Source organism: Polyergus mexicanus, unplaced genomic scaffold (genome assembly GCF_030449975.1).
Source record: "Polyergus mexicanus isolate NDT 795.1 unplaced genomic scaffold, iyPolMexi1.0 SCAF_16, whole genome shotgun sequence".
NCBI classification, from domain to species: domain Eukaryota; kingdom Metazoa; phylum Arthropoda; class Insecta; order Hymenoptera; family Formicidae; genus Polyergus; species Polyergus mexicanus.
The window spans coordinates 5,910,280-6,054,458 of record NW_027223336.1 but is presented as its reverse complement, the minus strand read 5'-3'; the positions used below and the strand labels follow the sequence as shown (position 1 = coordinate 6,054,458).

Genomic DNA, 144,179 nt, shown 5'->3' with positions numbered 1-144,179 from the left:
AATAATGAATAATACGAATAAACGACTGAAATAAATTGCTTTCTTTCCTATAAATATAATTCTATTTATAGAGAAGAGAGTGCGTGTTCATGCCAAGAGAAAAGTAAATAAATTTGCATCGCGCTCGCGCTGCTGCTGCCTTCCTCCATTGCAAGGGTCATCAGAACCGGCAGCCTTCTCTTTTTTCCTCCTCCTCTTTCTTCATCATCTTCTTCTTCTTCTTCTAATCCCTGGCAGTCTTCATGTCGTCACGGATGTTCGTGTCGGCCCGTAGCGCGCAAAGCGAAGGTTACATAATTATTCCGGCCGTGCCTCGTAAGCGTTTCTTGGCCAATGGGACTGTGGTTCTATGGGACAGTGGATGGTGTCCCCATAGAAGCCACGCCTCGTGACCCAGACTCCCACATAACTGTTCTCGAAACATCATCGGCAGTCGGAATGAATCGACGCGAAGCAAAAGGAAGAAAGTAGCGTTGCGATAGTAAGGGAGAGACAGGATAGAAAAAGATAGATGCACCGCGCGGCATCTCTACTTATGTCATGATTATGATGATAACGATACAAAATTGACATGTATCATCATCGTCGTACGGTACCGAAACGTATGTTATATTATCGGAATTTGCAATAGTACACCGATACTGTAATGCAAACACACATTCGCACCATACACACGCAAGTAAGCAGGAATTTATACTATTTATACGCTATTAGATGTTGCAACGGTAAACTTCGATATCGGACCAAGTACAAGTCATTATGCAAATCGGATTGTAGCTTTATGAGATGCGGCGGAAACCTCTGTTTTCTCGATCATACATCAGAGATATGATATATCCATTTTGTAGTCAATAGTTATCGTCCCGCATTCTCTTAAATCTTTTGTTTATGTTGTATGATATACAAATCTTTCTCTATATGTCATATTTTTTTTTACACGATCAAAGTTATTATAATATTATTTATTTAACTTACATTTTATATAATTTCTAATTTGTTTATTTAATGATGATTTAATTATTTAAAATGTTCTGCTAGTATTATTCAATAAATATATAATTCGTAAGTATAAAATAGTGCGAAAACAAGAAATATCATATTATAGACTTAAAATACTTAGTTATTTTAACTTTTGTTATTATTTTTTTAAATACATATTATTATATATTATATCTTATATTATATCAAATGTTTATATATATTATAAATCTCGATGATAATAAGGAATGATGTATCCCGGCCATTCATTTTACGCTTGTAAAAGTGATTCTTCAGAGACATGCCAAGCATTTGAGTACCATTGCCAAGTGGTCGGTTTAACGGCACGAGGTGTGTCCACGACAATTCAAGATTCGTGATATGCTGCCAGGATTCTGTTATCACTTCCTAAGCAATAGTCGTCCCTATTGTTTGTTGTCCGGCAATATTTCTTCGGCCGCGCACTTACATACGTGCAATAGAGATATCACCTTTTCCGAGATTAGTCGCGTCCTCTTTCTTCGTTGACTGTCAATGATATCGCGTCCGTGGATAGCCCCCCCACCCCCCCCCCCCAAAAAAAACCGAATAAAACGCGAATTTATCATGTAGGTTAATTTTTCTTGGCATTTAAAAACAAAATTAATCTTAATTATATTTTGATTATTTTAATATAGTAACATTTAAATATATTGGTTTCTTTTATCCTAAATATTAAACATGTTTGGAACATTATAAATATTTAGTGAAAAAAATTTTATCCTACCGATAATAAAAGACACGCGTCAAAAGTGTCACGATCGCGAACGAATCCTGGCGCGCGCGCACGGCCATCCGTCAAATTAAGGGATGAAAAATTTATAAAGCCAGGATGTTTCATCCTTCAACGTCCCATTTCTCTGTCATCCACGCGCGTCTCCTTTCCTCTTCTCTTTGTCGCTCCTGGCTTTGCGCCGCCATGGGTCACTTGGCGGCCAGTCAATGGAGAATGTATGCCGGCCACTCGTGTCCAGAGGATTATCGAAGAATACTCGGACACCGGCAGAACTTTTAGGGGGTTTTTAGTTCGCCGTTCTTTGAGCCCATTCACGGGGTACTCGAGCGTGCCCACTGTAGCCTCCTCGGCTCGTGCGATTCGTCCGCGGCTACAGCTGGGAGAGGACATACATACGACGCGTCTAATTGCCAATTAAAAAGACATTTTTCGTCGCAGGCAAGCTGACCGCTTGAATGGACAGTCTCTCGTTTTCACTATACTTTGACAACACACATCTGCATTTTGGTCAGCATAGAACCGTATTCGTGGAGTTAAACGTTCTTCTATTATCGCGCTTGGGGTGTTTGTGGACCTCGCTCGCTACGGGTAGCAAAAGGATTGTAATGGAAAATTCGAAAAACATACGGAAGATTTACTGGCATGGATTGAAATATAGTTTTGCCATCGATATTATCGTAAATTGAAGAAAACAATTTCTTTTTTTTTTTCGGTTTTTACTTTAATTTCCCTTTAATATGTAAAGTAGCGATATTGTAAATCATAATGTTAAATAAAATTATTAGTCGACATACGTTTTTAAAAATTATTCCCTATTGCTACAATATTTATATACTGTACTTTCAAATATATCCTATTCAATAATGTAATTAAGCATTATTACGATATAAGAAATTTCTATAAGAGCAACCAACAAAAGTCAAGCACTTTATATTCTATCGACATACAGGAATGCAATTAAGACTTTATGAAAAGCTCTCATCGACAAATTCCTATTACAGTTTTACATCCGTTTCAATTTTCATTTGTGCATACATGTCTAATTAGTAAATCACGCGTAATGAGGTAAACTAAAGTGAATCTCGGCGTTTTCTCCCTTGTATGAGCATTACTTGTGATTATTTCATCATGAGATAATACAACCGAGAATCTTTGTGCGCGATACAATGGTCGACGCACGCGTTTCATCGCGTGGGTCGTGAATTACGCGGCAACTTCCGGATTCGATTCCAGTCGTCGATCTCGTGGATGAAATTCGACGGTTACCAGGAAGCGGATCGATTCGCTCCTGTCGGAGATGCGTGCCGTCCTCGTCTCGAGTCGGCTCGATCGTCATCAGCGGGTCAGATAGGCGTGGATATGGCGCGGCATATGGGCACAAAAGAAGCCCGGAGCGGACTCTCCGCCCGAGAAGAATTTCTCTCCCCCTCCTCCCTCTCGCCATCCTTCTCTACTCGCATCATTCTTCTCTCATCACTTTTACCCGTCTCCTCCTACTCCCATTTTTTTTTTTTTACCGGAAAACCAGTCCGAGACTAGATGCAATGCGAGATACGGGGCATCCGGAAGGAGTCCTCGCCGCTGTACAGGCTGCGGCCAAGAAGCCCGAAATTTCGTAAAAAGGGTTCGGGAAATAATAAAACGCGCGGGACCAGCTGCGCTCTTTTCCACGCTAGAAAGAAGACGGACCTGAGAAAGAAAGGGGTGAATGACGGACCGGCGAAAGGGGATACCTTTCGCTTCGGGAGTACAAGAGGATATCTTTCTCTTTCTCTCTCTTTTCTCAGATCGCTTCACGATTCTCCTGTTTGTCCGTCGGGAGAATCGTGAGGATCCGGAGTCACGTGTCGCGTGCCGTGGCACGCGAGCGTCTGTAACTGCGGCGCGCCTTCCGTAGGTGTACTTGTGTCACGACGAACATCGTTGACGTATCGAGGATCGATCAAACGACAAAGAGAAGGAAAACTTTAGAAAGAAGATCGGGTCGCGATATACGGAGATTTATTTTTAATCTCTCGGGTCTTCGCGTAATTCATTATTTATCGCGCCTTTCGCGTAAAGCGACTGCAAATCATCCGTCTTTTTACGTCTACGCGCTATAAAGTTATCAACCGCGTCTCGTAAATCTTTCCGACACACCGCTCCGTGGAAACTCGTTTCCTTTCGACATTTTCGGATTAGCTGTGATACGCGTGATTCCCGGGCGATAATTTTCTGGCACACGCACGCGAACGGACCGCATCAATTATGCGCACGAGATAGAAAATCCACCGGTCAGACTTCATCGAGACGTTCAACGTCTCGTTTCCATCTGCGTCCGGAATCCTTAGAGCGAGTACACACGAGCACGCGAGCGTATGGTTCGTAATCGTTTACGAGTCAAAGGAGAAACGTCCTACGTGACCATGCGCGCGTCGATCTTCTGTCGACGTGCAAAAGATATACAAGAGTTCGACAAATACGCTATATTATTCATAAAGTAGAATTTTAAGGAAGAAATTATATTTTATAATAGTTTTGAGAAAAAAAAAAGAAAAAACAACAGAAGGGTAAAAGATATCTCTCATGAAATATATAGGTACTTTTTTTAACGCCTGCTTAACGTAACTAATTAAACACGCGATTTATATGCGCGAGATATGAGTTAATCATATATATGATCGCGTTAAATCGCAGCAGGCATGTTTCACGCGTACAATTTGAATAACTTCGTTCGCATTCGTTTGCGTTAGAAGACATTCGGTGAAAACGTTGCTGTGGAACGTACATGAGGCGTCGTCGCAACGTTGTACGTTCGCGCGGCGAACGCGGAAGAGGAGAGGCCGCGATGCAGTCGCTAGTCCCTTTCCAAGTAAGAGTGGGTTAAGGCCCAAGGTCCTGCTGTCGTCTCGAAGGCGATCCCCCGGATGCGAAGGATACGTACACACGCGCTCGGGCTTGCACGTCCCGCGCCTCCGACCTACAGACTCGAGCCCCCGTAAGCACCTTCTACCTAACTGTACCTACATTCACGTTTGCAACGCGAACGAACGGACGTACACCGGACGCATACGATGAACCGCCACCAACGACTCTCTCTCTCTCTCTCTCTCTTTCTCTTTTAACCTTTCTCTCTTTCTCCCTCTTTTTTCTCCATTTCTCTTTTTCCCCTCTTCCTCTCCGTCCCTCTTTCTCTTCGCGTTGCGCACCTACACACGCACGTTGCTTATACCGCGACTGTTTGGCGGTGCACACATACGGCCGTCAGCCGTATAAAAGCCGTATATGCCGTGTGACGTATATATACGCGAGAGCGCCTTTTATGTAGGTATCTACATGCGTAAAGGCCTGAACCGTGCCTTCGAGATATGGTCCGTTATTCCGGGGTGTCGCGCACTGGAGCCAGTTACCGTGTTACCGCGATTCAGGCCACAAAGTCAAAATACAGTTAGCCGCGGCCGCGTGTCAAGAGAACCGCTCGATTGCACGAAAAAAATAAATCCGGCTAACCCATCTTCGTCGTCCGTCGATCGTTCTACTCGCTGTCCTGCACGGGCAACATCCGGCTGTAAACCTACTTGCGTGCGCCGAAGATGATACATCCTTGTGTGACACGGCATTGAGGATGGCCCGTGCAAAATTCACCGGAGCCGGGATACTCGTCGAATAAACTGATATCTCTCGAGAAATCATCGGATGATGAGGCGTACGGGATTTTCGACAATATACCGTTGCTTCGGTAATACTCACGAGCAAATCTGGGTCTCGGCCGCAGGCCGCAGGCTTTCTAGCACGTCTTTCGGTACTTTCTTTTTAAGACGCGATTCTTAGATCGAAGAGGATGTTCTTTCGAATATGTCCGAATTGTCCGTTACGAGTCGCGCTGTAACGGGCTCTAATGGGCATGTTTGAAAAATGTATCGTTTAACAGATTAAATATATGCAACCCCTGTTCATTTACGTATGCAATTATATTTTATTTTTAAAAAAATATTTAATATATTCTGAGAAAGAGAGAGAGAGAGAGAGAGAGAGAGAGAGAAAGTACATTTTTACATTATATAAAATAACAAAGTATATTAACTGTCACATATAACAGGTCACCATTAGGATTGAAAGTATTAAATGGTTTCTTTTTTGCCTTCCTCGATTTCGGGGGTCATTTAACTGGGACTAGGGTCCAGTATCTGAGACTCGCCAATTTCATTTGAACAGTTATATAAGTTTACGAGCGTCAGAAAGTACCTGTTGAGCATCAAAGAAAAAGTGTTCCTTATCGAGTGCTTCTTTATAGGACTTTATAGAACCTCCATAGAATACCTTTATTAGTAAGGCAAAAACTATACTGAGACGTATCGTGGACTCCGTAGTAGATATGGATCTAAGAAAGTGTCAAACGAAATTATACTCATAAACCTCCCCCTCCCCCCACCCCCACCCCCCATTCCCCTTCCTCCCGATCCCTAGAATCGCTCCATAGTCCCTACACATTATGTTAGTCATCTGAGATTTTATTTATTTTTTTCAATATTTTTTCGCAATATTATTAATAATTTTAGTATATATGATATTTTAAACGACATGATTTAACTTGGCCCACCGTTACAATGGACGAAACGCGATTTAATGTTCACTTTGCGAAACTTTAATAGAGCTGTCATCTGTCTTAGCAGACAGATTCAGAGATCGTAGCGGAGCTTGCTTCGCGTGATTCTGTCATATAGCGCCGATATTATACAAATGTATTCGAAATTTATATTTTCTGTAATAAACAAAGGATAAATCGTAACGGTAATTTTTATATTTATCCTTATTTTATTCTGTCAAATTGATCGTGTATACGCAACTAGGCATAAATCTCTCTTCAAGTAAATGATAATCGATAAAATCGCGCTTTGTACAGAATATATTTAAAAGTATCCTAATTATCTTGTCAAGTATCTATTTTATCTAATTCCTATCTTATCAATTATCTATTTTTTTTAATTTAGATTAAATCTCTTTCAATTAATACTTAGAGATAATCAGTTGACGCAAATTTTTTTAACTTTAATATTAAATATGTTGAAAATTAAATCGTAAATTTGATTTCTATTAAGGTAATTAAACTTTGTAGCTGTTAATGATTTAATGTAGAAAACAACGCTTTTGTTACTATTTTTTGTTTTGTTTTGCATCTAATATTTCTGGTCTTTTAAAAGAATATCTATATTCCCGATGAAAAGAATATTTAGTAAATTTGAGAAAATAAAATATCCGATATATTTTAGAAGAAAGATAATAATATATTACAATAAATGAAAAAATGATGCCACACATACAATCTAGATAATTACGCCTTGACACTCTCGCCTCAGTGTACGAAGCTTGAAGTTGAGAAACGTCAAAGGGCGAGCATTCTTTGCGTCTTACTGTCATGTTTTTTCTTCCGTGGGAAGTACACAAAAGCGTCTTCGGCGCCACAAAGAGCAGTAGGAGATCCGTAGAGAGGGAAGAGGAAGGCGAGAACGGAAAAGGTACGGAAAGAGGTCCGCTGCAAGATTGCAACATCATTCGACGCGTCGGGCCATCCACGTGGATCTTCGAATTTAAAGAGTACGAGCACGCGGTCTCGCGTGCCCTTTTCCCTCGCCCTTCACCTCGGCGTTCTCGTCATCCTGCCGAAACTCCTTTCTCTCTCCGTTTTCTCACTCGCAGAGCACGAAAATTCTGTTCGCCGGGATGGGAGGAAGGACGGTGTTTTTTGACGATCGTTGCCGATATTCCCGCCGCGGTTCTCGAGACGCGAGAACCCACGTGGCATTCCACACGTTTGTTCGAGACGGCGAGGAAACGGCAGAGAGCAACGCCCAATTCGCAACCTACGGGACACGCTAACGGCATTAGAATAGTCCCTAGGGAGTGGGCGTCCCGGGCGACCCTCGCTATTCCTAGACCGGACAATTATTTCGCCGCTTCCGAATGAACTGCGCGGGAGGTTAACGACACTTGCGCGGTCTGTCGAAACCTACGGCCGAATATCATTTCGTGGCTCCGCGGTAAGGCCAAGTTTAACGAGAGTTTGAGTACCGTTTCTCCCTTTTCGAAGGCTCTCGTCTTTTGGGATCGTAACGAAACGATAGATTTTTCCCGTCTTCTTTTTCGGCCAAAATTCTACTGATAAATCTGCCGGACATGCACACGTGCACTCGATGCACCTGTATGCATCGAATTTATTGCTCGCGACGATGGCGACGCGATCGCTCGTTCATCGCGTGGTTCGCGGATGGTGGAAGCCGGCTGGCTTTAGCAACGAGGAAGTATCTCACACATACATACACACATACATTCTCGCCCACGCGCGGTTGCACAACGTAAGCAGATGTTGCGCAACCGGCCAATACAATTCTTTCCGCGGTTGAAGTATAAATTCGTTCGTCGAATTCAGACCTGGCATTCTTCGCTTGCGACAGGAAGGAAGTGAAAATAAGCGTCCCTAATATCAAGATGGTGTCAACGAGTGACATTCAATATATAGTAATACAACATAAATAGCAATAGCGTTCTATATTTTATCTACAAATTCGTCAAATAATTTCCAATCAACTTATTTTTAGCAAATATATTTAAACGTTAATAGTCTCTCTTTTTAGTTAAAAAAAAAAGTTTGAAAAAGGCCTGTTATTTGTTTTATTTTTAATGGAATTTAATTATAACGGCATCTTGAAGCTTTAGCACAACGATATTTCGCGTTGAATGCATATTGAAAAGATTTCAGTTTAGCAAGAAATACATACGTTTTAGTTGACTGACATGTAATTTATTTTAAGATATCTCGCGAATGAAGATATATTGGAGAAATGGCGTGCAACTTTCATTTGCCCACAGGAAATTACAAATGTCACGACAGTCGTCGTGAACGTTGCGTTTCTCTTCCGATAACACATACGGCCGCAAGTATTGAGTATATTTGCGCGCGTTATCTGCGAAAGAATTGCGAGACGATCGCTGAAAAAGAAAGCCTTGTGAAAGTCAAACGGAACATCGTGCAAAGTAATTCGTTCGTTGATAGTTAGAAGGAGAGATCTCCTTCTCGCTCACATTTTCTTTCTTTTTTTTTTTTTTTCTTTATAGCCTTCAATTGTCCGTATCGATCTTATGCTCGCGAATGAGACACCTTGACACTGTGCTAGTTTCTTTAAATCGAACGGCTGCCTCTATATATTCCCGTTTGTTCCTTCCTGAAGTAACGCGTACATTTAATCGTAAAAGTCAACATACGCCTGAGGGAAATGTAAAGGACAAATTCCTGAGTATAAGAATACAGCAAACCTTTTTAACTCGTGTATATGCGCGTCTTGTCTTTCAAGAGACAGAAAAATGTTATCTTCTTCTCTCATCGCACCTTTCTGTCGTATTGTTCAAATTTTGTCCTACAATTAGCCCTTTCGCCCTGCAAGGCGGACTTAAAAAGACGACCGTCTGGCAACTTTTGCACGTCCATTTTACCACTATCACGTATCATTTTAGTCGTTTCTGTTTCGTTGCATTTCCTAGGTCGAACCGCAAACTTTCGTTTCTTTCACTATCGCATAATCAGCATCTTTATTGCCGCGGATTGCAAACTATGTGGCGACCCTTCTTTGTCGATGCCATGCACGTTTACGTATCCTATACCGCACGCGTACTCCCCGATCGAGATTCGACTCGCGCGTGTCGATCGCGCGTTAGACAACAACGTGTACACCGATACATACGTGAAAGCGCCTCCACACGCTTCTATGCACGCGACTAAACACGGTAGTGAAAGCATACATGCACGTTCGACTTATGCCGTTTAAGAAATATAAATGCGTATAATATAATTTATAATTTTTATGTACTGTCATTTTTTTTAAAGAATCCTAAAGAATTAAGATATTGGGAAGTGACATAAAGTTGAAAGATTCGAAAATTTATCGATAACGATAATAATACATGACTTTAATGAAGTATATTTCTTAAATTTTTTCACGATCGTTTCTCATGATAAATTTAAGAGAATAATATTAAATACTCTATGTATTTACTGTTTAAAAAGTATAAGGATGATTAATTATCAAAAATCTTGATATTAATCTTTTTCTCTTACAAAAATAGCAATAGAGAGAAAGATATGCTTTTGAAATATAGTTGCGCGTATTGCATATTAGGTCTATGCACAGGGATGCATATATGGTTCGTCGGATTTATTTTCTTCATCCCTCTCATTTTTCTATTGAGCTCCCGCAATTAAATTAACGCGTTATTTATTTTATTAATGCTAACACTTGGCGATCGTTTCGCTGATTTACGCGACAGGTATAAGAGCAACCAACAGGATGAGCACGCGTACAGATCACTTTCTCCGAAGGTGGTTCTCTCTCTCTCTCTCTCTCAATTCCTTTTTTTTTTTTTTCTACACGGGGAAAGTAAGAGAGAATCGTGAGAGTGCGCTAAAGGTGTTAAAAATGGCTCGAGCTCCGGATATGATCCGAGTTTCTTTTATCATGACGCGCGATAACGTGAGTTTCTCCTTTCGCGAATGTCATTAGACGCAGTTTATTTGCGAGAGTCTATTTTATGTCTTTCTTTTCACAACTTTAAGAGACTTAAAGTAGAAAGTAACTTGATAAGAAAAACTTAAAAGAAAGTATAAAATCCTTGAATATAATGTATAATTATCCAATATTACAGTTATTTCTTTGATTAAAAGTAGTTTTTATAAACATTTTTTTATGAATATTATATGATAATTAATAATATCTGTATTCTTCATTATTATTGAACATTGTGTATGAAGCAAATATTGAATAAGAAATAATTTTATAATTAATATTAATATTATTAATGCATAATCGCAATACCCTTAAACGATTCTTAGAAGTGCGATTTCTCTCGCGGGATTTCTATCTATGATTAATCGATCGGATTACTTTCATTTTGTGATCAATTACATTTGTATAAGCTCTTATACGATGACTCAGAATCTACAAATAACTATCTACTTAATCACATCTCGGAAGAAACAAAATATAGCATCGGTATCCCTAATTTTTGACAGTACAAATTATTTTTTGCTAAAACTCATTCTATATATTTTTTCCTATCTTAACTTATACGATATTTATGTGTGCGTTATATATTCTCCAAATAATATATACGCAATATATTAAATTCATTTGCATAGAAAGATCATGTATTGTATAATCCATACAATATTAAATATTCACAATCGTACAAGAAAACAATTATTTTTGATTGACAAAATTTTTCTCCATTTTCATCACATTTACATACATAAAAGAAACGATCTAATCCGGTGTCCGGTGTACTCGAGCAATTTGTGAATCAGTCTGGTAACATGGTCTCTCTAGATAGGTCAAGCTAATCCTAATCTCACAATGGCTCAATTCATTCGGAGACCGAGTCCATCTGATCTGTCGATTTTTGGTTGTGAACAATTTAAGAACTTACACAAAAAGATTGTGTGCGAATTCGACATCTCACTAACGAACACCTCTTCCGCTCCTTCTATCTTTATATCCGAGCATCGTTCTCCCTTTTCTCTCTTCGTTTTCCTTCCGCTCTTTATCTCTCTCTCTCTCTCTCTCTTTCTTTCTTCCTTACTTGTGTTCCTCTCCTATCTCTCGCTGAACACGCCGAGAGGGTCAACGCACCTCTCCGGTCTAACGAGCGAGTCGACCAACCTATCTATTCTGCCTACCTACCTACCCATCTACCTACTTATCGTCACTTATTCACCGTCGTTCAAGGTACTCGGATAACACCTCGAATTGACGAGATTGCCTCTATGTGCTGTCGGATAGACACCACCCGCTTTAGACCAGGAGCTTCTCGCGTGCCATGTTAGCCTCTCCCCTCGAGAGAGTACGCAGGCCCGCAATAATTCGTACGCCCGTACGAAGGAGGAACGGCGTGGCGTACTGTCAGGTCAGTGATCCAGCTGGAATCGATCCGCAAGGAAACGGTAGCGGAGGGAGGAAAGCGGAGGGAGCTCTCGAACCATTATATATATATATATATATATATATATATATATGTATGACGGTCCTTTTTTTATTTCTGAGATAAAAGAATTCATTATTATCAATCAATCCGAGTGGAATAGCTGTCAGTTATCACGGATTGAACATCATGAAATTTAGCACGGTTGATTCGTGTAGAAAGATTTGGCAGAAAGATTTTGAATAAGATAAATCTCTATAATATAGCTCTTTTTTTAATCGATGAAAAGGATTTTTGTAATTCGTTTTGTGCTTTGTTCGTTGTGTTCTGCTTGTGCTTAAGAACGATTGTGACTTGATTCGAGAATCGTATAAGAAAGAGTAAAAATGAGTATTCGTATATAAACTAGAATCGCGCTAGAAAACATTTAATTTACAGGATCTACAGGGCATCCAGTAAAATTTTATTACGGATTTCACATTTTTCTTTGGTACCCTCGATTGTAAAATATATACGGTATTTGCCTGATATTTCTGTGATGCTGATTATTTCGTTGACATTTGGTAGATATTGATATACATATTGTATTTTGTTGTCAAAAACATATTTCAAAATTATTATAAATGTACGATATCTCTCTGGTAACTTTCTTTATGTTTACATATAGCAAATAATACAATTTCGCACGAGACTTTATTAATATTATATAATATTATAAAATGAAGTACGAAACATATATTTCTACAATTATTTAAAAAATAGTTGTATTTCGGATTTTTACTAGAATAAAATTATATAATAAATGTGAAAAAGAGAGACCGCAATTGCTCACCCACACACACATATATATATATATATATATATATATTATTTTTTTAATAGAAACTTGTAAATAATATTCTATGCGATATTGATAATTTTCTCTTTTTTCACATCATCAGCTCCTGTTTTAATTCTACTTAAAATCGGACTAGTTCTCTCTCACATAAAATTGATAGTGTTAAGAATTCTCTCCCAAAAGTAAACTTCGTGTACGTTATCGGAGAACGAAATTCGCGATCAAGATTCAGCCATTCGCGAACGTGAAACTTAGCTGCTCGTCTCGGGACAACAGGGTGAACGCCCGACCTAGAGGCTGCGCATTGCGTCGCGTTGAGAGCGGCTGCGAGCTCTCTCGCGGGAGTTTTAACCGAGGCGGGAATGAAGCGGAGCAGAGCAACGAGAAGGCGCGTCGCCGGTAACGCGAACCATGTGATACGTAAACATGCAATCGCCGCAGGGCATACTTCTGTCGCGTTGTCGCGACGTCTCAAACGGAGAATTACGCACGATTTTACGTATATACGGGCGTACAAAAGAAGCAGATTTTTATGACAGTCAGTCAGCGTAAAGACGGAACATTCTTCGGAATCCCACCCAGAACACGTCTTCTTTCGGCAAATTTGACCGAAATAAACTTTGAACTTTCCTTTGACACATTTACGATTTACATTTACAATGTTAATGTTGTATCATTGTACGAGATAATCTTTAGGAAATAGTCAGACCGTGTCAAACAGTGAAGTCAACTCGAAGCGGGAGAGACAGATGAGCGTGGTTAGGTCAGGGAGAGCTCGACGCAAAACTTTGCCACGCACATTGGCACAATCGCTTCGACAACTCGAGCGAACGTCTCTCTTTTCTCCCTTCCTCTCTCTCTCTCTCTCTCTCTCTCTCTCTCTCTCTCTCTCTCTCTCTCTCTCTCTCTGTCTCTAGTCTTCTAAATTGCTCGCTTGCACTCCGGTTCGTTCTTCATCTTTTCTGGTTCCTCTTCGTCTCTTCTCTCTTTATATATTCCCCACCTTCTCCTTCTGTATTCTCGGTTCTTCCTGCCCTCCCTCACCTTTCCACCAACGTCACCCTCTCTTCTTCCTCGTTTCCTCTCGCTCTATCTCACTTTTTTCATTTCTTAGAGTCCTTTACCTCCGATTCCTTGCCCTGTTTCTTTCGCATCCTCCTCTCATAGTATCTTTCACTTTTTCCTAACCGTCAATAGAGCAATTCGAAGCAAGGCTTAACATGACGATTATATTACACGCGTCTGAACTTTCGAGTCCTTCGACGACCTAAGACTCATAACAGCGATTAAGATCGTCGTTTCTTAACTACGATGGTTGAGACGACCGTGTCGATTTTATGATAAGATCCCGCATTTTCTAATTAGGCCCATGAAGATCTTCTCTATTAGAAAAAATTAACAGATGCTATAAAGGCATCGCATTTTACTTGGAAATCACTCTTCCTGGTAAACTTCACAAATTAATTATCAATTTTATCAAAATCTATTAATTTGAACTTTAACAGATGAAGAGATAATAAGTGAATAATTAAGCGGTGTTGATGAAACCGGCAATAAATTATTTAAACTAATCAAAGTAATTACTCTCCTATTTTTATTGCAAATTTGGAAACGTACTATTATATTTATTACAGAGTTAAATTGTTATACTTAAAAAAAAAAAAAAAAAAAAAAAAAAAACAAGATTAGCAAAATATGAAGTGCGCTATGAGAGTTCATTGAACTTACAGCAATGTACAGAAGTTGAGTACTTGTAATCCTTTTTCTAAATGAATATTCCCAAAGTTTTATTCCAGAAAACTGAAAAAAAAAAATTCAAAGCAGTTCTTTTACGTCTTACACTTTGAAAAATATCAATAATTCCAAAAATTATGAATATCTACTGCAAATCAATAGCGGTTAATTAAAAGTCGATAGGACATAGAGAACTACGCGAATAGAAAAGAAAGAATATTTCAAACGTTTAATTATTATGCGTAGAAGGCTAGATAAGCTATGAATAATCGTTAAAAAAACGACTTAATAGAAGTATTTTCAGCTAAATAAAATTTAGGCTCCTTCTTCAATAAGGTATCCCATGAATTGATTGAATTTACTACAAATCGAATTCATGGATGTTGCGTGGTTAGAAATGAAGATCTACATCAGGACGGCATTTCGAAGTTGTTTGTTGCGCAAACCTCGATAGGTTCGTAAGATCGCGTCTTGCATAATCGCCGTTATGGCATACGCACAGAAATACAAGCAGATGAAAAAAGGGCGTCTAAATCATCGCAAGAATCGACCGCATCATCCTTATTGTAAATTCGATAAATAATAATTAGTTTTAAGATATTTCTCTACGCGATGATGTTCGAGTAAAATGTCGAGAAAAAATTTGTATCGAGAAATCAAAAGTATGATAGTATTAGATAGATAGATATTTGATACATCAACATTACGCAACATTATTTTTTAAGAATTGTGAATTTTATGTTCTTCGGAATTCACATGGGCGATTGACTGACATTAAACTCTTGTTACATGCTACTGAATTTTAATTACCGCTCGCGTATTTTGATATATTTGTAAAATATACACATTATATATTATTATACAATTACACCTAATTGCATATCTCATCATAAATAAATAACTTTGCAACTTGATAAAATTCACGATATTATGTTCGAGGCGTATCCGTGATAAGACGATATAAAGAGGGTATGATTATCTTGCTCGTATAACTTATTAATACTTACGATCTATGAAACTTAATGTGAAATTTACAATTGTAAATATTACCGTATGTATCTCTGTCTTGAATAATAATTATGTAAAAGATTACTCAAGGACAACGAAAGCTGATTTCGACGATCTAATATCGAATGAAACATTCGATAATAGTCGTATCGATGGTATGAGAGAACATGTGCTTAAACTCTTCATTAAACTCTTTATTAATTGTCCAACGTAACGTTAATTAACATTCGATCGCGCGTTTCACGTGCGGCTCCTACGAGAAATCAATGGAGGAAATGTACAAACGCTTCTGGATCTACATTTCCTTTCAAAAATAAACTTAATGACATCGCGGTGCAACGAGGAGGCGCACGCGGCCGGCAAATCTTAAGGACGATCGAGTAATTTATGATCGCTGTATCGCTTTCTTACTCTCTTCCTTTCTCGATCTCCTTCTATCTGCCTCTTTCTCGCAATGTCGCCTCTCCATTCTCCATCTCTCTTTCTCTCTCTCTCTCGTGCCACTCGTCTCTATCGCGTTCCAGCATAGCAGAAGGACGCGCTACCCCTCCAAACCAAGAGCGGGATGCTGCTGGTGGGATGAACATCAAGTAGCAACGAGTCATTCACCTTTTATCCCAGTAACACGAAGTCGCAGCCGCGAGCGACGATGGACGGCAAACTACAATCTGCGCAAGCACCGTGCCGGCGTATCTGTACGTTCGGGACCCGTGTCCTTAATTTATATTGGCAGATCAGAGATGCGCATTCTATTAAAGTCATCCCCTTCGTTCTAATATAGCGTGCACGAGCTCATCGACAAGCGAATGATTTTGCGACGCACGAGCAATGATGCCGGGAGACCGGTTGATACGCATTAAATCAATGTTGCGGATAAACTTCTCCTCGTCACTTTAGATCGTATTTAGATTAAATTTAGTGCGAGCGTAGAGAAAGAACGCGTGAATCCGATATCAGTGAAAAACGGGATTCTAATCTCTTACGCTTGTAAAAGGCAACATTCGTATTTTCACGGAAAATTCCCGTTTAGAAATATCTCAGAGCGTGTAGAATTTTCTTCTTCTAAACAATTTGGTAAAGTTAAGAATATTATACTTATATAGGTATATATTTCATAATTGAAATTATTTAGTTAATTCGATATATTGTAATATTGGAATTGCTTATTTTATATGGTATGTTAACGGCATTCCTGTATTATACATTTCAATATTTTAGTAACTATATAAAGTCAATTAATTTATATTTTGCCGCACGCATCCATACATTAATGTAATAAAATTTTATAATTACTTTTTAAGTAATTATCAATTTTGCATCGACATATTCAGCCACATTAGCTCATCAAGTTTTTGCTTGAACAATACTTCGTTAAGTTAGATATTTCCATAGCGTTGCTATTACTAAACTTTTAACTTATCAAAATCAAATTCATGTCATTAGAATATAATGGCAAACGACGAACAATGACGACGACCCGGTCTACCGGACAGTGTCTCCGGCACAAACGAGGGAACATATTGCAGCTGTTAGATCAATGGGGCTTAAGGAGAATAATTTCTGTTAGATTGCGTTCTTAATTTGCTTGAGAATAATCTCAATGTGCAATAAATGCTTCAGCATTTATGCAATTACACTGGTTATCCATGAATCCGACCAATTTTTTCTCATGCTATCATTTTATCGCAGCGACCAAAAAAATCATTAATTTAATTGTGCATACTGGTGGGTGTACGTATATGTGTAAAAGAAACTATTTGCGAGTGTATATGATTTGTAAAAGAATAACATTAAATTATTAAAAAATTAAAATGTCATTAAAAAAAAGTAATATTAAAATATTATTATTAAGGCAATAAAAAATCTTACATTGCGAAATTTTATATTGCGCAAAGTAAAGAGCGCAAAAATTATATGTGTGTAAAATAAAAAATAAAAATACTATTTTTTAAATATATATAATTATATCTGCCTATACGATCTTCGTTCGTCGCGCGAAATACTGTGAGAGGGATTCCGATGCAGCACTAATTGAAGATTGTTTATAAATTCGACCAAAGACTCAAACTGATTAACATCGATTGATTCATTACGCTTGAGGTTTACTAGGAAACCTACAAGCTGTTTCGAGAAACCGGTCGGTTTCATTGAAGCAGGAAAAAAGTCGGTAGATACTCGCTGCGCAAGCATGACGGGATATATACTCGATTTTGAAGTTTTTTTTTTTAAATTTATACAGGGCCAACCCATTGCGTTGTCAATTAATAAGAATGAAATTTACTTTATATAATGATACGTCCATTTTTTAATTGTCTGCAAAAAAAAAAAACAACCAATTTTAAACAAACAATTTTCATTATTTATTTTTTACATTATAACATTGTAAATAGTTTGTAGCTTTATCATCTCAAGTTTTCATATTGTATATCTTAATTTTTTTTACTGTTTTTATCCTAGAAAGCATTCTACGATTATTTTGTTAGATTCGCGAATCACTTAAATGGATTCGTGACATTTCTGACATTTTTGGCGTCTTCAACAAATCCAAACAATGTGATAAAAAAGACGATAATAAAGATAATATCTATGTGTTAATATAAGTCGAATCTATGAGTAAATGTAATATAAGTTTTCTTATCGCAAAGCGTCTTAAGACTAACGTAGGGTAGCGTGATGTTCCTATATTAGAGAAATGATTTATCGTTGCTACACTGTACCACGATCCACAGCGTTATATAAATTTATTTATAAAGTTATTCAGAATTTTAAGCACGGCTAACAATGCTGATATTAACAATCCTGTGTCTATAATTGTTGGAATTGTTACATAAATAGCAATTTATTAATTTCAAATACAAATTTTCTCCCGTGCTTTGCATATAAAAAATTCAATAATTGATATATGCAAGAGATACATTTCTTTCAAAAATACTATTTTTTTTTTTTTTTTATGAAAAACTACATTTTTCGCGCGTCAAAAAGATTTATTGATTAAAACAATTACTCGATAAGCGGAAAAAAAATGAAACGCGTGAAAACGAGTATATATTATATTATAAGATGTGTACAAATTGTACGAGAATGTCGTTAAGTTCGTGATATGCCGTAACTCGCACACGTGGTTTCTAAAATGATAACTCGGCGATCGATTTCGCGTGAGGTCAATGAATCTATCCCACTACCTAACACTACGTTAGAGACAGTATTAGAGGACGATAGCGGTTCCGCCAACGATATACACAATATATTTACAAATTTTTACGTTTTATAATGCAAAATATTATATAATGAAATAATATTTTTGAATAATATCGAGCTACAGTTTTTAGTGGCAGAAATGAAATAATTGAGGATGAATAAATATCGTGTTAATATTACCATAAATTACACGCGGCTCTCGTAAGAAATTCTGAATTGCATTATGCATTCAGACCGACCGACACCGCCTGTATAACACATGTCCTATTTGTTCGGAACTCGAAGAAATCTGTCTCTCTTCAAGATCTTATACGCGATTGAAACGGATCGTCAAATGTTCCGGTAGTCTCATGTTCAACTAGCGATCATCGTCGACTAATTCAGCCATTGGCGGCTAATTCAGCCTCGAAAAAATTCCTCTGGATCCATATGCTCTACCTCCTCTCTTTCGAGAGGTTTTCCCTTCCTCCTCGGTCTTATGAATCCTATTTTTCTCCCCATGCAAGACCCTGTGCGAACTCGGGGATTGGGTTTGTGAACCAAACGATATATATCGGGGGAAATTTTCCAAAAGCTTGATCAGAGTGCCAATTGCCGGTGTAGCCGACAGCAACGGCCAATCAGCGTTGCCCCTGGTCGGACAGGTGGGGGCCAGCCGAGACTTAAGCGAGGCCACTCGCCGTGGAGCTGTCAGAGCTCTGTGGGGCACGGTCACGCACACAGCAGCCGGTCCTTTCAGTTTTTCCGATAGCGTCCACTTCATCGATTGTCGGCCTCTTCATCGAGCGGATTTCTTCGCGAGACTCTGATCGATCAGTTTTCCGATCGATTTCTTATCGTTTGGTATCGGTCGACGATTGCGCCGTTCGCGTATTGACAATTTATTTTCGTGAAATTGTTTCGAAGATTTCCGATAATTCGAGGAGCACTCCATATTTCAGGAGCCATCGCTTTAAGTGTCCGAAGTGCCTGCAACGCTCCGGTAACTTTCCGAGGGAGTCGAGTAAGAAGATATGGCTCGACAGTTGGACCCCACTGGTCTTTATTGAAGAGGTTTTTCTCCGTAATCGAGTAACTACGTACTTCCGCTTCTCGCAGTATTGCCGAAGATTATTATCGTCGACATGGCAGCAGGAGGATTGGACCCCACCGGTCTATACTGAAGTGCCCAACTACGTAACTGCGTTTCTTAAGAGACCGCTCTCATATTTTCGTATCTCCGAAGGTGTTTCCATTGATTTACGTTTTTAAATTGTGCACCATGGCTGGGCTCGATCCGACCGGTCAATATTGAGGAAGTGGAGGAAGATCGGAGAAGAAACGAGGAAGTAGCGAAGACTCGAGAGGTATCTCAAGGTCGCGACATGATTGCTACCAAGGGTCTCGATCCGACCGGACAGTATTAAAGTATCGAAGCTTCTGGAATTGCGGAGCAAACATCCTTATGGATCCGGTGATATCAATGATGGAAGAAGTAAGAGGAAAGGAGGAGATTTCATCCTCAAACCTGAGGAGACTGATATGGAGCATTCATATTCGCAAGGGACGACATCGGACGTTTCTTATGGAACGTCAATGAAAATGCCGAATCTGCCTACATACAGGGTGAGTTTCTAACTTTATCAACAATTAATTTTTATTAATTCTTAATTATCAGTCTCTTTCTCTGTCGTAGCAATATTATTTTCCAACTTCGCCTTAATTACTACAGCTTAGCTCATCTATTTTCGCACGTGATCACTATAGTTACGTAATCTATAGTACAGTGATTCGCTGAAGCCCGTGATCAGGCCGCGACTGCTCGCGAGATTCTCTTTCGGCGGTCAACCCTCTCCCACCTCCATTCTCTACGAGCCTCGCTTCTTCTCATTCCGATTCACCTTCTCCTCTTGCTACTTCAACGTAACGCGCTGAGATTGCAAAAGAATAGAAGAAGACCTTTTCGAAGATTCGCTCACCCGCGTATAACCGGCGATCCAAAAAGAAGAAGGAGACGATTAAAAAGAACGCTATGAAGAGGTGAGGAGGTGGTACCGTCTTTAAAGTTACGTCACATCATTCTATCGACGCTTAACATCACGCTCGCGACTCGCGGCATTGGTTATCGCGATCCTACCAAGATCGATTCGATAGGAGGTCCATGATAGAATCCCACGATTACTACCGGTTATCTAATTTTCACAGACATGTAGTTTGACGTTAAAATACAAGACGGTAAATATATGTGCCTTATATTCCTCTCTACCGGGTTTTTCTGTCGCAGTTACGAGCAGGTGCCTCTGCGAGAGTCAGTCTAGACCATTCACCTCGTCATTACCTCCGACACGTCCCCGAATATGTTCTAGCGTGCAATTAAACGAGTTGTAGCATCACACTTTACTGATTACGATCGCTTAACGACCACGTTTTCTTTATATTTAAGATAAATTCAATGATATATAATATTGTATAACAAGAGACGTATAAAAATTTACTCTAATCAGTTGTAGGTAATAAATTTGCTAAAATTTCCATCTATTTTGCTCGACGTATTTAATAATACGTCTTATAAGTTTCATTAATTGAATTTAAAAAATAATGTACGTGTGTAAAATGAATTTTTAGAATAAGACAGACTTCTTTTGCCAGAAGATTGTATATCTTTATTTCATTCTTACTCTGGCGTGTTTAAATAATATCTAATCAGATAATATCGCGCGTCGCGAATATTCGATGCGTAGGCACGCGCGGCGCAATCGCGCACGCAATAACACGCTTCCTTCGCTAAATATAATTATAGAGCGCAAATAGAAATCTCTCTCTCTCTCTCTCCTCCACCCCCGGAAAAATCGCTCTAGAAATCTATACTCGTCGCGCTCGGCATTATCGGCTCGTTGGCGCGTGCACGTTGCGACGCTTTCGCAAAGTCACGAAATTAGTCTCGATCCCATGGGAAAGACAAGACCCCGATATAGCGAGTATAGCCGAGGAGGAAGCCCCCGGCCGACTCCTCGCATGGTCGAGTTCATTGACACCACCTGTGAGTTTTGGGCATTCACCGTCCCGCTCGCGCGCCTGCATCATCGATCGTGCCCTCCTCGTCAGGAATAAGCGATCGTTCCTTCAGCTCGTTCGTTCGCTCAGTCAAGTCCGCTCGAATCAGCCAGCGTGCCTCTTCCTCCTCGATGAGAGGATGGTTTCGAGGGATCCCCCTAGATTTCGCGGAAACGATCCGCGATATGCACGATTTTGTCTTTCTCGTTTTCGCGAGCTCTCGATTCGAGACCCCCGCGGGATTTCCGGTCAATCGGATCGCGTCAATTTTTGGCGAAATATAAAAATGGCCTCTCTTCCGTAAGCTCTCGATTCAAACGGAGTTGGGAGAATTCCTCAAGAGTTTTCTTTTGCACAGTCGTGCGGCCCGCATACGCGAATCTCTTCCGGGTGCATCCCAAACCGTTCGTTAGCTCTCGCGCGAGGTGTACGCGAGAGAAGTGCGGCAATTTACCCTGATTACTCGACGAATTTTTGTACATCGGAAGGTGAATCGCGTCGTATTTCTAAAATTATTTTTGGAAGAACATTATATGTATATTTATAGAATACTTTTTTTACTTCTTTATGAATTATGAATTTCAACTATGAATTTATAATTTTAGCGTAAGAATCATTCGATCTCATTAGGCGGTAGACAGTATGTTATTTCAATAAAAAAAGAAAAACGCGCGCGTCTTATTGTCAGGTACACTCAGGTATCAGGTACGAATATTTTAAACGCACCCGCAAACTTGAGACAATCGGCGTTATTCTCGTAGAACTTGTATACAATAGCATTGCGCGCGTCTCTCGAAAGGGAGAGAGAGAGAGAGAGAGAGAGAGAGAACTCCATTCCCTTACTTAATGCGACATGCAACGGAGGCGCCGTCGCCGGTTGTACAATAATTTCGAACCGCTTCCGTTTATCCGTCGCGTCGTACCTCACGGTACGATCTTATTATCAGAATAATAGGCAAATAGAAGTTGTGAAGATAGGATGTACAAATGCCGCTGTGTTGCTATTGCCGCTGCTGCATAGAAATACCGAGACGAGAGAAAGAGAGAGCAAAAGAGGAAGAATGGAAGGGGATAGAATGACAGAGGGGGGGATGAAAGGGGGAGGTGGCAGAAGGAGAGAGAGAGAGAGAGAGAGAGAGAGATCACGCGTGACCTAGGACAACATACCGCGCGACCTGCATGCCAATCGTCTCTCTCTCTTTCTCTCTCTTTCTCTCTCTCTCTCTTACTCTCGCACGTGCTCGCACATTCTTTCATTTCTCCCTTACTCGAACGCGCGGTTTCTCTTCCCGTGTCGCGCACCGGTCGTCTCACCTCTTCCATCCCCTTCAGGCCGTTCCCTTTCTCTGCTCCCTCTCTCCCCTTCACGCCCGGCTATAATAGACGTACCGAATGGAATGGAAACCCTTCGTTCCGCGATCGCGTGACGCATCGATCGTGGTTTTAGAAACGAGGCGCCGTGATGCTATCGAACCCCAGACGGACGACGGGCACCGCGGATTTTGGCAGGCGGACGATACATCTGCGCGGGCGACGCATCACGAATAACAATTGCGCCGTCGTGTATTTGAATTTGGCGAACGTGGTCGGACACACGAAGGTGGGGGCACCTCTCGGCCCACGTACACACGAGCTCTCCTTGACGAGCGCAACGAAAAACTAAAGCGGACTTTATTTGGTGAACGACCCCAGTGTGAATCTCTCGAGCTCCTCTGTCTTTTCCCAAATATTCATCGCGTGTTCCTCATATTTCTTTTCGAAAAGTCGATTAATTCTTCATCCATCACATCCAGACATTTTAAAGCTATGTCATTCAATTTATTTATTTATTTATTTTTTTTTAACTTTGACGAGACATAATAAAGCCTATGAGCGTAAAATTAAATTAAAATGTTGTTAATTTTTAATATATTTTCTATAGGCTGTATATTTTCTTGCGATCGGGTGTAATTATTTTTATTGCTACGTATGTTACGTGATATCGTTCATCTTATATTTATAACGTACAATATCCGGTTACGGTCCTCCAAATATTTATTCTTTCGTACGATGAACAATTAATTAGCGATTTTCTTCGGGGCATTTCGGAACGACTTTTCTTCGAATAATTCGACAACCGTCATTGCACATGTCCGACACGTGGTCGACGTCCGGTCCGGCGAATGTTCATTATCACGCATGAAAAACGTCGTTGTGTCATGGACGATCGGCACTAGACGGCTGATACTGTAGCGTAAATCGCCGCAATAAATAAAATAAACCGATTCCATTACAATTAACATCCGAACGGGATCGTTAAGTCACGATATTCTCGAACGAGCGCGTAACATTATTGTATATCGGTTTAGCGGAATATATCTCTGTAGGGGCTATATACGCGCGGAGATAATATATAAAGATGCGTTTCTAATATGACGCATGCCCCGCTCGAGAGAGGAGATTGCGCGGTATTACAACGTCGGTTGCTCTCATCTTGCCTGTTTCCAATCTATCTCTCTCTCTCTCTCTATAGCAAGTATCCACGATCATCCTTTTCATCCACCTCCTCCTCCTCCTCCTTCTCCTCCTCCTTCACCGTCATCTATCCCCTTCCCTCTCCCCTCTTCTCATTTCCTACTCCGTTCTCTCTTCAGCCTGTGGTCGCTTCTTTTTCGGTGGTTCTCCTCCTTTTTTTTTTCCTCGTGTCCAGGAGATTCGGAGGTTCGTTCACCTCATATCTACTGCTCTACGGACTTGTCTACTCCTATGGGAGCCGGGAGTACAGCCGCGTGGCCGTTTATAGTCGTATATATAAGTTGGCTAGAATAACACGCGATCGCACATATACATAGGCGCGAGATTGTCCTATCCAAGATCACGCTTGGTGAACCGCGCCGGATCGGGGCCAAGATTTAATTCGACATTCCACGGATTCCCCTGTTTTCTTCGCAGTTTGCCGCGTCCGATCGTACCTCGAAAATCCTTCGTTTCTTCTCCGTTCCCTTCTCGTACTGACGAGCGCGCCTCGTGCCTCGCACACGATATTCGATCTTGCGCTATCATAATCACTACCGAGCCTGATGCCGCCAACCATCGACGATCCGTCACAGAGATTGAGAAAAAAATTGGTATTATAATACCAATATGACGCGCGACGATGTCAGATTTATAGCATTGTCAGCTTGAGCCTGTCATTGGCATCGTCTTTCTCTCTCTCTCTCTCTCTCTCTCTCTCTCTCTCTCTCGTCCTCGCATCGTTCATCTCTCGGTGTATATTCGCGGCAAAGCATTCTCTCAGCCATCCTCGTTCGGCTGAAAGTGCGCTATTCGCGCGATAAAGGAATCTTCCCGTTCGATAACCGCCGCGACCTTTCTCGCGAGCGAGCGCGAAAGAAAAATTTTTTTTCGAAAGGCCGATATCGTCCGCATCTGCCGGAGCGCGATGCGACTCGAGCGACTTTTAGCCTAAGGGTAAATGGGCCAGGGCCATCGTCGTAGCTCGTGCAACACGAAATTCCCTCGGAGCGTCCGGCGAGAGACGTATCCTCGGCGCGCGATAGCCATTTCTATGAAAGAACGATATCACGTTTATACCAAGCAGTCATCATCGGGCGGCATCTTAGGATGTGTTCGATGTGCATCGAAGGTCTGACCAGGCAAACGGCATAATGCCAACCAGTGGCATTTACGGCGGTAAGACCACCTTTGCCTCGACTTCTTCTCTCCCTGTCTATCTCTATATCTCTTTCTCTGTTTCTCTCTTTTTTTTTTTCTTATCTCTTTCTCTCATACACTCGCGCACCGTCTTTATCTCCGTCTCTTTCTTTCGTCTCTTTTTCTCCGCCTCCCTCTCTCTCTCTCTCTTTCTCTCTTTAGCTTGTTCTCGCGGCGCACAGGTCTCGAGCAGCAGCTTCTTTAGCGTTCCATTACCGGCGCTCTATGGAATGCATCGGTCTCTCGCAACACCTACGAAGTCCGCGGAAATCAGCCTTAAACCCTCGGAGATAAACGGCGAACCGTCGCCGCTAAAACTCGCCTCTCTAGCCGACACAAGTGCGATATTAACGCCTCAATTATAACCATTTTATTCACAAAGATATTTTGGCAATTAAAAGATTGTTCGAGATTAAAATGTTCGACATACGATCTTAAACTGAATCAGTGCGAATGTAATTAATTAAAGCAATGATACAAGAATGCATTTCACTTATCTTCAATGAAAACATTTACATTTTGCTTTTCCGTCTTTTCTGTAACAGAGTAAGACTTCTCTAAAAGATCAGTAATAATATCGTACATATCTGCAAAATGTAATTTTCAAATTTTACTATTTTTTCGACGGAAATCGGCACATATCTGGAATGAAATATAATACATAAATAATATTTAAATTCGGAATTATAGATGCGTGTTGGACTTTTTTATTTTTAAATAATTGTACTTGCTTTTGCTCATTTATTTTTCTACTCTTGTGGAACGACCAAAAATGAAAACGTCTCTTGGTCAAATTCAGATATATCTTTATAATAAAATGTATTTATATAAATTTATTTTATACAATATATATAATATTATAAGATATAAAATATTACTAATTGAAATGGTCGCTATCGCCAATTAATTTTTTTCAGTGAGATTTTACTGATTTGTACGCTATACTTATAATTGAAACCATCAGTGAATATTCACTGTTTTTTTAGCGACAACATACTGATTCCATTTAAAAGAGAAAGATAATCGTATATTTATTTTTTATCACAAACAAGTATGTTAAAGATAAATATAGGCTAGTTATCTATCTCATGTAATCAGATACACACATTTATTATCTTATATGAGATTGCACAAAATATAATATACGATCGTGGACAAGTTAAGAGCTGCGTGTATATGTTTATTTTTAGCATCGCATATTGGACTTTCACAAAGTTGCGATCGCCGCTTTGCACCGTTTCTATATCCGTGAATTGGCTGATAATTAAATTTTTCTTTTTTTTTGGGGGGGGGGGGAAATCGAGCATGATTACATCGTGTACGTAAATGATTTTGCTTCGTATAACTTGAAACTGAAATCTTCAGTTTTATTGCGTCGCTAACACTAGATTTAACCTTCTTTTTTTTATGATTAAAAATTTGCTCCAATATTCGTACACTTTTCATGATGAGTATTGAGGAAGATATTCCACAGTGTGTCAATATGTACAAAATTATTCCGACGTATCATAAATGACCAAGGGTCGACCTAATGTCGACGAAAATAAGCAGTCATTGACGCGTACTTGCTCAACAATTATAGCAATCCTTGGTGCGATAATTGACATATATCTATGGTTAATAACTACTGCCCGTAGATGAAAATGGGCGAATCGCGACGATATCTCCCGTGTGGGCATTCTTAGCCAAGGCGGCCATGTATAGAGGTCCCCTAAGCAATTGTACTCGTGGTAGCATACCCGTAGTCTATGGTGGTACAAGTGCCGTCGGCGTTGGTGATGGAGAGCGGATCGCCTTGACGAGAAAATCACGTGGCCGCGGGAAATGACTCGTTATATAAACTAATGATTATCTCTCGCTATTACTCGTGCGCATTGCCAACTCTTGTCTAATCCGACGAGTCTGACACGGTTGTCTTGGCGGCCCTGTGATAGACGATGACGTACGTTTCAACATCCGTGTCCTGCGTGCCGTATTTATCACGATCGCGCAAGGATAACGCGCCGAGATAAACGGATAACGGCCACGTTGAGAATCCACGTGCCAATCACGCTGCGATCGACGCAATGCCATTTGTTCGCCGCGATCTTCCCCGATTGGCAAAATTCTGTAGGAGATGTGAATAAATCTTTAAATCTCGCGATAATATTTTTCGTTATTCTTGGCGCGATCAAGAATAATTGAAAATATTATCGCGAGGTCTCGAGAGATTTATCGAGCACCTACGAGGTGCTCAGTTTCTATGGAAAATATTAGAATCCGGCTTACGACATCGGGGGTAAGTGGATCGCGTATCTGGAGCAGCGAAATGCAATCGGCGAGTCTAGGTCGCGGTGCGGAGAAAATCAGTGTGGAGCGTTCATCGGTGTCGGTGGGTGTACGGCGGATAGAGGTAAAGCCACGAAGAAAGTGGGTCAACGTCGAGCGGGCGAGTCTGAGAACCAAGTTCAGGGGCAAACTGCAGCACCATGTCCGGAGCCACGGACTCCTCTGGTGCCTTAGGTTAAGTTCTCTCTTTCTCTTTCTCTCTCCCTTTCTTTCGTTCTTTCTTTCTTTCTTTCTTTCTTTCTTTCTTTCCCTCGTGCACACGTACATACACGGGCGCGTCGTGTATCTAGCGATCGTGGTCTATCTCTCGCTCTCACCCGGAAGGAGAGAGCGCAAAGGGAGAAAGAGAGAGTACGGTAGGCGGTCTAACGGACTGGTCTCCGTTCTCCAGCATCCACTCTCGTCTGCCTAGTTTTATTTTTCCGACAGACTCAAGCTTGGTCATTCGTTCCGTCCCTCTCTTGCCCCCGCCCTGGACCCTCCCTCGCACGCGTGCGCGTGTTAGTATATTATACTCGTAGAAGAAAGAGAGAATGATCTCGTATACCTGCGCTTCCCCATATTTTCTCTTTCTCCGCGTTAGCTGATCTTGGCCTAGGTCTTGCCGCCGCCGCCGCCGCCGCCATCAATGTCGGCTTTGAAAGTGCTTTCTCTTGAGTAAACTGACGTTTCGTGACATATTTTCGGTTGAACTTGGCCCAGTAACGACCGAGTTGGAAAGCGTAAGTGAAACCCTTCGCTCTCGAATAACCGTTTCTAGCCTCGACGATGGTGCGACGTGTCTACTTTAGACGAGACTGACTGACGTTCTTCTTCAAGTCAGAGGCAGACGGTGACTCGGTCCAAGTCTCAAGCTATTTTTCTGAAATTTTCAGCGGGAAAACAAGCAACTTGTTGAGGGAATCTTACTTACGCTCTCTCTCTCTCTCTCTCTCTTACTTCACATAATATATAATTGATATAAAAAGCAATTAATTAAAAAAAAAATTAATTAATTAAATTTTTCAGGAGACGGGACGCTTCATTAGCTTCGTTAGTTTCAACATAATCTTCTCTTGAAACATTTCGAAAAAGCATATACATATATCGAGATATATTTTATTCTTTCATTCAAATGCAAACACTCTTGGCGCGTTTCTTCAGGAAATTTATTCTTTCTTAATAAACCTATGACATCCAATCGGAGATGCAAATAGCACGAATTATTGATTAAAATTGCTGCGATGTCGCGCTACCGTGCGCAATTACGTTTTCTCGATCTGTCAACGTAATAACGGCCGCGATATATCCGTATCGAGATTACTCATGATAGGTTCTCGGCTCTCCTCCTCTCCGTTATTCGAATTCTCTTTCGCTCCTCTGTAGCTAACGCGCGACAAAAAAAGGAACGAGCGAGTAAAGTGACCTCGGCGAAATCGTCACGAAGGCCGTTCCTTCGGAGCGCGCGTTATTCTCGTTGTACATAACTATTAGTCGGAAGATATATTATATAGATTAACGATAAAGCGCGCCTATATATCCACCTAGCGCGAACCTATGCTCAGGCGTAGACAGGTAGGTCGATGGTGGGAAGGTGGTCGGCCTCAAGGTAGGATATAGGTAGCCAGCGCGGATCACTCGTCCGTCTTCATGTACGCGTGTCTGTTTTACCAACAACATACATATATATATATATATATATATATATATATATATATATATATATATGCGTATACGATGGTGCGTTCACGCACTTCAATCCACTTATCGCGAGCCAGCTATATAGCGTGCTGTTACACACGCTGCAGCCTCCGTTCGAGCACGTGCTCTCGAACACGAATCTGTACAAGACGCGCAGACACGCGCGAATGAATGGACGGACGCGCGCGCGAGTGATTCTCCGAGATATTAGACGTCGCCGATGCAACCCCGAGGGATACGCAATCGGTCTGTCAGGGCGTGGTTTCCTATGCAGTTTTTGCCCGCTTAGAATGCACACCAGACGGCCTTCGCTGAGATCAGGATATCCCGCTCGTTTCTTCTCCCCGCCCTCCCCCCCCCCCCTTTTCCCCCTCTTCCCACCTCATCCGTCACTCTGGCGTGCACCCGCTCTGTCTTTTGCGTTTACGCTCGACTCTCCGCGCCAGTTCCGTCACATTTCGAGTCTTTCTTACTTGCCTGTGACGTAAGCAAGATACTGGCACATCGTAATTTACCGCACGGATAACCGGTGTTCCGCATTAACATCGATCGAATACATTGTAAATGATAAAAGGCTAAAAATAAATGTTCTGTCGCTAGGATGCGTTACACGATGTATACGATAAGCGGATTACACTGACGTAATCTTGAATAAATATTAAACGCAATGCAAATGGCGTTTTTATTTACGATACGTGTGGGTGGATACCTTGTATAAAATTTGTATCTACGCTATATATTGACGAGCTCTTGAATTAATGGGATCATTTTTTATTCGATTGTTTCAGGAACCGACTAGTAACGATCGTCACTGCCATTGAGTAGCTTTATCGTTTCTCGCTTCGATGACAAATCACGCGAAGACGATGAAGTCTCCTCCTCGAGAACGATAAGACCAGGGACCAGAAACTTTGCACTGCCATGGAAGTTCGCCACCTAGTCGCTTCTTCTCTTCCTTCGTCTCGCTCACCATCTTCTCGCGGGTATACGTGACTCTTGAGAGCGAAATGTAGACACCCGGAAGAAATCGTTTTCGTCTCACGTACGATGCGGTAACGCGACAGGGGATGCTTTTCCTTTTCTTTCTCTTTTGTTTTTCTTAATTTTTTACGTCGCGCATTAAGACGTTATCCACTGGCCACGCGAAAACGCGAACGCGACGGAGGAGAGCGAACGCTTCGGACTCGTTGAAGGAACAGTCCCTTCATTCGACGTTACTTTGTCATTATTATCGTTGCTCTCGCTCTATTATTAACCACTGCTTGTACTATCCATCACCGATCGAGACATTTACGCATACGAACATCACGCTATCTCTTTTTTGTTACTTCGATAGTATCGACGATACTATCGAGGATCTCGCACGGATTGAAGAAACATTATAGAGCCGATCATTTGGAAATACCCCGTTCCTACGTAACGTCCCCGTTTGGCGTAACTCTTTAATATTCTATTAGTTATATAAACTGCTGCGAGAAATATGCAGTTAAAGCGAATAAATTTAGACGAAACCTTAAATGTATTATCAACGAGATCAGTCTCGACCACACATTCAGTGCGATTGTATTTTCAACTATTTATGTCATACAAGAATGGGGAAAAAAAAAAAAAAAAGTTTCAATGTAACAAAAATAGTTTCAGTAAATTTGAAAAATATATATAAATGTCAGAATTTAGTTTTTTAAATGCTTAACGTAATTGCGATTTATATAATTTAGGAATAATCGGTAATATTCATTATTTGAATCACGAGAATTTAATTATTCATTAGTTCATTCTCTTGATTGTGCTGGACAATTAATAATGTACGTAATATTAATAATTAAGAAGCGTGAGAGATGAAACATTGCCATTTTCAATAAATAAAATGGATCATTAGATATTAAATTTTTTGAATTATATACGTCAAATTTTGCGAATAGCGTCGAACGAAATAAATATATACTTTCCATAATTTTAATTTTTTTTTTTTTTTTTTTTTTGCGTATTCTTTATCAATAGAAGTTAAAATCTTTTGTCTTACAAAAGTCTTTCGTGGACATTAATTGAACTTGAAAATAGCAATTCTCTTTTTCCAAGAGATCGAGAAAAATCTCGCAAGCAATTTCCGGAAACAGCTGTTTACATAAACGACGATTAACACGAATGAATTTAACATATCCGATGGAAACGCACGTGCGACGCACGACGCGACGATGCGGTTCGGGGATATGCGTTAAAATCGAGACGCCTCTCCGTGATATTATCAGGAAGCGATCGCCGCACGCGTATGTACATCGGTCGCGCATTGTTACACATAACTTCTTTCCATCGGCTGTGTTGTGTAAAGCGCGATCCGCGCGTTTCGAACCACGACGACCGCGTACTTTGCATTCCTCACATACGTCGACTCGCTTGATGCGCGAGCTCATTACAACTCGCTGTCGCACACGAGCACGTACGAATACACACACACACACACACACACACACACACACACAAACACACACACACACACATTATACACGGAACGAAACGTACCGCTGCGAGTTGGAGCGCATATTGTTCACCTATGTATATGTGTATGAGTTACCGTATTTTTCTTAATTACCACATGATCAAGTAGCACATAGATTCGTTCTGTCTCTATTCCTTACTTTATAATTATTATTCTCTTCTAATTATTGTATTATCATTTTTTTTACAAATCTTATTATTGTATTATTATTATTATTATTATTATTATATTATTATTATTATTATCCTTTAATTATTCTATTATTATTAATATTATTCTCTTGTTTTCCGTTGTTAAGCGTTTCGGGAGCTCTTTCTCTCGCAGCTCTTAATTATCGCACGGAATTCCGCAACGAAGATAGCGAGCATACAAGCGAAAATCACGAGCGCGAGAAAACAGTCGGAGATACTTTCCGCCTTTTTTTAATGAGTAAAGAAGCGAACGCGCGCGTGCACGGATGGGGAAGGATGGTGGTTTGTTTTTTTTTCTTTTCTTTTCTTTTAGTACAAATGTGTGCGCGAGAGACAAGCGGGACTGAAGGAGAAGCGAAGAAAGAGATATATATACACATATAATACAAATAAATATATATTTTTGTATCCTTTATTCGTCGAGAAATCGACGCTTCGATAATCAGGAGAAGCTCCCGCGTACGATATCGAGCTCATCTCTACATCATATCTCTCTCTCTCTCTCTCTCTTTTTCTTCGTCATGATTCTCATGACCTTTCTCTATTGGAACGCGACGATCTGTAGACCGATAAGAGTTCGTTACTTGAGGTGACGTTCGGAAAAGGGCGTCAATAGTTTTCTATTATTAATCTATTATTAATCGTAAATCGTTGCGATTCGTCGCCGTATCCTGTCTGAACGTTACCCCGACTAATTGTAAGATCCAGAACGTTAGTCCCAACTTTCTAATTCAGAAAACTGTCTCTTAAATTAATTTTTCCTTCCGCGCTCCCGTGACGATCGTAGGATAAATTGTGTAGCTGTTGGTTTTTCTTTCTCTCTCTCTCTTTTTTTTTTTGTATAATAAAAATGGCAAGTGCAAAAAAAAGAAAAAAAAATAAATAAATAAATAAAAAAATGTATGAAACTACTATTGAGCGATAGTCTTTCTTTTTTGTCTCGTTACCTTCTTTACTCTCGCTTCCTTTATTATTATCCTTGAAGGATAACATAATGTAAGTATTTTTCGCTATTTGTCAATGACTTTCTATATGATTGAGTCACTTTTAAATGCGATGGTTTTTCTGCCTTCGTTCCTTTCTCCCGCTGTTCCTTTGAGATCTTTCCAAAGAGAGGAAAAAAAAAATTGATTTTTTTTTATTTTTAATGTATCGCAGCCAATAAAATGATTCTTTTCATCCTTACACTATATTTGTATAAGATAATATAACGTATACAATTGTATACGAACAAGCAATTGTGTCAGACACAAGACCTCGCTCTTTCCATGCGATAAGTATAGCAGAATCTTTTTCAAGATGCATCAGACCGTCTATCTATAGAAACCGAGATATTTCCATAGGTCAGAAGCATATTTACACACTTTGATTTACTCGTAATCGTTAGTTACGGCTAGACAGAGAGAGAGAGAGAGAGAGAAAGAGAGAGACCGCGATTAGCCTTAACCTTTAATAGAAAACTATGTGTTCTAAGATGACGTCACGACTGATGGCGTTCTCGCATTTTGCAATTCATTGCTTCATCGTTCCTTTTAATTACAACGACGACTATTAAGCTACTCGTGTCGATGTTCAACCCTCTCGTCGGAGGCAATAGTTGCGAGAAGCGCTGTCGCTGCGAGCATCTCATCGAAGCTAATCGCAAGATATCGAGGGGATCGGCGGCGCATGGGGCACGCGGCACGCACGTCCCTTTTGTTTTTGCAGACCTCCGGGCGACTCGGCACTAGGTTACTGGATTCTCTTCTCAGGTTGCCTGCTCTTCCCCTTCTGCCGTTGCCCCCACCATCGCTATTCAACGCACAACCATCGGTTCTCTTTCCCTTCGATTCTCTCCCGCATGTGTGGACGTAGGCAATCTAAGGTATCCCAGATACGAGATGTAGGTTTTTTTTTTTTTTTTTCCCCTCCCGTCTGTATTGGGCCGACATGCCGAGTCAGAATATAGAGATTAATCCGTATCGCGGATTGTTTTTGAACGACTGCTGTTTGTGACTGCTTTTTTTTCCCCTCTGCAACATTGGCTACGATGCAGCGGTCATGCGAGAGCTTATAACGTGAAATCGAGCTTTTCCGATATATTTGCAAAAGAAGCTATGACGCCATACGTCACGTTTGCATTGGCTAAAGAAATGTTTCACGTATACAGAACTTTTGATCTTGATACGAATAGCAAACTCTTGCAGGACTTTTTCTTCCGTCGCGGTCTTTCAACATTTCATATCAAAGTATATCTAAATTTATTTGAATTTCATTGAAATTAAATAAAGTTTTATTATATATAAATATAATCCAAGATAATAGTTTGCAGATAATTTTTTCTTTTTATTCGTTTATAATTGAACACGAAAACTATGCGAAATTCGATAGATAATCTAATTCTAAATTCGACTGAGGAATTTCTATTATTAAAATTGAGACTGCAGAAATTTTCGAATAATATATTTATCGCGTTAGATATAACATTGCAATTACCTGTAGTTAATTTTACAGTATTATTTATAAGAAAATATCTTCACATAGCTAGTATAAAATTAGTCATAATCGCCGTCCAGAGTACAGTAATGCATGATTGTTGCAACCAAAGTCGAGGTCACTTGCAATATTTCTTACAGAGAAACTACAATATAATCGCAGAATAATCAAGTTTTTTCTCAATCACGATGAGAAACGATTATTTCGCTTATATATATATATATATATATATATATATATTTACAATTTATTTTTTATTGCGTATTTATGTAAATCGCTTTTGTGGAGATCTTAAGCAGCCACTTATAAAAATTTGTTTCAATGCGTGTACTCTAAGTTCAAGATTAATATATTTATCTATAAATAATTTTTAATGTACTATGAGAATAATTTACATTTTTCTTCGTAATCCAATTAGTTATAGCATGCCTTGACCTTAAAAGAACGAATGCCCTCCGAATTGTCGTTGATAGTCCCACTGCGTTTCTATATAATTCACGTTCAGGGTCATGCCACGATTCTATACACATATATTTCATGTTCACTCTCGTTTTGTCATGTAATATATGATCTACTTTTAACGCGGATTAGGTAAGCTCGGTTTTTTCATGATCCCATAAGACTCTGTAAGGAAAAAATTTTGGTAACAATCTCATGACCTCGAATAATAGCGAGAAGCGTCGTAAAGGTATAAATGTGAATGCGCATTCTAAAGAAAAAGATAACAAAATTTGCAAATGTTGCTAAATTACGGTCCGCAACCTTGTAAATTTTTGTGTGGCCATTTCTCTTTGTTTTCTTAAAGAAAATTTTATACGGACAAACGATCTATATACGGAGTAGACTTTTGTTCTAATTTGATTTGTTGCCACAGTTGCCATAAATACCTATGCTGTTACAGTAGTTCAAATCCTTCTATTTCTGCCGACATTAACGTATTAGTACGTCGATGGGATGTAAATGGCGATTGAAAAATAAATGTTCTTTACTGATCGTAATTCTGTCCCTTTTCTACCTGTCTAAAAATTAAATTCCGGCATTGACGTGAATTTTGTTTCTTTACCTCTATCTAAAAATTAAATTCCGTCTTTGATGTGAATGACCAAGTATTTATAACTGTGGTAATAAATAGAGATATATGAGAAGCAATTACCCAAGTATTTATAACTACGGTAATAAATAGAGATATATGAGAAGCAACTACATATATAATAATGTATAAGAAGCCAGACACGTCAACTCTACCTTTCGTAAATTTCATTATTTTAGTACTAAAGCAATAATCTCATACGTGAGGCTTATATATTATATGTATACAATATTTATATGGAAAATAATGTAATTTCTCAGTTATAAAACATTAAGAATTTCACTCGCGAAATATAAATCGATGATTTTCAACTAATTTCAGTAAAATTTATATATAGAAATGGGTTATATACTTGTTTCAGAAAAAATGATTTATATAAATAAATTTTAATTTTCTTCGATAAAATTAATCCCACAACAATTTTTTTGAATATTGTATTTATCATACAAAATTTATAGCTTACCTATACCTTTTACAAAAAAGTTGTGCTGTCAGATTTTCTGAAATTTGTTCACGCCAGGAGGTTCATTTATCAAGACGAGAAAAAAATACCGATCGTCACACACACACACACACACACACAAATGGACAATGTGCTTGCATTATGACGGCAGTCAAACTTATCCACATTATTGATGATTTTACAGCTGGACTTTACGTTTTAACGATCCTTAAAACTTTTGTATACCTTCAAATAGCGTGTTAGATGTGCCTTTCCTGCCCGGAGTGAGCAGTTATTATAATGCCTATACCTTCATTAGCGTTATGTACAAACATTTTCGTCGTTATAAAACATAGCATGACGGTTCTATCTAGTTGTGTCAATAAAAATTTAACAACACATCGATCACACGACTTATTTTTCGAATTCTGTGTAAATACATTGATATGTGTAATAATGGCGATTTAATACTATTGTCTAAATAATCGCATTACATGTTACGATGCATCGTAAAATTCGAAGACGTCGTCCAAATGCAGCGAAGAGTTTCCTTTTACTTTAATCGAGAAAAACTTTAATCTCTCGAAATTCTCGTTGGACAAGTTACAGTTTTTCTTAAACTGTAAGCACATAAACCTGAGAACGTTAATAACTTGAGAACGTTAATTAGAAGCACTAGAAATTATTCTTTGCATAATTGTGCTTAATGTAACAATTTTACACTAGGTTCTTAACACAGTCATAAAAACACGATATCACAGATACATCGATGTACGAGTATCGTCGAATATAACATAGTAAATTAGTTTCTCGTACATTAATTGTTTTTTTATTCTTCGTTATTAATGGCTTATTCAACATCAACATCGTACATGCCAATTAATCTCTGACTGAAATATATCAATTCGCGATATAATTGATGCTAAAGACTTAATTGTTGAAAGAAACTTTTTCATTATGCATTTAGTAGACTATTTTTTAAAACTATTATTATTATTCATATTTAAAAAAAAGATAAGTATTAGTATCTAAGAAAATTTATTAAAAATGATAAGATCTTTTTAATATCGAGTTGTAGAATAAATAGAAAAAAAATTAATTTTAATCTAAAAAAATTAAATGTCAGCAAACTTATGTATTGTCGTGATAAAGATAATTTTATACAAAAATTTACAATATAATTTAAATTTTACAAAGAGAGATTTAAAAAAATGCATAATAATATAAAGAACGTGCCTACTTTGTGAAAAATTTCGCATATTTATCTATAATCTGAAATATTGATATAATTCTGGTACATTTCTTTGTCTAGAAAAAGCGGTTTTGTCATCATCGAAGACGACTGTGAGAACGATCGAGTCCTTGGAAACGATCCCCGTTTCCGAAACGCGGAAGCTGCGCGTAGATTACATGGACCACAGTTAGACGAGGGTTGTGAAGAAGATGGGAGAAAGAAAAAAAAAAAAAAAAAAACGGAACGCCGTAAGCACACCATCGCCGTTTAAGGGGCAGCTTGCCAACGAGCTGATCTAACGGGACTATCCGTAACCGCCCCTCGCATCGTGATAGAGAATTAAAAAAAAAAAACCGAGATGAAAAAGAAAAAAAAAATTCGGAGGTACCCTCAACCCTTCCGCATACCAGTGTTAATCGCGAGCCATTTGGAAAGCACCTTTCTCTGCTCCGATTCCCGGCAACCCTTTCCTCTGCTTTCCCCGCTGATCCACGCATCACCCCTACCCCGGATTCGAGGGGGGATTACCGATTTTTTTCAACTTCTTCCACCGTCGTCTTCTTACACAAACCGCTTCTTCCAGATCGCGGCCAGACCACTCGAGAAAGACTACTCTTCCTTTACCAGGTGTCTGAAATTTCGCCAGCTGTGTGCTTCTCGTCACTTCCTGCTCCAAGAAGCAATCGTCTTGAAAATACCTTGACGCTGTGAAACTTTAGTCCTTTGCGGCGTTTCGCGTTGTCCAATCGATTTACGCTCTATTTTTATGAAACATATAATTTACGTATACCTATCCAAATTAAGAATCGGAAATATTCATACGAGTTAAGCTCCTTCATTTATTATCGAAGTAATTTTGTTTGGTACCAGAGAATATTTGTCGTTTATACTTATACGTTTGTTAATTTCATTTTCGGGTATTCTTAATAATGAGAAAAGATAAAAAGCGCCGATAACACAAAGTTTTTATGGAAAACGATTTTTATATAAATAAAGAATTCACGATTCGAGTAATGAAACAAAGTTAATTACGCGACATTGAATATAGTGAATTAGCGAGGTGCAAAAAATAATGACAGTGTAATATTGTAAAACGCTACGCGTCGATTACATTAATCCGAGTGTCTCAATAAGCCTCTCATGGTCACGAAATTGTGACGCGAAGGATGTTGATCAATATTAAAACATCATTCTATGCGTCTTATCTAAATATGGCACGAGACTTATGTTAATTTGTAATAATTACGTCGCTAAAACCGGATTTCACGGCATGCACACTGCGTTTGCGAGTTTGGTATATCAATATTCTCGTTCGATTCGCATAAACGATGACATTTCTTTCAGAAATAAAAACATCGTAATAAACATCCTTATCTTTTAATATATATTCTCAAGGAAATGGATACGCGTGTTATTTGAAAAAAAAAAAATTTATCCTCCCCAGTTTCTTTCATATAACGCTATTTAATTGTCGAAACAGATATCGCGCATTGTTAAGTGAAGATCCCATGCTTGTAGGATGTGAATTTATTAATAAATGCCAAGTTATTTTTATTTGCAACAATGACGTTATGTGTGCAATCTATATTTAAATATTTTTCGAATTAAAATATCATATTTCGCTATATCTACAAATTTTCTAACTGCTTTGCTTTGCGAAAATGTTGGATTATAGAACGCGTTCTTCCATTTCTCTTCGATACCATTTATATTTCTGATTCCTTATCTTCTTTTTATTCGGAATGAAATATGATGTAATCGCAACTCATTTATCTTCCCTCGATCAACTGATGAGTGTCTCCTATATCACTTTCGGTTTTAAGGAAGCCTCCTATGGCGTCCGAATGCAGGAATGTATGAATTCCGTGACGGCACCACGTAAGAATCTCCTTTCGAATCCTCGAAGAGCGAGGACGACGAAGAAGACTCAAAGGTTGCTGCTCGCTTGGCTTTGCATTTATCGCCTCATAAAGTTGTAATCCCATCATCTAATCGATCGATAAAAAGATGCTACTAATTGTTGCACGAATCTCTCGCCCCTATTCTCGTTCGCGGCGTATAATTTTTATTCTATCTGTTTTTCCACTGTCTAAACCGCAAGTAGTACGCGACGAACTGCGTCGCGCAAGCGAGCAAGCTCACTGACCCTTGAAAATATGCGGATAAACGAAGGAATCCTAGTATCCTAAGCACCTCGACTTTTCATGACGCACCGATGCTCGAGCGCGATGCATTAATCGTCAAGATACGAGCCATATTGTATGATAAAATCATGATTGTTTAATATTCCTTATTAATTTGCTCGTGTCGCAGTTTTAGAAACAGCGGTAACAAAATTATCGGACACATTCATGATCCTCATTTTACAACGAGAAATCAATGCCATGCGCCGATTTCACATTTCGAATCAAATGAAGACATCCGCGAGCGGCTCTAAATAACAGTCGCGATTTATTCATCCGATTAATTTGCCTGACTAACAAGTACGATATATATTACGATGAAGATTCACTTACGATTCGTAATTTATCATCGACGAACGCGGATCCCGCCCTAGGATCGACGCACGTTCGTCGAAGACGAGTTGATACTCGATGAACCGACTCGTATGTTACTGGTGGTCTACAGAAGGGGGGAGCATGAGAGAGCGCGAGTCAGAAAGCATCGATTACATGTAGCAAACACAAAGTCCATTGATCGGCCGGTGGCGCAAATACACGATCATCCCTAATCGTGCGTATCGCCGCGTCTAGACATTCCCGATAAGCGGCAGGCATCGATGGTCATTCGTTAACGGCGCCAATTCGTCCGCTCTTTCCGCTCTTGTTTGTTCGACGATCGCTTCGATATTTATAAACGGAATAATTCTACTATAAAATTTATACGCTACTAAACCTTCGAGTTATAACTTTTCTATCCTAGTGACTTCTACGCTAGTTCTATGATATTTTTAACATGTATTTGAAAAAAGAAATCTTCTCGTTCCTTCTCATTGTTGAAATAAATCAAAGGGAAAATATTATAATCAATAATTTCATTGACAATTTTCAACTTCATCTGTTTGATTAGAAATCAAAAAATCATAGATCAAGGGTGCCTCTGTGAAAAATTTCGACGACTCGATAACACGCAACGCGGCGCGGACTTGAGAAGGGGAAACCGACAAAAGACACGAGAGAATCGAATCTAGAAAAAGAATGGAGCAGCCACATCGCTGTTCTTTCGCGGCAAGACGCTCCTTTTCACTGCGAGACGGAGTGCATTTAGGTGGCTCGGACTCGCCCGCTCTTGTTAAGGTCGTTACTTATATCGAGAGCCAAGTAAATTTTGTGTCCTTTCGCAACGTCGACCGCTTTCGATACTAATCGCGCGCGGTCCTGACGAGGGAGGTCTTCCGAAACAACAATGTGCCGCTCATTTTGGATTCTCGCGCATCCATCGTCTATCTCCATTCAGATAGCGATCGTGACTTTGCTCGGGAAACCTTTGAGAAAATTGACACGCGTTTTCATCCTATCGTACTATTTGTAAAAACACGAGAAAGCCGGGGAGAGAGATTGCAAGCTCTTTATGGCCCAACCCTTCGTCCCAAAATTTATCGATGCACGAATCGAGAGAGAATAGAATCGTTAGCGGATGCCAAAATAAATAACTTAAATCGCTCTCGTCCACTTTTACCTGTCTCTTGAAAGATGTGCACCTTTCTTTCACGGATCCCATTATCCGACACTCGTCCTCCCTTATGCTTTCCTTCGACAGTTCGCTATCGACGGTATTAGATCTAGCTGGCAAAATATTGGCCGTGAAGTCGGCGGCCAATTTTGCCGCATCTGTTACGTGACGGGGAGATAAACACGTTCGAAAGTGTTTCTCTCGAGAAAAATTCACTATGGCACGAAATGCCACGTCGCACCGGGATTAAATGTCGTTCTGTACTATGTATAATTGCAGGACGCATTGATATTATCCCGAGAAATCGCATAATGGACAAGTTTCTCCAAGCGTACCTTTACTCACGAAGAGAGCCGATTGGCTTTTTATACAATGTAAAAATAATTTAAAATAAAGTGTTATAAAATTTCAAAAGCTGACATCTGATATTTTGTACTTTTAAGAGACGTGAGATTATATCATTGATAAAAAATAGTATTAAAACAAAAATAATTGTTTATTCCAATATTAGACAATTTTACTTATAATTTTATTAATTACTTATAATTTGATTTTAGACAATAAATTACAATATCTATACAATATATGGACCGTTTATTTTGAAAGTGGTGCAAGTCCATTTTCTTTTGTTTCGAGAAAATTAAATGTTAGCAGATCTGACAATTAAAAAATATAGGTTAATTATGTGAAGTCTGGGAATGTTTGTACTAATTTATCAATATGTAATTTGATTATATAAATTTCTTTTAGGCGAATTTAACTAAAATAATATATATTTCCAGGCTGCAAATGGACTTACACCACTTTCATAATTAGTCAATTGTAAATATCATTTAATTTCAATTTTGAAATAACAAATATCACTTAAAATATATTTCATATTAATCCAATTTTGTTTATAAATAATAACAAGAAATAAAATAGAATTAGTATTTTTTATTTTGAACGTTAATTATATTTATATATTGTTAAACTTAACACAAGATATTGGTATTATTAATTATTTATGCTCTTCGTGTGGCAGTGTTTTGAAATATTCATGATGCACAGGAGGTATATAAGGTAATAGCTGCTGCATATCCTTATATTTTTCGTATGTAATAGGCCTGGCATCGTGATGGAAATTGGACTTACACCACTTTCGTAATCAATGGTTACGCAATTTCTTTTACCGGCCAATTTTAAATTGAACAAAGTATTGGCATTTTTTAAGATATTAAATACTAACTAGTTATAAACAAAAAGTTTACACTAAATTAAGCATAAATTACGTCATATCTCATTTTTTTAAAAAAAGGACTTACACCACTTTCAAAATAAACGGTCCATATATTTAATGATAAATCTTTTCTAAAAAAACAAGATAAAATATGCCAAGTATATAAAAAAAGTATCCAAATTTATATGCAACAAATAGAAGTTTAAAAAACAAAAGGATTTTTTACCGTAAAATAATAGTTGGCCGCTCACCGACCGATGCACAATAGCAGGAGTTGATGGCATTGAAGTTATGATAATCTGTAACATATAAATAGAAGATCCAAATTATATAGCAGCGCCTAAAATAATTAATATTTAAAAAAAATTATTATCGTACTCCTCGAATTTTATATTCCATACGTACAATAATAAGGAGTTATTCGATAGAATTTATAAAATTGTAAGCTTTTATAGGATTATTGATTTTATATAAAAATCTTTAATTCTCATTCGTTTAACAAACAAAATACATACTAATGCGCATTTGCAATTAATAAATAATTAATATATAAATAATAAATTACTTATCATAGAATTGCTCCGCCGGCGCCCGATGCCTCTCTTAAATCTCCTCCTCCTCCTCCTCTCAGGTTGTCAGGATCGTCAGGATCCGTTGACTCATACGCGCGATACTTAAAACGACATTCCCGCACTTAAACACGTGATACTTTGAAAAACATTCCCCCACTATATATCCCCGTACTTATATTTTGAATATTTGGCTTTTGCGCTTCGAGATAAACTTGAAGGAACCATCCAGATACTGAGCCTTCCCACCACGTCAAGATGTATCCGTTGGAAAAGTTATTATTATAATTTTGTAATATAATATATATATATATATATATATATATATATATATATATATATTGTATATATAAGACTTGTAAAGAATTTATTTTATAATTAAGAGATTATCTATCGCATCTCTTTTCTCTCTCGACGAAAAGAAATGCGATGCAGATATGTTTAAAAAAAAAAAAAAAAATCGTTTTTTTAAACTAAAAAATAAATTATAACATACGTTGTAAAATTTTATAATATAAATATGTCAAATGTTTAATGCATCAGAAATTAACTCGATCGATTGTTGTATCTTTCCCGATGCGAGATTATATACGAATACGAGAAATGTATATTAAAATATATAATATAAGAATGAATATAAAAATGTAATATAAGAAAAAAATATATAAAGAAATATATATTGCTTATACAAATATATAAAAATACAACGGAGCAATAATTAATAATTCTCTACTCTATTGCATCGGTTAATATAGATTTAAATAATGATAAAAGTAAAATTTCTAAAAAACTTTTTCAACATAAAATCAAATACGAGATTCAATATAATTCCTAATGTATCATACGTCCTGAAATAAAAATAGGAATTACATATTATTTATCATTAAGAAGGAAATAGAAAAAAAACTTAGACAATGTTGCATTCGATTACGATTCACGATGCTATTTCGAAGGCCGCGTTGGATGTAACTGTTCCGGTATGCCTGACTTATAGGACATTTCTGCGAAAGAATAGCGTTAGAAGACGCCTGTTAAGAAAAATTTGCGCCAGCATACGCATACAAATGTCACATCGCGCACGATTAAATATCGCCGTGTTGTACAAAGGAATAATAATATTACTCAAACTAGCCGTATATAATTATAGTAATTATATAACCAGGCTTTTTGTAGTACGCAGCGGAGATACACGTGAAATATATTTACATACTTTATGAAAATCGATCACTCGTTATAAACATATTTTATATCAAAACATTTGTTTTAACAAACAATATGTATGAAATTGAAAAATTCAATTAACAAACTATATATAACGCATTTGCATAATGCATTTGCCGAGTGTCGGGAGACATCGAGTATCAATTTCGCGTTACATAATCAAGAGGAATGAAGAGGCGCGCGAGAGAAACAGACAGAGACGGACGTAATCGAAGCGCGGTCCCGTATACCCGAGCTAGTCCACACAAACTTTCTTATTCCGCCCTGTAGTTCTCGCTTCCGGTTGTGCAACAGGCGCCTACGCTGCGCATTGCATCTACCGCGTGTGCGTATCGTCCTCTCCTCTTCCGCGCTCTTGGCGTCCTTTACGAGCGCCCGCGCGCTCGACACCCTTGTTGCACGTTATATGTATACCTCTCACAAAAGATCAACAGTTTTATATATACGAGCTTTTTTAATAGAAGCCGTATAAAAAGGGAGGTAGAGGAGGAGGATACAGAAGGAGAGAGAGAGAGAGAGAGAGAGAAAGAAAGAGAAAGAACCTATGCAGCTTGACGATGGCTCGACAAACGCAGGCAGTTTTTTAGTTGCTCTGCCGACTGTCCATATACCAGAAACAGGGAATACAGGGAATGCAGGAAGTAACGTATCCTGTGAGAGTGATCGCTTAAGGGTCGATTTACGATATGCAGACATGCTCGTCTAGATCAATCAGTTTGACCACCTGCATAACGTATGCACACGCATACACACATAAACATCTCTTTCTAGTATCTTCATGTTATATATTAAAGAAATTGGAAAAAATTTAATTGTGTATAATTTAATTGTATAATACTCTCTTGTATGCTCCCCGCGGATGCTTCATGCACAACGACGCATTGCTCAATGCGTATCAAAGTGAATATCATCCTTAAGTATCGCTGCGTTTCCCGCCGGGAAGTCTTCTCGCGTTCGTAAGAAAAGCGCTCGCATGTAAATTGTAAATCATCCATGAAACTGGAGCACGTATTTCTCCTCCCCCTCTCTCTCCCCCCCCCTCTCTCTCTCTCTCTCTCTCTCTCTCTCTCTTAGCTGTGTATATAAAAAAATTTAACGATTGGAAAAATCAATCCTAATTAACGAGTAATTGTCCCTTGCGAAACTATTAAGGATGCCACGATGATATTTCCAGATCTGTATGATTCATAATACCGGATCATAAATGAGTCGGATACGAACCAAAAAAAAAAAAAAAAAATTGAACGTGGTCGCACAAGAGAAGACTTGAGCTCGATTTTCTTCGGGGAGTTTTGGAACGTAATAAGAACGATTACGAAAAACAGAAGGATATTTTCCGGGAAGGGTTACGGAAAACATCCCTTTCTGTCAGGTAACGCATTTATCACGCGCACGTTTCAACGTGAAAGACGTGAGAGCTCAAATATAGGCAAATTTACTCTAAAGTTATAAAGGAAATAAGAGAAATTTTATTTTCTCCAAGACAAGAGAAAGAAAGAATGCACGATATAAATTATTTCTATCAATGTAAGTCAATTATTATTCATTCTAATTAATCAATCGATTGATTACTTTGATTTTATATTTATTATAAATTAAATTGATTATTTTATTTTTTTATTAAAAGTATTTCAATTATTCGAGTAAATAATTTGACAAAAATATAATTCAGCGCATATATATGTATAGAGAAGTGTATGAATCGCAAGGAATGATTAAATGATTATTTGTCAGATAAGACCAATTTTTTCTTAGACGCTAAATTTTTCTTACATCATACACACACACACACACACACACACACATTATCTGGCGAGATGGAAAAAAAAACCGATTATGCTTTATGACGCGGAAACGCAATCAAAGATGTGATGACTTGAAAGAAAGTCGTAATTTAATGATACCAATCATCGGCACCATTGATCAAATGCGTACAACTTGATCACCATACGAGCGATTCTTTTTATGTAATCGCCGTATAGTGTCGTATGCGGGTACCCGGAAACACCATTCAATACCTTAGATCCATACTGTGCAATTATTAAAATAATACGACTATACTTTCAGCAACATTGTTAGCGTAATGGAAGGTTTCACCTACAATCGTGCATGATCTTGTAGATGCGATAAATACACTTTCTAAAGAATTATGTGCCCTACTCAGCGTAGGATATCGATGTGCGCGGAAATAAATTGCTTATGTAAGAAAGGATCTCGTAAGCAAAGCAGATGCGCATCCTGTTGTTGATTTTTATAGATCCCCTTATCTTTAAGCGTTCGCGAGCAAAGAGAAATCTCGCTTTCGATAATCAAGCTGATTAATAAAAAATTCTTTTCGCTTTCACTGATTGCTTTTACTTATTTCGAATGTGATACAAATGGCAAAAAATGCAGAGCGGTCTTTCTTCCAAAAAGCGATAGAGAGAAAAGAAATTCTACGATCACCTATACCTTATTTTACACATCCGTTTTAGCCTTAAAGTTTTGTCGGCTCTTCTGTGTTTCACAAAACCGATAAATTTCAAGAATTATTCTTATAAACGGATTATATTCCTTTTCTTATACCGTCCAAATGTTTTCGGCCATTCAACAGCTACTGTAAATTCCTTCGACATATATTACCTTATATTGCGTCTTACAAGATATAAACTCTACTATATTTTTTTGTCATTGCGGTTTTTTTTTCATTATACTAAAGTAAGGTGAAAGTTTAAGGACGTCGCTTTGACGAAAAAAAAAAAAAAAAAAAAAAATGCTTAAAATGCGCGTCCCCTAAGACAGCTAGAAAAAAACTGTTATGGGCACAAAAAAATTTAGTCTCTTGGATCATATAATAGAGAATTAAGTTTATTGTGTTTAAAATGTAAAGATATATCAATCTTTCGATACCATGGAGAACAAATTATACATAATTAATTATGATAGTGCAATAAAAACAAATTATATTAATAGGTAACGTATCGTTGTTACTTTGAATATTCTAATTACTCTTATATTAAAAAGAAAAAAATCTATATATAATATACGTACATCTTGTAAGCTTGCTATATCAAGTAGGTGATATAAAATAATTTTTCTGTCTATTATATCATAAAGATTATTTTTTTATAAAAATCGATCACATACGATATCATTTTTATAACGTTCAAAAAAATTAATAAACTTGCGATTACATGTTAACATTTATAATATAACAATGTAATATTTGATTTAAATTTTAAAGTTGTTTTTCACAAGAAATGTTAAATGATTCGTAACAGAAATAAGCTGTAACGATCGATAAAGAAGGTTGATCGTGTGATCCATGAATCACCATGGATCACCCGTAATTTCTTACATCTTAAGCGCCATCTTACACTGTTCTTTTCAGTTGTCCATGACAATATAACAGTGCTATCAACTGTAGAATTTACAGTTTTAAACATAAACTTTAAATCAATATTTATAAATATTTCTTCAATAAAATATCTAATATTTTCGTTTAATTACAATAACTAATAACTAATTATAAATTTTGATTAATATTACATGTACAAAAAATTATCACAGAAATGTGTTCTTTTTAGATTTAAAAAATATAATATTAATATTTGTAGCAAAAATTAATTAATGCTGCTAATGATTAAAACTCTGTAAAAAATAAAAGATTACAAAACTATAAGAAAATTATAGAATAAACTTCTGTTTCTTAAATCGATTTTTTGTATGTCATATCACATATTAAGATATGATATTCGTAATCAGCGCATCAAAATACGTAAGAATATTGAGTTTCAGAAAAATCGAGGCTGAGTACTTTTCGGAACTGTACCCATAATTTAAAATGTAATATAAAATAATTTATTACGCGGAATTACACAAAAATGTCCGAAATATTCATATAATGCAGAATTCATTAGAAAAATTTTTAGATCAGATATAGCTGATAAGCAATAAGATATAGCTGATTAATGCGATATTTATGATTAATGATCAACATGCAATTATAAAGTTTTATTAAGTTTCATATAATGCAAACAATTCTGACCGAAAGAGTCGTTAATAAAGTTATTGATCTTTTTTCAATTGTAGAAAAAAGTATTTAGGCTACTGGCGTATTTTGCGTAGATTTTTAAAGAAAATATCCAAAAAAATATAGATGAAGTTTTGATGTAAATCATCGATTAGATCACAAGATAAACCGCGATTTAAAATTTGCGAAAAATAAAAACACGACGAATAAATAAATCGACAATAGCCGTAATATTTGATTCCAATATACGTACATGTTATTTTTGAAACAATCGGAGGAACGATATAATTACTATATAAACGAAAATATTTCGATGGATATTTGGAGCGCTTTTTATAATCGCGTCTGTAATACAGTATATTTATGAATATAAAATCTAATGCCCGATTAATTTTCAAATGCGTGATTTTATGAAAATTTCGCGATTGAGAATAAAATATATATACCGTTTCACGCGCAGAATTGGCTAAACAGGATGAAGCTTTATAAATCATAAGATACCGTTATAAAAAACTGCATTATCGATACGTTCAGTAGAGGATAACTGGCCTAACAATTTGACGAGATCAAGATCCCTCCGCCAGATAACATGCCGGTTAATATCCGACAATGGCAAGAACAATCCTAAAGATGCAAAACGATCAACTTCTTGCTTCTACATGCGGACCCCACAAGATCAATCCGCAAAGAAAAGTTAATTGATCCGTTGAATATCAAAGGCTCTGCCTCTGTAGGAGGGAACGAATTTCGGATCTTCCGGATTACTCCCAATAGCAATAATTTCGGTAACGAATCAACGACAGTTACCATTGTCATTATTTTCAATACATGGGATTGAGAATCGCGCGAGAAAATGTGTTCTTCCACTATTAAGAAATATATCTATTCTTGTAGCTTACCTCGAGAACTTTCCAAAACACTATAATAAAGTATTTTTTGAGTTATTTTATATTTTAATCTGACATATTTTTTGATATGTAAAATAAAATATTTCGTATATATAAAATATTTAGTTTTCGATAATCGATTATCGTAATACTTTTATGTACAGAATAATGAGACAAATCAATTGTGCAAAAAAAAAAAGAAAAAAAATTGTTTAAAAAAATACATTGTAAATATTTTGAGATATTTAATTTTTTATATCAAAATATGTCAGATTAAAATATAAAATAACTCAAAAAGTACTTAATGAAAAAATATTTTATTATATTTGGAAAGCTCTCGAGGTAAGCTATAAGAATATGTAATGAAAAATAGGGGGTTCCGTTTAAAAAATTCAAAGTAATTTTTATATGACCTTGACGATGCTATTCAAGATCATACTAATATTATTATATAATACGCCACTTAGATCTCTACAACTTTTGCATGAAACATTTTTCACGAAAATGCGTTGTTTCCTCAAAAAACTGCTGATACGGGCGCTCTGTTACACCCTGTATATATATATATATTCTTTTATAAGTGCACATATATATACATTTTTATTTGTCATCAAATCCATTTAAATTTACTTAATAATAAAGAAATTAATATTTAATGTAAGAAGAAATATATGTACGTATGTATTTATGTGTGCGTGTGCGCGTGTGTGTATATAGAGTGTAACTGAAAAAATATATATGGAGTACACCATCAAATACAGAACAACAATCCAAATCTAAACCATTTTTTGATCTGAGCTTTTTGTTGTTATACGATGTTGAAAGTGGAAAACTGTCTCGCTACTCCAACCCCCGCCGTACCTTCCCTGCTTTTCTTTAGACAGGCGCCGATTAACTAACTTTAACATCGTATAACAATGAAGAAAAGATCAAAAAAATGATTCAGGACTCTTCGATTTAGATTGTTATCCTGTATCTGATAGTGCGCTCCTATGCTTTTTCAGTTACACCCTATATATAAAATATAGCAACCCCAATTGCCAAGCGCAACCGGAAATAGCACTTTTCAACTAGAAGTTGCTATCCTTAGCGATTGGCGACGAAGCATTTGCAACGTATTGTAAAATGGCCCTTAAGATCAGTCTTTCGTAGAATCGAAATTTATAGGAGGAAATTGGAGCGACCACTTGTTGCCCAGCACTGACTATGGATTGTCTACGCGCGCAATATCGAGAGCCTCTTGTATAATGAGGTGCACCCGCCACTCTCTACTATGTGGAATGTGTCCCACTGCATACTACACGAGAGATATCGAAAGGGGAAAAAGACAAGGACTGATGCGCGGAGAGAGACATATTATTATTCTTCTGTCAACGTTCGGTAAGCAAGTATTGTATTGTATATTGTTTAGTAATTACGCCGTACTAACATAATAACAAGTAAGTGAAAAATAAGATATTAATATGTAGGCATATAATTTTTATATATTGACTTAGCGTTTTGTCCGGGACGTTATTATTTGTTTATTGATATTTTATAACGACGAGAGCTCGATTCGAGACATAGCGCACGTACGAATGTTCGAATTAGCAAATCAAATCTTTGTTATTTGTCGCCCGGCGATTGGTTCGACCTCGGGGAGCGGGGATATACTTAGCACAGAAAGAATATAAATATTCGCGATTTCGGAGTCCCGTAGAGATCAAAAAGATTCCTTATCGCAATAACAATAAGGAGAACCTCGGAGCGAGAATCCAGCGATATCGGCAATAACAGATATGACACGGGCAATAGGCGACAACATCCTCGCAAATAAACCGTTCGCAAATAAAGACATTCGCCTCCCTTGTCTATTTATCTGTTTTATTAGAGAATTATATCATCTCATCCTATACGCGGGCTATCCTGACAGGCCCCACAGCTTTATATCATATATATATTTTCTTAAATGAGATATTAATGGAGATATTAGTATTCTTAATGCCTTCTTATCCCAAATGTGTGAAAATTTCTATGTATGGTCGTAAAATTCAAATTATAAAATGTTTTTTCTTGTTTCTAAAGTTGCAATTTCGGACTTATGCCTCTATATAATGAAACCTTTGTATATTGAAAGAGAATAAACGATAATATATTTAAGTTACGAATATTAATAAGAATGTAATATGTGTGTATATATATACATATAATATCTTATGCATAGTGCACAACCTAATACATGTATGCATCACAAAATGAGACATAATACAAAGGACTAACGTTGTAATGTGCATCGAATTTAATTGTAAAATAAGCTTAACTGTCAAATGCAAAACTGCGATCGATTCGATCGCGAGTATCCATTTTTGTCACGAGTCGCTACGTCGATTTTCTATGGAGTTATTGCCGACCGTAAAATTCAATATATAAAACTGTTATTACGCCGCTCGATTTATGAATGAATAGCGCGAGGTTGGGAAGTGGGGTAAGTCGTAGTAGCGCGTACGCACAACTCAGTCACGTGAGGCGCACGATAGCGTCGCGCGTCGCGCGCGGCCACGTGGTCGCGCGGCCACGTGGCCGCGCGACCACGTGGCCGCGCGACGCTGCAACAAGTCATATGACTGTGCATCGTGGAGTGTGGAGTACGTTGCCGCTCGTAGACGGAATCGGACGTATTTAAACGCGTCACGCACGTGTTCTTTATCCGGATCCTATTTTTGTTCTCTTTTCGATTCTGACGACCGTCTCTGTTTTCCCGTACATTCTTTTCTCCATTCTACCGACACATCTCTTTTTTTTTCGGGTCAGCGTAGGCCAATTAAATATTGAATGTCATCGTATCGCGCGACTCGCTTGGTGCTATCACGTGCCTCCGCTCTAATTGGCGATATCTCGAAGAAGAATCTCAACGAGTTAAGAAGAATGGTGTATGAAAGCCAAGAGAGCAGCGTGATGGTCGCTCGATTCGCATTATTGTATAGTATAATATATATATGTAATACTCCAAATTTTATTTTGATAATTTTATTTTACTTTAACTTTCCCTTTTTAGCATACGTGACACTGGTAAAAGTTTTGGGACCTCAATGTTTCTTTTCAACTTTCTCGTTAATTTATTCGAAGTTTGTGTTTTGTATTATTATTTTATTCGTTTTACATATGTGTATAATTATTTATTTACAATTAGTTTATTAATTTGACGAATTGAACGTTTTTCAATAATTGAAAAATGCTCAATGAAAAAACTTCAATGAATTATATTATTCCAGGGAATGGCAGACTTTACATATGTTATGGCACGGTAGATATCTTAAGAATTTGATGAATCTTACGTTAAACTTAATTATAAGACAGTATATGAACAAAATAATTGTTTTTTAAATATTTATGTTTTGATCTCTTACAATATTTATTATATTTATTTAATATTTAAGAACACTAAAGAAATTTCATTAGGAATATTATAATTGATAATATAAATATATACAAATTTTTAATTTATTTTACAAGAGATTATTTATATTAACAAATACAAAAATAATAATAAATAAATATTCTCTGTTATACGCGGAAAATAAAAAAAAAAAAAATCGCCGAAGAAATGATAATTTCGCGTTATCTCGCAAATATATTCGGCGATATATTGACGATTTCTCCTATACATTTCTATACGCGTAACAATGATGACTATTAATTATCTTTCGTCGCATACGTGATGCGCTCAAAGAGAAATGATTTCGTGAATAAAAAATAATTCTATAAAAAATAATTCTATAAAAGATTTCAATTTAATTTTTTGCGCAACAGACGTATATTATAAATATTGTCTATGGACTTGGATGTTGATATGTATTTTGTATTTTTACACTTTATCAAAAATTTACTTGGCGCAAGTAATACCTCGATAAATTAATCCGATATCGAGCCGAAGACAAGTTTCGTTAACAACAAAACAATTCGATATCGAGCTGAAAGCGGGTTTTGTTAAAGACAAAACAATCGTACGATTATGGCCGACGCGGAGTCGACAATCTTTAAATATAGAACTCTCAATAATAAAATTGATGTTTCGTCAGCATCGATCGCGATCTATTACTTTGTAATTATTTGGCATTTCTTTGGTCGTGTCTTATTTGCCGACGTGTGATCGAGAATTCATTCGAGGGCAACATCGGGCGATCGATGCGTCATCGAAGTCGGATATTAGAACGACTTTAATTATAATTCGTTGAACTGCTTGAGGACGAGGATGAGGACGATGAAGAGGCGCCTACCGAGTTGTATGAGCTCGAGCCGCTGCCGGGTGTATAATAACTGTAAGCAAGATTTTGGGCTTCCACAGCATTAGTCGGCGTCCAAACGCGGGAATACGGGCCGTTGCCGTCCCACGTATTGACGGGTTCATAGCTCGACGTCGTCGAGGGCATAGGTGGAGCACCATATGTTGATGCCGGTTCTATGGACATTCCTACGATCGAAAAATTTTACTTCATTGAATAATAGAAATAACAATGCATATGTGCAATTATTTGCATGCAACAATTAAGACATATTTGTCTTTAAAATTGAAAAGAAATGTTTATATGTAATTATTCTTTAAAATAGATTAAATATTGAAATTATTTAGAACTTATTTAATATTTTTACGAGAAAATTAAATATACGATTTTTATCGAAGTAAACAAGGAAAGTAAAATTATCGCAAAGATTGTAACGTGAAATAGTTGCACGCCTAGTATTCGTAACATACGTAACAATAAATATAAAACACAATTACACAATTCTCTCGATATAAAGCATTAGAGATATTTATATAAGTACATACCTGTCGGCATCATCATGCCACCTTTCTTAAAGAGTTGCAGAGCGACAAATCCGATCACGATGAGAATAGCGAGCTTCGATAGAACAAGAGCTTTTAACGCCTTTAATCCAATAATGGCGACAAAAATGGGCATTAGAGCTTTCAATTTCAATTTCAGCAATAACAAGAACGGTAGTAAAAGCTTTTTCTTCAAAAGTCCTCGCGCTTGACTGGTGGCCACGTCATTATTCTTGAATTCGACATCAAGATCGATCAAACTTCTGCTAGGTCTATATATTAAACCAGCATCGACGAAGGGTAAATCGATCCCATAATCGAAACTCTTCATATATTTGATCGTTCTGGCAACAATTGCCTCGTCGACGGTTTCGAGTGATCTCGCATCGGTGGTAGTTCCCAACTTGTCATCGAGACAACTCAAAACTTGATGCTTCAGACAGGACATCCATGATTCCGCTTTTATACACTCATTTAAGGAGTTCGTTAAGAAGTCTTGATTGGCCGCGCAAGATCCAATCAACAGAACGATCGCGCCAATCGATGCTATCAGTCGCATATCGGGATCCTTTTCCTTTCTTCGATGGTTTACAAAAAAATTGTTCGAATCTTTTTTTTTTTTTTTGTTCTCGTAGTTTCCACTCACCGTCCGCGCGGTATCGCGTGTCGATAAAAGCGATCGATCGTCCACCCGTGCGAGCGACCGATGATCGAACTGCGACTGACGGAGGAGTGGCCTGCCCCTTTTATTTAATTTGTTCCCCTTGAAACTATGTTATTCGGTCACGCATGCCGGGAATCGACGATCGAAGGGAAATTATTCAAATTTCACTGGCATAGAGCGTCGTACCATCACCCTCTTCGTCGAACCCCCCGCGAGTCTTCTCTCACCCATTCGCTTGTCAGGCAAATGCACGCGTGTATAATACGTGTCGATTGTCGCGCGACGCGTACGTCGTACACGATGGCACGCGGCGCATGCAGGAAACGGAACTTGCGTCTCGCATCTCTTTTCGCCTGCGTTCTTATCCGGCTCGTCTGCTAAACTGCCGTTCAGCGGCCCGTATGCCTTCTATAATCACAAGATTAACAGAATGAGTAACTGTCATCTCTGTAATACTCTTGAAAACCGTAAGCACCGCATAGCAATTTAAAGGGATGCGATGCCTCCATATTATCATACTGCGTTCTTACATTATTTTCTGATGATTACAATGATTTACGCGTTGCGATTATGGTGTTGTACGCTTGGCATACAACGCCATAAATCACGATTGTATTAGAAGAAGCGAGATATGTGTACATTTTATTGTAATGTTAGAAATGGAATCTCTTTCTTTCGGAAACAAGTTTATAGGTAACAAGTTTATACATTATTTTTAATTTCTTTCTTATAGAATATAAAATTAATTTGGCCTGAATATTAATTCATAAATATACACATACACATACATAAAATTGTATTATTTTATTTTTGTGTGATGCTTATATGATATATTTGTTCTCTTTAATAAAATTTTTGAAATTTTTTAAAATATTTCTGATAATTTTGTGTTATTTGCTAAATATTATTAGGAATTTAGATTTTGTAGTTAAGAGATAGCAAATAATTAAAACAAGTGTAAAAAATTATAATTATCACATTATTATTACATAAAGCTTTAACTGTAATTAAATGGAATTGCAAATATGAAATTAAGATTTTATTCACTTATCAATTCTTATTTACTTTAATTTTTATTATATTAACTATTCTCTCTCTCTCTCTCTCTCTCTCTCTCTCTCTCTCTCTCTCTCTAAAATGCACTTATTGTTTCGTCACATTTTTGAGAGCCAAATTTAATATCTTTTATATAATTTAATTTTATAATATTATAATTTATTTTATATTCATAATTCATTAATACTTTGCCATACTTTTTTTTGTGCGTAGGTTGAATAACATTTTCTTGTTTTCATAAAGAATGCAAGTCACATGATATGTTAAAAGAGTGAAATGACTTTCAAAGTGGTGACTTGTAATTAACTTTCGTAAAAGACGAAAGTGATCACATTTGAATGTAGGTCTTCTGTAAGTATCTTATGAGCCTCTCGACTGATTTGGATTGCAGAAAGCGTTCTTGTAAGCTTAGAAAGAAATGCTAATTTAAAATGATATCGAAGCTCTTTCCTCTATATTATCACAAATCAATTGCAACATAATATATAAATGTATACAAAATATAGTAAATGTTTATTTAACTTTTTATTGAAATAAAATTGATTTATTTATAAAAATAAATTTTTATACAAGACAAATTATATAAGACTATTATGTAGAGCTATAATTTATATGCAACATTTTTCTCCAAAACTATGAAGAAATTTATATTTTAATGATAAAAAAAGAGCACAGAATATATAGCAGAGCTTAAATATATCTTTTTTATATATGAATAAATTTCTCTTTCTAATTTTATTTTAATTATTAAGAATTGCAAAAAGTTATTATCATAAATATCTTTACATAATTGTATTTTCTAAGACATAGAATACTTTACATATTTATTCTTTAATTTTCTATTTTTTCGAATAATCATTATATCATTATATAACAAGTAGCGTCGAGCAGATTTTCAAATGGACATGATACGAAATAACTTGCAATAATAATTTATGAAATAGATTAACTATCTAATTTTTTTCTCTTCTTGCAAATAAATTTTATTATTAAGAAACAGTATTAAAGTAGTATTGGGAAAGCAGGTTTTCAAATAGACACATTATATAATATTAAAAATGATTTGCGATAATAGTTTATTATAAATAATAGGAAACTAAATATTTTACAAAAGCGTCATCAGGCCGATAGTAACATTACGATTGTGCATGGGCGGAGTATGCAAGATTGTGCGCAAGCTGCGACGAACTGATCTGATCCTTATCTTGGAAAGATCTGTACTGAGCTTGATACTCCCAAGGTCCGTGAGCGATGGGCGCAGCATGAGAATCAGCGGCGATCTTTTTGCAGAGTTGGAAAATGGCCATACCGACGGATACGATAAAGCTGAAGAAAGAGAGTTGCAAGGCATTCCAGGCCTTGAGGCCAAGTATACCGATGGCCAAGGGGATCAGAGTCATCGCTTTCAAGAGGACGAAGACGAGAATAGGGATGACGACCTTCTTCAGCTTGGACCTGCGGGCCTCATCGACGGCACGTCCTTGGCCGAACTTGACGTCGAAGGTGAGCTGATCGTCCTCGATATTGCGCGAGCTCACCTTCACGGTGGAATCTAGCGGCAGTTTGAAGGTCACGTCGTGAGAGGCCAAGTAGGATTGTACAGTGTCAAGGAAGGACGTCTCGCTGCGAGCGGATACCTCTTCGGCAGGATGCGAGTTGCGTGTAACTTCCATCGTTTCGGACACCTGAATAAATCGAGAAAATAACGAACGTCAGTGAATTTAAAGCAGAATATTTTATTAAAAAGGATCGAATAATAATATAACGTGGTTGTAGATAAATTTACAAAATTTTGATTTTGATAAACAAAGTATAAAAGGAGAAGTTACTAGAATAAAAGTATGAAAGTTGTGTGTTTCGCTTTGAAAAACCGCTACCAGCGTTACTGATACCTACCTTGAAGCTATCCTTGCTGAAGATTTGATCGAGCAAATTAAACACCTTGAATTTCATGCAAGCAATTTCGTCGCTCTTCTGCGAGCATTCAGACCTGGATCGATCGACCATCTCGTCCATGGCATTCTTCCACTTGTCATTCTTAGCCGGTTGCGCGACGGCCAACGCGAATAGGGCGCACAAAACGAAGAACCTCATAGCGCTGGCAGTCAATGATATCCGTTTATGAAGATTCGTGAGGAAGGTTCGCGTTGTACACCCGATTCGTGGATAATGAATGAGAACGATCGCAATACGACGACTGATGCCGATGGGTTGGGCAGTACGGTATTTATACGAAGGCCTATCTCGTCGAATCGTACAATGCACGTCGAAGAGTCGCGTAGCGGCGCTCTCAAACCCCCTACTTCCGTCCGCGTGTGGATTTTCTTTTCGTTCGGTATGGTCTTCGATTATCGAGGCCTCGCCATGGATCATGCCGCGACTACCTGATGAGGGAGGATAGACTGTGCGAGCGTGAGATCGCGCGACCACGCTGCACGCGACGTCAAATCGGGGTAGCGGTCCAACCAATATGCCAATGGGTCATACTTTTGGATCGTAAAACGCGATGGAATCTATAATATTAATGAGTAGCAGTTTGCTTTCTATCGACGATATCGGAAGACCTATTTGCGGCGATAAACGTTCGTGGAATATTTTTTGGCGCATGGTCTGAAATTAGATTTTTCATAATGAACGCAACCGGATTTTATAATCGGTCTTAGTTCGTCGTGACACGAAAACGAACAGAATTAAGAAGTTATTAAAAACATTAAAGAGAAAGGAAACTAATCTATGTTAAAGATTTCCTGGAATATTATAAAGCATCAATAATTTCATAAAATTAAAATTTTACCTATAAAAGGGATAAATTACTTTTATAAAGTTTTCGATAAACTACTCATAAAGTTATAAATAAATTTTTAAAAGAAAAAAGATATTAACAATCAGGTTAATTAATTAATTTCTATTCTGAAATAATAAGAAATAATATTATTAATTAATTCGTTGTCTCATAATCAGTATTTACAACTTATATTAGCAATAAATAACAGAATTAAATGTCGACAATTTTTTATTAATAAAAAAGAAATTAGGCAGGAGAAGATTATAAAAAGTTATTTATTTTATTTTAATTATTCTTCTATTTATAGCAAGTAACCGGGAATTATATACGTAAGACTCCTTTATCCTTGACATCGAAGTCGTTGTAACATTGGCATTGAATCGATCATTTATTCATATCACGTTCATGACTTTCTACACACTGTTCCGTTCTATCTATGTTCTCTCTCCTTATGCCATTATCCTCTCTAGAACTACCAATTTCACTCTGTTAGACCTTATTAAACTGTAGCTCCCGATCGAGCTTAAGGAAAATAGCACGAGGGTACATCAGTGATGCGAGTTGCGTGCAAGTTTCTCGCACGAAAATGCACATCGGGTACCATCGGAGACACTTTTGTCCTGCCCGACTTCTTCTCTGTCGTAACAAATAGCAACTGGAATTTCGGGTCGAGTTTGCATAAGCATTCAGGCCGTCTATCCGACGAAATATCGATCAATATCTTTCGTGCGATCGGTCTATTCCTATTGTATTCTTAATTTGCTTATTGTTGACAAATCAAATTTATGTGCGACAACAAAAGTTTGTTAAGCTGCAAAACGCGCGCGAATATTGTATTATGTTTAGACATATCCTTTTTTTTTTTTACAGATGTAGCAAATATTTATAAAAACACAAACAAAAAATTTAATAATACAGATCACATAAATTAATAGACGTAATAGCTCTAATAGCTATATAATACAGTTTTTAGCAGCAGTTGAGCTTTAACAATTTTATATTACAAACATCTCTCTCTTTATACATAATTTTTTATTCTATTTTTTTTTATTTACATTTATACATAATCGTATATTCTTATATATTATTATATATAATTTCTGTTAATGCTAACTAATTCCATCAAGTTTATTGATAATTAATTCAAATATCCCGTTCTTCAAGTTCGTATCGCATATTATGCGAGAATGCACAAGGTAAAGTATTAAGAAATGTGTTGCTTTTTTCATTTTAATGTGTTTTTAATCGTATTTTTCTACGATCTTTTTTACATTTTCCGATATTAGAGCGATAATATTCTTAAAATCGCATTTCTAAGAAAAAGAATATGAGTTATATTAAACTGGAGAAGATTGAGATAAAAATAATCACAAGAGATTCGATTGATAAAACAATATAAAAACTTTTATTACATTTAAGTAACGCAGACGGGACATACACACGTACTAGTGTAATCGATAAATATTAAATAAGTACGGATGATAAAATGATCAATTTTGTTCTACGCCGTTTTATTTTCTATAGGCTCTGTAAGGTCCGTGAGGTGCGGTGTCCCAGTGAGGTGGATGTTCGACAGGTGGATGTCCATAGTGAATAAGTTCGTAAGCGACTTTCGGTTTTGTTAATTTGAAGATGAACATCGCTCCGCTGAGGACCAACGAAAGCAGACCCAGAGTTAACGCTTTCCACGTCTTTAAGGCGATCAGAGCAAGAGCGAGGGGTACTAAAGCAGTGGCTTTGAATTTGAGACCAAGTAAGAATGGTATCATCACTTTTTTGACGAAACCACGACCTGCAAAAATATGTAAAGTTAACGTGTTTCTTAATATTTTCACGATTATTTTTCTCTCTAAGCGTTTTGCACGTCAAACGAGAATCATATAAATAATATGTATTGTATATCGTCTGTGACGTGTATTATTTGTTATTAGATTACCTTGTTCAATAGAAGAATCACTAAGAGGGACGATAAGACTCTTTGGCATACTGTCAATTAAAGATCTAGGAACAATGTTCGATTCCGCTATTGCTTCCGGTAGTTTAGCCTCAAGCTGATGGCTTGACAGGTACGCGTCCAATTTCTCGAGCAACAATGTTCGCGAGAGTTTCCTCTTGGATGGATCCGCGGCATCGTATCGCGAGTAATCTTCCGCACTATCTGCCGCCGCGTCACGGGATTTAACCAGCGCTAAATTCTCCGTAATTGCCAATCTGTCTTGTTTCACAGCATCGGTGAGATAAGCCAACACCTTCGGTTTAACACAAGATAACATGGATTCGCTATCTGCGCATCTGTAACGTTTGAAATTTGTGCGTGAAAACATTTAAGAAGTTTTTATATATAACTATTCTGATTCAAACAATTCGTAAATTATAGCTTATGCAATGCAATTAATTTTTAATAATTAAAATTATAAATACGAGAAAATTATAATATAACTATACACAATTTATAATATAATTATACATACCTGTGATAAATTTTTTGCAAGATGTTGACGGTAGTCTCTGTTTGTTGTGCACCACTGAGGGTAGCCAGGAGAAATACTGACACAAAAGTGATTAAGAGCCTCATGGCGATACCACCGATTTGTTAGAGACTAAACACAGAATGCCAGTACGAACGAAGTCAACGGGGTTTTATAGGCGATGGCATTCGCGTACGTCCAATGAATTTTAATTAGAGACGTGTTACTGGCTGGCCGAAAGAAAAGAAGAAAGCCTTATTATCTAGGGTGTCGATGGTTTTATTGTACAAAGTATAAGTACCCTCTCGTCCTTCTGGTTTTGATTTCGACATCCATACCAAAAATTGCTTCCATTTTTAGAATATGTCCACTCGGAAAACAATACCCAGATAAATATATTGATGTAAACTATATTTATATAAGAGTTAAATTTGATAAATTTATGATTTCCTTGAATTTTTCCACGGTATGATTTGTATTAGCATGGTAAAATTTATAAATATTTTTATTATGTATTTATATGTAATTTATAAAAAAATTTATTTTTATTGGATCAAGAGAGATACAAAATAATTATAAACGTACGATATTGAAATATCGAATCGGAAAATCATTACGTTTCCATTAAAATTTTTGAACTCTAATGAAAAATAAAAGTAAATATACTATAAAGTCTTTGATAAAATAAATTTTGAAGTAATTATATTTGTATATAATAATTTTAAATTCTTCTCTCTACTTATTGTTAGTAAAACGTAATTTTATTATATTGTATATCTCTCTCGTAATACTAAAAATATTATACATTTACTCTCTTTTTCTTCTTTCTTTATAATATTATTTTATTTCTTTGAATCTATCATTTGTTTTGTCTTTGTCAATCAAGAAATAAAATAGCGATATCACAATAGGACTAAATTGATTATAGAATTTTTGAGAATTAATATTATCTAAGATAAAAAAAAAGAAACTAATAAAGAACTGAAACAAACTGCGACTTATTATTGAGACTCACATATTTATAATATTGAAAAGAAATTGAATCAATAATATTCTTGAGAATATTCATAAAAGTACTTAAATTTTAATAATTTATATGAGAGTTTATTTGATAATTTGTTTATATAATAATTTATATTATTTATATAGTAATTGTTTGCTACATTAAAATATGATAAACACAAGCGCGAGTATATTAGAGTTAAAAGGATAATATATAATAATATAATAAAATTGATTTAATGTTTTATTACACATAAATTACATATACATAATTAGATTGTATAACTAATTACAAAAGTGTTTATTTAATTTTTACATCATATTTGGATATACTTTTATATGTAGAAAATTTAAGATGGTGTTAAGTTGAAAATAACAGTTGTTGGGTATGGCACCCGAATATTTAATAGTAATTGATTAGTTATCTCTCTAGCGGAATAAACAATATTCATAAAATTTATACAGCAAACACTATTTATCAATTAATTTTTATATAGCATTACGAGCAATATCTTTTTTATGCAGAAAACGCGACAGATTTTTAAATTATTGCAGAATATTATTTAACCATTCTTATATTATTGCATACGTAATTATACAAAATATGAAACCTTACGAAATGATAATTATTTCATTTTACATGTGAAAAGTGAAAATGTTAATCGTCGTACAATATATTATATGTTATGTAACGGAAAAAATTGGTTTTTTTTTTATCTCAAATATCTACTGTCAAAGTATAACTAAATTAATACAATAGAATTCTTTATTACATACACCAAATTTATATATACACCAAAATTTACCTAAAAATTATAAATCACATTTAACCCATAAAATGCCACAAAATCCAAAATGTCATATCAATCCTCTTATTTAACCATATCTAATAATGATAATATCCCTGAGGAGTGATCTTCCTGACAACGTGTCAATAGATTTCTAAAACTTTGACACATCATCACAAAATCTACCGATTAAACTCCTCACTAAATTCGATCGCTTAAAAAATTACATAAATTATACAATAAATACAATAAATATTTCATTCAACATTGTCGATTAGTTTCATAAAACTAAATCAATTGTCAGAACTTTTGCGAATTTATTCGCACAACACTTCAATTTATTTTCTAATAGGAAAATTAGATGGGTTCTTGCGCATCTGATAAATTATATATTTATAAATTAATGCATGGCAGTACTGTTGGTCTCTCTTTTATATCGACATTATATTATATACGCAACTTTACAACATTGATCTACTCGATGCAAGTTTGTCGAGCTTATTGAGCAAATATGTTTAACAGCATTTGCTTTAGAACGGATAACATTTGCCGTATTAATATGATTTTTATTAGTCGCATTAATACGAGATATAAATTTCACATTTATTACAAAACATTTATTCGTTATTATTGTTACAAGGATATGTCCTGAGGCAATCTCCACCATCTTGACCGTGCCTGGCCGCGTTCAAGTATCTATAAAATCTCTGAGTGTACACACTGTCTGTTACACTACTCTTGAGTTCCTGCGGATCTCTGAAAATATATGCAATTATATTAATTATAATAATAACATAATAATAATAATAATAATAATAATAATATTAATATAATAATAATATGTAATAATAAGAATAATATTATAATAATAATATTTCTAAAAGATGCAATAATTATGCATCTTAATTGACATGCATATTTCAAGCCGCGCCCGATTCGTGTTATTTTTCTTACTCATTATTGAAAGAATTCGGCATAAGCCGTCAATCTAAAAAAACGTAATTAATAGAAAATTAATCTTTGAAAGCCGATAATTGTACGTAAGCTAGTTATCCAGCAAACAAACTCGAACACAACGAGAACTTTCCAGTTTGTCGCAAAGCTGATTCGGTGAAAGCACTTTATAGCTCACGCCTATTATTGATGAAATATCAAGCAAAACGCAATGTTAAAGTAAATAAGTTTGACGACACGCGAAATCGCAATCGCGGCATTGAGAAACGGCAAAAAGGAACGATGTGATAAAAAAAAGAGAGAGAGAGAGAGAGAGTTAAAGCCAACATGACCCGATTAATGTGATTCAGAGCACGCGAGCCATCTCCACCTTTCTCTTTGCGATACGCAGCGATTTAATCAATAAGCTACGTATGGTACGTAGCTACCGCATTTCTCATACCTGGAAAGCTCGTTTGATACAAGGTTACTGTGCGGCGAGTACTCCGTCGGGTTCTTGTACATACTACAGACGAGCATTTCCTTGCACGTCTCTTCGTAGAATCTCAGTTGCCCGAAGATTACATCCAGTCGTTCGATTATCGATCCGTAATACTCATCGTCCGTTTCTTGCCGTGAGATCGATACAGACGAGCTCTTGGCGGTTGCGACGGGTGTCAAGAGTCTCTGATGAGTCGGTCGTACGTTCGGCGCGAACACGGTATAAGGATTCTTTACCGATGTCTTCGTACCGGATACGAGACTGATGGGATTTACCGAAAGTACAGCGGCAGTTGGCTGCGCCGCGGGTCGTTGATTGTATTTAATGTCGTTGAGATATCCGGAGTAGGCCAAGTTATGCGCGCCAGCTGTCATCAAATTATCTAAATAAGATGATGCAATCGGTTTTATGTTTGACGTATGTTGCGATAATCCATACAAACCTGGATACACGAGACCGGAAGCTGCGCCTGGAGCTGGGATCACGCGATTTAACTGCTGGCTCGACTCTTCGTAGGGCTCCTCATAAGGCTCGATGCCCCATTCTTTCAACTCTTCCATATCTTTCCGGTATTGAACATGAGGGTGGGTGTAATCGTACCCGTCAAAGTCATCGCGATGAGGGTGATGATCGTAATAAGATGGGAGAGGTACCGGAACTGGCACGTGATGATGATGATGCGCTATCTGAAAGAAAGATTTTGAAAGAAGATATTTTATATATATAAAAAAAAAAAAAAAAAAAAGATAAGAGAAAGGGGAAATTATTCGCATACTTGATGATGATGATGATGATACTTGGTCGCGTGAGACGAATAATAGCTGGAGCAGAGCTTGAAAATATGCGCGAACGCAGGAATGAAAAACAGTAGCAGTTTGAGGAAAAGTTTCTTCGCAGCGCCCACACCGAAAAGGAACGGAATGACGAAAAGGAACTTCACTTTAATTAACTTGATAATTAAGAGAAGCGCCAAGAAACTGGTTAACAATCTATTCTGTATGAATTTTTCTAGAATAAAACAAAATATTATACAGCAAATTTTGCAATTTTCTAATTGCAATCTCTGTCATAAAACAATTATAAATATTATTATTTTATAAATATTATACAAGTATCACGTACTTTTATCGATTATCAAAAATGCTTACTGATTTTTTTAAAGAAGATTCGTCCCTCCTCTTGTACCACTTGTTGATTTCCGAAATCTATTCTGAGAAGAGCTCCATTCTCGTCTATCTCGCGCGGGCTTATCTTTACAGTTGCACCTTCGAAAAAGAACTGCGGAAATTGAATTTCGTAATTTCGTGTGGATAAAAATTTCACTGTTTTCTGTCGTAGAGCGTTCGTGATTTCTTCGAGCGGTGACTCATCCCCGAACTTCCGTCCTTGCTCTCTTTCTTCTTCGATCGTTTTGTTTTCGCAGTCGTCCGTGTCGACGTCATCTACGAGATTCTCACGAACATCGTTGAGATTTTCTGCTTTAGGACACGTATCGTAAGTAACGTTATTTTTCGTAAGAATCAGACCGTCGAAAACGGTGATATTATCTCTCTCGATGAACGCATTGTCAAGGTACGTGTACGCGTTCTTTTGTATGCAGGAAAACGTCACTCTCTCGTCGCAATCCCTGAAGATTCCATGCCAGAGCTCGTTTCCCGTTTCGTTGATGTTTAACTTGTCGAGCTTCAGGATCTTTGCATACAATCTGAATTTCTCGATACTGAACAGATTCGAGTATGATAATGTTATCGAGAGACATAACAGGAACAACGTCGAGCCCCAATGCATCTTCGATAGCACTTCTGTCGAGATTAACTACGTTTAATGTTATTAAATTTTATATTTGACTCGATTTTTACGTTTATGACCAGAAATATGAGGTAGCGTACCGGAAACACTGCACGCTCTGAATGTACACCACCGACGATAGCGCTGGCCAATTACTTATCTAGTAACTGAAACCGGCGCACTTTACATATTGCAAATTTATCATCGTCACTTCGTTCACGTATGTACACGAATTCTTTGGTATCTACCTGCGGTCATCGCATGCTCTTTCTACTTATTGGAGATGTCGACCCTCCCTCCTTCTTCGTGGTCGAAAACCTGACCTTCTCCCACCCCTTATCAACAATCCTCTTCTCTGCGTGAGAGCCTCTTCGGCGATTCGGCGTGATGTACAATCGGCAGACTCTGCCGTTGCAATTACGTTGCATCGCAGACGTCAATTGTCATGCTATTGATACGTTTGTCATTATTGTCACATGTCACATCTTTCGATCTATCTTGTCTCTTTTTTACCTTTCTTTTTCTCTGTCTCACTCTCCTCCGTCAAGACGTGCACCGTTCGATTTCTCGCTTCGCACTAACCACGAGCCTTTCTCGCTTACAATTCACCTGAGCGTCAAGTGTGTCAAACGCCCTCCTACTCCTTCTTTAGCGAGCTCCTCTGTGGAAGGTCATTATCGTCTCCTCTCGGACTGCAACCGACCAGACCTGTGGTTGTTACACGCGTCCGTTTAAAACCGTTGGGCTCCTGGCCAAAGATCTGGTCAGATGCATAAATATGCAGCGACCCGAAGACACGTTGTTCCAATCGAATCCGAATGTCACGTCAATTTTTGTTTTCAGTGTTAAAGGGTCTCTAGAATATCTCCTCTCCAATAACTTGAAAATACAAAATACGCAGCGTCGCATTTGCCTTCTGTCGCGTTTATAATCGAATGTAATATATAATTTCGAATTTCACTGAAATTCAAAGATTGTACTTTTGCTACAAATGTCCAGATGCGATATGTTTGCGCGAAGATGAGATTTAAATAACTTGTATTAAATTACATAAAAATCTGCTTTTACATTTATTACGTATTCTGAAAGATTGTATATTGTCTATAGGATGTCTTATTAATTTTTCTACATCACGATAAACATATGAGATATAATTAAACCACAATTAACAGTATATTATATACTGGCACGCAATGTCACTTTTATATAAAAAATTAATTACGGTCATTTATGAACTGTTGGTCGCAATTGACTTCTTCGAAAGATGACGATGGCAAGAAATTTCCTCGCAAGAAAGTACATAGTTGAATTGTCGGCCATTTATACAGAATTATATTTACGTTTGCTACGTATATTCCGGTGAAAATATAGTTCAACTTCCTTTATCCATGCCGACGTAATGAATGGGAATCTAAAATACTAAACTAGAATTAAAATATTATAGTTATAAAAATTAATATGTCGAAGTCATTTAGATGCGATAACAATTAATTGCAACATGGATTTATGAACTGTTGTTTAATAAAAATATATATACTGTACATTGCGTTTAGGTGTGAATATAAAAATTATTTTTGGATATAAATGATTTAGTAAGTATATATATATTTTTTAAATTGTAGTTTACTGTCTGCAACCTGTGTATATGTGTCAGGCTAAGACAAAATAAGAATATTTTTTTTTTTTTTTATTAAACTCTAAATACAATATAAAGAGATATTTTTAAAGATATAAGTTTCTCTGACACCTGTCAGATAGTAATATCGATTTTTCAAATACTATTTCTTATATTAAAATATTATAATCAGCAATATCTATATTTAATTTAACAATAAATTGAATCTATAAAATTTTATGTATGTAAGCACATACATTAATAGAAACACACTTTCAGATCCTGATTGTAGCGAAGCATTCATAAATGAATCCCAAATGAATAACTTTTTCCGCACACGCCATACATACACCATGGTACATTGGAATACATGGAAATAACATTGTGTTAAGGCATAATAATAAATTTCACATATGCGCATAAGCATTAGTATAATGAGTAAAAAATTGTGTCGACGCAAGTAGTATTCGAAGAAAAAGTCATTTATGATTAAAGAATGTAATGTACGTTTTACTTTGTGAAACAACCTAATTTGTAATTCCTACGGAAACAATGCTTTACAATCTCTGAAGGGTGTTTTTACGATCTTTATCTATATACTCTTGGATATAAAATATCAAATTGAAATATTGAAAATAAAAAAATAAGCCAGAATAATTTGCTGCAATTATATTTTGCTACATTTAACTCGTCAATCGCGTTTCTCAAGCTTTTCACTGGATAGATTTCTAGTGAAGGTGTTCCCATTATTTCAACCAGTAACTACGATGCGTTTAATCCATGTTTAACTTACAAGTTACTTAAGTGACAGCTAGACATATCTTCTTCGTCTCTCTAATGTAATAATGACTAATGCGAAGATACCCGCGTAATATATTAAATTTATCTAATGTCTTCTTTATTTCTTCCAATTTTGCTAAAAACAATTTTTCTCTCGAGACATAAAATCTTATTAAAACATATCGTAGTTATTATGTCTCTCTTTTTACATTATATTACACAATTTTTATATATTTTTACACAGGCCACATAATATTAACGCACTAGTTTTTGTTATTTTATGTATTTTTGATACATGGATTATTTTTCAAAGTAGCGCATTAATCGGACAAATTGACCCCGAGTCCAAAAGCAAATAGGTCGCATCGATATCAAGGTTCCGAAGACATCATCTTACAGTATGAGTTGACCAAGCAGTTGATCAGGTGGTGGGCCAAGTCAAAGCGAGTGGACCGGATGAATTCCATTAACCCACTAATAAAGATGCTACGTAGGTAGGTTGAGGTGCATGACCGGCTTACGCGTTCGCTGCCGAAAAGCGATCACACGCACACGCGTAAGGGGCATTCTCGAGGAAACAGGATTTCTCTCTCTCTCTCTCTCACGTGGAGAATTTCGTTCTCGCCGCTCACAAGAACTTGTCTCCGTTGACGAATACAAAATATAACGTGCACGCGCGCACGTCTCTGATTTCCTCACTTCTTCTGAGTTCTCGATACCCATGGAAGAACAAGAGGTTCAATTCAACATTCCAACGCAACCCAGTTACGTCTTGACTATAATTTATCATATAGTGATGCGGGCGATAAGACTTTTCCATTTCGCGAAACTAAAAGCAGTATTATATTACATATATTGAAATTCACACGCTTTTAAATTATTTAACTTTGAGTAAAAATATCAGTTTATAATAATTAATATTTAGGCAATTAATATTCAGGTGTAAACGAACGAAAGAATATATTTATCTTATTTCATTTATCGTATTAAAATTTCTAACCAGAGATTAGTAAAATAATAATCAATTAAAAATCTATTTTATATCTATCCTATAGTTTACGACACAAACAGTGTTTGTTCTTAGCCATATTCCTAATTTTTCCTCGAGATTTATTATGTTATTACAGCGCAAATTGTACGTGTACCGTCGAAACATACATTTGGTAAAACTTAATTTAATGGATTCGCTAGTAATTCCAGTAATGATGGTAATATGTGTACATTACTGAGTTAATTAAACTCCCTTTTTTTCTATGCTTATAATTATTTCATAATATACAACGGTCTCCAAAAGAGGAAGCAATTTGTGTCGGTCTGACTAGTAGATTATTTGGGAGATATCATTCGCGCGTGTGCGACTGATATATCCTAATGTCATTAGAAAGTATTTCACATAGCAAATATAATTGAGAATTGTCAGAATCGTAAACCAGAAACGCAAACTTTAACGGCGATAGTAGCCCGAACAGAAAGTATTTGCGATGCATCGAAACTGGTTTGCATGCGCACAAAGTGAACCAAGCAACTGGGACATGTCACATATTGGGTGAGTGATGAAATTTAAGCTTTATGGCCATTTAAAAAAGATGTATTGTATGGTAATCGATAATTGTGAGTTCTATCGAAATTTATCATTCAATGATAATTTAAAGAGGATATTAGAAAATACATTTTTTTTTTATTTTTAATATTTTAGATTTTTACTTTTTTAACGGCATATGGATATTATTTTTCCAATCATCTTTTATAAAGGATATTCTATTTATCAATACGGTGTTTAAAAATTTTATAATATTGATGTATTAAAAATTTTAATTTCAGATATTATAGAAAAATACATTTTTAATTTTATAATACAGGTTCTTATATAATACACTCCCGCAACTTTATGTCTACATCAAATTAAAAAAATTTTCCTTAAGATATTATATAGCTAAGATTAGATATAAAATATCATAAAAGTTAACTGTCATTATCGTCAAAGAATTAATTCTAACTTTTTCATATTCTCATATTTTGACGAAGAGAGCGACGACATTTACTCACCCACTTACCCATCTCCTACACTTCTTCCTATGAATCAGACAGCATGCAAATATAATATTATCGCACCATCTCTGACGGAACAAATAGCATACTCTATGCATTGCCTCATATTACGTAGTATAGATCGCCGTCCGATCTGTCCGTTACATCAACTGACAAACTGTGACGGTGAAATGGCTTTTGGCTTTTTTGACAGATATATATATGTGTGTGTGTGTGTGTGTGTGAATAAGTAAACGGAAACTATCCTATTAAATATGTGCACGGAAATAAATATTGAAAACCAATAATCATATTCTTGTAACTAATATTATTAAAGTTAATATTAAGGGGGAAAATTAAATATAACGAAAGATTAAAAAATTTTATTATTCCCTCAAGCAATTATTCCATATTATAGCGCAAAAAAATAATAAAAATTGCTTTTGCGATTTAATTATTGCTTTTCTTTATGACAAAATGATGCATAATTTTTTTATATTTTTGATAGAGAGCAATATAAATTGCTCTTGCTCCAAAATGATATATACATTTTATTAATCGTATATTTAGAAATCAATTGTCATTGGGTATATATATAGATCCTTTCAAAAAGTTTTCTCGATAGCTAATGCGATAGTTATCGAGAGATACAGTAACGTAGGAAAGTGAACCAACCTATCCTCAGGCGCACCTACTTCCGGAACAGGAAATCCTCTTTCTGTCGGACGATACGAACACTTTCACCAATTTTCCCGATCGCGAAAGGGAGCGGGATCCCGTTGATCAGTGGGCTATCTAACGGTAATCGACAAATGACCTCGTGGTTTAAGCAGATGCTTCCTCGTCAAAATGATTAAAGGAGAGCATTCTGAGAAAATCAAATGTGCGACCATAAAGGTATACGCTCCGTGTCACTGTCCATAGAGACGTTTGAGGATAAATTCACCTGCCGTTATTCCTTTAAAATCAGATCGCGTTGCCACCGAAAAGGCTACGTGTCGAGAACTTCAATTAGATGGTCAATGCATTAATGTAGGTCGATCATTGCGCGAGTAAAAAGCTCGGACATGACACGACTTAAGAATTTAGCCGTACATGAAGATCACCAAAGCGCAACTGAGTTTATGTTAATTTTGAATAGAAACTGATAAATATTTAACGAAATAATATCCATTATGTATATTTATAGATATAACAGTTAATTAGATAATTTTCAATAATATTGTATTTTACTAAACTTTTTAGGAATTGATTTATTTGATATTTGTACACAAAAAATATCTTTATTTTATTATTCTTGGTACATTACATCTTTAATATCGTATTACAATTATTATTTTATAAAGAATAAACTTACTGGATAAATAAGTGTACAAAATATACTGGATAAATATCCCACAAATCAGTGGATTTAGCAATAAACGCTAACATTGGAGAGTCGATGTGAGAAATATCTCTCCGAATAAAAGATGACTATAAATAATTGCGGTCGATTTTAATATGAAAGGTATATGTATAATACGGAAGAAATAGAAATTTTCGGACCATGACGCAAGAGAAAAACCGTTACAGGCCTCGAATATGTTTTATCTGTATTTTTTTCAAAACGATTTGCATATATCTGTTAAATCTTGAATTTGATCGAAGTCACAAATAACTTTCGACACCTGGTGTCGATGTTCCTCACGCTCTTCAAAGACTCTCAACCGGTATACTAAGTGTATCAGATAAAATGGATTTCTTACACTTCCGGCAACATTCAAGGTCGGTTACTTACTAGAAAGTCATGGAAAGAAGCTTAAAAGATTCTTCAGAAGATTGCGCCACTATCTTTCGAACAAAATTGATAGACAATTTAAAAATAAATTGTTGAGTCATAAAAAGTTTATAATATAGTTATTATTAAATTAGCAATATGATATATCATTAATTTTTATTAAATCAAACTGTTGTAATTACTAAAAAAATTAAACAATATCTTCCTTTTTTAAATATATCAATCTTCTATGTAATTTTTAATGTAATTTTTATTTAAAAACGTTTCTTTTATAAAAATTATTAAAAATGTGAACAATATATATATATATATATCAATAAAATACATATTTTCAATCATTGTATAAGATTGCAATATTTTTTATTTAAAAATATACATATACAATAATATGTTAGACAATCAACAATCTAAATTCCATGTAACAAAGACATATTTTTAGAATGCGGCTCGGTTTGCTGTAATTCAATTTTTACATTTGAATTTGACGATGGAACATTATTGGAAGTTATTTTTTCAGCTGTAGCCTGCCATTCATCCATATATGTCACATCTGTTTTATAATTAACATTAGATTGATTTGTGCTTGTTATTAAATCAACATTTTTCTCGGTTACATCAATGAGTTTGGTATTAGATGAATTTCTGTCGAAGATGAAATTTCTTTCTCTCGCATTCACCATTGTTTCTATCTTTGAAATATTTTTCACCGAATCAGCAGTTACATTGGTGTTTCCATATTTATGGAGAGCATTGTAGTTCGCAATATTCCAATTAGAAATCGTAGAATTTGAGCTTATTTCTGATGGTGATTTTTGATAGTCCTGGTAGTCCGGATAATCGATACTCTCCGCGTTCGAGATAGCTTCTCCTATCATCGGTGTGCGATTAGATCCATCATCTGCGATTTTCTCCTGAATCACTTCGTCGTAGGATAACATCATCGGCCGTTTGTGGAAGCTGCGACCCCATCCACCCCCACCGCCATAGCCGCCGCCACCTCCTGAAGGGGGACCATAACTACTTGGTGGAGGTGCACCATAACTATCACTAGGTCCGCCACCACCACCACCCGAGGCTTTCGTAAGAAGTACAATTTCTTTGAGTTGTCCTAGAAAGTGTTACCAGGTAAATGATGTAGATGTTATTGAATGTTTCGCGAAGATATTTAGTTTTGTTATTTATAGACTTTGTTATAAAAGATTGCAATTATATTAATTTTCTATATTGTTATATAAGTTATCAAAGTTAGTGATTATCAAAATTTTATAATAGAGCATCGACGCGTGCGCGTGCGCGAATGTAAATTAGTGCGGGCGATTAAGAAATTAATTGTATTCAGATCTCAACGATTAGACAGAAAACATATATATATATTAAAAAACCAAGCTTCCTTTACGAGGAAGGAAAAATTAATCGTACCTCCACCACCGCCTTGCCATGGACCGCCGCCGCCTCCGCCTTGCCACGGGCCGCCGCCGCCACCTCCACCCTTTCCAAATTTGCTCATCAACATCATCATGGAAATCATCATAGACATGCCGCCCATCATTATACTTTTCAGTGACACCAATGCTATCGTATTACACCAGGTATTTAAGATTTTTTTATTTTATAATAAGATATTTCGATATGATTTAAACATTTTGCGGAATAGAAATATGAATAAAATTTGAATAGCGAAAATATATGTGCAATGCAACAAGAGAGCATAGAAGAGATAATAATAAAAATAATATTATACCTATTAGCTTCATTTTGACCATCATTAGCATACCCATCATCATCATCTGGCATTTGCCACCTTTGCCACCTCCACCTCCACCGCATCCCCCTCCGCAACCTTTTTTACCTCGTCCTGCAACAAATTATATTTAACGATTTGACCGTAAGAACAATAATGTTTGAAACAATGCACAAGTTGTATAGTAGTATCTAAAAATATTTGAACATTTCTAAGAAATATTTGCGGATTTAAGATGCCTTTAATGTCTGTATTACGTGTCTGCAATCTTGTTCCAATATTCTTTGCACTAACCTTCCGCTACGGGTGTTTCGTCGTACATTATATCGATTTGATTCTTTTCACGCTTACTGTTCCATCTAGGTAACATGATACGCAAAGTAAAGGAATTGAAAAAATCATCCAAGCTGCGTTCAATGCTGACGTCCGTATCATTTATGGCTCGACCGTCGGATCTATGTATTGTTCTGATCTTCACCAATTTCATATCTTGTCCGAGCAGAGTAATTTCCTCGAGGCGAGTTATTGTCTCGAAGAAACGAACGAAACGTTTCTTGATGCAGCTGAGGGAAAATTCAATAATGCATTTGCCTATGTCCTTTACGGGAAACTTTGGAAAACCATCGTCATCGTTGTTCTTCATGGGATCGTTTCTGGGTGATGGAACTACCTTTACGTCGATCTTAATGCCATTTTTCTTGATATCAAATATTCGACGTTCGACTGGCGTCTTGTGCAACCCCGTATCAAAAATGTAATCCTTGACATTTTGGATCCCATTCTTTTCGTACGCATTCGCATGGATCGCGCACGCAATCAATAGACAAAGGATGAACATAGGTTCAAGCACTTTTGCACGGTGAGTAGTTAATGCCGATCGATACCGATGACGATGATAAATGACGGAGATAACTTTGGAAGGTATACACTGACTGACACTGACTGATCTTTGGATCATCGCAATCGCTTATATACATTGAGATTTATGTCATTCGCGGTATCTTCGCGACGCTTTGTCACGATTGTCATTACTTGCAGCGAGGAACAAGTAGTCTTCTAATAATAAGATTGAAGACGCGAATCGAAATCATTCATCGAGTTTCAGCCACAACTAGATGGTACATGCAATAATCGAAACAAACGTTTCCGGATACAGCATTACAAGCTACTATATTACGTTGACACGCTTATAAGAACATTTCAAAGAATGAGACAATTTGTGCCACTTACAAATTAATTACAGGCTTAAAACTTAAAAGATCACAGATTCTATAATTAAAATAAAAACAATTCATAATTAAAATACATGTAATAATTGTCTGTTGGTATATATATTATTTAATAAAACGTTTAATTACAATTTCTTATTTTTATATTCTTCGTTTATTGAAGAAGATGTGTCAAAATATTGTTAGTATTTTCTTGGAGATATAATGTAACTTTTATTTTTTACCATATATAAAAAAAATATAATATTCCGTTATTTTATTTTTGTTATACAATATTTTATTAATAAGTTAACACTCTGGCTCTCATTGCTCTTTATGATTATATGTATGATTATAACAATAATTATATTTTTTATTTTAAATACTAAGAGCATACATTATGTATATGTTATTATATATATATGTGTGCGCGTGAGTGCGTGTATGCACGCGTGCATGCGTTCTTGTATATATGTGGGTGTAGTAAGATAGATTATGCGCGCCTTGAGAATCGCAACACACTATGATTTGATGTCTGTCAGTCTGATGATCGTCCATCGTAGTGAAGGTACTGGCCTTATTATTTCCTAATTGGTCCGTACATTCACCTTCAGAGATATCTATGTTTAATCGTAGCAATTCAATTAGTGTAACAGTAAACGCATATGCACTTTTCAGCGCGTGATACAGCGTTTGTACATGATGCGTTTACGCTGACTAATTAGAGAAGCTCAAGATAATTTTCTCATCAAGCTAACGAAATTTCCGATGACTATCGTTAATCACTATGACAAGCACTTTTATTGCAGTGTATGTATTCCCCCGATACGTTATACGATTTTTCAATGATCCCTGAAATTATTACAATTATAATGACAACACATTACATATATATGTGTCTTTACAAATGTTTTTTATTATTACAACTTTAACAGTAACAAAATAAATATTCAAAAATCATGTACATAATCTTGGGCAATCCGCGTGCATGACGATGGTGCGCTTTCTCAATAAACATTGCTTGAAAATGCAACAGCGCCGCAATAAATATACGTAGGTAACTATAAATAATAATAAAAGTATGATAATTTATGAGATGACAAATGAAGCCAGATGAGATCATAGAGGGGCGAATAAGAAGTGTAATGATGGCGAGATAGAAAGAGAAGGGGGAAACGAAAAAAGGATGAGGAGGAAACATAGAAAGATAGACGTGAGGAGAAAACACGAGGCGATAGTGCGTTAGAGGATAAAGAGAAACAGCAAGGAAAGAAAGAAACTTGGTGAGGTAGAGATGTGCTAAAGATGATTCTGTCGTGTACCGGCGAGTGCGGACACTACTAGTCGTCAGATTAGATCATCGGACTGAGATTAATTCTGCAAAATCGATCTGCGATCGCGCGCGTTGCCGTACTTGAGCACGGCCTGCTGAAGGGAGTCGTGAACGGAATCGAGGGATCTTCCGTATCCGGAGTGTCCGAATCCGTGTCCGTGATGTTCCTCCGAGCTGTGCGTATGCGAGCTGGTGTACACCGGTTTGCTGACGATTTCGTACGTGGTCTTCTTTTCGCCACCGCTAGCCAAGGACTTGAGGCCGATAATGGCTGACAACATTAGCGCCATTAAACCGGTCATCAAGGCTTTTCCGGAAAGCGCTGCCAGCGCGGCCAGTCCCATCGCACCGAGAGTCGCCTTCATCATCATCGCAGCGGCCATCAAACCACCGCTACCTTTGTCCTTTTTACGTCCTGTATTAAATATAAAATGATAATTAATATCTCTTAAAACAGGAATGATCGAGATAAAACACACTGATTCGAGTACATATATTTTTGTAAGATAAACTCTCTATAAGTTTAAACAGTTTAATAATCTAATAATCTTCCAGTTATTCACTATTTTCTTTATTATACCTAGATAAATAATAAAATTAAAATTCTAACCTGTTTCAACATTTTGATTGCCACCCAAGCCAAGTTGCGCAAGCGCATTTTCGTTAAAACTCCTAGCAGCTTCGAAGGTTTTTGGATCGAAAAGCTTGATGGAGATTGAGTGGCTGTTAAGATAACTGCCGACCTTGTGAGCCAAATAGGCATCCAGCCTTTTCTCAACATCGTTCGGGAAGTCCCTCGCTAAATTGGCGACTACCTCCGATGCCGAAACATTGGTGGAACTGTCCTCCTTGATCACAGATATACCCGGCAGAATACCGATGTTCTCCTGCTCCGACAGTTTATCCAGGAAGGACACCACGTCCAGCTTGAGGCATGTGGCACTGTATGACTTTCCGCAATCCTTGTTTAAATTAGACGCCAGATTTTCCGGCGCTTCTTCCACCATTTGTCTCGATGTGCGTCTCTCGATCTCCGCGTTAACGCATCCCGAAAGAAAAAGTACCAGAAGAAAGAGGAGATGACAACGTGACAATTGGGCGACGTGCGTAATTCCTTTCATCGCGAATGTTTAGATGCTTCCTCGATGTTTGGTCGGAGTAAGAAGAATTTGTGCAGATTTTTTTTTTTTGTCCCAGGTCTACGGATCGCCAGCAGCGCGACGATATCCTCGAAGACGAAGGACTTTGAAGCCGACGGATGAAACGCGTATCGTGCACTGGGCATATCCTCGGATACTTGCAGTATATATAGAGCGAGTCAACAGGTAGTCCTTTTTCCTTTTTGCCTTTCGGTCGTTTCATACATTCTCCATAGTCGAGAGTACCGGCGACGGAACTCTCTTCTTTGTGGATGTTGAAGAGGAGGCAGGGGCCTCTCACAGCCGCCCAGTAGCTACGGCAAGAGGGAGCGTCAAATAGAGCGGAGAATTCGAATCTGAGTCAAATTTATGTAAAGAAAAAAAAAACATCATCAATAAACGAGTAGGATAAATGATAAATGAGAGCGAATGCTCGTCGCCTAGATACCTATTTAATTGTATGATCGACAATAAGTTAATGTATACTACGTGCGATTAATTATTTTTTAAGCATCTCTTATTATCTAATAATCAATGCTATAATCTATAAAAAATATCTTTATATTTTTATAATTTATAAGTTTATATAATAATTATTATGAGATAACTTATAAAAAAAAAACTATGCATCAAAATTTTTGCATAATTAAATACATTCTCTTCGAGATTATATATATATATATATTGTATATGTATATATAGTTTAATTTATAAAAATTTATAAAACTATATAAACATTTATAAATTTTTATCTACAATAAATAAAAATAGTGTTACACATTATTTTCTTTTAAATAATAATAAGATTTTCCACTATAGAGAATACATAATATAACGCGAAACATAACATTGAATACATATAATATAACGTAGAACATGTATATATACAATATAAATTGTCTAGATATTTGATGAAAAAAATCTAAACATTGTTCTTGCATTATTAGAAAAATAAAATTTTATAAGGATAGAAGGAAAGCTAACTTCTAATTAGAGACAATAACGCGACATTGGAATAAAATTAATTGGATTAATCATTCCAAATATATATAAATAATTTAATCGATAATTACCGGTATCATCAACACTCGATCGCCCAGCGCGCAAGTTCACTTTCGATTTCATGAATGAAACCAAAAGGCCAACAGGACAAATTTTACAAAGTTTGCGAACCGGACGTAAGTAAGAAGCGCGGAGTGAAAAATTTGTCGCGATAAGTATATCGTGAAAATTATTATTGCGAGGCGAGGCGAAACGAGACGGCAGTCCTACTTTAAATCAGCCCAGTTTAACTAGCTTGTAGGAGATCCGATTTTCGCGCGCTACGCTTGAGCAATAGCGCTTTAGACGGATCTGCCGATGTGAAAGTACGCAGTCGATTTTCACGAGCAACTCGATAGAATCTTATCGTGGCATGCACGTATGTATCTGTATGCGTTGCACGTCTTGATATGACGCGCTCGCAAACCATGCGGCAGGTGTGCCGACTTAGAACGGACTAGCCTTCTTCTTGAAACATTCATTTCGCCATTCATCGCTTCCTTTTTCATGCGATGCCTTCCTTTCGTTAATAATCGCGCGATCTCGAACGCGTCACCCTGTTCCTGTTCTCGTCGAGTTATGCGCGACAGATCGAACCAATAGTGGTCGTTTGACGATCGTAAAATATTTTGCATTTATCTCCCTGAATAAATCAAAAATTTTATAGACAAATCAAAATATATTTTGCATTTATCTTCGTTGCTAATTAAATTAAAAAAATTATAGTAAAAGGAGATATTAAAATATTTGGTATAGTATATTGTATTTGATCACACGTTCACATTCATATACTTATCCTGACATTGTAATTTTATTATTATTTTTTTTTTTTTATTTTGTCAAACCTCAACTACAACTATCCGCAGTATAATCTGTACTTTCTGGTTTTTAGAGAGCGGACATTAACTGAAACCGCAACATTATACTGTATTTGGGACATTCGATAAAAAATAATGCCATTTAATCTCACGATTCATCATCAAACAGTCTATGATAGATAAAAAAAGATATTGCATAAGAAGAAAGGAAAAGTTAATATGTATATTTCTATTGAAATTTATTTTACTTATTTTATTTATTTATTTTAATCGTCATATTTTCATACTTTAAAACAAATAAAGCACATTATATAGAATAAATAATAAACTTTCAAAATATTCTATATATACAAAATCTCTTTTTTAATAAAAATAAAAGAATCTTTTTCAAATTGAATTCTTATTATCGCGATAATATGTGAAATAATATGTAAAATTTATGATAAAAAATTGAATCTTTTTTATTATAGAGTACTTAAAAAATAATAGACTATAGCATGCATTTACAAGTGCGAATATAATGTTATAGCGAGAGAATTCGTATGAAGATCATTATTGTGCATTCCGGAACGCCATAGTTACCCTATTTTCAGTTGAAATTGAGATAGGCGTTATTTCAAGAAAGTCGTTCGCATTTACCTAATAATTTGCAACAATTTAAAGAACGTTCACGCAGAATCAGCAATAAAACGTATCAATAATTTCTCCTTGATAGTTATCGCAGCAAATCATAGTCTTACATATTGAAATTGTTAAAATATCAAGAATGGTACTGTTAGAAATTTACAAATGTCTGGAGAAAACATTGTTTATCACGTTGCTAATAAACAATAACATTTTTATGGACGATTTTCTTGCTTCTGGGAAAGCAATCTTTATTGTTCTTTACTTTGGTGCACGTATCCACAAGCATATAAATTGTTGTTTTATTTTATAAATGACATTGCCACTAGCTTTTATCGAGAAAAATAAGATTCTTTAACGAGTGAGTTCGACTTATCATTCTAGATATTTCTATTTGTGCAAGAATGGAGTTGTTGGATTTATTTTTCTCTAAAACTCTTATAAATCTTACAATAATATTTTTGCTCTTGTTGATAAATACAATTAGATAATAGATTAACATACGTGGCAAAAAGTATACTTTATAAATTTAAAGATATTGTTTGTTTACACATTAACTGGTTGTTTAAAATGTATCCAACTGATGAATATATTATAATATATTATTATAATATATTATAAAAATTATACATATTTCTCTTATTTATATTGTATATACATTTATATGCATCTATTTGTTGTCAAAAATGTCATAATTTTCAAATCTAGTTTTAAAGAATGCACGAATTTATTTTAGAGAAATATGTAGTGCGTAATGAGCATGTGTATGTAGCGCATATATGATTTATGCATCAAAGTGTCAAACAAGAAAAAAAGAAGAAAGTTGAAATTACTGCTTCTGATACACTTGGTGCTGCCCGAGTGATTGCATAGACCTCGTTAATTCGAGAACGCACATCCGCTATGTATTAAAAATGCATAGCGTGCGTTTATACTTTTGCATTTTTCTCGCGGCAGTTCGAAGTGAATGTTAAAAGCTACAAATTTCTTCTACGCAGCGATTTGTAAGAATAGAGTGATGTAGCGCGATTACGCTGCGGTTTTCTCAATGAGTTACATTTCGAAAAACCCGATCGTTATTGGCCTAATCATGTCAATGTGCCGAAATAATTTATTGTCACAATCATAGATTTATTTAATATTAATGAATTCGAATAATGTTTAGAAACTTTACTAAATTCATAAATATTAAGATATCTTAATCTATTTTCTTAGCTAATAATAAAAATATTTTTTGTCAAACTACATTCCTGTACAACAAAAATTTAATATATTAAAAAATAATGCATAACAATTTTTTACAATATTTGTGACAAATTTCTCGATTTCTAGAAAATAATATAATACTATATTATATATATATAATTATATTTCAAGCAATATATTTGTGAAATATTTCTTTCCACTTTTTGTTTTCGTAATATATGTGTGAGTCAACATATTAATTTAACTTATTAAATATAAGAAAAATTTTAAATGGTATATAATCGTAAAATATTATTACATTAATGTGTATTTTGTAATCTGTATATATATATATATATATGTGTGTGTGTGTGTGTGTGTGTGTGTGTATGTATGTATGTATGTATGTATATATATGTATATTTATATAAAATAAGATAAGAGAAACTATAAAAACACATAAAAAATGTTTAATTTTTTAAAAGTACATACGTATTGCTTAAAATCTTTATTATACATGTAACTTTACATTTTCTATATTTATAGAATTATATCTTTAGAAATTAATGTGAACGGTAATATTATAAAAATGAAGAATACGCGTAGAGAGAAAAATTTTAGAAACTGCTTGCACAAAAATTGCATAAAAATTACATTTGTGATGTTACAATTGCAAGCTTATGTCATGAAATATATTTGTAACTATTAATATTATATAAAAAGAGAATAAGCTTAGGCAACAAAATTCTAATATTTTCAAGTCTAATCATAGATATTTTGCTGCATATTTTTATTATAATTACAGATACAGAACCCTAGTCATACTAGTAGTATAAAATTGAAACAAATAATTTATATTAATATTGTATTAATATTTTATCAAAATAGATAATTTTTAAATGTATAGAATATGTACATTAAAAATTTCCACGATTTTATTTTGTGAGTTAAAAATATAAACTTGTAACGTCTTATGAACAATAATATACATTTTTTTTTTTAAATATGTCTTTCAGTATGAGAATCGGAACTTGCGTTCTTCATCGTGGTTGCTGCTTCTCGACAGTGCTGTCCTCTCAAACAGTTCATATATACCCGTATTTGCCATCCCACTCTTCTCCAACGACTCAACTAATTACAACCGATGCCGTTATTCAAGCTCCCACCAAGAAGGCCACGGTCGTACCTTGCTACAGTGGAAGTGGAGAGAACCACGTGGAGGCAATGACCCACTGACCTTGATATGTATGCAGCATCTAGGGGGAACTCAGTGGACCAATCATAGCTACGATCCGCTTTCCTACCTTGCCTGGCACAGTAACCTCGTTTCCTTCCTCTTCCTAATTCCCCACCTTGATCCGGTCATTCTCCGCCATCTCTCCCACCCTCACAACAGCATTCTATCTTCTCTCCGTCCGTGAACCTCCATCTAGGTCATTAGCCTTCTCGTCTGGCCAACTGAGTAACCCGTTTATGACTATACATATATATATATATCGATATTTTATATAGTATATAATTATTTATTTAAAATCCTCATTGTAAAAAATAATCCTTATTATCAATCTCACATTTAGATCGAGTATTAGTATGACATATCTGTTTAGTAATCTGCTGATGTCGCGATGACGTTTTTGACAATTCGTGTAATATCATCGATATCACCGATGCGATATGACATCTTTCATAATTCAGCCGATAATAACAATAATCAAGACAAGATTGTATAAAAAAAAGACGATTTATTTTATTTCATATATAAAGCAAGTATGTGTCAGAGACGCGGAATAAATAAATAAATAAATAAATGAACAAGTGGCAAGGACATTTTACGCAATGTCTTGATATGGATATTGTTCGCCATTCAATTCCGGTGTCCAGCCTTTATAAGGTTGATTAACTTCTTGTTCTGATCTATGCCAGTGATCGTGATGAATTTCATGCGGTCTCACAATGCCATAGCTGACTCTTGGCGGAGGCGGTGGTGGTGTAAGAAGGGCCTTCATGCCTATCGCGCCGGAAAGCACAAGCGATATAAGCCCTACGCCCAAGCCCTTAAGGCCTATCAGACCGATCGCGGAGATTACGATGGGCAGAATAATTACTGCCTTTAAACCCAACAGAAGTAAGAGCGGTACGATCATCTTCTTCAATCTTGTACGAGCTGTAAATAATATATCATATATTCTTCTCTGCGAATAATTGTATTACTTGTTAATATATTTAATTAATTATATAGTGTAATCAGTGCATTCAATTTTTAATAATTATAAAGGAAACATAGATGAGGAAAGAAAGGATGATGTGTGAAAATCAAATTATGATAAATTATAGCTTAATAAAAAAAGGCTTATATTAATATCGAAATATGTATAAGATTTGTATTGAATATAATAGAAATGTAGAGCACACGATTAATACAATACATAAATATTAATAATCATAGGATGGTTAGATGATCGAGGAGCATTTCTAAAATACATGCAATTGACATTCATCTTCCAATCTACTTTCTTCGACATGCGACACTCTCTCGTTCAAGGTCTTTCTTAAACACCTTGCCGTAGCCGTCCCAGAAACCCGGAATCCCACCAACCTATCAAACGGTAACCCACTTTGGTCCACTCCTACCTCCGGTATCTGTTTTCGCGGATATGATAGAAGTGGAACACATCGTTACAGCTTTCTATGTGTGTATTCATTTTCTCGTTTCGTTCTCTCTCTCATCTCGATTTCTCAGCGCGGCTATCAATGAATAGCGTCAATGATGTATATCTGAATTTTTAAGTATTTTTAGACTCGCACGATACATATTTCACGTATTGTGAATATACAAGTGAAAGAAATTGAGAAAATTTATAAATGTGAGAAAAAGGATAGAGCTATGCTGGAGAGATATGAAATGAGTGAATGGTATTTCGGCCGCGACCGAATCGAAAAGGAAGATGCAAGTTATACTTTCCAACCAATGAATACTGAGATTCATGGACTACTTAAACCCCATTGGTAAGACTTTAGAAAGGTAAGGCGCTATAAGTTTGCGACCACGGATGCCGAATGATGTATTCATACCAGATCGGGACATTGGGCAAGAACAAGAAACTTTTGTGTTAGATTCAAGATCTAACGGAATCTTATATTTAATGCTATTACTAAAATAACTTATCGTTATTAAAATATTTACAGAAAAACTTTAACTTTATATATAAGAGAAATGAAGCATAAAATATCAGATCACGATAAATTTTTTTTTTTTTTTTTTTTTTATAAGATATGGAAAAGTTTAATTACACGATTATATATTAGCTTATAATGAGAACTGTTTAATACAATTACAAGGTAATTGTAATGTAGAAAAGTACAATATATTATACAATAATTATAGCATTAAACAAAATTAGACTTGTAAATTTAATAGATTAATACATGTTTATTAATCATTATTCTAAAAAATTTATATCAAATTAAAATTTCAAACATTTTAAATTATTTTGTAATGTCTATGAATATATCTATTATTTTACACAAGCAAATATTATTTATTACAATATATTCCTTCTCTCTCCTTTCTGTTTTCTATATTATTATTTTTTTTATCCATGTCATGCTTATACTTTCAACTATTTTTTTTTTTACCTTTATATACATACATATACTATAAGCTAGAAATATATGTACCAGAAAGGAAAAATTGTTTCTTCGATTTACTGAAATAATTCAAAATATGCGATGTAATATAGATTTTATCGATATTAATTTAAGTATTTTGGATTATTTCATCGAAACTAGATCGCGTATCTGAAATAGTTTCAATAATTCCGAAAAATGATAAATATTTATGACATTATTAACATATATTCCTAGATTATTCTAATCATACTCTTGTTATGTAAATTTACAAGTTAAGAGATAAATGCTCACAAACTGTATCTAGTTTATAAATTTGATAACATTTGCTTTATCTACTAAATATAAAACGATATCAATATTCGGTTTTTTTTTCTTTTTTTTCTTTTTTTCTAATTTATTGTTTACCTTCGGACGCTCCATTTGTCAAACTTTTCAGTTCTATGTCGATGTTCTTCTGGCCGAGGGCGCGCCCAAACAAACCGGCAGTTGAAGCATCGTTTGGGAAATTGATTTGTATTCTTCGAGTTTTTAGAAATCTCTCGATTCTGCTCACAAGCGGATCTGCACTCTCTTGCGACAAATTTCCGTCTTCCGGGATCTTTCTCAGCGTAACCGTATCACCATAAATGTCGATAGTGTCTTTTCTGTTGAGTTCGTCCATCGCCCTCGTGAGCTTTTCTTCCGATTGCTCCAAACTATTTCCATCTTTCTGGTTTGGATCAGATACCGCCAATGTCACGAGTTGCAGAGCCAGGAGAATGATTATTCTCGTCTTCATTGTCGCGTAATGTTTTATAGTGCAACTTCGAAGAAACGTTTTTGACTGTTTGGCCCCAGGACAATTTTTCTTTTATACAACTCTCGATCGATGAGTGGTGGGGGCCATACTGAACTATTTGGCAAGTAACGTACAAGGGCAGCGGTGTCAAGAATTTTAATTTTGCCGACTCTCCTGAAGAACGAACATGAACAAGAATCGCGTGACGCAGAGTATACCGGTACGAGTAAATTTTCCTTTTACTCATGATCACTTTCGGATTTATGAAATTCTTCGTATTTTTTAGACTGAAACGAATTTTTCGGTTAAAACTGAAATCTTCGTTTAATTTATTTTTACTATGGACATATATTAATTTTTATCTTGCATCTTTTTCCAATTATTTAATAATATTTATTAATTATATGTGCAAAATTAACTATCTAATTAAGAAAATGCATCTTTTTGAAATCTATATATGTAAAAACGTGTGTCTTAAATTAAAAAAAGCTTCTTCTTTATGATGATTTAAATTAAAATTAAATATAGAGTTCAAAAGTCTTATTAATTAACTTGAAACAAATTAATCTTATTTTAACATAAATCTCAAAATATATGAGCATTCAATTACACAATTTTATATGATCAAAAATTAAAATTTTGTAATTAAAATATTAGACTTTAAGTACAATTACGTTTACTCAATTATTCTTTTCAGCATATATCTTACATCGTTGCATAAATTTATTGGAAAAAATCTGTTCGGTTAAGCAATTTCTCATTAAGAAATTATATATATCTAGAATTTATTCGATTTACATATGCATAAAATAGTCTGAGTTACAATTGGTAATTATCATCCTCTATGTTTACAATTATATGCGTCATCATCGCCGCATCTCACGCACTTTCTGATGGAAATTAGATTTCCGTGTCTCTTGGTGACACGGTATGGCATGTAAAACTTGTGTCCCGAATCGCGCAGTCGGAAGTCACTCGAACAAGAGAAATGGAACAAGCGACAGAGGTGACAGCCGAGGAGAAAGAAAGACCGAATAAGACAGAAGTGGGAGTGTAAATGACCCGTAGGTATGTCCATATCCGATTGGAATCGCATATGAGCTCGGGACGACTTTGATTGCATGAAGAATTGTCATCATCTCGCACTAACGGAAAATAATCACGTATGACATTTTCTATGCACCTTGCTGTGTCGAATATTTGCGACCATAATTTTCCCCGAATTAAAATTTTATATTCTTATATGCATTCTAAAAGAGAACAAACTTCTCGTGTTATGCAATTAACTCTTATGCCTGCACATACAAAAACAAAGCAACAAATATATACACATATATTTTTTCTATGAATAATTTATTAAGTACAAACGATTTAATTATTTTAATATATATACGATTGTTCAATAATTTATATTATAGTCGATAAATTACATTATAACATATATATATAAATACTAATCTAGCAGTCGTAGGTGGGTCCGATGGCTGCGAGGAGATGTTTTGGCCCCGCGAGATATGGCTTTCGGTAATATCATAATTTCATGGAACTCTCGAGTAAGAGGCCTCGTTTAATTTGTGTCGTTAGCAACTGGTGCGTGAGCGGAATATGCCAAATTGTGGGCGTCGTTCTTCGCGTCAACAGTGTCAAAGCTCCTGTATCCTTGATGCAATCCTGAGGAACCAGCAGCGGGCCAATTTCCTGGGGCGGCTGTGTCATAAAATAGAGGTGCCGGATTCTTACCGAAGAAACTGCCTGCCACATTGCTGCCACCGAAAAGCTTCTGGAACGCTACGATGCCGGCGACTAGTAGGGCGATTTTACCGAAGAACAAGGCTTTCAAAGCCAGCAGGCCTAAGCCGCCCAACAAGATCGGTACCAACGCAAAAATCTTGAGACCCGCTGCGGCAATCAGCGGCAAAACCATTTTCTTGATCTTCCCGCGTCCTAATTAATTTAAAAAAAAAAAGTTGATTCGATTAGTATTTTAAAAATTATATTAGAGATTTTATTGTATAGTTTAAAAAATATAAATATATATATAAATCAATGCAAATAGATAAAATTAATTATTATTTTTATCATTAATTGTTATTATTAATTACTTTGATGTGCAAAAAAATTAAATTTATTATTTATAATAATTTATTATAATTTATTAATCATTTGCTAAATAAAAAAAAGAGGTATCGATTATCGATACGTTAATTTAACATTACATGTATTTACTGTAGCACTGTTACTAACAAGTTTTTAATATATAAAGAAAGAGAGATTTAATTCAATAAGATAAATAATATTCTATATATACTCGGAAAAAATTTGGAAATTAAAAGAAATTGAATACATTTAGGGATAGTACGATCAAGGTGGAATTGTTATATTCTAATCCTAATAAACAATGCAACACAATAACCTCATCTTAAACTTTTTCAAATATATTTGAGAAAGAAAGTGAATCTTTCACATGCTTCCTCGAAGAGAACGAGTTTATCCGGAACAGGTTTGACGCTGTACATATAGATATCACGAAGGTGAAAGGTATGCTTATTCATTTATACTCATGACATCGCGAATCCGTGACGTTCATCGTCTAGACATAATTACGAAAACATAGACAATTGCGTAATCGAAATATTTGATGGAAACAAGGGACTTACCTTCAACCAGAGCACGAGAGATTGATCCTTCGGGCATGCTAAGTTTCAAACTATGACTCTTTAGGAAGGAGACTGCTGAATCATATAGCATGCTAACAAGTTTTATCGTCCTGTCGGAATTATCGCGTGGTAATTCATTCATCATCTCCATTTCGGACTTGTCTAAACTCTTTCCAACGCGCTCCACTATAATCATACAATCAATTCTTTTTATTGGTAAAATAATAAATTAACAATTTTCTATATAAATTTCTATCTTTTTTACAATATCTCACAAACAGAATTCAATGTATATTTATACTGTATACTATACATGTTTCGCTTAATTTTATTAAGCGTATTTAAAAGCAACTAAATAATTTTTTTGTAATTCTATAACATATTCCTTTACATCTTTCGTATTTATATCTTTGATATCTATTTATCTGAATTTAGATATCTACTCTATAAGTATTTTTAATACTAATTTTTTTAATACATGTATGTATATTATATTTTATATTATAATAATAATTTTACATTATGATAAAATCAATGTTGTACAATATTAACACACAATATATATATATATAATCTTATAATATTAATTGTAAAAAGATGATCGAAATTAAATATTACTAAAAATGTAGTAACATTCTGATCTTTTATCAAGTCGCATCCTGCATTCTTTAAAATGCGACTCAATAAGTTTAGACATAAAATAAATGTGAAAACTTACTCGGTAAGTCTCGTACAAAAGTCACGCCGTCGACGATCTCGATGTCGCTCGATCGAGCCGCCCTATCGAGAGCGCTGATCGTCTTGACGAAGATGCAACTGACGAGAGCATCGTCGTGCTCCAAACAATTCAGATCCTGGGACGGCCGCAAGGAAACGTTCGTAGGTCCAGCTAGGACACACGCAGCGAGAAGTACTAGTGCCAGCAACTTGTTCATTTTCGTCGTCTGATCACTCGTCGAGTCGTCGCGGTACGGAGAACACCGAGAAGCAGCAGCCGGAGAAACGGAGAAATACTCTCCGGAAAATTTTCGGAACAAAGTGTGACCTGGCCCTGCGTCGCTTCGATCTTTATAGGTGTGCACCATGTAGAGAACCCTCCTCGATATCCCCCACTCTAGCCGACGACAACGTGTATGACGACGACGTGTGAGACGAACGACTCATCATTATAGATGTCGGCAATGGCCACCTCCCCAGAAAACTTTCTTCGATAATTTTTTAAACAAACGCCGAGTGATGCGTCACCGTTTGGGCGGACCTAGAAGTCGTTCCTTTTAACATGGGAGACGTCACTGTGTTTACCACACACAATAACCACTCTGTATTTAGGTCAGTATAGGGGTGATAATATTCATCAGGAATTTACAGAGATTATTCCTTTATAAAGAAAAAGGACATTTGAGGGATTTGAGTGAAAAGCTAATAGTATCTTGATCAATTGAGAAAAAAACGTGATTTAATATTTTATAATTGTATTTATAATTGCGATTTTTATTTCAAAAGATGTAAAACTTTTTTCTCCTCTCTTTTATCAAAATTCCAGATATAATAACATTTTGATAAATGGCACTTTCTATATTTTCTAATACATTCAGCAGATTGTTTAGAGAATCGACAACAATGGAGGTGAGAGGTTTGCATACATTTCGCACCTTACCGCCATACACGATTGCACGATGTTTTACGATTACTGATACACGGTTTTCTTGCAAATAGCGTGTGCGTGTGCATTTGGGCGGCACTTAATTTGTGTTGACAACTTCTAGTAGTAATTTATCTTAAAATTGTGGATAAAATAAATACACACACACACACACACACACACATATATATATATATATATATATATATATACATACACGCGTACATGTATTGCATATTTAACTTTAAATTTTAACAAAAATATTTAAGACTATATCAAACAATCTGTTAAATTGCAATATAGTAAATCAATTTAATTTTAAGTTTCTATTTGAAGCAGCATTTAAAATTTTTTTTAGATACCACAGTTCTGTAACCTTTATAGAATGGGTTTGATGCATTCCAGTAGAAACACGTGCATCAAGCTGGCTTACCTTGACCCAGACACATGGTCATAATACATGAACTACAGATTACATCTTCGACAGGTTTTCTGATATAACTCGAGCTAATAAAATTTTTTACTTGTTGACTTTTTTGTTCGCTCGTCATTATTTTATTACGTCACGTATAACATATATCGTGAAATACGAATTTGTCTTAAATTGTTACGTGAGTAAGCGACGTTTGTAACACACTTTCACTGTAAAATAGAAAATTAATAATTCCTATGATGACCACATACTTTTCTTCTTAGCTTTGTCATTAATTTTATTAAAATTCATGCTAAAAATATATGCCGAATTAAGAAAAATTGATGTCACATGACGAAACAATAATCCACGGTGCAAAGCCATTATGATGTTACTTTTCAAGTGGCAGCTACTTAGAAAGGTAACAGATAACTTATTCGCGAGAGGAATTCCATTGTACTCCATGTGAATATGTTTAAATATTTAACAGGTATGAGGGGACTTTGTCATCTTCGTGTAACGGTCCGACTTGAAAGGAGCGGAGACAATTTTGTTGATTAATTTTCTGGGTTACGAGTACCGTCGGTGCCGTCGTTTACTTCCTCTACTACAATAAAGAAGAATATAGTACTTTAGAGGAATTCATACAGAGGTGATCTTTAGTTTGGCGGAATTTGTCGATATTTTTAAAAATATATTTTTTTCCTTTTTCGGAAAATAAAATATCCTACTAACTATTTATTGTACGATATAGGAAGTTAAGAATTAGGCATAATATAATTAAAACATTTTTACCTCCATAATCGTATTTAATTAATATAAATTATTATCAATACACAATTTTATGCTTCTTACATACTCTGCTTATTTATATTATAAACAAGATATGGAAAAATTTGATTACACAATAGATAAAAATACTTTAAGGGCGTTTTCAACTGCGCAGGGCTTAAAGAATTGAAGGTCGACAACCTATATTCGGGTCAGAAGAGAGTTTCAATCTTATCTTTATTTTTTCCCGTCTTATTCTTTACATGAATGGGACTAATGGTTCCTTTTCTCGCTTTCTCTCAATCTTTTGTCGTACAATGTATGTATATATATATTTATTGTTTAATTTGAATATTTTACGTTAAAGTTATACCTATATTTAAACAATACGGAAGTTAAAGAGAACAATTTTAACATATATTATACGATAATAAATAAATACTTTTCTCGTAATAGTTACAATCATTTATTTCATTATAATTAATATACATATGGTTAATATTTGTACTTTAATTACATTAATTCATACACATCATAATCGTAGCGGTCAAATTTATATCGAAAACATTTTGTTAATCTTTTTTATGCTTGAATAATTTAACTTTGATGTAGTTACATTGGAAAATGGAGACGCTGCTTACAAACTAGTTCCTTACTGAATCAAGGAACTTTCTCTCTCTCTTACATCACGCCAGTGAAATGAGTCGGGATTCATTCGGATAACTCGTGTTAAAATTTCTCTACATTACTATCATATCGAGACTATAGTAAATGAATAAGTTGCATGGTACGTTTCTGCCCGTAAGTTTCCATTGTCTCTCGCAACTTTCACAAATATATGCGTTCGATTATCGTATGTCGCAGTTAACACAATTAGCATGGACAAGTAACACATTTCCGTTGTAAAATTCTCTTTCAGTGATATCAATTGGAATGAGAGAGACTTTTACAGTACTTGGTATATATGATAACGTATATTATGCTTTATCTGTATACATTATATTTACAATGTCTGAATTTAATTTTATCATACTTGCATACTAAAATAAATAAATAAATAATCATTAAATAATTATAAATAAGACTGTTGAAAAATGCTATATTAAGAAACAAGAAGGAAACATTATTCTTAATTTCCTATATAACATTGTTTTGTTTTTTTTCAACTGCTTTATCAAAGTATCAAGTATCGAAGTATAATTAATATTCTCGAGTACAACAAGTATTTATATATAAAAATAAGAGTGAGAAATTATAACGGAAAGAATTTTATTAACTGTTATTAATTTTTTTTTACTTCTTTTTACGTCGCTCTTTGTAAATTCTATAAGGCTCGAACTCTTGTATATTATCGAAATCATATGTATCCTGTCGCCTATACTTATTCGCTTCGTAGTTGCCTTCCTGGGCGGCTTTTTTCAATCCGACTATGGCTGCCAGTATCAAACTCATCAAACTCAGTACGACGGCTTTTCCACTCAGAATAGCCAATGCCTTCAATGTCAAAGGCAGTAGAATCGATTTTATTAGTACAAATCCAACGATTAAAGGTATAATATACTTGTTCAACTTAGTCTTCGTTTTTTTACTTTCTGTAATTAATAAAACAAATATTCAGTAAACAAAAATCTAGTTGTAACAAAAAGATTATATGTTAATACAATTATAAGATCATTATATTTATATTTTTTATACTACAATATGTATATATAAAAAAGGTCCTGTTAAGTAAAGTATTGTATATATATATATATGTATGTATCATGTGTCCTCTTTCTCAACATATTGTACTACATTTGCATGTAACGTTCTATTAATCGCGTTGGTTTAAAATATTATATTAAATATTGTAGAGAAGAATCTCTTGCTTTCTCGAGAAAACCGGGATGTATATGACGAGCTTTATCGAAGTGTATCTTCCCTTATTAAGTACGATCATCATGAAAATTAATAAAATGAAGTAGAGTAGAAAGAGACCACTTATGTTTTTGTATCGGGAGACTTCGCGTCGTAAATCCAAAAGCATCATATTTAATGGACGACATGTGTAATTATACGCTTCCTTAACAGCATATGATTAATGTGCGATGTCTCGTCATTTCTTTTCGCATCAAATTATTGTACCGCGCCGATTATATATAGTTCTTTGATGATTAAAAGTTTAAAATATCGCATTATAACATTAGCCATCTCTAACAACTCCTTTTTTAAGATATTTTATATAAGATTCGTTGCAAAAAGAGTTTATGATTGCTATCCCAAAAAAATTGTGTTTAGCAATGTATACGGAAATGCGATTAATAATTTCGCGAGCATACTACTTTGATATTACACTGCGTATATGAAGTATGAGTTTAATTTCTTCTGCGCTTATTAAAAATATCCTAAGTTCTCTATTGTTTTGATTTTTTTCTGTCCAACATTACTTAATACAGTTATTAAAAATAAAGAATTTGTAAAATTATTATTAATATACAATTGTTAAAATTTATCAATGTAAAGATATCAATACTATCTCTTCTCCTTCGAAGTAATGTTAATGCATTTCGATTTATTGTGCATATTATATCAATTTAATATTCCTTTTTGATACTTATAAAAATATGTAAGTTAAAATGTAATTTTTAAGGATAAATAAAAAAATTAAAGTTTAATATCAATATATATTTTAATAGTATTTCTTTTTTTTTACTTTATTATTTTACCGTCTACTTATGTGCTGCTATATATCATCATAGAATAAAACAAAATCTGATTGTGGGTACCAAGCGTCAAACATGCATTAAGAAAAAGAGATGGTCGTTCAACTAAAATATTTATTATTGTCGATATATTGTACCTTCTGTACTACCGTACAATCTCGAATCAGGAAAAAATGCGTCGATGGCATTTAGAAAGCTTTCACCAATCCAATCTAAAATGTCTTTAGAACCGTCATTTCGTAGTATCTCTCGATCCAGCGTGTTCATTGATTGTGATTCTTGCGCTGCGATGATAACGGGCAGCAAAAGCAACACATACGGCAGTAACATCTTTCTAGCATCTGAAGTTCTTTTTTTTTTTTTTCGCGACGAACTCTACGATCACGTTTTATCCGAAAAACGAAAACTACGCGTATCTTATGATCGCAACCGACTTGTTGGCCAATAATATTTTAACTGACATTCATTCCAAACCGGAATTAGTTTATATACTAGGACCGTGAAAAGCTCAGAGGAGGAGACTATCCATCTAACCTGGTACTGATGCGTAACGAAGGATCCAACGTCCACTCCCGTACCACCTGAGCTATAGTCTACCTCATTGGATCGTTGTTTACGTTGACCATTCTCGACGAAGGATCTTCCTTGGAATATTTCGACCGGAGTAAATGGATCATTCTCCCCATCGAACGTCCTCACCATCATTATTCTCTGTTGTGAGAGTATGTGGTTCTATTGAATTTGTTTCACATTCGAATAGTTACGAGTATAAGAGACGTGCTTCCAATGCTCGTAACCTGCGGTCTGCTTATCGCTGAAAAGTAAACCAGAAGTAATTCAATTTACGCCATTTCATTTCGAAAGCGAATGTATAATTGAAGATAATCAATTAAATAATATTGATTATTGCGGAAGATAATAATATATAATTAATTTCCTACGTTTATACGTATACCAAAATTATACTGTCGTATAAACCTCACTTTAAACGATCTATAATTTGCGACAAAACGTTAGAAGAAATAAAATATATATTAAGATATACATAAATATTATTGTAGGCATATAGAATATAGAATATAGGCATAAAATTATAAATATAAAATTATAAATATTACAGATTTCTGTCCCAAGTTTTGTCGCAAATTACAAATCATCTAAAATATGTTTCTTACTACATAGTTACATGAAAGTTAAAATAATAAAATCAATTGATTTAGAGATTTTAATAAACGATATTACTGAATAATATCATATTTTTTATTGCAATGTATAAACTTAAATATCAATTATTAATCATTCACAAGACAGTTTGCTTTATAGAAAGCAAGACTTACTAATTAGTCAGTATAGACTGCAAAAGGATGTAATTTTATGCTCATCAATCGATTTAACGCATAAGAAAACTGATACTCGGTGTCTGAGCATGATAGCCAAATGTCGAAGCAGTAAATATAATATGGTACATATATAGAAATCTTTATATATATATATATATATATATATATATATATTGATAAATCTTCTATTGATTTAGACACAAACGTCATTTTTATCATTGAAAGAAATTAAATTTTTTGATAAATTTATAGATAAATTACAAAGACTAGAGTCAATATCATTGAAAATAATTTTCGTCACACGCAAAAAGAATGTCATTATTAATAAGTCGCTGATAAATTTATCTGCGATTTATACAGGCATACTTTTTTTATTCAATAGATAATTTTTTGAAACTCTCATGCGTGTTTCAATTTATGGTCAAGTACCCCTTTTATTATTTTATACCGTTATACATACTAAAAAAAAATTTACTTTACGAATGGAGCTACTATGTCGTTAATGACGGACTCCTTCTTTGTGAGCCTCTGCTATTCATCAAAATCATAAGGATCATAACTAAAAGTAATAATAACACGTTTCGTGTAAATAAGTTTGGCAAATCATATCCATTATGCTCATATAGAAATTTTCAGTGATTTTACGATATCACTTGTTAACTCATTAGCAAAATTCTTTTATTTGTTGTAAAATCAATTAATATATTTTCTATGCTAAAGATAAAACAATAATTGATTAATAATAAATCAATTAATAATTGAGATATTTTTCGAAAATTTATAGTAATTTCAGGATTAGTTATAATAATATTATACATATCAAAATATAATTATATTTTATTAGTCACAAAATGTAGAGTAATAATTATTATATAAAATTTATCATGTTCTCCAAAAAAAAAAAAAAAAAAAAAAAAAAAACTGTAATATGACAATGGCAATGTAATAGGCGTAATCAACAATGTATTCGTCTTCTTCATTTCATCTTCCGGTCTCCCTTCTATTCATCGCGGCTAATGTAAATTTGGATTCAAGTTCGTGAAGAAAACAGTCAAATTATCCCTTACTCTTTTCCCAGGAAATCTGAGGTAATACATCTAGGTGGCACATGAATAAAATCATTGTACCGATATGTGACTTCCCGGCTTTATACACGAGAGACTCTACTAATGCGTTAGTATAATTTGTCTTCAAATAACTAATCTGACGGTTTCAAGAGCGATAAAAACATTGTAACTAATAATATTAAAATGGTTAAAATAATGTAAAAGTAGCGCTGTATATATACCTGCGACAATTAATAAGCGATATTCTTTATTAATACAAATTAGAAATACTGCATTCAAAAAAGACAATATCAATACCGGTGAGCAGTAATCAGTGCATGCAGATTCCCTACTATTGTAAATACATAGGCTTAATATTGGTGAAATTGACTAAAACGCAATATCCGAGAATGAAGAAAGTCGCGGAGAGAGTATATGCATGATAATAGCTGTTAAACATCAGTTTGTCCGACGTGGAGAGTGTGACTCGTGATTTTCAGAGCAGATAAGAAGGTGATAATTGCTGGAAAATAATTGCCGTACTATCGAGCTATTAATCACGTGATAAAAACGGAATATTTCACGCTGCGCAACACTTCTGTTTCATGAATCTCGTGCGCGAACATAATTCAAATACTCTATCTTAATTATGTAGAGTTGTTACATTGTTACCATTTATTTTCAACTTGATATTCATGAAAATCTACCACTTAAGCGCTAAATAATTTGAATTAAGTTTGATGCAGTTATAAACAATTTCAAATAATCATATTGTTTTATCATTTAATGGCGCAGTCTTATTTAATTAGAGACTTTGTGTTATATTTAAATCTCTACCATATGTTGTATTACATTACGAAACAATATTTTCCGACTGAATTCTGAATTATATTTTTGAGAAAAGGAATGGGAAATCTAACCAATTAATCAATTTTTCTTAAACATCAATATATTGCAACTTTTTGCACTATTTTGAGATCTCGTAAATGAAAAAATGACCGAATGAAGAAAATATATAAATAATTTCAGACCGATATACCTATATATGTAGATTGGTACATTAAACGCAACATGAAGAGAATATGCTCGGGTTTCAAGGATCATTTAAAGCTGTCGTGGCTTATTAGCAACCCGCGTGTTTGTTGAGCATGATTTAAAAAATAGACCTCGTCGAAATTATAAACGACCGATCATTTGTAATCTCCGCATGTTAAATATGTAAATTTCCAGTTTCCTATCCTGCAATGGACAAGATGCTCATTTATATTACTCGCCATTACAGCAATATACAATACAACATCAACATCCTAGTATGCACTCAGATGTAAACTATGTGCTTTAGTATTTTAGATTAGATGGTTCAGATAAATATGTAGCAAAATGTAGGTTGTAGTGCAGTCCACGATGCTCTGTGATAAGTGTAAGACGCTCTGACGAAAGAAGCAATCGATGAGAGAGATTTAGAAAAGATTTCTGTGGCATAATGGAGTTAAAAAGCGGGTAGAGTGAAATAAAACGGAATAAATACAGTTTTTACAACATCTATCGGATATCGTTTCAAATACAATTACACGAAATTAAATTAAATCAAATACCGTTTATTTTAACTTAAAAATATAAAACATTATTTACTCGTAAAAGATTGGATAATATGTCAAGAAAATATAAATATAATCTTCGCGTGTAATTTTTTAGCCAATTTTGAAATTATTTATCTATGTAAAAAACATTAATTACTTGTCAAAATAATTAATATCTTCCAATAATTAGTTACAGTAAAATTTAAGAATATTCTAATTTATAAATATAATATAAACAGAAATACTAATTTTTTAATATCATCTAGCATAACGACGATGGATACGCATCAGGATTTTATCAAGTGTTTTATGAAATTCGAGAATTATTTCTAATCAAATTTATAAACTGACTTTTATCGAGATAGAAACATTCAGCAGAAATCAAATCGCTATGATATCCAACGAGACGCGAACACGAGAACCATTCATCGAGTTCTCGTCAGCCCGGATATCTGCTTAACTGAAAAAGTCGCATTCGTCGCAAAACGACGCCGACGTATCGCCGTCGTGTTTTACAAGGTTATTTCTGCCCCTGTAACACACCCGGTCGCAGATACGCCTCGACTCCCTTTCTCTCGCGCGGCGGAAACACCCGCAGAAACTTCCTTATCTATGACAACCACCTCCATCGTATACCGTTCTGCAATATAACCTGACATATATATATATACATATATATCGGTACTGACAATTTAGATCATAGTGTTTACCACACGCGTATATATCGCTGGCTTGCCGGTCGGAGCTCATTTTTCACGGACTGCCGATTTTCCCGGCAACTGAAGCGTGCCCGACGCGGCATCCGCGGCGTCCGGTCAGTTTGTCGTCGAGGAATCAACGGTGGATCGGTTAGTTCACGGTTGCTCGTTGCACCGTTCATTCTATCTTTCTACACTGTTTGTACTTGGTGCGCAGTACGGTGCCCTTGTCAAAAATTAATCGAAAATCCCGTATACATACGGAGTAAAACGTATAGAATAAGAAAAGAGCAACGCGGCTAATAGAAGAGATATGTTGTAAGGAGCCGTAACGCTCGTCTCTCGTGAATCGCCGCATCGTCGAACAAAAAAAAAAAAAAAAAACAAGGTGTCTATCTATTCGGACGATTCGAGAAAACGTTTCTCGGATACTGCGTCTGGACGAACAGCCGATACGTGATGATGTCATGACGATAAAATAACATCTTCAAGGAGCAAGATCGTGGACGAAACCGCGAGCAGATTTTGTCAGTGAACTTTCAGCCAAGCCCGTTCTTCATGAACGCGGGAAAAGATGCTATCGAGAGTTAATCTGGTTGCGATTTTGCTGACCTTGAATTGTGTCAGCCGCGCGATGGAGCACTCGAGATCGTTGCGAGACAAGCGGCAAGAGGCGGAGGAGAGAGCCGTCACATCCAGCAGGAAGATCCTCAGGTATACGTACAACAATGTCACGTCCGAGAGTCCTATTTTTTCAACCGGTGATGGCGTCGCCAGAGACACGTTGGCCGAGATGCACGTTCAGGACATTCGTAGTGTCCAGCCTAGGAGCGGAGTGGAGGCACGAGGTAACTAATCGCAATCAGCGTCATAAAATGTTTAATGTTGGCAGAGAGAAACGCTTCTATCCAACTACGCTGGCTCGAAAAAATATCGTAGAGAGCATTACGTTTAAATCGTGTCGTCTTTTAATGAGGCGTCATGAATAATACCGTTGTATAACGGGTTTTTTTTTTTTTTTTTTTTTTTTATCATGATGCCTTTTATTATAACGTGATATAGCTTTTATTAAACATGATATAGCATATGATATTCTTATTTTTCGGCACTTTCAGAATATATTCTTATTTATCACTAATAAGTGATATATGTAAAATGCCATTTACCATGTTAATTTATATATAAAATAAATTTTAACTACAATACTATAACGATATTGTAAAGAGAGAACCTTATGAAATTTTTTAATATTAAATAATAATGTATTTAAGAATACATAATTTAGAGAATGTTTCTGTGATTTAATAAATTAAAATTACGCTTATATACTCTAATAATATTCATTGTGACGTGAGTTTTAGATGAAGCACGTAGACGAAGAACGGGCCACCACCGTACAATGTTGGCGTTACTAATAGCGTACAAGCTGAAATTCATTGCCCTCATACCAGCGATACTCGGCGGTCTGTTTCTTCTCAAGGGAACGACGCTTCTTGCAGGATTTTTCTTCGCTCTATTCGCCGCAGTTTTAGGATTGAAGGTACACTGACAAGCGAGGTTTAATGTTTGGAGAATTTCTGGGAAGGACGCGCATGAAGAATGCATAGAAAGTGAAAATGACGTATGACTTTATTCCGTAATAATTTACAGTCAGGTAATACTTGTGTAATTAATCGATATTTGTTTGAGAATATTGAACGCCTGTGTACACGAAGTAACATTCAAGGGCGAATTTATAATCGCTTCTCGGGAATCAAACGTATACATGTCGTATACATCTCATAGAATGCGTCGCATCGTCAAGTATATACTTATAAATATGATATATTAAGCCAAAATTATTTTCCCCGACCTTCTAGACACCATAAGAATGGAAAAACGCTACGCGTTATTATGTAATAAATATTAACAGAGAATTAAATTAGTATATATCTTATTCGCAACATTTTAATATTCAAGTGTTTTAATCGTCACACTTACTCTACTGAACACACGATTTTAGTAACGTCGATAAAGATATTCATGTATACATATATATATATATATATATATATATATATATATATATATATAATATATTGATAAGTACTTGTCGCAAGCTACACATTCCAAAAACTCTCTCCTTAAAGTTATTTTATAAGTCTAAAATAAATATATTCTGCCTCCTACACGCGTGTACTATGTGTGTGTGTGCGGTAGTACTATAAATAAATATAATGAGAAACGACCCCAAATTCGGCTAATGAATAACGATGAAATCTATCATCTTTTCGCTCGACTTTAAGATTGATCGCGTTACGATTGTCAATAACGAAAATTCTTAACCGTCGCCGTTAGAAGTTCGCGTGCGTGAAGTTTACTATCTCGCTATTATTGTCGCTGGATTATTTGCCGAGGTAGTGGAAATACAATACAAACACCTGCCGTTGCAATTCCTTTTGCTTTATGTTTTATATTCTAGCTGTGGTTCGCGCATTTTCCGCTTTTTATGGAAGATCTTTTATATTATTTCATTATATCCGGCATTACATTATGACATAGACGTTAATTTAAAAAGCGAAAAATTACAGGATAATTATTTTCATATGAACAATCTTCTGAAAATAGTTACACGATTGAGACAGTTCACGCTCATCATTAAAGTTTTCTTTTTTACTTCTAGTATTTTTAAAATTTTTATCCTGTTTTTCCTCACAATTTGCTATTTCCATATTAATGTCACCCATACATTTCATTCTTACTCTCTTCTTTTCTCATAATTTATGCGCTTATGCGTGAATGAGTGTTTTATAGACGAGTGAATTTTATAGACGGATTGCGCGGTGTATAAAATATACCGTAAAATAAGTTTATAAATCTATTTCGATGTCTTGAACTGTCTCGGATATCGCGTATTATCTGCTCCTTCGGATACAGGCGTTGCTCTCTGCCAGGTAACCTGAAGATCTCCTGCTTTCCGTACAGCTTTTAATTATTCAATGCTGCTGTCGCGCGCTATACGCCAAGGTCTGAGCGTACTCACGATCGGCTTCCTTCATTAATGGAACAGGTGTGCCTACGGTTCCCTTCAGACTCCTGTCCCAGCCGCCACTTTGTTGCCATCCGCCGTGATCGTGGCTATGTTTCTGGCTCAGTAACTTCTTCAATCCGATAATCAACGACAACACTAAGGCGATCTTGCTGGTGATAAGCGCCTTGCCAGCTAGTAGGAAAAGTACACCTAAAGCGATAGGAATTAGCGCGGCCATCTTCATCGCCATTCCCATCATCATCATGCCCATCATCTTCTTCATCTTTCCTCGACCTTCCTCGACGCTTCGTTTTAAATCGCCGGAAGTCGTCTTTGGTAAGCTGATCTGCACGTTGAAACTGTTCAATAGCGCGGCCACGCGCTCGAACAAAATATTGTTGAGGATATCGTCGGTGGCACCTCCGCTGGTCCTGGCCAAGGTCCTCTCCAAATCAGAGACCGTTCCCTTCGAGCTATCGTTCGCCAAGGGTGCGACTCTGACTAATTCGAGATTGTCGCTGATCGGTAAGGCCTGTATACGACCGAGCCTCTCAAAGAAGGTGATCGCCTTCTTCTTCAAACACGGCGATACGGCCATATTGCGATGCTCGCACTCCTCGTAGACGCGATAAAGAGCACGGTATCCTAGCTCAAGAAATCCGCCGTCCTCGTCGGCGTGAATAGTCGCACTGCATACTAACAAGAGCAGCGCGCACTTCGATAAATTCTTAATCGCCGACATCCTGGACCCGGACGGCTTCCCGAAACTCGCGGACGCTTGACTGGGTAGAGACAAAGTCGGAGACTAAATCACGGACACCTCGTTTTGATCGGGATCGCACGGTATACGCGATTCGAAATTCGCAATGGATACTACAAAAGGCTGCGCGCATCCACGTGTTGAATGATCCTCGACTAGAGAGAACTGGCGCCAGGACGAAGTTGCCAGACCGATATATATCAGCGAGGAGCCATCTATCTAGATGCCATCCTTCATGAAGGGGGTGAAGGTATCTCTCTCTCTCTCTCTCTCTCTCTCTCTTTCTCGTATAAACGAACGGATGTGCCGGTGCACGTGACGACACGACCTTACACTGTATGAGTGGATGATCCTCTTCTCTATCCTCTCCTTCTTCGCGAGCTCTCGTCCTTTCATCCTCTTCTTTCTCTTTCAACGCGCTAGACAGCTGCTGTCGCGGCGGGGAACGGAAACGGGATAAAAATTCTCTTAATGGTAGCGCGCCAAGAGTATGTGACCCTTCCTGACACAGAGACCCACTCGCGCCTCGAGATCGAGACATCGTTGAACGTCCGCCGCGTGATTCGTTCATTAAATTTCGCCGTGCTGACTACGTATGTTTGTACACCGAGAAGAAGAACTGCGTGTATGCGTTTCCTGCGCTATGCTTGTACGCAACCACATCGAGATTCGTATCTCGCGCGGGAGGAGAAGCAGCATGCCGGGATGAAACCAGAGGGGAGCATCGTGAATTTCATCGGCAACGTACCTGGCACCGTGATCTCGCTGACCCCCGCATAACGTGAGGATGCTAGAAACTAGTTCCAGGCTGCGGACAGCTCGTGACCTTCCTACCGTAGGTTTCCCTGCGACGCGAGATTGGTGAGGAATTACAAGGACAAGGATGATCTACTTTCCCTGAACGTATACACATATGCGTATTCTCATTGGACAGCGATATTTATAAATTATAATAATAAAAATCAATTACATATTTCGTATATATGCTGAATGTAGCAAATTATTGCAAATGATTCTTCACCGATTGATTTTTCATCTCAGCTAACACTTAATTATTATTCTAGGATTTAAATAATTTAAATAATTATTGTATAAATAGAAAGATTATTTTTGCTAATTATTTCTTTAGTTAGATGTGCTTTTAAAGAAGAAATCTTTTTTGTTCCAGATTTATTAACAGCATTTATTGACAATAAAGTAAGACGAGCGTAATACAATATTAACACGCTCTATAATTATACAGTTATCATACTACTACGTTACGTAACAGTAAATTTACAATTGCATTACATCTCACTTTTGCACGAATTGCATTTTAATTATATACATCTTGCGCTTATAATCGTTAGAACGCGTTACATAAATCAATTCACGTTCGTTTTCGCAATAGCAATAAATGGAAATTATTAATACAAATGAAAATTATTACCAACGAATATTACGAGCATGGAACATAGAAGCAAAAATCTTATAACATATAATTAGCTAATTTACTCAATTGCTGCCAATTTTAACCTACGTATGCATTCATTATATCGATTACGATTACGTTAAGATAGTCATTACATCGAACATGCTTCCATACCGATTTACAATTATTAGAAACTAAATATTATTTTTAAGGAATTGAAAAAGTAAAATTTAGAAGTTTTATAAAAATTATATTCTTTCGTAAAATGATTATTTTTCAATATCTTTTATTATTAATTATAACAGAGGAACAAAGACTTTAATTTCTTTCAACAGATTGATATAAATTGTATGCAAAAGATAAAAAATATCGGTGCTTTCCAGTACAAAAGTATACTGTTCGATAAGATTAATAACGTTTGTAAACTCGCAACGTAAGATCGCCGGACCCAATGTATTCTATTGTATTTTCTTGTCGTATCACGGTTCGTTAGAAGCGCGAAGCTGAGCCTGCGACGCACCACCGACACATTCAATCGAGGTTAGCGCATCTCTAATGCGACAACAGCATCTTCCTATGCTGTTACCTACTTCGCGATTATCCCATAGTCAGTGCCGCGGGCCCACATAGACGGTGTTTAACTGTATTAAGGCCCGTGCCACATTCGCAGCGCAGTTATATTCTCACGAACGGCGCGAAGAAATGGATTCCGCCGCAATGAGCCTACGCACGGTTGGATCCCATTATTATTTATAATTATCCGATACCCCTCAAATTTTAAGTCGCAAACGCGGATTTGAGCTTTCGATCGTTCGCAAAAGTAGATAAGTAGGACGTTTCGATCAAAATATTTATCTTAATAACTATACATCCCTCTCGGCGTTTAATTCGCGAAAGCTCTTCGAGAGAATATTTTTTTATTTTTTGAATTTCACTATTGTATCACGATAATATACACTCTCAGAAAGGATTTCTGATAACGAGATAAAAAATATTCTTGACATATTTAATCGTATCACAACCCTATGCGGTATAAAAATAAAACAATTTTAAAATTAAATCAATAATTCCATTTCTTCTCTCTCGAATTAAATAAGATTGTCTTACTATCTTGAGACAAGAGTAACATATACAAATCTAAGCTTATATATTCTTGCATTTAGAATAACTTGATGTTAGATTGCTACAAATTTCCATCTTCATCTTTGTGAGAAAATTAACGGGATAGCACCAAGAGCATTTTATTCTAGATTTAAGAATTTTCCATTTAAGATTAAAATATTCCTTTTTCAATGATATAAATATGATTGTCGCTATATCGATCCTATTTTATGATAGATTGAAGATATAATAGCATTAGATCCGGTAATCTTTTCTGTGGGTGTACGACTAGCCCTTCTAAGGAAAATTGAAAATTAAAATAAGTTCCATATATCATTGAATCTAATTTTACAAAAACAGAATATAAATAGATAATCTAGTCAAGCTGTGAAAAAGCGGCTCACATAATAAAGATTTCATGTGTGCAGAAGCATGTCTATGATAGAACATAACTTGGAATAATAAAAATGAGGCAATAAGTTATACCATCGTGAGCGATCTTCTCGAGAGATATTTTAGACGAGAACAGTACGTTTCTGCCTTTTATTAGATTCAGGTCAACGATCAGCAACAGGTGGTTCTGGCGATTCACACGCGGAGGATTCTGACTTAGCTCATTACCAGATCATGCTTATCCGCGAAAATCTGAGAGTAAAATGAGGGAATTTATACCACAATTCACAACCTTGGAATTGATTTAATTAAAGCGACACGCGGATGTAACGGCAAAAAATTATTTTAATGATCTGAGATATAATTACTCGAAACAGATGTTGTCGCCATACAAAAAGAAGACAGTACCAAAAAATTAAATTTACGTAAAACAAAATTTACAAACACATGAATAGATAAATAATATTGATGTTTAATTTTGAGATGTAGATGCCAGTAGATATAAATTAAAGGAGTGTTTATATATGTACGATCCAACTGGCAATTTATTGTTCGATTGTTAACACAATGTTTCGACCACATGGTTTTGGTCCTTATCAAGTGAGCTAAAATTACAATATTAAATAATGATAATCCCGTTACAAAAATTAAATAAACAAATTTATGTTTAGTTAAAGTTGAAAGAGAAAAAAATCGCTATGTCATAATGACACACTGTGTCGACTTCTCTATTTAAGATACCGAGAAAGACTAAACGACCTTTATTAATGTTATTTAAATTCTCTGTATCCTTTTGAGAGTTAACAGTGTTGTCATATTTTTTAATAAACAACATTTCAGCTATTTCTCGGTATCTTAAATAGAGAGGTTGACACAGTGTGTCATTATGACATAGCGACTTTTTTCTCTTTCAACTTTAACTAATGCAGGTACATAAATTTGTTTATTTCATTTTTCTAACGGGATTATCATTATTTAATATTGTAATTTTAGTTCACTTGATAAGGACCAAAGCCATATGGTCGAAACGTTGTGTTAAGAATCGAGCAATAAATTGCCAGTTGGGTCGTACATATATAAACACTCCTTTAATAAATAATATTGTTGAAAATATTGTTGAATGCTGAAAATTTATTTTAGAGAAAATAACAGAGAGAACGTGAATTATACTTTATATTAACACTGAGAATGTACGAAGAATTTCTCAGACGGCTAGATACTAAAGTGCGGAAGTTGCATTCTTCATGTTATGTTAGGATGCGTATAGCCGATAACCTTCGGAGGCTGTAACCCTGCATATTCTGAGTAGTGAATCGAGGATGCTCGATTGGCCCAGTGGCATACAAAACACTCGTCGAAGAAAGAGATTATGCTTTTTAGGCCTTATTCTCCACTTTCTGGCGCACAAGAATCGTGGGAGCTGCAACAAGTGAAAAGCAAGCCTCTCATTCACTTGGTGACAATCTACTTATCTGTTTAATTTAGCTCACGCGTGCGTTTAATACATCATAATGGATAATAAAATCAGAGCAACTTTTCCATCTTAATATGTAACGATTTCTTTTGTCGCTTCCTGTTTGGCGACATATAATTCAGGATAATATGCATATAAGAGATGAAAATTAAAATTATTTACTTACAATTAAAATATTGTTGAAAAATTGCCAGGATAAGTAACATCAAATATTGACTTGACACAATGAAAGATTTAATTAATTGATTGATTTCCTTATTTTTTTAATAACTAACAATAGATACCTTGAATCAATTAACTAATTCGAAAATATTGGAGATAATTTGCGTGTGGAAGATAAATAAGGTACTAGTAACGGTAGATTATAATTATATATTTCATATTACTTTCTACTTTCTTTAACGTTTCTATTATCGGTCTATTTGATGTCGTGTAATTTTGAAATAACTTATCTTTTTCGCGCATAAGTTACAAATCTATAACATTACATACATATAAGCATAAAATACATAGTAATACTTGCATAAAACTAGCTACTCTCTCTCTCTCTCTCTCTCTTTCTTTCTGGCCAACATATTCATCGATGCTTATTATTCGATGTTAAAATGAATTTCAAATTTCATCTACTTAATACTCTCCGCAGTAGTAAGTATCCCCTTTTTTTTTCTTCCTTTTTATCTATCTATCTCACTAAACATAAATTCGAATGTTCAGAATGCGAGCCAAACTTCTACATATCGCGCATCTTCACGTATATATTATTCCACACTTCAGATAGACGAACACAATGATAGTGGTGAAATTTATTCTTTTATTACGCTTCATGTACTCCGTTTAACATTGTGATAATCGTTGATAATACAATATATTGGCTATGTATATATATATATATATATATATATATATATATATATATATATATATACACGGCCATCACATGTGTGTAGAAACATGCGGAATACCGCATGTTTCTATAGCACTGGTTATGGAATAATTTTACGCGCATGATGCATTTTATCATAGATGCATTCACGCTCTGTATGTCGTAACAACACTTTGCTCCGCCGTTACAACTAATTGCTAGCGCCTATAAATGATGACGATCTGCACAAACCGTCAGTTCTTGTCGAACATGCTTTGGCGGCTCCTCGGATTTCTAATATTAGGCGCTTTAATCGCCATTTGTTCTTGCGAGCCTGTAAACAAAAAGCTTTTACTAAAAACTTCGGGGATAATCGAGTGTATTGACAATGAAAGTAGCACGTGTGGAACCAATGAAACGTTTAAAACTTCCTCGTCCGATCGCGAAAATGAAACACAAATTAGCAGAGACATTAGACGAAAATCTCTAGATGACAATAATGTAGCTGAAGGTAAGAGAAAAAGTTTCCTCTTATCTTTTAAATTAACTTGTATATTTATTTATACAATAGTACAATTAATAATAAATGTATTTGCATGTCTCATACTTTCTGAAGCAATTTTATACGGGAATAGAAATATTTTATCCCAAAGAGAACTTCAATTAGAATACTAATATAATAAGTAAAAAAAAAAGAAGAAACATTTGGTAATAATATTTTTCTTTTTTGTACAATAATTATTATTTAAAAAATGTAGAAATATCTATTTGTTTTTACTGTGCATAATCTTAAAAACCTGGCACTTGATATTTAACTTGTAAAAAAATGAGAAATTATTAATACGAAAAGAAGTTAAAAGAGTGTATGATAATTTTTACTAACCTGTATCAAGCATCAATAATTTTAATCTGGATCAGCAACATTAAATGAAATAATCAAAATAAAATAACGCTTTAACAAGAAACCATAAATAGTAAAATATATTTTTGACAAATATTTTTATTATTTTTGCAAAAAATAATACTATTTATATAATAAATAATATTATTTATTTACAATATAAAAAATTTCAATCTTGTTAAAATTGAGATTACTAAAACAATTTGATAGTGTTTAATATTGCGATTAATAATAATTTAATATTGTGATATTGAAGTAGATCGTGTGATTAATAGTCGCTGTTTTTTCATTTCAGTTTCTGCTAGGAAGAAAAATAAAAAAGGCAACAGAGTATTATTATATTCGTTTGCAGCTATGAAAGCAGTATTGATTTACGGATTGTTACATGGAGTTGCAGCTCTCGCAGGAAAAGCAGTAGTGATTGCCAAAATAGCTTTAGCAATTGCTATTGCTGCAATTCTAAAAAAGAATGGTACGTAGATATGGTAGGTAAATCAAATTAAAATTTATAATCTTATATGAGTTTATATTTATCTTTATTTATTACGAAAATTCGAGCTTCTATAATCGAGAAAAATGCATACAAATATATATTCGTTTTTATAGCAATTTTATAGCAAATAATGATAAAATTACAATTATTTAAATTTTTGGAGAATGTATATGAAATATAAAAGAATATTAAAAATAAACATTACATAAAAATGTACAAATTTGTAAACTCATATAAATCGATTCTCTTAAATAAAATTCTACTTCTTTTTCTTTAACTACTAAAATAAAAATTAAAATGACAAGGCTCTGTATATGTCTATAACAATAAATAATGGGCTAATAAAAGCTAATGCGAGTTACAAGCGTGAATGAAAACTCCTAAATAATCTTATGTATTATTTATTAGTTGAATAGACATTACGGTCCACTTCGGATCATTTTCAGTAATTGTATGTAAAAGAAATAAGAAAACAAAAAAATTTATACAGAAATAGCGTGGATGTTTGAAATGCATTAATACGTACATTAAAGGAGAATATAGATTTGCGGTGGTAATATTTAAAAATACACCAAGCCCTAAACCCCTTCAAAATGTCGGAGATATCTTCCACCAGTTCTCGTCGTTAGGAAGAAAAATGTAATTGTAAAGTATTTTTATTTCTACATTATTATTAATTAATTAAATATGACAAAGTTGTTGATGAAAATTATCCGAAATAATGAAGGCAATCCGTCAAGAAAAACACCAGAGAAGCGCGAAAATCCATGTGAACGAAACGCACTTCTCAATATAAACATTATGACTAATCTTTATAAATATCTGATCAATTAGAAATCTGATATTCAGTGCTCCAACAAGTCAATAATATAAACTTATTGAAAAATGATTGTGGGGAGAACGATGCGGTAGGTCAGATTTTTGGTAAACTTCCAAAATTAGTAAATAAGGGCTGTCTAAATGTTTTGCATCACTTTGAGGATTTAAACTATTTTTTTGTTTTTTGATGTAAATGCTTTACAATATTACGTTTGGCATTTTTCCCTCCTAAGGAGCGATGCGAGGTATCTCCAGGAGAAGCTTTTGAAGGGATTTAGGACTCTGTATACTTTTTAAATACTGGATATACGCCATTAATTTTTATATATGTATTAATGAATTTCAAATATCCACCTTCTTTCTGTATGAATTTCTTTGTTTTTTTTAAATTTCTTTAAAATTTTTTTTTTTAATTTCTCTTTTTGTGTTATCTTTTTTATATACAATTACTGAAGATGGTCCAAAGTAGACCGAAATGTCTATTCAACTAATAAATATAGTATCTAAGATTATTTCGGAATTTTTCCTTGCACCTGTAACCGCGTTAGCTCATTTTTTATTGTTATTTTCTTTAATTGTTTTATATGTTTAAGATCTGTGATAGTAATATATATATATATATATTTTATAATCGTTTTCTCTCCAATTTGGACATATATTTTGCGAACTTAGCTGATCATTTGGAATCTTTTGAAATTTTTGTGTATAATATAGTGAGAATTCATAATTGTACATATAACAAAAAGATAAACTATTAATTTAAATCAAATGTTTTACTTAATTGAACTTTTTTTCAGATCATGAAAGCGTTTCTTACGAAGTAGTGAAACATCCACATACTAGCTATATACAAACCCATAGTTCAAGCGTTGATTACGATCACCGTAGTGATTACGGAGATGATCGTAGTGATTACGTCTATGAATACCGAAAGCGGATTCCTTGATGAAAATAGAATTTATATGTATTTTTTAAATGACAAAAATTATTATATCAAATAAAGTAAATTATTTATTTAACTAATTTATAAGGCTATTTATAAGGCTATTTATAAAGTTACCACAGATATATGTATTTAAATATATATTTGATGAATTTACGTAGTGATTATTTTGTAATAGAAAATTGATTTGTACATTCAAAATTGTACACAATAGGAATAGTTCGTAAGTCTTTCTAAGAGTAAAAGTATAAATACGTATAATAACCAATAAATACGTAATATTATTAATCACAAATAATATTTAAATAAAAAATATTGTCTTATTTTTTCTCTTATATCTTAAATTTTTTATATAGTCTATATTGAATCTCCATAAAATTATTAAGTAAACGCACATTATTTTAAATCGAATATTATTTAAATAATATTATATTTTTAATTTTAATAAAATAATTAAATTTAAGTCTATTAATTACAATTAAATTATAATAACAATAAAATATAAATTTAAAATATATAGTAATTTAAAAATATACAAACAGAAATATCATTCTTGAGTTTACATTTGTATTCTAATTAATGTAGATCAATATTAACGAAATGTTGACAAATTATTAGATAAATAATTTCGAACACATGTTTATCAATCAATGACATTACATATCGTGTATTCTTCGTGGAATAATACGTTTGTATTAAGTCGACGAAAAAAGTAATACGTATAATGCATATATATGTATCGATTCTTTTAAATAAATAATAAATAATAAATAATAAATATTATGTATATAAAATAATTAATAATAATTAAAATGTTTCCAAAGAACATTTTTTTAGGGACATCGAGGAAGACGTATATTACATGCGGTAACTATATCATAAAGTTTTGAGCCTGTGATACGAGTCGAATGTAATTCAAGTTGGTGGAACAACTTCCATTGCTCGTTGCCAACCACCGTATCCTCCACCACCGCCTCCGTGATGTTCGGATGCTGTCGCATAGATTACTTCATGACCACCTCCTCCGCTTGATGCGAGCTTTTTCAAACCAACTATCGCACTTAAAACTAAGGCCATTTTCGCTGTCAGCAAGGCCGTACCGGCGAGGAAAGCTATTTTTCCATACGCTAATTGCGCCATCATGCCTAAACAAATAATTAATATTTATAAACAAAACTAGAAGAGTTTTATTTCCTAATGATTAATTTCAAAATTATATTGTAAGAATAATAAGAAATTGTAATGATTGAAATTTTTATTTGTTTCAAATGTCAAAATGTGAGAAAACAGATAAGATAAAAACTATTTTGGAACGGTGGAAGAGAAAACATTTTATTCCATATATTTGCATCACTTGACATTGGTTAAAAAAGGTGAGCAATATTGTTTGAAAGTTTTATAAAACTAATTAAATTTTTCATCTCTCTCTCTCTCTTCATTATACTAAGCCCTTATCAATTTTGATATCAAATTTATTTCTTTCTTCTCTATGTATATATAAAATATTTTACGGGAAAACTTACCTGCTAACACGGCACCTGCTATTAATAAATATCCATAGCCCTTACCCTTCTTCTTTCTACCTGAAATATTATAAATATTTATTTAAATACTGTTAATCCTTTTTTTAAAAAAAGATTTTCTTTGTCGATTGTATATCCATTGCAAGCTTACTGTCTCAACGTGAGGTAATATTAATATAATACGATATTTTATAAATTATAATATACATATATCGCAATAATCTAATTCAAAATATTCAAAGCTTTTTTTTTTTTTGATATTATAATTTATTAATAATAATTTTCGAATATATGTGTGTGATTACCTTCAAAAGCATTGCCCGGTATTGTCAGTTTCACGCTTCTCGATGATAGAAATTCGTAAAACTTATTATCCAATTTCTGATCAAGACTTAACTCTGTATCATTTTTAGATGTTATCGAATTGTAATTTCTCGCGGTTGCATCTTTGGTGATTGAAATATAGTCGTTGATCTTATATGCAGAGTTATCATAGATCGCCGTATCAAGGATCTCCAAGGCACGCCGCTTGAAGCAGTCAAAAGTGTTCTTCTCTTTCGTGCACCGTTCGAACAATTTCGTATATTCACTTTTGGCGATCACTACATTGAAGAAAATCGCAAGATGAAGAAAACGTAAAATCCAAATTGTCGAACGTCGCTTATCCATTCTAATCGATAGTGTCATTCACGTCGTCGATTTTCTTTTCCTAGTCCTTTAGCTGTCTCAAACGAAATGATCATCAGTTTGTCTTCTATTACGTTTTATCTTATTCTCTCAAACGATCAGCTGGTCAGCTCAGTAAATCTCACCGACTACTTGAAAAATCTGGTTGCTTTGTGACTTATATAAGTGCGCACCCATCTCTCCTACCAAATGCATTAAAATTCTTAGCATATACGCCGGTACTTGATCCACGCGCTGTTTAACGCCACAACAACGGAAAAAGAGACCCTCTCAACCAAAACAATGTCGTACAGCCCCGTAAATAAGTATCGCTTTGACCTGCTTGTCAAACGATCCTTAAAACTCCGCCGCGCCAACGTCGTTAATAGCGAATTAAATGTAGTAGGATTACATTGGAATGCAGATAAAACAAGCGATCCTTACCCGGGCGTAACTGTAAGTTCAAGATTAAAGAAACGGTTAAAAATTTTTCACCAATTTACATACATAAGTAATTTTACTTGCTACGGAATCATTTTCCTTTATTTTCGAAGCCAATTATTTGTTTTAATTACTGGCCAATTTTAATAAATACAAATCAAATATCTGTCTTTGTTTCTCTCTCTCTCTCTCTCTCGGATATTTTTTTTTTATCTCAAATATTTGAAATATGTAGTTTAATAATTAAAATTAATCTATTATATTGTAATAAAAGAAACAAGAAAATTTGATTGCTGAGTTTTCAACTATTGTATAAGATGACTGAATTAAATTTTAGTAATAAATCGTAAAAGATTGTTGAGAGATGTATTACACGATATTTTAAAGAGATCGTCGAATGTCATACAAGTAGATAGAAATATAAGCAACAATCATTCGTAATGCCAATCTATAAATATTTTTAAGAATTATTTTCTTGATTAATATTATATTGTACTATATACATTTTGATGTAAAAAAAGGAATATACATTTTGTTAAAATGCGTTTAATGCTCGATGTAAAAGGAAATGTATTTACTATATATAATTTACTATAAAAATATACTTTAATTAAATTATTAAATAATTATTAAAATAAATTGAATTTTTTTTATATTAAGTATATATAAGTCTTGCATGTATTATATAATACACATATAATTAATCAAGGCTAAGGAACATAACGTAGCATCAAAGATACTGTTAATTCGACACAGATTACACTCCGTGACGAGCTACGTTTGGAGAAAAACTAAGCAATTACAACAGTAATGGATTTGATTAACGCTGTCCACCGTATTCAATACATTTAATTCTCGCAATTTCTTCCGAATGTAAGCTATTTATTATAGCAGTCCATGTTTTTTACAATTCCACATCATCTTGGTGAATTCCGATTACACATGGACATCGACGATTATACGAGGCCAAGTATTCATTATCCACTTCACTCTTCACAATTCCAATGACATAGTAGGAGTAATTATTAGGAAGAAAGCGTACGTACAAACGTCAGGGCTTTGTCACGGTCTCTTTCAATCCAATAGCACTATCTCAACAATAACAATGCCATTCCTCGTAAAGTATTATATTTATGTGTAATCCACTTTTCCTATTTGTCTCACAGAAATTTGTATTTACAAATATATACTTTTAATAAAAAAAAATTCCTTTATTAACATTGTTATTATATATTTTTCAGATTACATCTTCTCATTATATATTAAATAATTAAACAAACAAAAAACTTTTATACCATTTGTTACAACATGCGATGCGTTCTCGCCACGATTGTTACACTTGACGGAGAATGTTATAAACACGTGGTAGTACACATGTAGTCGCATGGCCGTAAAGACACGGTAGTATTTTCCTTTACGAGCAAATACGTTTCCCGGATGTAACCATTATCGCTCCTGCGGATGGTGCGTAAGGTAAGGTAAGATTGAAGACAGAAAATTACCTGTACAGTTAGATGACCGAAAGAAAGAATGATACAATAATGGACCGAGACTAATGGCATCACTAAGTGAAAACGCCAGAATCCTAAAGACAATCCTTGTTAAGGGATAGATGGACAGGTACTTGAAATCGACAGTAAACTTGTAATAAAGATCATGCACAAAATAAGTAAATAAGAGATTGTATTGTGTGCGTTCTGTTGGAATAATCAAATACATTCTCTTTCTCTCAGTTTCAAGAGACTATGCATTGTACTAATGAAAGCTATCTGATATAAGAATATGTATAAAATAAAAATATAATTTTTAACTAAAATATAGAAGTTAAATGTTATATCATGCGATGTAATTACGTGTAATTTTATGATATAAATAAAATAAATCCATATTTGTAAGGAAATAATATTAAAAAATATTATAAACTACTATGCTCATATTATACAATATAAATGTAAATTTAATAAAAGAAATAAAATGCTTCTTATGCTTGAATCAACTTTTATTAGGCTCTATGTTTAATTATATAATGCATGTAATAAGATGTAACAACAGTATGATAATATTTATTATAAAAAATGTTTCACAATTATTCTATCTTTCTTTTATTAAAAATTAATCGTATTTCTTTTTTCTTTTTTAATATTGTTTAATTATTTAAAAGAAACATATTAGTTTTGAGACACTTAACTTTATATGCAATAAAATTATTAATAATTTTTATCCATCTACTTATATAACGTGTGTGAATACTATAAACGTAAAGAAAAAATATTATATCAAAAAAGCTAAATTTTCAACAATTGATTTTTACAAACATCATAAAAATTGATAGATTTTTTTGTATTTTAAAATAATTGAATGGAATATTAGAAACGATATTAGTTTTAGATCTAGATTTAGAGCAGCTATCTTAATCATGATTTTTCTAAACATTGATAATTTAATTAAATTTTATTGTTTCGTCAGTATATTTCTAAATTGTAAACGATTAATTAATCATTTTGAGTCCAAACAAAATTCTTTGCATTTTGTCTACTCTGTCCCGAGTCGTTATTTCCTTCATAAACATTGACGACTTCTCTAACGACATGCTGATCATAAGGAGTATAGTCTTGTAACGTTTTGTAAGGCCGCTGCGGATAATGGTGCTCATAATGGGAATAAACACCTGCCGGTATTCCATGTCCGTAAGCATGGAAGTCATTGAACGCGTTCGCCGGGTAAGACGCTGCAGATGTTCCGGATAGGAGCGTATTCCATCCTAAAAGACCACTTAGGAACAGTGCCACTTTTGTCAATAACAGGGCCTTCTTTGTCACAATCAGCAGGAAGCCAAACATAAGTGGAATTAGAGATGCCAAATTGAATTTGAAACCCAAGAGAAATGGCAGTAATATGTGTCTGGTTAACTGTCTTCCTGAAATCATAGAAATTGCCCTTGAATTTACAACAAGTTGCATAGCCTTGGCCGTGCTGCCTACTGGAGGACGTTCTTGAAACCAGTTGGCACAGGTAACGGCTTATCCAAGGAAAGAATCTGAGGTTTGATTCTGTGCTAAGGTAACAAGAGAGGTAATTCCGCACGTAACAAGCTACAATTTTTTAAAGCAAGCATTTTGCATCCTATTTTACGTAATTCTTTTGTAAAAGAATGCCAATACGTAACTTTCTTAGATTACATTATTCGTGTAGTTACACGAGATTGTTATACAAGACACATACGTACGTACGTGAAAGATATTGAGAGATAAATTGAAACAAAATAAAAATATATTTAGATTTCCCCAAAAAATTCCTTTACTTGTCTTTATGTAGCTAACAAAAAATAAATTTTACGATAAAACAAAAAGAAAAACAATAATTATACATTTCGAGCAAATTCTTTTCAAGTTAATAAAACTTGAATCATTTTTTAACATACAATTTCTGAGCAATGTAAAAAAAAAAAAAAAAAAAAAAAAAAAAACTGTTTAACTGAGCTATTGAAATGATCAATTTAAATTCGGTAATATATTTAATATATTATAGTTTACCTGGACCGCTAGTCTGCCTGTCGTCATACGAAGCAGTTCTTTCGTTGAGAACAAATTCCAATATTCCATCTCTATTTAACATCGGTCCGACGCGCATTTGCAATCCTGGATATAGATTATCGAGATTCCACTTGATATTTCGACGTTCCATCAATCTGGCGGCTGCCTTCACGATATTTCCAAAATCCTTTGGATCATAATCTAAATCCAAAATATCTCTGCTGTAGCCTTCCGCTCGGTCCAGTCGCATCTTTCCAAACTCCAAGGTGTCCTTATCATGCCAGGATTGCAAAGCACTTAAAATACCAAGATTTACGCATTCGAATGTGCCGTGTTCCTTCTTTGACAGACATATGCCGAATGCTTCATTGAAGCTATAGGAATGTTCATTGTTCAATGTGGCATGCTCTTTGGGCTCCATGATCACTGTAAAACTCGTTGACACGAGAACAAGCAGACATAGATAGCGAAATTTGCTTTTCATCCTCGACATACCGCGAGTTTAACCGATCTCTCATGTATACGAGATATACTCAGATTAAACGAAACATCGGGGGGAAAGTTGATAAAAAACTTGAAATAAACTAGAAAAAGGAATTATGCAGATAAAAGCTTTAACACAGTTGAAATTATTCGTTTCGAAGTAGCAGGTCCAAAAAACCGTCGACACTATAAAGTAATGTGCGTTTTAAAAAACCATTCACAATTCAGTTTTTAAAATACTTCTCACATTTTTGAATTATCGTAACATTTTTTTTTTTTTTTTTTTTTTTTTTTTACTGTTTTAGGATCAACGGGGAATCCTGTTTCTATAGCGCGGAAAGCACGCAGAGCAATGAAGGTCCCGTAAAATACTGTTCATTCTGCACCTGTGGCCGCTCTCCTATATAGACGACAAGGGGGCGTTCATACACGACAGAACAATTGGTTTCACTCGGAAGATTTTACAAGCAGCGAAAGTATACTTGGTTCGTATTTCGTGCGCATAACGCTTGGTCGATACACCGGATGCACCGAGGAGAGTAATTTCCGCAAGTCGAAGAATGGAGCGTCTGAAAGATCATTATATCGTCAGATTGATGAGACAAGCTTCTTGGCTGGACAAGGAAAATTGAGAGAGCGTATATAGCGCGAATATAATTATCAAATTTGTATAGTGAATCTAGGACACAAATGAAAAATCTAAAGATACACTTTTTTTTTTTTTTTTATAAGATACTAATCATTTTCGGCGTAATATAGATTATTTTTGCTGAGATGCAAGCTGCTGATTTTAAACGCTATTTAACTTTAAAGTCCTTTCTTTAATTCTATTTTAAAATGATGTCTGCAGATCACTTATCTTCTCTTTCTCTTTCTTTGATATTTTGTATTTTATAGATTTTTATATTATAAATATCCTACGTAATTTATACGATTTTTATATTGATATTTTATATTTTTATAATAATAGTCTTATATAAATAATAGACAAAATTAACATTTTCTTATAATAAAGGATATTATCATGGAACGGAAGATAAGGGAAAAATAAAATTAACAAAATTAGTTTTTAATATTATACAAAAATTACAATTTATTTATAAATAATATGATAAGTTACACATGATGATCTCAACGGGGCGATCGATATATAAATAATCATTGGATTAAATCTGGTGGTCCCGCGCGAGTACTGACTATAAGTTCATACCGCTTGCGATAAACACGGATGACCCTGAAAGGATACCGCACGAGTGCTCGAGGAGGCGCGTGATTTCTACTATTCTGTCAGGTTCCACTATTTTCAAAATCTTAAGATTCTCATAATCTCTTGGATACCGTCTTTCGTCGTGTTTGATAAAATGGTGAGTTCCGTCGTAAAATCACCGCGATGTACGTCGAACATCTATGGCGATTGATAGCATCTCTATCGATTGTCGGCTTCGGCATTGTCGAGTCGTCGAGTCACGTATCAGTTAAAAATACAGTCCGCACGAAAAATCTGATAATCCTCGTTTAACAGTCGTAATTTGCCTGTCCTTTGCGTAGAATTGCGTCCGATCTAGTCGTTGTTGCATCGACAAGTGTCCGTGTTGTCGAGTCGAGCTTGTCGAACGGATCCCTGAGAAGCTGACCCACGCCTCCCTCAGATGTGATCGTCGGGTTAACGACGATCACTTTGGCGAATGAAGGTAGAAAGTTAGAAGGAAGAGAGGTTGTAAATGACACTGGGCTATTCAGCGGGTTTGTACGCGTTATAAGCGAGATCAGAACCGGCCGCCGATCTCGCCCAACCGTGATGATCGTGGTGCACCTCGTGTCCGTAATCGTGGACGGGATGAGCGACTACCTCGTAACTTTGGCTCTTGTAAGCGAGCAATTTCTGCAAGGCGATGATCAAGCTGATGACGAGAGCAATCTTGCCGATGATGAGGGCCTTAACAGCGATCAAAGCCAAAGCGCCAAGGGCAATCGGGATAAGGGCAGCAGCCTTAAGTTTCAGGAGAAGAAGGATGGGCAACAGAGATTTAACGATCTTCTTCTTCTTACCACGAGCTGAAACATGAACAAAATTACAAAATATGAGCCTTCTGATTTTTTTTTTTTTTTTTTTTTTTTAATAATGTGCATGTATAATTTTTTATAATGCGCATCTTCAAATTTCTTCCATCTTTGATATTAAAATAACATATACATGTATTTCAGTTTATCAAAAGCATATGATATGACAAAATTCTATTGTTTAAAGTTCAAAGGTATCTTTTTATATATTTAAAATATGTATAAATTTTTTACTTATAATATATTGTTAAAAAAAAAATATATATATATATGTTTTTCTTTTAATTCTATTTAATATTACCTTCGTCAAAGGAACGAGCAACGTCTTCCGGAAAGCTCAATTCAACAGTGTGTGTAGATAAAAATTTAGCAGCTCTATCGACAAGGGCCTGATCAATTGCAGCTTCTTTGGCTTCGGTCTCAGCTGGCAAGGTATTTTCAATATCATTAAGAGACCTTGCATTGTCAGCCCGGCTGAAAAGAAGAAGTATGCGCGCTTATCATTTGCATGAGTGTTTCGAAATATCCTCCGACGTTCGTTAACAACTTTCTATGCTAATTTTATGACCGGACATTTAAGCCTTTTGCAGAGTGTAAAGTAGTATTACATCGTTCGGTGATTAAAGTAATAAAGTGAGCTTGAAAAGAGTCAATTCCAAACAGTTTATCGTTTGAATAATAAATTTATAAATTATCTCTCATTTTAATTATATTTTAAATGTGTGACTAAAATCTAAAAATTATTGAATTTTATAAAGGGGCTAAATAATCCAATCCAATCGTGCAATAATCGCTTTATCTACGTTAATATACTATGTACAGATGATCTCATACACTTTGGTATAGTATAAAAAGTATAATAAAATACGATTTAAATACAATTTCACGCGTTCACCACACGAATCACCTGCCGCGTTTCTCACGTCTTAATTTCACTCGATGTCGACTATCCTCGATCACCGTAAAATGTAACGATCACTATCCCGAGCAAATCCTCGCCGTCCCTTACCTGTTTTTAGCCTCCTCGGTCTGCACGATCTTGAATCCGTCGACGACTTCGATGTCAGTCGAACGGACGACTCGGTCGACATAGCGTAGGGCCTTGAGCTTGAGACACACCGGGATGCTCGATTCCCCGGCACAAGAAGCGTACACGTCGAGGGCTTCCTCGAGGACCGACGGTGGCGGTGACGTCGCCGCGTCCTGCGACGCCGGTGCAGCGAGAGTGGATACCACGAGGAGTGCGCTGATGATCGCGAATTTGTACATGTTGACGTTAATTCTTTTAAATTTTCCGGGCGACGAAAGAAGACCGACGAAATCGAACCGATTACTCCAACTTGTCGAAACTGCTCTTCTTCACTTCCTCTCCTTCGCTCTTCTACTCTCGTCTCCCTTTTCCGTCTCTTGCACGTTAACGCTCGAACGAGTACGGCGATCGTATCGACACTGCCAGAAAGAATCACGATTGCTGCCTTTTATCCTCGTCGCGAAAGGGGCCCGCGTACGTTTTTGAAATTTTGATGGCCCCCACCGGGTGGCCCCCGCCGAGTTTCAATCCATACGAGCTATTGGTTCTCCTTCAGGCGGTCATTCCGTTTGTGTCGTGTGCGTCTCTCGTTGACGCGCCTGCACACCACCGATCCTACTCCATTGGTTCTCCTCTCCTGTGCCCGTGTGTACTTACTTACTTAAGTCGTTTGTGTACACAACGGGTGTGTTGGCTCCCGACAAACCCGCCCTGTACGTATGCGTAAAACGCACACACAAGCGCGCGCGCGCGCGCGCGAGAGGGAGAAGACGAGAAAGAAAGGAGAGAGAAAGAGAAAGAAAAAAAAACGAGAGAAAGATGATGTGTGCCTACGCACCACTGGTACTCTTCCTTCGGACGAGATCGGAGCACGATCGAATCGAGGGAGACGTTTCGACGGATCAAAGGCACCAAAAGTACCGATACCAAACGATAGAAAATAGAATGTGCGTGTTCTTTAAAAACGGAGATGATAACACGAATTTTGTACAATCGGTATATTGTCATGCACCAGATCTCACAATTTTTATTGATTTAATAATTTCGCGCTATGCGCATAAATAATCCGAGAAATCCACGCAAAACTGCTCTCGTAAAAGGATTTAGATATTATATCTTCTTTTTACATGTTAAATATATCGGTGAAGATACAGCAGCTGCGACAGAAATTGCCTACTTGTCAGGACGTTCAAAGAGGGACACATGTGCAACGCTTATGCATTAAAGATGAATTATCTGCGGTAGCATATATTATTTGGCGTCTCTCCAGGTGATTCTTGAAATGACTTGTTCAATTGAGTCACTTGTCATAATTAGTTTCTGGGACAAGATAAGAGACTGTGTCGCGACATTTATTTTTATTATTGAATTGTGTATCTCTCTCCTTCTCTCTCTTTCTCTTACATGATTATGCACTATAAATGCATTGCGAGTTATAAGTAATTTATTCCGGAAATCTTTGAAATACGCTTTAAAAAATGTCGCGTCAACGAAGAATCTCATATCGCACTGATAGAGAGAAACGACGCGTTTTATTTGGCCAAACACTTGGGGTAAGTTGGCTTATGATTTCGCTTTCGACAAGGTATATTACACAGGATTACTTCTATACTATCACGTATAGATGATGCTTCGTTCATACGCCTCCACACAACTTTCCAACGTGCTTATAATGTTACACGAGCCTGCAAGATAGTTTAAACACTTGCGCGATCACCAGCTATCAACCGGCACGATTTATTATTATATGAAATCGCGACTCTTCTACCATTGCTCGTCTGGTCAAAGGTTTCACCTCGTGTTCATCGGGGTCGCGTTTTTTAATATACCTTTAAACCGCCATATATTCTCGCCATATAATATGTCCCGATTTCAGCTAATAACAGTTACTTTTGGATTAAGTATCTCGTGACACTGCATTCCTATCGATTCTTCATTTCTCTTGTTCACCTTCAATTTTCTCATCGCTTCCTGTTCCATTCATCGTATTAATTCGAAAGAAGCTAGAAACGCGAGTTAAAATCCTCTTCTTCTGGATGGTATATGGTGCCGGGCGATACTACAACTAGTCAATGATCTTTGAAATTAATGTATTCCAATGGCTGTCGCGCGGAACGTTTAACGGTTTTTCACAAGGAATGTGCGTGGACGCATCGACATGGTCCGATTATATGTGTGAGTTGGGCCTAAGCCAGACTTTTTCCAGGAGTACGAGCCGCGCCTTGCCTCGCCTGGCCTCTCCTCCGCGTCATCGTGACCTAAAGATTTCTTGCCTAGAAAAAAAAGATGAAAAAAATAGAGGAGATATATCCAAATGTATTTTATTATGCTCTGCCGGTGTATTCTTGCACGAGAAAAAGATGCGCGGCTGGACTTTCTCCGCGCCTGTGCGGGCCCGATGATGGTCAACCGAATCTCTGCATCGGTCCAGATTGCATTCTCACTCGACAAAGTAGTCAAACGAATGTGATATGAGTCATGTGTGAAAGTCAAAGATGTGATATGACAGCGAAATAGACTGGCCTGGAGATTGTAATCTAAACCCTTCCTTCCTTCCTTCCCCGTCCCTGGTTTATAAAGCTCGGCCTCGAACGGGAAGAAATTGTCACGGCTTGCCGCATTAGAAGCAATCACTACAATCTCCATGCCAGTCTATTTCGCTGTCATATCACATCTTCGCCTGCATGCGACTGTGGACACCCATCACAGGACATAGACACCACACTCTATGGTTTTGTCCTCTTTACCAAAATCACAGGCCTCACCTGCTTAAAAAACTAAAGGAAAAAAAACCAAGAAGCCTCCTCTTCCTGACATCTTCAAGCTTCTTTCAACACCCTCTGCGGGAATCATCTCATGCCTTGCAACCTTCTTGAAGAAATAAACCTAACCTCAACATCTGAAGTTATAACTTGATCCAATCTCTACAGCATTACTGTCTCCATCATTTTTCGACTTGGCCGTGTGGGCCAGTGTGGTCAGGCCCGGGGAGCCATTCAACCAAAGAAGAAGAAGAAGAATGTGACGTTAAAAATAATCCAATGAATATTAAAATCGAAAAAACTTTCAAATCTATTCAATTAAAAGATTAAAGTTTCTTAAAGATCTTTAAAGATCTTATCTTGAATATTAATATTCAACGTGTAATTTTCTTTTTAATTGACAAAAGTTTTATAAAAAAATGTAAATACAAAAATTTTTTAAATGCCAAAAATTAAAAAAGATTTTGTAAATTATCATAATATATTTTAGATGTATATTTTAGTATTCTATATATACATATAATACTGTTGCTTTCCTTCTCTCAATTATCTTCGATCCTCTCGCGAACGTGATATATATATATATATAATATACAGCGGATCTCAAGAAACTTTCACTTTGTTTCCGCAATGTTTTTTCTCAGCGTATCACGCATTTATTCTATTCGCGCATCAGATTTTATATTGTAGACGCGTCGGCGTCCACATGCCTCATTTACGACAACCGAGCAAGAATCTGAAAGTTTTACCGTCCCCTTCGTATATGTATTACATATATATACGGCAAATCGGATCGCGTAAACACACAGCATCGCAAACTAAGACGCTAATCCGGTGATACATTGAACCGAGTAGCAGCCACGAGCGCTCCTGGTGATGGAACACTTTCCTCTCGTCGACGCCGGCGAGAGTGAACTCGTCCGAGGATCGAGGTCAGGTCAAGGCCCCCACGAAGTGAAGCCTTCGTATCTGAGAGTTCTCGATCTCCTGCTCGGTCTGCTTCTCCCTGTGTTGCTTCTCGCCTCGTTCTACCATCTCTGTTCGTCAATCGCTTCGTTGATGATTATGTGAAGCGATCGAAGTAAAAAAGCGACCGAGGAAGAAAGTTACGATTGACGAAACTCGTTTCTGCCTTTATATTCATCGATTATCTACATCATTAGAGCATATTCTCTTCTTTCAGGTACAATGCAAAAAATAAGCAAAACATACAATACATATATGCAGGTGTATGATTTTGCACAGCTATTATGCGTAATTGTTATATGTTGTTATGTGGGTTAGTAAAACCCATGGTCTATCTTGCTTTTTTCCGTATCGTTGTAAGCAAGAAATCTAGTACGGGGGAAAAAGAGAGAAAAGAAGTTTCGCACCTTGCGCGCTGGAAGCACGTGTGAATGAACGAAACGAAAGTTCTCACCTTTCTTTCTCGCCTCCTCTTTTTTCATCCACGCTCACACGCGATTCTGTGACTTTTTGCCTAGCAATTAACTTCTATCTGCATACGATTCATTTAAGGAAGATGAGACGGGCTATTAAAAAAAGTAATGAAGCGTCACGGATGAATGAAACCGATCGTCGAAATGATACATTCGTCAGAACTCGCAAATAATGAGAGGAGCAAGTACTTTAAATAGTTAATAACTACCTCGTAATAACAAGGCACGCAATACGGGTATCGTCTACGCACTGTTCTAAATTGTTCACGCGCCACCGAAGAAAGTAGCGATATTAGTACTTTCACGTGAATAAATTTGTGCTTAATGTAAACTCAGTTAGTGCTAATTCCCGCGTGACGACCTACATATGAGGATACTCACGGTCCGCTCTTCAGCCTATTTTACATTGCCGTACAATTACGACTGCAATTTCTATCACGGAATATGACGGCGCGAATAAAATGAGATAATGTGAAAATTAACGGCGACGTCGCGTACGTATGTACTCTTACTCCGAAAATGCGTAAACGCAATATCGATATACCTATCATTTAATCGTCTTCGGGAAGACGAGGAAAAGAAGGCGATTCGGGATCTCCTCGATCCATCGAGGTGGCTTTCGGAACTTGAACGTAGAAGGGTCTTGCCAACGTATCAGAAGCACTACTACCCGATCAGATATGCGTTCTTCAGGATCAACGAAATTTCGGATCTGGATACGACAGAGAGGTTGATTGGCGAGATCGAAGGTAGAGAGGAAGAGAGGAAGAGGAAGAAAGACCCGCGGCTACTGTGAAAGACGGTGAATTGAGAGAGGGGCGAGGGGTGGGACCAGGCGTCGACTTTTTCTCCGGTACGGTAGAGAGTGTTAGGCGCACCTTGAAAAGACTCTGCGCGGATGCTGACTTGGCCCGATCGGACTGGTCTGCTCGGCCTGGTTTACTTCCCGAAGTGTGTGTCCACCGACTGGTCTCCGCGTGTACGTCCGTTCTACGTACACGCCGAAACTCTCTCGCGTTCTGCGAGAGTGCGGTGGCACGCTCGAATACGCACACGACCGTCGTGGACGGATCAAACAAGTGCGTAAGGTAAGGGCCCCCCCCGCGCGAACACGTCAGATTTCATTCGTGCGTTTCTCGTATATAGGTGATGCCGTTCCTTCTCTCTCGGTCCCACTATATATCTATACTGTCGCTCGCCATGAGATCGATGGGTCTCCCTCAATTTTTCTCGGCGAGATAACCGGACCATTCGAAAACGTATGTCCATTCGTATCGTCCGCATCGGGACGTTAAATCGTCGTTCAAATAGACACAACTAGGATCTGTGTCTATATAAAAGCGTTTCTCCGTCTCACACACTTGCCTCGTCTCTTTACCATCGATTTTCGCACACCCCTCCATTTTTCATCTCACGCATCTCGTTGAACCTTACTTTCGATCGAGTCCCGAATCGGCGGGCCATCATCAGTCGGTCAGGCTCCAATTCTTTCTCACGCCTCATCCCCGCCGTCTTTTCTCGCATCCTTCTCATTCGCGCTCGTTCTGCTTCTTTCGCCCGTTGCCTCTCTCTTTGCGACTCTACGATTTTAGCGTATCGGTAACTTCCGTTAGTTTCACCCGAATTTTAAGCATCTCGCAATGAACGAAGATACGACGATGAAATTTCAGCGCGTGAGTGCTAAATTTGAGATTACAATCGCATGCAGTTAGCACGCGGCAAGCTATCGAAATAATTAACTATGCGTACACACACGCCGTGTAAATTTCATTCATAAAACAGATTTAATTAATACGGAATAAGATGAGAGAATAATATGCGATCGTTCGATAATTATAATCTTAATTTATTATTTGCGTATTTATAAATATACATAGTGTTCACACATGTGATGCGGTGAGCGTATCGCTACGCGTGTACAATAAATACTGAGGATGATCCTTGCAGGAGCGTTCTCGTGTGTGCGATGATCATAAAGTGAACACAACGGGAGAATACAGTGAGAAGAGATCGAATTATTCAGAGTGAAAATAAATAAAAGTTACGCGCGACACAAGAGAGAAGAGAATATTTTGCGAGGGATAAAGGAAGGAAAGAGAGATGAGATTGAAGAGATGCCACAATGACGTTTGTAAAATTTTTCTTTTCCTAGGTTGACGATGGTTTGTACGCGGAATAGGCCAGATCGTGCCCAGATCTTCCCCATCCGCTCGATCCGTGACCTCCTCCGACTTGTACAACTTCGTGTCCATGATCGTGGCCGCTTGACACAAGTTTCTTTAATCCGATGATAGCGGCAAGTACTAGCGCAAGTTTGCTCACTATCAGCGCTTTGCCAGCCAACAGTGCAAGAGCGCCAAGAGCTAAAGGTACTAATGTGCCGCCGATTAACAGAGGGATAGCAAGAAGACCCATTTTATTTTTCTTCTTGCGTCCTAAAAAGATGATTATGTTTAACGAAAGTATTTGACGAAATATAAAATAACGAAATTTTATAATGAATAATTTAAAATTAATCTTATAATAAAAGAATTAAATTTTAAATCTATTTAACATATATATATATATATATATATATATATTATAAATAGAGCAAGAGACAATATCTGATAATGTGAGATAAATCAAAGTAATTACATTTAAAAAAAATTTATTAAATATCTAATTATTATTAATTCATATACATCCGTTAACGTTAATGTGGTACTGTTTATGATTAATACTCTGATATTCTTCTTACCTTCTTCTGCGAGGCTACGTTGGAATTCATCGACGTTTGGCAATTTTAGCTTTAGAGTGTGACTTTGAAAGAATTTGACAATCTTGTCGAAAATCATGCTATTAAGAGCATCTTCCTTGTCTTCTAACGCTCGCGGTAAACTGGCTTCAATTTCTTGCAGAGATTTTTCTGGCTCGGATTCATTGGCAGCTGATTCGTCGTGAACTAAGGTAACGCCATCGGCCACATTCAATTGTACGTTCCGCGAGATCCTATCCATGGCCGATAAGAGCTTTAACTTCAGACAAGGACTCAGTTCAGCGCCGGCACATTCTTTATACACTTGATAGACGTAACGCAACTCTCCAAATACGCCAATGCCACTTGACCTTGCCGTTTGTTGTTCGTCAATGGAATTGGATGCGGGATTAGTTTCGGCGGATCTCGCAGAGACCGCCGTCACTAGTACAGCCAGACATACGTAGCGTGTAAATTGTTCCATTTTTTTTTTTTTTTTTTGAAGTAAATATCTGTGAAAAGTAATTAATTTGATAAAAAATATTTATTGAGTAAAATAATAAATTCATTAATAATTTTGCTTCTATAATTGAATAATACAAAAAAATGTAACGCGATAATAGCATAAATTAATTGAGCGTACTAACAATAGCGTAAATTAATCAGTTAAATAATCAAGCAAATGCTGGATTTCTTTAATAGGCTCGAATATCTAAACGCGTTTTGAATTTCAAACCGAAAAAGTTTACGTTAGTCGTTAAAAATTATTATTAAAAATTTATTTTAAATTTGATAAACTTAAAAAAATTTCCAATTCTTTAAATTGTTAAAGTCGCTTATGCTATTTATACAATTAATGACTTTTTCCAAATATATTTTCTACCCAAGTATAGTAATAATTCTCCGAAATTATATTATTCGTATATCTTTCTTCATTTATTTGTAAAGTAGCTCTAAAATGTTCTTATAGAAATTTGTTCGTATACATTTTTATCACAAAACGTCTACAAAAATCCATCCACTTAACGCGATCACCAAAGATTCAAACTACGCAAGCTTCAATCGAGACACTGTACCTTCCACTCGATACGAGAAAATCAAACTTCTCGTCCTTCGCTCGTTCCCTCGAGAAGGTCCTTGCGTCCCGCACGCGGCTGCCGGCTTCTGATTAATTTAACACGCTGCGTACTACCGCGAGTTGAGTTTATAGCTGTGAGCACTCTAAGTAGACTGTACGTAACGGAAGCCCTGCCCTAGCTCTATATATCTAGCCAGGTATACCTCCGTACTGTGCGATATTTCCCCCACCTGGTCGGCGCCGGTGTACGTACACCACCATCGCGACTATTTTCATACCATTGATTTGAGAGCGGTCGCTTTGCACTTAGACAACCACCCGGGAGACGAAAGTAGAGAGCAGAATTCACCTCCGCGGGACGCGTCATAATCACGACACTCCTCCTCCCCCCGAGAGATTTTATCTCCCACCAGCAGCGCATCCGATCGAAATTTTGCCGTCCTTACGATGGCTGTCCTTGTCTTCCTAATGTTTATTCCTCATACGGATTTAATTCGACCGGTGTAACCGCGTTTCGTCTGTATCATTGTTCCGTTGTTCCTTTTTGCGCACGCGTGGCTGCGTAGACCGACCACCTACGCACCGACCGACGCGGTTCGATGCTCCCGCCGTTCGCGATTCGAATTTCTCGCCCGGTTGCTCCGATTCGAATAAGATCGAAAATGAAAGGAGTGCCGGAGAACAATACTGTATGTCGCGAAAAGACCGTGCCGATTTTCGCGTGCCGAGTGCACGAATGAAATCTCGAGACAACGCGTCGTAAGCGCGTAGAAAGCGCTTTGGGACCAACGTTTACGGCCATTGATATATTTGATAACAGGAAGCGCGATAAAATATAAAGTGTGTTATTGGCACGAGCTTACGCGTACTTAGATTTATACCGTATTTACGATACTGTAAAATCGTTCATTCGTTAAGTGGCGAGAGATCGCGAGCTGAGGAGGCCGTTGTTCCAGCTGTTACTTTCTAGGCTGCCTTAATTATTTACGTCAAATTTCATGATTATATCAGAATACGATATTCGGAATAAATTTCACGTACAAGACAGACTTTCGAATATGACTTTGGAATACCGTAAAAAAATCTTTTCGAACGTCAATCAAGATAGTTTAAAGTTACTACTGTGATACAGAATTATCATCGTCCCATATGTACGATTGGATATATAACTGCATTTCTCATTACTTATCAAGTATTCGATACACAGTTATATCTCTGACATTAAATTCGGGATTCTTGAAACGTTTGCTTCAGCTATTATAATTAATGTGGCAATGTGCGTTCCACTTTTCTATAAAAGATTGAACAAAACGCTTTTTCTCTACGCTCGTGTCATCGAAAAAGGAGAAACGATGAATCGACAAATTAACGTATACCGTTACGCGCGTTAGGCACAATTTCTGTATCCAATTAATCATTTAATTCATCGATGCTTCTAATTCAATGATAATTCATTCCTAGTATCCCTTGTGCGTATCCTTGACTTTTCATCTTGTTCAATTCGATATTCGCCAGCGGATGTGGTCTTAACTAGGTCATACCAAGTGAAAACGCCGTTGCGTGCAGATACACTTAGACCATTTAACGAATTAAACGTGTTTCCAGGAGGAAAGAAACGAAACGGAGACTCTCACGCAAAGAAACCAAAGAGAAAAAGCGAAATATCCTGTTGTCTCTCATTTAGAGAGATTATCATTAAAACATAGTTGGGGCTTGACTGTATCACTACCCCCTTCGCCTTCGTTAACACCGCGTCGAGATTGCCGGTGCATGACGTTTTCATTGAGCTGCACGCGAATGTCCAAGAAAGCATCGCGACCGTTTAACGGATATAGAGGAAGGGGAGTCGGTCCTCTTCTCGATCTTCTCGTCGCACGTCTTACCTCTCGTCCACCCCCATCCCCTTCTTTCCCCTTCAATCCCACGCGTTCTCGCGGATCTACGCGACTGCGATACTGCCGGAACTTATTTGCAACGGCATTTGCAATGTCGCGTTACCGATTTCTCGTACGCGTATGTATGTTCCATGAAAATGATCCCCCCGCGGCATGGCATGGCGAAAGCGACGATCTCACGAGATGGATCACCAGCATGCGTCGCACGCGGCTAATGAACGTGTGTCTGGGATTTCGTCGTTTCCGGTTCGCGGAACCATCGGGCCTGAATTTCATTTTGTACGACCGGCCGATTTTCTCGTCGACTCGATACGCGTCGCTACTCGGCCAATGAAACTGTCGTTATTGTACCTCCTTTTTCTTCCTTAGAGCCGCTTCTTAAGTAGAAACGGAACCCGCGGTATGCAGGTTACCAGTTGTACCCTAGCTACGCGTACGTCCGCTCTTGTAGAGGGGCAATCACTGGGTTAAGATAGATATTATCAAGTATTTAAGTAGATTATGGCGTATTATCTCTGGCGGGGAAAATTTTACCCTAAATATTTTTTCAAATGTTTTAGTTATTAACTTCGTAAAACTAATAAGTCAATCGTGATATTTGCTACGGAAATAAATATTTCTGGTATTAATACGATACGAATTAATATGATATTAGTTCGCAATATTTGCTGTACGGTATTTTTGTTTTTTTTTATAAGAGAGAAATGCATATAATTTTAAAAATTTTTTAAGAATTCTAAAAATTATTTTTTAGTACTTAAATAAAATCTTGATTTAGTAAGAATAAATTAAAATTTTCCCTTATATATATATATATATATATATATATATATATATATATATATATATTATTTAACTAACATATAATGTATAAAATAATGTAGATTTAATTTAGATTTAATATATTAACATCTCTTTATTTCAGTTGTCGAAGAAATTATTTTGAGATTCCCTAAATACTTGATAATAATAATAAAATGAAAGAACACTATGTGAGAAATGCGAAGAGAGCTCCGAAGACGTAAAATATTTCCATATATACTGTAAATTGTATAAATTACTCACAATTTCGTATATATTATACATATAATTCGCATTTTTGAGCAACAAAGCGGCCGTACTGTGCGTTCCTCGACTACTTTCGCTCATGCATGATGAGCTTTATTGTATCTCCATTACGTATCTATTTATGTGTGGAAAATGTGGTACATGGCTGCATCCGGTGCGCGATCGCTGTTTCGAACTCAATAGAGCGTATTTCACGGTCTTACGTTACGCCTTACGATTACGAGTGCAAGTGCAGTGTTGTATAAATAGAAGTACTCGGTCACGGACGATGGTCACTCTTACGAGAGCCGAGGGAAACGTTGGATTCTCATCGACGCAGGCATTGAAGTCTCTTTTATTGGGACAAAACTTGAAGCGTCTATTTGTCGTCTTTTTATTATAAAAGAGAACAGGAAATGTCATAATGGAAGCACACAGTCAACAAACATCATATAAATATTAATATAAGATGTAACGAATAAATAACGAGCTCGCGTAAAATATACATACATAAAACAATGAGCATTTTCCAGAGGTACTGGTGACTGGCCGCGGAATAAATCGACCGTTATGTATAAATAAAGCAAATAAAAGAAAAAGAAGAGAATCAAAATATAGAAGATTATATGAACATAAGGAAAAGGGATAGAAAGAGATTCGGAGAGATTTTCAAGTTCAATAATTTTACAGTTAAAATAGTAGATATCGCGGGAGAGCTGAAGGCAGGGTGTCGGAAATTTTTCTTCGAATATAATATAGACTAGGTATTTTTGTACATGACGGTAGCATAAGCAAGAGAGGAAGGAGATAATGAAGAAATGTGTGAGTGAGAGAAAGAGAGTGAAGCGAACGCGAGTGGAACGAAAGGGAACATCGAATCGTTGGAGAGAAATGCAAGAAACTCAAGATGGAGAAACTTTCTATAGTATCGATTAAGCTTATGCTTGAGGTTGATGGGCGCGATAGGCGATTTCATGGGCGTCCTGTGGTAAACTCCTGGCCCATCCGTGTCCGCTGCTGCCGTATCCACCACCATAGTCACCACCGCCATAACCACCACCACCACCGTGGCCACCGTCGTCGTGGCTGACAACGTGACTGCTGCTGTGATGCGGATGTGAGACTACCTCGTAGGTCACGTGCTTTTGATGAGAGCCGAGGAGTTTCTTCAGTCCGATAATGGCAGAGATTACGAGGGCGATCTTGCCAACGAGCAGGGCTTTACCAGCTATCAGGGCAATCGCACCGAGAGCCAGTGGCAATAAAGCGGCCGCTTTCAGGGCTATGGCGAGTATCAGGGGTCCTAAGATCTTCTGCGCTTTTTCTGTAACATATCAAACATTTTTTTACGTAAAATTCGCCGATGGATCCTCTTGTATAATTCAATCATCGGTATATTTTTTTTTAAATAGCTTTTTAATATTATATAATTCTTATAATCAAGATTTCATTCTACGTATATGAGTGTGATTCGAAATTATATTAATTTTATTTGTATTTCGCGTTAATGAATAATAAATGCTTAAAAATGTGCTTTTGATAAAAAAAAAATTTTTTTTATATACATATGCTGATAGATTCTTTAATTATAATATTATTATTAATTATCATAAATTAGCTGTTTAAAACTTTCTTACTTTTGTATAAAATAAAACGTATATCTTCGCGTATTCAATATTTATCTCGCTAAATGTAGAATATGAATACGAGTCGCGAAGGTTAATGTTATTATTATTCTCTCTTTACACTTCTGTGTAGAACGGGAATGTCTGAACACATCACGACACATCACATGTTTAAATATACAGATTTGCTCCATGAAGCCTCTCAATTATCCTATTTAGTGATGTACTATCAAGATACGTATTTTTATCAAACAACTAAAAAATTATAAATGCTGTATAGTAAGTTGTTTATGCCAGAAATGCATATCTGTTTAACATACATTCCTTTTTATAGCTGTCTTATAATTATATATACGTGATAAAGATACCAAATTAGAAGAAGGAGAAACCGTTCGCTCAAATTGAGTTAAAAGGATAATAATATCACGTCGCATATAATATCGATAAATTAAAGATGATTAAAAAATTGAAAAATTTGATGCAATATTGATGAAATTAATGTAAAAAATTTTTGAAAATTTTTAAAATTATGATATCATAATACGATTGCATCAAGATAATCTATGTGAGTTTATGCATTTATAAATGTGACGTGATATATAATCTCTTGAATTAATTTGTATAAAATGTTAATTTTGCTTTATTTCCACGCCGAAATTAATCATCGAATAACAGTAAGAGCAATTCATAAGTAGATAAGCAGATGCTAAAACATAAGACGTATACGTAGGTTAATCATTGTAAATTCGATAATAATGGTCCTTCGTAAATCACATCGCGTCAAATATGGAGACGCGTAGTACTTTTAAAGTGGAATAGCGCCGAAGGTCAAGGCGAAGTACCAAGATGGAAAGTATGTCAAAAATCTCGTACGGTGGGATCTCTCTCTATCTGTCTCTCGCTCTCTATCTGTGTCTCTCTACCAATCTTTCAATATCCCCGGCGCCCTCCTCCTGATCCTCCTCAGTCGAGGGGGTTCAAGGGGAAGCGGAACCAGTTCTTCAGTGGGTCAACGTCTGCGACCGGTATTGGCTTCCTCATCATCATCGTCGCGTGTGTTCACACGACGGCGATGGATGCCGAGGACTCTCGTACCGCAGCTGACGTTGGCCGAGCCGATAAACTCGTGTGATTACCTTTTCGATATGCGAATAATTTATATCTTTTTCTCTTCGCTATTGTGTCTTTACATAACGTAAAAATCTCTTTTAAAAGCAAAATGTAAATTAATAATAGAGAGATTTATATGAAAATATTATAATTTTTATATATTAATATATATAAAATATATAAATAAATTGTAATATATATAAACGTGTAAAATTATAATTTTTTTTTTCTAATATGATAGACCAGTGGCTAAATGATGGTTAAAAATTCTGATATTTATAAGAAGCGTTCTAACACCGCAAACAACTTTATCTTCGGTTGATTTACAAGTTGATTAAGAATTACTCAATTATTACGCTATCAATCTCACTTTCGAAACAATCTTCTATTTAGCAAGTGCGAGCAATCGCTGTAACAAACATTTCTTCGCGAAAAACAAACACAATGAAACATAATTAGAGACTAGCTATTAGCAACCGGTTTGATATCACATTCAAGCGCATTTGTAAGTTGATCCTCTTACATGACTATTCTAGAATGTACAGTTTCATATTATAATATACTCACTCTTTTTTCCACGGCTTTCAACGGCGTTATCGCTAAAGTCTTCGAAACTGCGCCCAGCAGACTCGATCGCTCCTAAAATGTCGCTGCCCTTGAGGTCAACTTTAACGGAGTGCGTCCTTAGGAACCTTCCGAGACGATCGAATAAGAGCGTATCGAAATCGCTGGATTCGATAGATCTGCCAAAAAATGTAATGCATGAGTACTTTTTAAGAATTATAAACGGAGCTCAAGGCGTTTAAATCTTTTTAATCGCGTAATTCTAGGAGTCCTCTCTCACGGAACGGCCGTGACAACCAACCTGGGCGCACCCTCGCCCTCGGCGCTGGACGTTTTAACAACAGTGATGCCCTCGGACAGCGTAATATCCTCCTTGTCGGCCAGCATCTTGTCGACGAAGGTAAATACTTTGTACTTGATGCAGTTGACGGATTCCTTTTTCAAGCAATCGGCATATACGCTCGTCATCAGATCGTTCTCACTTCCGCTGATCTTCTCGCTGGTCGGCAATGCCAGGGTCGCGCTCAATGCCGCCGACACCCACAGTAACGTCGCGAAATGCTTGGCCATGGTCACCGAGTGCGACTCCACCGCGTTCTACGCGTCTCGTGCGAACAAAGCCGAAGGTATCCTACAGTCGCGTGCCTCACGTGCGGTACGTTTCTTGGCTCCTTCGTGCCTCAACAACGTGCAGCCGCGTTTGTACGTAGTCAGGCACGCCAGGATGCGCCGAAGCTGCCTCGTGTGTTACATCTAAAAGAGGTTGCTTTGCTTTTATACCAAAGTATCGCACGTGGGGAACCTTCGTGGGTTCGCAGGCCATCGGGGGTCCGCATTCGCATCGTGCGCTCTCTCGTCTCCCTCCTTTCGATGCTCCTCTCTCGTCACCCCCCCCCACCCCTTTCTCTCTCTTGCTCTATCGAGTGTGTCGAGTGCCGCAGGAGTTCCCCACGCTAGCTTCCTCCCCTTTCATCGACCTTCCTCTCGTCAGCCCGTTTATTTCGGCAAAGTAGAAGTCGCGAATCACGAAGAAGGGAAAGCACGAGAGGAGAGGAAGAGAAAAGAGAAATATATATAAGTGGAGAAATACAGAAGAGAGGATATCTGTCACAATATATCCAGGATTCTTTAAGAATTAATATAAATTCTCGAATTAATATATATTCATATATTCCTCTGCCATATATTGCTTATCTTCTTCATATTTCTCCGCCCACTCTTCCTACGTGGACATGTTCTCACGCTATGGACCTACTTTAAAACATATTAACTGGTGACAGAAGGGAGACCCCTCCAATACACGTCCGAACCAGATTCGACGAGAGAAACTTACAACATGAAGGAAGGTAGACATCCAGGACGATAAAAAAAAAGTATACGCGAGTCCTATATGATTTGCCGCACCATTTCACCCATCTACCCGCCCATGATTATTGCGAGAGTGTTGCGCGACTTGAATGACCATCGCGCGTGCGGGAGTCCCACGTATGTGCCGTGCATTGACGTTGATTCGAGACGGCTAATCAAGAAATTCTGGTCAACTGTGAGATTCCACGATGGTCATTTGCCGATGTGCAATTCACGGAATGTGAATGTTTCTAGGGCTCGTGAAGCGAATTACAACTATTCGATATTACTCTTCGTTTATTCAAATAATCGCAGCAAAGCGCCGCGACCGCTCCAGATATCTTCAGTTCAACGAGGTCGTGTAGTTTCGTGTAGAGTTACACGAAGCGTCGCGTGTATCAATGATGAATCTGGCGTCGGCGGATGCATTTTACAACCTCCATTAGCAACGACTGATGACTCATGTCTTATTACTTCGGCTTCATTAATTCTTTGTGTTAAAAGTAGCACGCAAAGATACCGCCGAACCGGTAAACCACATTCTTTTTTTATTCCTTATTTTCCTGACTACAATGGTGAATTGTAAAAGTACGATGAAAATTATCTTGCCACCTGATCGTTTAGTTTCATCTGGAAATTCCATTTCATGGCGATTATCGATCGAAATATGTAGAGCCGAAACACATGCGTTTTCTACGGGAATTCGTATAGTGTATCAGCGGCGATTAATTGTTGCAGGTGATGTCTCTCGGTCCACCTCCGAAAAATTCATCCGCAGATAATGAACACGAGATATTATTTCCTGGAACGAGGTCACTCACCTATTTTTAACTAGGTCGAGAGTTGAGCGATCGTTTTGGTCTCTCTCTCTCTCTCTCTCTCTCTCTCTCTCTCTCTCTCTCTCTTTCTCTTTTTCTTGCTTCTTTCCACAGTAACGACGTTCTCGATCCCAACTTCACTCGGGAAAAGATCAAGATCCCCCGGTGACGCGAGAGCGCGAATGTCGCCTTGAGCGAAATCGCACACCTGACGCGGTCTGGGTTCTTTAAAACTTTAAGCGAGATAAACAAGAAATTACGCCTGCGCACTTTAAAGAAAAGCGAACGTCTCGCGTTTTTTATGCATAACTAAGAAAATAAAAAATAAGCAACGTATTTAAACTCACATTTAGCATTGTAATTAATTTTGAAGATTACTGTCTAATTTAAAGCTTCATATTTTTATTACAAAAATTATTAAATTAAACAGTACCACGTTAAAATATTTTATTAATATGTTTTTTATTTCAGAATTGACGCGGTAGATCGTCAAAAAAATTACTGAAAGACGGCTTCGATAAAAGTTTCTTAGAAATCATTAAAAAATGCCGCGGGGCAACAGAAAGAGAGATTCGTGCCAGCGAATGAAGAGAACGTGGAGAACCAGAGGGACTCGAGTATCGCGATGCTCCTGTGATACCAATTAGTCAACCGTCGAGAGCAATTAAGTACGAGAGCACCAATTAAATTTCGTTGTAGCAGATATACCCATTCCGTGCGATAACGTGACCCTGGCCATGGAACGTTGAAAGTTATGGGAAAGGTAACGGTCGCTGGTTGATTGTTTCGAAATCGCGGCGCTCGGTTAAGTTCAAGGTATACCAACCGGCATGTCTCGGACCAATATGTAATCTTTGTGTATACATATGTATGTACGTATAATATCAATGCCTTATAATACATAGCCGACATACGTCGCGGATCGTAGCTCATTCAATCTGCCAACTAGAAATGCATCTCATGAATGAAGCTTATCCTGAGTATTGCACGATTGGATGCGTAATTATGAAAGATTAGAAAGTAGATGAAGTATGATAAATTCTCGCGAATTGTTAATCAAGCGAGTTCATTTGTTAAGCAAGCGATATAAAAATAAGATATTTTTTATTATATTTCTTTAATGTAAATAAATAGAGCATACATTTACAAAAATGTAACTTGGGATATTTTAAATTGCTGACAGTCTCTGCGGCTTCGCCGGAAGAAAAAAATGTTCGTTGTACGCAAGTTGGTCAGGTTCTTACGCAAAATGGCACAAATTTACGATGCGACAATACGGCGATATGAGCGTCGTAATAATGTTTTAGGAAGTCGATCGCTAGGAAATCTAGTAACCCAATGACACATGAGAAATTCTCAAAACTAATCGTAACGTGAGAATCTCGTATCTGGATTTAGACGCGGATAAAAGACGCGTACGGCACGAAACCTTACGACTCTCTAATGAAACGACGAACCAGTCGACGCTGCAAATTCGCGGAGAAATTCCGCTTTTCTGCGAGCTCGAAGAACGGTTTTATTCATCCGCTCGCACATCCGTGACGCGCAGCAGTGCCAATTTTCACATTTTTTTTTTAATTTATTCTATGCGCCGCGCATCTCTCATCACATAAGGAGAAAATAATTTTCTTGCTTATAAAATGTCTCACAGATCTATGATCGTATAAAAAATAGAGGCAATTAAAATTGATTATTCAAAATAAAAAGAATTTTTGCATAGTAAAAATTAACGTTAAAAGAATTTACGTTACACAAAAAAAGTGTAAAATGTATAATCTAAAAAAAAAAAATTTCTTGTTGCAGCATAAAATGAAAAAAAAAAAATATTTTGAAATGCACACGAAACAAATTGCAAAAATTCAATAAAAAGGGAACTGTTTAAAACTTCTTAAGAATCAAAACGTTTATTCCAAGCTTTATAGTATTAATATAGTTATATTGCATCGGCTTTATCGCAAAACGAAAGTAACTCCCCTTCCTCTCGAAGCAATTTCGCATCTTTTTCTTCTTTTCGGTGCAATGTCGTGATTATTGTTGTCGCAGAGAAACGAATAGCGTGACAATTGGCTTTTTTGCATCGGTGCGTCGGTTTTTTTTTTTTTTTTTTTTTTTACGACGCTCTATCTCGTGCACAGATTCGCGTCTCGTGTGAATAATTTGTTGTTTGGCGCGTTTTATCCGCGTGAGATTATACGCTACATCTTCCATTTTTATTCAACATAAATTATCCGCAAATTACAAACGGTATTCGTCGAAGGATGATAACAAAGCAAAAATCATAGATTTATTCTATTTCTTGTTTTACAATTCGTCTCATTTTTTTTTCTCGATGCATCGTCCTAGAAAACATTAGATCGACACGCACCTATTGTCAAAGTAAAATTCTTTTTATTGATATTCGATGGAATTTTAACGCGCGGCGCGTGGGGAAGGAGCGCGATATTTTGTCTCAACCTCCTTTCCAATTACTTATTTTTCTTCTATGTGGGACTAAAGGACATCGATCCCGAAACATTTAGCGTAGTAAGCCAGTATCTCCTCGATCCGATTGAGAATGATGTACGCGAGTCGCGACCTCCCCTCGACCTCAGGCTTAAGGGAACAAACCGACTCCGGCCGGATACACCTTAGACGCGCACTTTCCCCCGCAGCCGCATGACGCGGTCGAGAATCAGCCGGCGTTTCCATCTCGAAATCGAGCCGCTGCCGACCGGATGACTCGTCAAGGGAAGCAGAACACTCGCGATACATTAACGATTTCGAACATACTCTTTATGCAATGCGGTCGCGGCGAAGAGTTTCGCTCGCGGAAAAAAATGTTTCGGACCTTCCTGGAAGACTGGAAAGTTGTCACTGCCGTTATATACGATGATTTCTCTTTTTCGAAGCTTCTCGCGACTCATGAATGATTTGCGGATCCGACATCAAGAATGAAAACATTATGAATAATATGAGAAGCGCTTCTTTAAATTGCCTTTAAATATCAGTTATCGTATCATTGACATATCAGAGATTGAAACTTTCACTGTCGATTAAACGAGAGAGCTCTCATTAGATTGCTTTTCAGGATTAACGATTATCGCGTAGACTACGATAATATGTCGTATAATATTTTTTTTTGCTATATGCATTATGTAAAAGGCATTTATTGTAATCTGTGTCAAAATATGTTTATCACGTACAACGAGACGGTATTTTACGATATGGGAAAAATAGGAAAAGAACTTTAATAATTGACGCATTCAAATTTTTTGTATAAATAATATTAACGAACATGCGTATATTACGAAGCGTACAGATTCGTAAGGATGTAATTGTGTTGCATATACATCGTATTGGACTAGATGTAATCGTGATTCACCAACTGCGTCTCAAGTGAGTCTTGCTATCGTGATCGCGCCGAAGCTTGCGCTAAAGTTGCGGTGGCAAAATCGTAATATGTAACATTGTGTATATCTCTCAACACAAAGACATAATTAGTGACTTATGGTTCCGCTGATCGAACGTGTTGCGACTAACTTCTCAGCTTAATGTGATTTTACATTTTATCTGCTCAATCTATTCGCAAATGCGATATGTGAGCGAGTATTGATATATATATATATATATATAACTTTATGTACATTTTACGCGAAAGGGCCAAACTCTCCCTATTCATTATTTAACGATATAAATAAGAATAAATATTTTTATATAATATCGCGAACATTGAAAGATCAACAGTCAAGCTTGAGTGACTCGACTTTCGTCGAGTATCTCATTCTTTCCGTCGTCCAATATTCAACGAAGAAAAAAATAAGGGAAAAAAGAAAAGATATAGAAGAAAATATCAACGATCATCGTTAATGATGATGATATCCAGAATACGCCTGGCTGTGCGAGTAAGCGTGAGGATCTTCCCAACCGGAAGAGCCGCTGCTGGCCCATCCACCGGATACGGGAGCGGACCATCCACCGCTGACGGGACCAGACCATCCACCAGATGCAACGGGACCGCTCCAGCCGCTATTGTAAGGGGTAATATCGTGATGATAGGCGGCTTTTTTCGCCCAGAGAGCCTTCAAACCGATAAACGCAGAAATGGCGAGGGAAATGAGGGACGCGAAGATCGCTTTTTTCGCCATGATTGAGATGGCGAAGTACGCGAGAGTCGCTAAAATACCGAGCTTCACTTTCGCGGCGATCAGGAGAGGTATAATCGCTTTCAACCCTTTCTTCTTGCCTCGACCTGAGAAAATGAGACGAGAGATTTATTTATCATCATTGTATTATTTATCTAAATAATTACGTAAGGCGTGTGTAACAGCAAAGTAAATTAATAATCGATACGCATTAATGTGAATGAAGATTCGTGTGAAAATTGTTAGCAATCGTATATTTATCGATTTTGACATTACCTTCGACAACCTCGTCAACGGCCTGACGAATTTCTGGCGGCACAGACTCGCTGATGGCACGAGCCGATTCACGGATTTTTTCGAAGGCGGGTGCAAGATTGATCTGTAAGAATAGATTTAAATTCAATCACAATATATGTTAACGCAACTATACATAAAGCATAGCTGTCAATTTTTTTAATTAATTATTGTAAGAGTATTGTATTTCACTAAGTGTGTATATTTAAATAATTCTTGATTTACCCTAAGACTGCGACCGGTCAGGAGCTGTCTAGCTTCATCGCTAATGAAGTTCTCGAGGGTGTTTTGTCTCTCCGTGATATCGTTAGCGGCGTCTATCTCTTGATCGTACGCGAGTTCCTTGCCGGACCTGGCACTCCTGTCATCGGCATTACTTTTCACAAGGCTCACTCCGTTCACAAGCTCAAGTTTATCCTTGGCGAAGAATTCCTTAGCGGTTCTGTATAGGGTCTTCTGCACGCAGGATATGCTGTCTTGCTTGAGGCAGTCGTCGATGCTCTGTCCAGCGGTTAGGACGGCCGCGGTCGTCAAAATCAACAGCTTCTTCAATATCTTCATGACTCGGTGCGAAAAATTTTACGTAACGAGAGAAAAATTAGCACTAGATCGCGACACGACGCGTTCGGTGGATCTACGTAGTTCGGATCTTCTCCCTTTTCCGAAAGCCGTTCCGTGCGTAGTGAAATTTCATGTGGTCCATCGGACAATCTCTTTAGCTTATATTTGGCGGACCCCTCCTCTACCGTCTCCGCCGTTGTGACCGCCCCACTGCCTCTTTTTTTTCTTTCCATTTGACGCGCGTGAATGCGTGAGCATCGCGTGCGTCGCGCATCCGTTTAACCGGCATACGACCAATGTATGAATGTATTCGTTCAATAGATGATAGGTGTACCTATGACGAGGTTCGACCACGCCGCCAACCGCGAGGCGACCTGCGACCTACCTACGGCCAGAGCAAATAGAGGCCGGGTGTATAGAAGCTGCGAGGGACAACGCCTCGAACGCTAGTAAAAAACGCTTTCTCTCAACAACGTACTTCTTAAGCATACGGAACCAACTTTGCATTGCACAGGATATGCAATCTTTCAATGAATACACTTTAAATATCCGGTCAAAAATACGAGTACAACGTATATGGTAATAAAACGGAAAAAATACTTCTAGCTATCTCAAAGGAGTACTCTCTAATGCTACGCGGTTGAGTTATAAAGGATGGAAAATAGCACGCACATTAAATATACGATATTTCTATTTTCATATTTATGGCATAGAATGACTTTACTTATCACTTAAATTTAGCTTAACTTATGTTTGATAATAATATGAATTTAGAGAATAATATGAATCTAATAAGTTATCCGAGAAATTGTATTTTAGCATAATTGAAAATTGCAACTGGCTACGATCGGCTTCATATTTTGATAATAACGTTTATTCGTTTAAAATAAATGATTTACTTATGACATAATATACAGTATACAGGGGCATTTATATCGAGACACCTAAATATCTAAAAAATAAAGCAAGATAGAAAGAAATGTTTCAGACAAAAGTTGTTCGGTTCTAAGGGGGTCGTAAGATGGTGCCATTAGTTTGACCTTGGGTAGAGGCGCTTCGGAGATTTCAATCTTGTTTTATTTTCTTTACATCAATCGATATCTCCCATTTTTTGAGCTTAAAACATTAAGGTAACATTATTGCAAGATAAATAATTTTATGAGATATTTCATAGTTTATGTAAAATTATGTCCAAGTGGTAAAGTAATAAAATAAAGTATAAAATATCTCGTAAATCATTAAACCTTTGGCCATCATACCCCTATAACTTTTTATGCAGAATATTGCAAGAAATCAATTTATGTAAAAAAATTGGGATATTTCCATTAAAAAAAAAAAAAAGATTGACATTGAAATCTCCGAAGCGCCTCCACCCAAGGTCAAACTAATGGCACCATTTTACGACACTCTTAGAACCGAACAACTATTGTCTTTGAAATATTTCTTCCTATCTTGCTTTATCTCTTAGATATTTAGGTGTCTCGATATAAATGCCCCACCCTGTATATGTATATAATTGGTTTAATATACGAGTATTTATACATGCGTTATATAAGAAAATTATAAATTATTAATGTCTGAAGGAATAGACTATTTCCGCTTGTCCCGATTACTTTACATACTTATGTATGCAAAATCGAAAAACGGATAGGACCCGAATTTCAAGAATGTGTTAAATCTCATGTAAACACACTCTCGAGAAATCGCCGTTTCAGCGATTTTAAATTCCGGCCTTAATACTAACCGACTTTGAATACTATGTCAGCGTGTATTTCTTCTCTATTTTCGTATTTATTATCATATTCAATGAAAGACAATAAAAGACTCGATGGGAAAGGATCGTTCGGTCTATCCATTTTAAGCAAATGTTACTACAACTGGATAGAAAGCGTAAATAAATTAACATTTAAAGAATCAGTTACAAAGAACACGTAGCAATATAATGCATTCCCTATAATTTCTACAAATAGCGATAAACTGTGTTTAATTAACTCAACAATCTTTGGCATCATGCGTACGTAAAGAGAAAAGAAAGGGAACTACGACGACATATTATAAAACGCGACCTCTGCGTCTGATTAGAACCCATACTCTTACTACTGAAAACCTCGTTCGCATCGTAAACCGAGAATACGAAGCTCCTATCGTATTTACAAGCGAGTTGCAACGTAACGAGCGATAACTTAAGTAGCTCGATTAACCTCGTCGTTAATTTGAAACAACAATCATCATTACAGTTTAAGGTGAAATTGCATTTGAAATTATCGTAATCTCTTCTCGTAGATAGACTCGTACGCGCGCCAATCGTTGTACGGATACGGATACGAGACACAATCCGGTATGAATGAAAGAAAATTGGTACAGATCAAATTCAAACATCCCGGATCCGACCTTCATCGAGCCTCATCGCGAACACCACTTTCTACTATGACCCTGCGACTCTCACGGACCGCCGCCGATGGACAACGTCTCTTGTCGTTTTCATTTTGTTCCTCCCGACCTATCGGGAAGGTGCGAAACGGACACGCAACGATCAACAAATTCTTTGTATTCAGCGAGCATATACGCGTACGCCATGGCTTTAAATTTCAAGAAAGTGAAACCGCGTAGGTGGTCTGCGACTCGGACCACCGAGGCATTTAATAAAGATGCATACGATATTTTATTTAATCGCGCGCGGAATGACTTATATTAAAATATAATTGTAGACAGACAGATTTTTTTTACCTTGAAAACATTATACGGTCATATCGGGTGTTTTTTTATTTAATATGCTATATAATAATATTATACGTTATATTATACGTTATTATAATATGTTAT

The 144,179-nt window shown here is 36.0% G+C and overlaps 17 protein-coding genes across 17 annotated transcripts; 2 read left to right on the top strand and 15 right to left on the bottom strand.

Moving 5' to 3' along the window:
• Window positions 1-52,915: 52,915 nt before the first annotated feature.
• On the bottom strand, window positions 52,916-54,082 carry Osi20 (DUF1676 domain-containing protein Osi20). The gene is made up of 2 exons (XM_070309260.1): window positions 53,527-54,082; window positions 52,916-53,169 (listed from the first exon to the last, which is right to left on the bottom strand). Exons 1-2 carry the CDS (start codon window positions 54,080-54,082, stop codon window positions 52,916-52,918), a joined length of 810 nt encoding a protein of 269 aa, XP_070165361.1.
• Window positions 54,083-56,379: 2,297 nt separating this feature from the next.
• On the bottom strand, window positions 56,380-57,346 carry Osi19 (DUF1676 domain-containing protein Osi19). Its single transcript, XM_070309053.1, has 2 exons — window positions 57,140-57,346; window positions 56,380-56,928 (listed from the first exon to the last, which is right to left on the bottom strand). The coding sequence occupies exons 1-2, from the start codon at window positions 57,335-57,337 to the stop codon at window positions 56,380-56,382; spliced, it is 747 nt and encodes a 248-aa protein (XP_070165154.1). The 5' UTR covers window positions 57,338-57,346.
• Window positions 57,347-59,539: 2,193 nt separating this feature from the next.
• On the bottom strand, window positions 59,540-60,603 carry Osi18 (DUF1676 domain-containing protein Osi18). The gene is made up of 3 exons (XM_070309205.1): window positions 60,500-60,603; window positions 59,965-60,320; window positions 59,540-59,820 (listed from the first exon to the last, which is right to left on the bottom strand). Exons 1-3 carry the CDS (start codon window positions 60,601-60,603, stop codon window positions 59,540-59,542), a joined length of 741 nt encoding a protein of 246 aa, XP_070165306.1.
• Window positions 60,604-62,903: 2,300 nt separating this feature from the next.
• Window positions 62,904-65,641, bottom strand: Osi17 (DUF1676 domain-containing protein Osi17). The gene is made up of 6 exons (XM_070308944.1): window positions 65,611-65,641; window positions 64,870-65,523; window positions 64,497-64,729; window positions 64,164-64,407; window positions 63,683-64,103; window positions 62,904-63,042 (listed from the first exon to the last, which is right to left on the bottom strand). The coding sequence occupies exons 2-6, from the start codon at window positions 65,507-65,509 to the stop codon at window positions 62,904-62,906; spliced, it is 1,677 nt and encodes a 558-aa protein (XP_070165045.1). The 5' UTR covers window positions 65,510-65,523; window positions 65,611-65,641.
• Window positions 65,642-76,029: 10,388 nt separating this feature from the next.
• Osi16 (DUF1676 domain-containing protein Osi16) lies at window positions 76,030-77,357 on the bottom strand. The gene is given in 4 exon segments (XM_070309091.1): window positions 76,030-76,406; window positions 76,602-77,178; window positions 77,180-77,317; window positions 77,319-77,357. Coding segments are annotated over 4 exon segments (1,131 nt in total).
• A 5,270-nt stretch (window positions 77,358-82,627) lies between these two features.
• Window positions 82,628-85,206, bottom strand: Osi15 (DUF1676 domain-containing protein Osi15). The gene is made up of 2 exons (XM_070309201.1): window positions 84,834-85,206; window positions 82,628-82,962 (listed from the first exon to the last, which is right to left on the bottom strand). Exons 1-2 carry the CDS (start codon window positions 85,204-85,206, stop codon window positions 82,628-82,630), a joined length of 708 nt encoding a protein of 235 aa, XP_070165302.1.
• Window positions 85,207-86,773: 1,567 nt separating this feature from the next.
• Osi14 (DUF1676 domain-containing protein Osi14) lies at window positions 86,774-88,798 on the bottom strand. The gene is made up of 3 exons (XM_070309236.1): window positions 88,582-88,798; window positions 87,864-88,049; window positions 86,774-87,150 (listed from the first exon to the last, which is right to left on the bottom strand). The coding sequence occupies exons 1-3, from the start codon at window positions 88,796-88,798 to the stop codon at window positions 86,774-86,776; spliced, it is 780 nt and encodes a 259-aa protein (XP_070165337.1).
• Window positions 88,799-91,981: 3,183 nt separating this feature from the next.
• Window positions 91,982-93,720, bottom strand: Osi13 (Protein). The gene is made up of 2 exons (XM_070308680.1): window positions 93,528-93,720; window positions 91,982-92,280 (listed from the first exon to the last, which is right to left on the bottom strand). Exons 1-2 carry the CDS (start codon window positions 93,718-93,720, stop codon window positions 91,982-91,984), a joined length of 492 nt encoding a protein of 163 aa, XP_070164781.1.
• A 4,905-nt stretch (window positions 93,721-98,625) lies between these two features.
• Window positions 98,626-99,603, top strand: LOC138940032 (uncharacterized). Its single transcript, XM_070308513.1, has 2 exons — window positions 98,626-98,902; window positions 99,416-99,603. Exons 1-2 carry the CDS (start codon window positions 98,629-98,631, stop codon window positions 99,601-99,603), a joined length of 462 nt encoding a protein of 153 aa, XP_070164614.1. The 5' UTR covers window positions 98,626-98,628.
• Window positions 99,604-101,029: 1,426 nt separating this feature from the next.
• On the bottom strand, window positions 101,030-101,806 carry Osi12 (DUF1676 domain-containing protein Osi12). The gene has a single exon (XM_070309024.1). The coding sequence runs from the start codon at window positions 101,804-101,806 to the stop codon at window positions 101,030-101,032; it is 777 nt and encodes a 258-aa protein (XP_070165125.1).
• A 5,493-nt stretch (window positions 101,807-107,299) lies between these two features.
• LOC138940362 (uncharacterized) lies at window positions 107,300-110,224 on the top strand. Its single transcript, XM_070309199.1, has 3 exons — window positions 107,300-107,576; window positions 108,262-108,438; window positions 110,076-110,224. The coding sequence occupies exons 1-3, from the start codon at window positions 107,300-107,302 to the stop codon at window positions 110,222-110,224; spliced, it is 603 nt and encodes a 200-aa protein (XP_070165300.1).
• A 912-nt stretch (window positions 110,225-111,136) lies between these two features.
• Window positions 111,137-112,413, bottom strand: LOC138940122 (uncharacterized). Its single transcript, XM_070308669.1, has 3 exons — window positions 112,050-112,413; window positions 111,745-111,804; window positions 111,137-111,366 (listed from the first exon to the last, which is right to left on the bottom strand). The coding sequence occupies exons 1-3, from the start codon at window positions 112,411-112,413 to the stop codon at window positions 111,137-111,139; spliced, it is 654 nt and encodes a 217-aa protein (XP_070164770.1).
• Window positions 112,414-115,317: 2,904 nt separating this feature from the next.
• Window positions 115,318-117,185, bottom strand: LOC138940250 (uncharacterized). Its single transcript, XM_070308945.1, has 2 exons — window positions 116,385-117,185; window positions 115,318-115,768 (listed from the first exon to the last, which is right to left on the bottom strand). Exons 1-2 carry the CDS (start codon window positions 116,875-116,877, stop codon window positions 115,344-115,346), a joined length of 918 nt encoding a protein of 305 aa, XP_070165046.1. The 5' UTR covers window positions 116,878-117,185; the 3' UTR covers window positions 115,318-115,343.
• Window positions 117,186-118,599: 1,414 nt separating this feature from the next.
• Osi9 (DUF1676 domain-containing protein Osi9) lies at window positions 118,600-120,197 on the bottom strand. Its single transcript, XM_070309054.1, has 3 exons — window positions 119,938-120,197; window positions 119,230-119,402; window positions 118,600-118,922 (listed from the first exon to the last, which is right to left on the bottom strand). Exons 1-3 carry the CDS (start codon window positions 120,195-120,197, stop codon window positions 118,600-118,602), a joined length of 756 nt encoding a protein of 251 aa, XP_070165155.1.
• Window positions 120,198-126,213: 6,016 nt separating this feature from the next.
• On the bottom strand, window positions 126,214-127,380 carry LOC138940271 (uncharacterized). The gene is made up of 2 exons (XM_070309008.1): window positions 126,900-127,380; window positions 126,214-126,594 (listed from the first exon to the last, which is right to left on the bottom strand). The coding sequence occupies exons 1-2, from the start codon at window positions 127,378-127,380 to the stop codon at window positions 126,308-126,310; spliced, it is 768 nt and encodes a 255-aa protein (XP_070165109.1). The 3' UTR covers window positions 126,214-126,307.
• A 4,474-nt stretch (window positions 127,381-131,854) lies between these two features.
• Window positions 131,855-134,785, bottom strand: LOC138940277 (uncharacterized). Its single transcript, XM_070309016.1, has 3 exons — window positions 134,517-134,785; window positions 134,219-134,394; window positions 131,855-132,240 (listed from the first exon to the last, which is right to left on the bottom strand). Exons 1-3 carry the CDS (start codon window positions 134,783-134,785, stop codon window positions 131,855-131,857), a joined length of 831 nt encoding a protein of 276 aa, XP_070165117.1.
• Window positions 134,786-140,222: 5,437 nt separating this feature from the next.
• Window positions 140,223-141,356, bottom strand: Osi6 (DUF1676 domain-containing protein Osi6). Its single transcript, XM_070309092.1, has 3 exons — window positions 141,021-141,356; window positions 140,778-140,880; window positions 140,223-140,608 (listed from the first exon to the last, which is right to left on the bottom strand). The coding sequence occupies exons 1-3, from the start codon at window positions 141,354-141,356 to the stop codon at window positions 140,223-140,225; spliced, it is 825 nt and encodes a 274-aa protein (XP_070165193.1).
• Between the last annotated feature and the right edge of the window lie 2,823 nt (window positions 141,357-144,179).

Excerpts from the sequence above, each read along its gene's own strand:
- LOC138940277 (XM_070309016.1), bottom strand. The coding sequence starts at position 134,785 with ATGGCCAAGCATTTCGCGACGTTACTGTGGGTGTCGGCGGCATTGAGC. Across the intron at positions 134,395-134,516 it reads GAGGGCGAGGGTGCGCCCAG|ATCTATCGAATCCAGCGATT; the intron begins GTTGGTTGTCAC and ends ATTTTTTGGCAG. Across the intron at positions 132,241-134,218 it reads TGAAAGCCGTGGAAAAAAGA|AAAAAGCGCAGAAGATCTTA; the intron begins GTGAGTATATTA and ends GATATGTTACAG.
- LOC138940250 (XM_070308945.1), bottom strand. The coding sequence starts at position 116,877 with ATGTCGAGGATGAAAAGCAAATTTCGCTATCTATGTCTGCTTGTTCTC. Across the intron at positions 115,769-116,384 it reads CAGGCAGACTAGCGGTCCAG|GAAGACAGTTAACCAGACAC; the intron begins GTAAACTATAAT and ends CTATGATTTCAG.
- Osi19 (XM_070309053.1), bottom strand. The coding sequence starts at position 57,337 with ATGAGGTTCTTCGTTTTGTGCGCCCTATTCGCGTTGGCCGTCGCGCAA. Across the intron at positions 56,929-57,139 it reads TCAGCAAGGATAGCTTCAAG|GTGTCCGAAACGATGGAAGT; the intron begins GTAGGTATCAGT and ends CGATTTATTCAG.
- Osi15 (XM_070309201.1), bottom strand. The coding sequence starts at position 85,206 with ATGAAGACGAGAATAATCATTCTCCTGGCTCTGCAACTCGTGACATTG. Across the intron at positions 82,963-84,833 it reads GACAAATGGAGCGTCCGAAG|CTCGTACAAGATTGAAGAAG; the intron begins GTAAACAATAAA and ends TATTATTTACAG.
- Osi17 (XM_070308944.1), bottom strand. The coding sequence starts at position 65,509 with ATGCATTGGGGCTCGACGTTGTTCCTGTTATGTCTCTCGATAACATTA. Across the intron at positions 64,730-64,869 it reads AATCTTCTTTAAAAAAATCA|AAAAATTCATACAGAATAGA; the intron begins GTAAGCATTTTT and ends GTTTTATTCTAG. Across the intron at positions 63,043-63,682 it reads GTATCAAACGAGCTTTCCAG|AGATCCGCAGGAACTCAAGA; the intron begins GTATGAGAAATG and ends ATATATTTTCAG.
- LOC138940362 (XM_070309199.1), top strand. The coding sequence starts at position 107,300 with ATGACGATCTGCACAAACCGTCAGTTCTTGTCGAACATGCTTTGGCGG. Across the intron at positions 107,577-108,261 it reads TGACAATAATGTAGCTGAAG|TTTCTGCTAGGAAGAAAAAT; the intron begins GTAAGAGAAAAA and ends TTTTCATTTCAG. Across the intron at positions 108,439-110,075 it reads TGCAATTCTAAAAAAGAATG|ATCATGAAAGCGTTTCTTAC; the intron begins GTACGTAGATAT and ends ACTTTTTTTCAG.
- Osi13 (XM_070308680.1), bottom strand. The coding sequence starts at position 93,720 with ATGTTACTGCCGTATGTGTTGCTTTTGCTGCCCGTTATCATCGCAGCG. Across the intron at positions 92,281-93,527 it reads ATTGTACGGTAGTACAGAAG|AAAGTAAAAAAACGAAGACT; the intron begins GTACAATATATC and ends TATTAATTACAG.
- Osi18 (XM_070309205.1), bottom strand. The coding sequence starts at position 60,603 with ATGAGGCTCTTAATCACTTTTGTGTCAGTATTTCTCCTGGCTACCCTC. Across the intron at positions 60,321-60,499 it reads TTGCAAAAAATTTATCACAG|ATGCGCAGATAGCGAATCCA; the intron begins GTATGTATAATT and ends CAAACGTTACAG. Across the intron at positions 59,821-59,964 it reads TGATTCTTCTATTGAACAAG|GTCGTGGTTTCGTCAAAAAA; the intron begins GTAATCTAATAA and ends ATATTTTTGCAG.
- Osi14 (XM_070309236.1), bottom strand. The coding sequence starts at position 88,798 with ATGAACAAGTTGCTGGCACTAGTACTTCTCGCTGCGTGTGTCCTAGCT. Across the intron at positions 88,050-88,581 it reads TTTTGTACGAGACTTACCGA|TGGAGCGCGTTGGAAAGAGT; the intron begins GTAAGTTTTCAC and ends GTATGATTATAG. Across the intron at positions 87,151-87,863 it reads CTCTCGTGCTCTGGTTGAAG|GACGCGGGAAGATCAAGAAA; the intron begins GTAAGTCCCTTG and ends TAAATTAATTAG.
- Osi20 (XM_070309260.1), bottom strand. The coding sequence starts at position 54,082 with ATGCGACTGATAGCATCGATTGGCGCGATCGTTCTGTTGATTGGATCT. Across the intron at positions 53,170-53,526 it reads TGGCATGATGATGCCGACAG|GAATGTCCATAGAACCGGCA; the intron begins GTATGTACTTAT and ends TTTCGATCGTAG.
- Osi12 (XM_070309024.1), bottom strand. The coding sequence starts at position 101,806 with ATGTCGGCGATTAAGAATTTATCGAAGTGCGCGCTGCTCTTGTTAGTA.
- Osi6 (XM_070309092.1), bottom strand. The coding sequence starts at position 141,356 with ATGAAGATATTGAAGAAGCTGTTGATTTTGACGACCGCGGCCGTCCTA. Across the intron at positions 140,881-141,020 it reads TGACCGGTCGCAGTCTTAGG|ATCAATCTTGCACCCGCCTT; the intron begins GTAAATCAAGAA and ends CTATTCTTACAG. Across the intron at positions 140,609-140,777 it reads CGTTGACGAGGTTGTCGAAG|GTCGAGGCAAGAAGAAAGGG; the intron begins GTAATGTCAAAA and ends TCATTTTCTCAG.
- Osi9 (XM_070309054.1), bottom strand. The coding sequence starts at position 120,197 with ATGTACAAATTCGCGATCATCAGCGCACTCCTCGTGGTATCCACTCTC. Across the intron at positions 119,403-119,937 it reads ACCGAGGAGGCTAAAAACAG|CCGGGCTGACAATGCAAGGT; the intron begins GTAAGGGACGGC and ends TCTTCTTTTCAG. Across the intron at positions 118,923-119,229 it reads TGCTCGTTCCTTTGACGAAG|CTCGTGGTAAGAAGAAGAAG; the intron begins GTAATATTAAAT and ends TTCATGTTTCAG.
- LOC138940032 (XM_070308513.1), top strand. The coding sequence starts at position 98,629 with ATGCTATCGAGAGTTAATCTGGTTGCGATTTTGCTGACCTTGAATTGT. Across the intron at positions 98,903-99,415 it reads GAGCGGAGTGGAGGCACGAG|ATGAAGCACGTAGACGAAGA; the intron begins GTAACTAATCGC and ends CGTGAGTTTTAG.
- LOC138940122 (XM_070308669.1), bottom strand. The coding sequence starts at position 112,413 with ATGGATAAGCGACGTTCGACAATTTGGATTTTACGTTTTCTTCATCTT. Across the intron at positions 111,805-112,049 it reads ACCGGGCAATGCTTTTGAAG|GTAGAAAGAAGAAGGGTAAG; the intron begins GTAATCACACAC and ends ATAATATTTCAG. Across the intron at positions 111,367-111,744 it reads AGCAGGTGCCGTGTTAGCAG|GCATGATGGCGCAATTAGCG; the intron begins GTAAGTTTTCCC and ends TTATTTGTTTAG.
- LOC138940271 (XM_070309008.1), bottom strand. The coding sequence starts at position 127,380 with ATGGAACAATTTACACGCTACGTATGTCTGGCTGTACTAGTGACGGCG. Across the intron at positions 126,595-126,899 it reads ACGTAGCCTCGCAGAAGAAG|GACGCAAGAAGAAAAATAAA; the intron begins GTAAGAAGAATA and ends TCATCTTTTTAG.